Genomic DNA, 121,896 nt, shown 5'->3' with positions numbered 1-121,896 from the left:
ATGAAAAAAAAACATAGAGAAACAATAGGTACATATAGTTATATAATGTAATACAAAGTACCTAAAAAGAAAAAAAGAAAACATCTTTCAGTGTGAAAAGACAAAAAAAGAATGTGTACATTTTAAAAACATATGAAAAAGGCACAGAGATGCAATAATAGGTCATATAGTTATAGTATATTATATTATCATGTTTTAATCTCTTTTGATATTGGGGAGGGGTAACGGAACGCCCTTTGTCCAACTATGTCCCCTTTACCCGTTGAATGATTTATCTGGAACTTGAATTGGTTATTGAAATGGTGTGCAAAAGGCATGCGTCTGTCACACAGGGTCAAGGGCATGCGTCTGTCACACAGGGTCAAGGGCATGCGTCTGTCACACAGGGTCAAGGGGCGTCTGTCACACAGGGTCAAGGGGCGTCTGTCACACAGGGTAAAGGGCAAATGAACCTTTTCTTACTCAGAAGCAAAGGGAAAAAAGCTTTGTGCAAATATCATAAAACCAGAACAACCTGCGAGTAACTCGCAGTCTGTTCATGTTTTATGCTGTTTGCTGTTAATCAGTATCTGAGGGTTGGAAATGAAGCCTTAAAAATTGAATCTAGTAAGAAAGGTTTTGAATTAGAATTTCTAATGGGCTACGAATGTGTAAACATACATATTTAAATGGGACTGTGGTAAAGGGTTAACTGTGATCAAATATGGTTGATGTTCCATTTTTTGTCCACTTGGTATCTACTTTTGAAGCATTTTCCTTCAAACTTGCCCCAATAGCATATCAACTGTGCTGTAGGCTTTACACAGTCACTGCACCTCACATTTAATCATTTGAAGGTGAAAATAATCATGGCTTGGTATAGCTTTCCTTTGAATTATGTCAAAATTTAATTGGCGTCAAAATTGTGTCAGGTTAACCGCTACTGTGCTCATCAACATAGTCTTCTGAGCCTGAAATAGTCTTCAAATTGTAACGTAATAAGTAAATATATATGATAAAGTTGCATAAATAAGCCTTTCATGACGAATATAAACATCAAAATTATGGGTCTTTACATTTATTAATGAATAGTTTAGACAATAATTTATGAAATAGTACAAAGTTGCCCATGATAGAAAGTCACGATTATTTGGGCTTTGACTTGGATCAAATAACGGAATTATTTATTGATAAAATGTTAAAACAACCTGTTAAAGCCACCGAAACATTAAATCGTTTGTATATAATAGCAATCAATCTGACGACAGTTTTGACAATAATATATAAATGATTGGGAAATCGACATTGATTGTATAGATAAGTTTTAACTTAGAGCACAAAGATAACAGTTTTTATGTAGTAGAATAATAAAACTTATAACAGGATATTAAACATCTGTTGTGGATCACAAAGTATTATATTAAGTGTCAACGTAGGTTTGTGTTTTTAATATAAAAGAGAGCAATGTATTATGAATTACAGTCCAGCCTGAGTTCAACTAAGATATACATCGGATTCATTTTACCGTTAGGACCATCGTGGTTACACATTAAAATCCAGAGGGCAAGAATGCGAGAGTACGATGACGAGAATGCGACAATACGATGATGACAGTGCGACAATGCGATGGCGAGAACGCGATGGCGAGAGTACGAGGACGACAATGCGACAGTGCGACAATACGATGGCGACAGTGCGATAGTACGATGGCGACAATGCGATAGTCATATCATACTGTCGCCATCGTATCATCGCATTCTCGCCATCGCATTCTCGCCATCGTATTGTCGCACTGTTGTCATCGTATTGTCGCATTCTCGTCATCGTACTCTCGCCATCGCGTTCTCGCATTCTCGCCATCGTATTGGCGCACTATCGTCATTGTATTGTCACATTCTCGTCATCATTCTCTCGTGTTCTCGCATTGTCGTCATCGTACTATCGCACTGTCGCCATCGTATTGTCGCACTGTCGGTCGTCATCGCACTGTCGCGTTGTCGTCATCGTACTATCGCGTTCTCGAAATCGCGTTCTCGCATGCTCGCCATCGTATTGTCGCACTGTCGCCATCGTATTGCAGCATTCACGTCATCGTACTCTCGCGTTCTCGCATTCTCGCCCTCTGGATTTTAATGTGTAACCACGATGGCCCAAACGGTATTCCGTAATTGTAATTGTTAACCGCGGGACAGGCCCGTAGCTTATTGATGGCCTTTAATATTTTACAAACTCGAATGTTACTGAATGTATTTTGTTGATAAGAATATTGTGTGGACTTGTTTCATAGCCGAATAAAATCTCAATGAACACTTCATCTGACTTGTGTATGTATTGTCATGCCATTGAGCTATGCGTCAAAATTTCATTGAGGTACAAGAAATAGTAAATATGTGGGAATATTGTGGTAAATTATTATCATATTGATGGATGAGATGTATAGAAAGTTCAATACATGCCCCAGTGTATTTAATAAAAGTAAGCTGTCTGTAGTTTGTACAGTTAACATTCCATTTGTATTGCGCCCCTATCTCATCCATTAATTAATAAAAACACAAACATAATTACATCCAAAATTATTTAATATAAAAACAAACAAAACAAAAAAGTCACAGTAATTTACATTAACATATAAATGAAATGTGGCTAGAATGTGTGTTTGTGTTACGTGTATGTGGGGTTTTATGCCCCCCAAAGAAAGACATATAGTGTCGCGTTCTGAGAAAACTGGGCATAATGCCTGTGCGTAAAGTGTCTTCCCAGATTAGCCTGTGCAGTCCGCACAGGCAAATCAGGGACGACACTTTCCGCCTAAACAAGATTTTCGATATGAAGGGCCTTACTTTTAACGAAAAATACCATAAAAGCGGAAAGTGTCGTCCCTGATTAGCCTGTGCGGACTGCACAGGCTAATCTGGGACGACACTTTACGCACATGCATTAAGTCCAGTTCTTTCAGAACGCGATACATACAGTAACCACATTGTCTGCCCTGCCATGTGTCAGTCCGTCCTGCTTCTTGTGAAGGGCTTAACTTGGCGAATACTTTAACCCTTTGCATGCTGGGAAATTTGTCGTCTGCTAAAATGTCGTCTGTCGAATTTCTAAAATTAGCATTTTCTTCATTTTTTTCAAAAGAATACTTTCAGAATAGCAAACAGTTTGGATCCTGATGAGACGCCACATTCTGTGGCGTCTCATCTGGATCCTAACTGTTTGCAAAGGCCTATAAAATTCGGTTCCATCACTGAAAGAGTTAACCAAAACTTTGTTTCGGAAAAGCAGAGTACAAAAGCCACAAATCTCTCTTCTGGTGTTAAGGAGTTGGTGCTCCTTGTATAGAAGGTATTTATATAGCGGTCTGGTAATTGATAGAGAAGATTGAGGGACATGCGCCGTGCACAAAAACCACATCTGGCCAAACTCCTCACAGCAGTTACTTCCCTTCGGCATGCGACCGGTCTCTTCTAGAATAAGGGAGACCATTTCGTAGGAGATTGACATCTGGCCTATCAGGAGTTATTTCCCTTTTGTATTTTTTTAATAGTATGTTTTTGTGTGGATTGTAACACTGCAAGAATTGAAGTGATTCAAAAGAAAATTCCAAGAAAAGCTCTTACTGCGGTTTTATGGACTTCAAAGACACCCTTAATGACCTTCCTGTTCCAATAAAGAATAATTACCCCGGTATGCATGTTTCAGATTAGTTTCTTTTTACGGAACGGTGAGACCATTGTATTATTCTGTGTACTTAATTTGGACTATAACTGCGTCAAGATCACTAACAGTGAAATAATGTAATAATTCTTTATTATTTGTAACAAAAAAATATTGCGACAATAAATAACCTTTGCATAAGTACGTTTGGCGAGCACATGAAACATGCTTATTAATTTTCGGCAGATTGTGGAATTCACGCTCTTGAAATAATATTGTACGAATTGCTAATGCAATAATACAGGCAGTCGATCTAGCTCTTACTGCGGTTTCATGGACTTCAAAGACACCCTTAATGACCTTCCAGTTCCAATAAAGAATAATTACCCCGGTATGCATGTTTCAGATTAGTTTCTTTATACGGAACGGTCAGACCATTGTATTATTCTGTGTACTTAATTTGTCAATACTGAACAAAACATATTTACAAATAATTTAAATTAACGATAAAGCTTTGATAATCAGAACAAGTACATTGTAAATCTAAGACATACCACGCAGAACTGATCGTCCTTGTTTGAATGCGTCAATAAGATTAAATAGAGACAAGTTCATTCAGAAAGTATTTATTTATACAGAAACGGCCCGGATTAACCCTGGAAGATAAACAGGGCACGTGAATACCGGTAATGGTAGACGGACTTGCGCTTCGAATGTTGGCCTGGTTGTGTGGATATATACTCGCACAGACCACCGCTGGGGTATTTGTGAAAATGGACGCCAGGTTGGTTCCAGCGTTCCGAACGGTCGCGGAGAACGCGCTGACGTGTATGAGGTCTTGCACTCGGTACCCGACATGCAGCGTCTACGGGTATCGTGCAGCTGACAGGCAGTGTATCCTTGGTGACGAAGTAGAGTCCCAACTGCCGAATGTGAACCCGTCTCCTACATGGATTTATTATCAGGTAACAGGCAGCCATGTCATATGTAGTGCATTTAATAATGTGCACATGTGAGTCTAGATGCTTGTCTTCATGCCGAGTCAGATAAGGCTTAGATAAATATTAAAAGCCAAACAACTGCCACTGTCTGCTATGTGCATTGATGTGGTAACATCTAGTAGTACATGTTGAACACTTATTTTGTCTCCTCCACTTTAAAAAATGTTAAATCTTTAGGTCTATATGGTTAAATCCAAACGCTGTTATATAGCAAGACGAAAAAGGAGCAACAAAATCAAGTACGCCATAAGAAGTACTGGTTTTGTACACAAACTTCTTCTCCTATGACAATTTTAATAAAACATTTAAACAAGATGCGTTGAAACAAAAACAAGCGCATACACTGTTAGTACAGCTCATTGGATAAGTGTCGACCTAAAATAGCCCACAAGTCACCCGATGGTGACCAGAAGCCGATTCATGTCACCCTGGGGTGACTTTAAGCCGACGCTAGTCCCGATTGGGTGACTAGAATCGGCTTCATGTCACCACAGGTTGACATGAATCGGCTTCTAGTCAACCCCGGGTGACAAGAATCGGCTTCTAGTCACCCGTGTATTTTTTTTATATCAAGTGGCACCACATCCAGGTGTATTAATATAGGTTATTGTGGCTTTTGAATATATTATATACATATATGATAAAATTCGTTCTGATTCTCAAAAACAAACCTTCAAACTGAATTTGGTCTTTCAGGAAATTTCCTCATGGGTCTTTAATCACTCGGAGGCCATACATTTTGGTAGTCTCCCTCCCTTTCCGAACCATGACAGCCCTTTAGAAGCTATCATGGCTATCTAGATAAGTATGAAGAGCCTCTCCTTGTCGGATTAACATAGTTTTCCTGTGTCGCCAGTGAAGTTTTTTTTATATTTTGCATGACCAAATCATGTTGTCTTTATTAAATTGAAAAAGTAAATTTTTTGCCGAGGTTGACTTTATTCTGATTTCGAGGGTGACTAGAATCGGCTTGAAGTCACCCCAGGGTGACAAGAATCGGCTTCATGTCATCCCGGGTGACTACAATCGGCTTCATGTCACCCGGGTGTGACTAGCGTCGGCTTGAAGTCACCCTAGGATGACCAGAATCGGCTCCTTGTAACCCCCGGGTGACGTGTGGGCCATTTCAGGTCGACAATGACCCAATGAGCGTTAGTACACGGAACCAACGGGCGGTCGTATCTTGTAGGGGAAGGTATGGAAGATGGATCGCGCAGAATAGTATAAGATATTGATTGCTTGTGTCAGTGGTCAGTGCCGAGTAGTCTATTATTTGATGCAATTTCTGACACACTCAGGAATCAACAAGTACAGCGCAAATAATAACTAAACATAAAGATATACAGGGACGACACTTTCTGTCTAAACAGGCTTTTTGCTAAGAACAGACTTCCTTAAAACGAAAAATAACATAACAGCGGAAAGCATCGTCCTTGATAAGTGCGTGCGAACTAAAAAGGCTAATCTGACACTATACTTTACGATCGTGTATTATTAAACCACGTTTTCACAGAGCGATATATACATACGGTATATATGTAACATAATATGTTTCTAGTGGACGTGTGAGCCGAGCATGAAGCGTTTCCGGCACTCCTGTTACTTCGTAGTCCAGGATCCCCTCACCTGGGACGCCGCCAGGAGGCGCTGTACAGACCGAGGCGCTTACCTGACAGTCCTTAACGACAATCGAGGAATATTGGTAGCGTCCGTTGTTTCACAGGCGCCATAAACTATATGGGCCTCTTTCTGGGAAAACGGGGCTTAATGCATGTGTGTAACGTGTCGCAACAGATTAGCCTGTGCAGTCCGCACAGGCTTATAAGAGACGATGTTGTGATATTTAAAGGAAGTCTCATCTTGGCATAAATCTATTTTAGGCGGAAAGATTCGTCCCTGATTAGCCTGTACGAACTGCAAAGGCGTATCGTGGACATCACTTTACACACATGCATTAATTAAGCCAAGTTTTCCAAAAACGATATTATTTGTGTTTTGAATATAAACAAAATTATTCGTCGAATCCTTACTTAAGTGGATTTTCGTGAGTCCCTTTTAAAAAAAGTAAAACGAACGCTCAATTCCAAAGTCTTATTTCTGACAGTATAAAACATTCCCTCAAGTCACAATAAAGCTTATGCGAAATGTATGGATGGATACAATTAATCATAGTTTATAAATTTGTTTTTAAGAGTGAATTTTTTTATTCCTCAAAAATCTAGCACATTCCACATCTTCATCTATATATAGTTATACCGTAGGTTGCGACGATGTACGCACTATCCAGGCATAGTTCTCTCCATACAGGTTCGTGCATGGATTGCTAAAAGGCGAACCCGAGCAGTTCTGGATCGGAGCTAGTCGGCCAGCATCAAGGTTTCCATGGCAATGGGTGAACGCTGACCCGTGGACATACGGCACGTGGGATTCTGACGAACAACTTCCTGATCGTATCCTGCACTGCGCGAGCATCGCCGGAAGTGTGCAGATGTGGCTGAAGGAAAACTGCGAAAGCCGGTTGTGGTCAATTTGCGAGCTGTAAATCAGAAGATGTTCACATCGATGGGTCATCGACACCGTTATTTTTGGCATTTCTTTAATTTGAAATAGTATGCTTAAGACCCCAAAAGTATTATGTTGACTAAATATTATGTTCTTGTCATTCACTTTTGGGGGAAACCGACACTTTTCGTTTGTGTATTGAAAGAATTAATTGTCCTATATTGATTTAAGAATTGTATGAATTTTTTATTTGTCAAGTGTATACATATATATATATATATATATATTATTCTTCTTCTTATTCTTCTTCTTCTTCTTCTTCTTCTTCTTCTTCTTATTATTATTATTTGCACAAGAACATTTCACGATGCTTAATTTTCCCATAAATCGCCAAATTCGGAGCATTGGTATGATTGGTACCGTAGATATATTATCGCATTGTCGCTGTCGTACTATCGCATTGTCGTCTCTGGATTTTAATGTGTAACCACGATGACATAACTGTATTCCGTACAAATCAAACCTCTGCGCGGAGGTTGAAGTTGGTCATCATTCTGTTACAGTCTCGACTGTGTGTGTGTGTGTGTGTGTGTGTGTGTGTGTGTGTGTGTGTGTGTGTGTGTGTGTGTGTGTGTGTGTGTGTGTGTGTGTGTGTGTGTGTGTGTGTGTGTGTGTGTGTGTGTGTGTGTGTGTGTGTGTGTGTGTGTGTGTGTGTGTGTGTGTGTGTGTGTGTGTGTGTGTGTGTGTGTGTGTGTGTGTGTGTGTGTGTGTGTGTGTGTGTGTGTGCGTGCGTGCGTGCGTGCGTGCGTGCGTGCGTGCGTGCGTGCGTGCGTGCGTGCGTGCGTGTGTGTGTGCGTGTGTGTGTGTGTGTGTGTGAGAGCGCGCGCGCGCGCTCGTGTGCGCTTGTGTGCGTGTGGGCGCGCGTGTGTGTTTATGTGTGCGTTGTGTTTCAGTCAGTTTATTTGCAAGTCCCGCCGCATCTTCACGACTACATATGTGTGCAGACCTATTCGTACTCATTATCATGTAAGCCAGAAGATATTGCTTTTTCCACCGTTCACGAAACGTCTGTCGCACGAAGGGTCTTTACAAACATCAACGGATAAGTTCGGAAAGTGTATCAGACTTTTGTGACTAAGAACACATTCCAATGTGTGATCAGGCAAACACAAATCAGATATGAATCGCAGTACACACACATAGTTGGCCATCTGGATAATTTGTTGTCCCAGCGGGCTAAATTTGGTAAACTGATGATTGCTATCTGGGACCCGTCAAATGACCGCCGCCTTAAAACAATGCGCACGCAGAACAAGTGCCGCCGGCGCTCGGAACAACAACACTCCTTAAAAATTACAAACTTGTGTATTTGACTTAAAATGACTTAGAATGGGCAGTAAGTTGTATCGAAAATATATTTTCGAAAACACGCGCAAAATTCAACGTGGATATAAATTACACAAAAAACTGATCGGATTATTATTTGAAAAGAAAGTTATGCAAATCGTTTATACGAAAAAATAACGATCCATAAATATTAAAAGAAAATATACGTCATTTCATGTGCAACACCATAACTTTAGAAAATAAAAACGAGTATATTGTGATAATCAGCTACACATTGCGCGATGTGTACCCGTATTATTGTAGCGAGGAAACTGGATTTTAAAAGTGTCGGCACCAACACGTGTTGTCTTCTGCTGGTGTCGATGTTGTTCAGTGCGACTCTCGTGCAAGGCTACACGGAGGACGACGTCAAAGGTAGGGAGTTTTACATTATATGTGTGTCTTGTTCTGAGAAAAAGGGGCATAATGCATGTGCGTAAAGTGTCGTCCAAGATTAGCCTGTGCAGTCCGCACAGGCTTATCATGGACGACACTTTCCGTTTTAATGGTATTTTTCGTTTAAAGGAAGTCCCTTTTACCGAAAATCTAGTTTAAGCGGAAAGCGTCGTCCCTGATTAGCCTGTGCGGACTGCACAGGCTAATCTTGGACGACACTTTACGCACATGCATTATGCCCCTTTTTCTCACAACAAGACACATTTAATGTCTGTCATCCACATTTGTGGTCGAAGTTTTAGATTATGTATTATGATAATACACTAAACGCCAGTAGTGCAAACATAAATATGCAAATCGTTACCTTTAAAACATATAAATAAAATGTAAAACAAAACCGCTACGTTCTGCTCTATTTTTCTGCTACAACAGACAATTATAGTTACAAAGTTCGAGTATTAAGTGTTTTGAAAAACACCGACCCAATTGTGTTAAAAATGTGAATTAATATATTAGAATTTTAATCTCAATATCATGTATACCCATGTATTATTTGAAAATGCGTCTCGCTCCAGGCAAACGGGGTTTAACCCATTTATGCCTAGCGTCCTGAAAAAAGGACATTGCCAACAGCGTAGACCCAGATGAGTCGCCGCATAATGCGGCGTCTCATCTGGGTCTGCCTTTGTTTGCTTAAAGGAATTTCTGTAAGAAATATTCTAAAAATAGAAATAAATAAAACAGACATCCCTAATTTTAGAAATAACTTGATCCAACTTAGAAGGATGGGAGAGTCCACTAGGCATAAACGGGGTTTAATGCATGTGAGTAAAGTATATTGCCAGATTAGTCAGTGTAGTCCTGTGTAGTCCTGTGTTTCCGCAATAACTGGAATTCACTCTCATAAAATACTTACATTTAACGAAGAATACAATAACAGAGGAAAGTGTCGTTCCTGATGAGCCTGACAACACAGGCTATACTGGGACTAGACTTTCCGCACACGCATAAGTCCCATTTACTAGAGCCAGTCTCATATACGTTTGATCGGAAATGTTAACCCAAATTAAACTCATGTGTAATTACTCCGTTTCAGAATGCGGCAATCTGCAGTTCGACAGCGTCACGTGCACCAGCCTCCAGGACTTCTACTCGGAGTGTCCGGTGATCGGCGCGCGCCGGATATTCCTCATCAAGCTTCACCGGAACCTCACGGCTGCGCGCTGCGAATTCAAGTCCACTTTCGGTTTCCGCGAGACCTCCGTATGGGTCACTAACGGCTGCAGCGGAATCTTCTATCTCTGCTATGACGGCGGTAAGTTCAGACAACATGAAAGTTAAGTTTACCAATGAAAAATCATCCGGGACCATATACTTATTATAGATATAGATATTTGTAATCGTTAATTTCTGGGTTTGCGATATCAATTGAATGTATGAATAATTCTTACTTTTGATTTTCACAGTACACTTGGACTTTCATAACGCAATGATTTAATAATGCGTTTCTTAATAAACTCAAAAAACACTCTTAATTGTGTTAAAGATTCCTTTAGTTTTTTTATAAAGATACTTTTAAAAGACCTTCACAGGCTCCTTACGACGTTTCTTTATTTAATATGATATTCAGACAAATTCTAGGTGTCAAAATATACAGGTATTTAACGTGTTATTTCAAAATGAACGCCACACGTCGACGTCATGATTTTGCTTTCATTGCAGACGCACTGTCCACCGTAAATCCCCCGGTAACGCCACCGACGCCAGGCGGAAATGACGACAAAGATGACGTCGCAAGCGCCACGACCGCAGCATCTGGCAACGACGGTATTCAGTCAAATGTTCACATTAGTTTTGAATTAAATATACAGCTTTGAGAATATGTATCAGAACATTTCACCCTGCACTTTTTTTTGAAATGTTGACCCCATTTTCACATGTACTTCTTACTACAGTCAGCGAACAACAACGTGCTGTAAACACCCTTGTTTTTCCGTGGAATATGTACCTTAACTTGTAAAATAAAATTTATATCACGTCCATCGTGAAAAAATGTTTCTGTTACCAAGCGTAAAAAAACATACATCGAAAGCTAAAATATCCTTTATGTATATATGGTGATTGCTATTTCCGGTACACACAATCGTCGCCTTCACTTTCGTTGTTGTTGTTTTTTTCTTTTCATTATAAGTTAATGGGACTTGTTCACCAATTTTTGCATGTTTAGAAGTTTGTTTGGAATAGCTCCTGTATAAAACAAGAATTAAATTAAAGAAAGGAAAAAAATAACCACACCTGGACTCGACATACTAAGCCTTGGAGTTCAATTTCTAGCGCTTCAACAACTGTGCTGATAAAATAATTGTACACTTGAAATAAGCAATTCTCGTAATGTCACAAAATATAATGATATCTAATAGAGCTCTCCAAATTATTCAATCGTTTCGCGTTTGTAACGTGTAATAATTTTAAGGACTTAAAATCACCAAAAGATGAATATTTTAGAGTATGGAAAATGTTTAGTACAACTGTTTCCTCGAAAACATAATAACTAAAACGAAAATTTGTAAACGTGAAACATAGTGTCTTTTTTTTTTAATTTTGTCAATGTAACAAAACGTGAACATTAAGCATTATTTTTAGTTCCATATGTGTTATTAATTCTGTTATGTACATTTTCATTTTCTGTCGGTTCCGTATCTTTTTGGTGTTTGTTATCAGTTTACTCGACAATATATTCGTCTCCCTATCATTCTGTTGTTTGTTATTTCAGTTTACTCGACAATATATTCGTCTCCCTATTATTCTGTTGTTTGTTATTTCAGTTTACTCGACAATATGTTCGTCTCCCTATCATTAAGTTGTTTGTTATTTCATTTTACTCGACAATATATTCGTCTCCCTATCATTCTGTTGTTTGTTATTTCAGTTTACTCGACATTATATTCGTCTCCCTATCATTCTGTTGTGTGTTATTTCAGTTTACTCGACAATATATTCGCCTCCCTATCACCCTGTTGTTTGTTATTTCAGTTTACTCGACAATGTATTCGTCTCCCTATCATTCTGTTGTTTGTTATTTCAGTTTACATTTACATAATTGTCGGCTGCTGTGTTGCTCTGCTGGTCGGCGTCGGTTTTGTGGTCGGGTGTGTGCTCAAACGACGGTACGTACAAGGTACAAGAACATACTAGAACACGTATATAGTCATCTTCCGTATCATCATAATCATCATCATCGCCATCATCATCGTCATCATCATCATCATCATCATCATCATCATCATCATCATCATCATCATCATCATCATCATCATCATCATCAACAACATCATCATCATCATCATCATCATCATCATCATCATCATCATCATCATCATCATCATCATCATCATCATCATCACCATCATAATCATCGTCGTCATCATCATCGTCGTCGTCATCATCATCATAATCATCATCATCATTATCATCATCATCATCATCAACAAAAAAATGAACAATAACAACAACGAACACGAGATCGCATTATCATCATGATTACCATCGCCACAATCAGCGTTAATGATACCATAAATCGTCATCGTTAATATAATCACCGTTGCCATTTTCATCGAAACATAAAGTCTCTAGCAACTAATTTGTTAATACACCTTAAAACAAGTAATTATTAGCATACATAACATATGAAACAAACAACAAATCTATCTACGTGAATTTAGTTCGTGTTCTTATAAGTTATAAGTAATAACGAAAATAATTTCAAATTAGATGCTATCGCAGTGTGTTTTGTAATAAGGCGGTTGTTCCTTGGAAACGGGCAGTTTTATCACGTCTCCTAAAGTCTTCGTGTCTTGCAGGCAACAGAAGGACAGTTCGCGACATCTTGCTGAGAAACGTCAGATCCGCATAGCGCGCAGGGAGCACATGCAAGATCGGGAAGAGAACGGCGCCTCGCCACTTCCGCTCTGCAACCGCTCCCTCTCCATCGAGTCCCTACGTACCATTGACCCTAATGACTATGACGTCAGATCCATCTACTCAAGCATGAGTTCCATTTCCAGTGTAACACAAGCGCCCGTGAATGTGTCAAATAAAATGATTCCGAGAGGATCAGTGAGAAGCGTTTCGTACCAGCCGCCAGGTGGACGCTTGAAGAAAGGTTACAGCACACCGGATATCCATGCGCTCGGCCGGATGTTCTGCGAGGTAAACATGCTGAACAGACAGCAAAGGAACTCTGTTACGCGAGCTAGTCAGCGGAGCATTAACAGTGTCAGCAGCCGACAGAGCGCGTATGAAACCGCCTTAGAAAGGAGGCTGAGGCAACAAGCAAGACGCACCGAGCGCTTTACTTCCGGCTTCTATGGCACATGCGCTGACAGGGCGCTACGAGGAAGTACGAGAAGCACTCGGACACTGCCCAGTAACCGAGCCTACACTCGCGCCATGGTTCACTCGAACTCGCCAAGCCTGGAGGAGCAGTTTGCGAGGCAGGCCAGCTTCAAGAGCATGCGCTCCATGCGGTTCTCTCTCGAGCACGACCCCATGACCATCCACGAGCACCCGGATGTTGACTCTACCACGAGACCTTTAACAAAACCGTCCACTAGCAGGTCTAGCGAGCAAGTCGCTTCAATGAATCATGAATTCGAGCGTCCGACAAGTGAAACACATGAGCAAACCCGCAAGGAACCACCACAAACGTCATTTTCAAAAAATAGTTACACTAGTCAACATGAACCGCACTATCACGACCCGAATTCGCTGAAGCTCGGACGCCATTCCATCCGCGGGTCCGTGGTAAAGGTACCGCCGAGACCAATCACGCCGGAAGTGAAGATTCAATCCATGCAAGAGAAAGTTTACAGCAAAGTTACTAAGCCAAGAATATTGCACCCGAAACCTCGACTCAACAAGGATAACATTTACGCATCTGTGAATAAAAGCACCTTTAAAGCAGTTATTCAGGCCGAAAACTCCCACCTAACGGAAGGTAAGCCTTCGTGTATTGAAAACAGCGATGACAAAGTTAAGAATATCGAGTACGAGACAGATATATACGCATCACCCAGCGAAGTGATTTGCGACTCCAAACGCTTAAAAGAGCCCGAAACCGAGGAGGGGTTATCAGGAATTGAAAATTACGGTCTAGCCGACATAACAACGCTTGATGTTTACCTGTCCACATATGACGTTGTCGATTTGGAGGATGATGAAGAGGATGTGGTTGCCAGTAGCAACAGCAAGCAGGAGAAAGACATGTACGCGCGCCTCGCCACCTTCAAACCAGTGGCGTCCCTAGCCCCTTATTATGTGCAGGGGGCTTCAAAATAAACGTCTCATGTAATGACCAATGGACCATTTACATAAATATTGATAGCTTCGTTAAAACGTTTGTTACAGTTTTCGAAAGGTCTGAGAGCGACTTATGTAAATACACTTTCATGTTACTGTAACTATATTTTAAAACGTTCAGGCCTTACATTATCTGCCATCTATGTGCAACATAGAACATTAGCGGAAGTACAGATCATACAGCGCTAAGTCAAACATTGTGCGAGAAATTACTGCTAACTAGTATTGTATATTAGTTACGAACTTAAAGCCGCATACATATACATGTATACATGTACTATGCGACCCGTCTAACTTACCTATCCGTTTTAAATAGCATACAGTTTACTGATTGAGTATGTAATAAATACTCATGCAATTTATATGTTGATTGTTATATTCGTTGAATGATATTCGGTAAAGCCGCAAATACTTATGCTATCGAAATGTGACAAGTTTAACAGTGTAACCCTTTACCACTAAGATACGTATTTTGACACATTTGTAGTCCCTAAAAAAATAAAATAATTAACGTAATTAAATACCTTTCTTAATAGATTCAAGTTTTAAAGGCTTCATTTCCAACCCTTGGATACTGATGAGCAGCAAACAGCATAAAACCTGAACAGATTGCGCGTTACTCGCAGGCTGTTCTGGTTTTATGCTGTTTGCACATAGCCATTTTCACTTTGCTTCTGAGGGAGAGGGGAGTTTAAGTATTGAAGAGCTGGTGAAAAATTGAATGCAAATCTAACAGCAATGTTAGTGCAAATTATGAGCTTGGCTGTTTTCGGAGAAAACCCGAGGTATTGTCATAGTCAGCTCGTCGTACGCCGTCCGCGTTGTGCTAAAACCTTGACATTTGTCTCTAAAATCAAACCTACCTCTTTGAAACTTCATATGTAGGTGCACCTTGATGAGTTCTACAAACCACACTAGGGGTCACTAGGTCAAAGGTCAAGGTCACTGTGACCTCTAAAAAATAATTTCTGACAATCTGTCTTTTATTCAAAACTGCACCCGCAGCCGAGCGTTGGCACCCGTTATGCGGTGCTCTTGTTTTCTATTCTATCCAAAGAGTACATTTATTGTTCTATAAATACAGGGGAAACGATCCATCATCGTAAACAATATGCCAAACAAGAGGGCCTGAAAGGCCCAAAGTCGCTCACTTGAGATAAAAAGAAATTACCTGTTCTTCAACAACAATGTGACTAAACTATTTTTATTATTTCCAAACATTCATCATTTATACTTAAGCAATAATGCAAACGATACAAACAATTCATATAGAAATACAGTTCATAAACTTTCAAAAGTCAATCATAGTTAAAACAAGGTTTCGAACACAATTATACACTTTCATGTCTAAACTTGGTCAACAGTTTGTGTTCAGTATGAGGCAAATGCCTGTATAAAGCACTAGGATAAACAAACACCCGTGATCACTATAGACAATCCCAGAAATTGATAACTCCCGGATTACCGATCCTGAATACTCGCGCGCGCCTCCAAAACGGTACTGAAGAAAAAAAACAGGGACATATATGTTTGTATATAACAAAACAAGAAGGCGAAACGATTTTATCGAATATATTTAAAGATTTAAATAGTCTGTTATCGATCTGATAATCAAGTTTTGTTTGTTTTTGTTTTTTATTGAGTGCACCGGGATTGTCTCCCATATGGCCATCGCCCCCAGAAAGACGTGTTAGGGGGGATATTACGGGGGATAGTGCAAGATACAGGAGACACCCCGTTCCAGAGGTGACCCTGGGTCTTTTTAGTGCCCGGTGTATAGTACCTAGTACACCGCACCTCGGTTTTAACGTCTCATGCGAAAGACGAGTTAGTAGATTAGGTGCAGCGGGGGATCGAACCAGCGATCTCCGGATTGTGAAGCCAGTGTGTTACCACTAGACCACGGATCCGCTACTTTTGATAATCAAATAAAAGTTCGTGTTTTTTTTTAAGATCAGTTATTACGTAATTAGTAGAAATAAGGTTCATCTGCATTCATTTAAGAGTAATAAAACTCAGCATGAACAGGGACCTATTTGTAAAGGTCCCTGGCAAGAATAAGGTCTTGATTGTCATTTAACATGTTATTTAAAGGCGACACGTGATATGTTATCTTGGGTCACATATATTTGACCTCTGACCTTGAAGGATGACCTTGACCTTGACCTTTCACCACTCAAAATGTGCAGCTCCATGAGATGCACATGCATGCCAAATATCAAGTTGCTATCTTTAATATTGCAAAAGTATTTATAAAATAAGCGATTTGGGCCACATATATTTGACCTCTGACCTTGAAGGATGACCTTGACCTTTCACCACTCAAAATGTGCAGCTCCATGAGATACACATGCATGCCTAATATAAAGTTGCTATCTTCAATATTGCAGAAGTATTCATAAAATGAGCGATTTTGGCCACATATATTTGACCTCTGACCTTGAAGGATGACCTTGACCTTTCACCACTCAAAATGTGCAGCTTCATGAGATACACATGCATGCCAAATATGGAGTTGCTATCTTCAATATAGCAAAAGTTATTGCAAAATGTTAAAGTTGGCGCAAACAGACAGACCAACAGACAGACCAACGTACAGACCAACAGACAGGGCTAAAACAATATGTCCCCCACTACTATAGTGGGGGACATAAAAAAAGATATCATTGGGAAAATCTTCTGAGCAAGTTTCATGAAGATCGGAAAATAAATGTGGCCTTTAGAGTGTTAACAAGGTTTTAGTACAGCCATTTAAGAAAAAATGCCCCGCCCCCTGGCGGCCATTTTTTTAACCAACTGACATCATTTTCAAACTCGTCCAAGATATTATTGGGATGAATCTTCTGACCAAGTTTCATGAGGATCGGACAATAAATGTGGCCTCTACAGTGTTAACAAGATTTTGCTATAGCCACATAAGGAAAAATTCCCCGCCCCTTAGCAGCCGTGTTTTTCAAGCAAACGTTACCATTTTCGTACTCATCCAAGATACCATTGAAACCAATCTTATGAGCAAATTTCATGAAGATTGGACAATAAATGTGGCCTCTAGAGAGTGAACAAGGCAAATGTCGACGTCGCACAACAAACAAAAGGCGATCACAAAAGCTCGACATCACCATGAGCACGTTGTGCTCAGGTGATCTAAAAAGAGTTGCGCCTCTTTGGTAAATTGCATTTGTTCACTCTGCACAATCGCCATTTTCACTCACAGGCTTTTCTTTAACGACGTTAAAGAACATATTTCATTATTTTAAATCATGCACCGAACAGCTAGTATACTATTATGTTACCATTGAATAGAATAATTACTCGCAATAAATGTATGTCCTAACCAATTCATGAAGGTAAACAAGAGCACCGCATAAGGGGTGCCAACGCTCGGCTGCGGGTGCAGTTTTGAATAAATGAAAGCTTGTCGGAATTATTTGTTTAGAACTCAGTGACCTTAACCTTTGACCCAGTGACCCAAAAATGGGTGTGGCTTCTAAAACTCATCAAGTTGCATCTACATATGAAGTTTCAAAGTTGAAGGTGGAAGCACTTTGATTTTAGAGCAAAAAGTCAAGGTTTTAGCACGACGCCGGCGGACACGACACGACGAGCTGGCTATGACAATACCTCGGGTTTTCTCCGAAAACAGCCGAGCTGAAAATAATATTAAGACACTTGTTAAACAACTTTCTGGTATTTCGAGTTGTTTCAGATGAAGTTCAGACTGGTGATTTGTTTGATACTGTCGACTGAATTGCAGCTCAAGAACGACACAATTGTATCACACAAGAGCTGTATGTAATGTTTGCAGAAGTCATCCATCTGGTTTGAAGAAATATACCGTTAAAACTATCAATACAGGTCAACAATGAGAAAAGCTGTTTCCCAGAGATCTATCGATAAACATTGATTATTGGTAGATTTTCAGATAAATATACGCTCAGATTTGAAAATGGAAATTCTAAGACCGTAACAAATTAAGAGGGGCATAAATCATGAAATTAGGTATAATCGGTGAGTTTTGATGTTGTTAGTTTATAATTTTAGTAATAATGCATTGTCCTTGTATGCAGTCTAGTTGTTAAAATACTCTGAACAACAAAGCCTTGTATATTAACTACAACAAAGCCTTGCATATTAACTACAATTTTATTAATGCATTACATTCAAACCACCACCAGTTGTTAATGAACACATACAGATTCCATTCCTTACAACAACAAAAACAACAACACAATAGCACACATCACTACTAGACAACACAAGCTATGACCATGAACTCGCTATAATTCTTTCTTAATAATTATGGTTTATTAAGCCATTTTGTATTACCGGGAACATTAATTTTAAATACAAAAAATATTGAACTTCTTTAAAGTATATTGTGTATGACTTCCAAAATATTTTATTATCTTGGCCTTTTATGAGACATTATCAAATGTGAATGATACACTGACTTAAAATAAATAGATATAATATTAAGATTTCAAAAGATCTAGGTATAACTATACATTTGAAAGTCTGTGATATTTTTTACTAGTATGTAACCTATGAAGATCTATAACACATGTACACGTAGACTGATGAAACACCATAAATAAATGAATGATTCAAATACACTGTTACACACAATGATGATTATAACAAACTAAACACATACCTTTCCTGAAAACAGAAAATTGACCTAATTTAAAAATAAATAAATATCTAATTACCTAACAGTTTGAATGAAATTTTTCAACTAAATCTAATCAATGTTGTTGTTTTTTTCAAAATGAAATCATGAATCATATACAATGATTTAAAATCTCTCAAATGCCTGGTTTTTGTGAAACACAGTACGCAACACAACATCTAAAGATAGTTTCAATGTTTGTAGAGAACTCTCCTCCAATGTTTGTATGAATGTATGATAAACTGAAGTCTAAGTACTTCTAACACAATGAACTCACACAGTAATCAGTGTTATAACAACATGTACATGGTCTCTACACTGAGTTTTGTGTACTGCTACAGGGATAACTATAAAACAATGATAACCCCAACATCAATAAATTCCTTACATCATAAAAACAGTGCAAATCAAACAAGTCAGTTGAACTACCAAGTACAGAGTGAAAATGAGCAACGATGATGTCTTCATTTAAAAACATAAGGTTAAAATATGAATAAACACGTATTTTGTAATAATTAAATAAATTCTTTTTTTTTAAATAAAAGCATTATATAAAAAATCATAATTTTTGTAATGAACGTGCAAGCTTTTGAGGAAATCTACAAATGTTTACATCTATGTGTGGTAAATGTTGTGATTCACATAGTATGCAATTATGATGGCCTCTTTGTGCACTTATTAAATAAAAGCATATCAAATGCAATACAACAAAATATTTAATATTTTCATAATCTGACTGAATGAACATTTTAATATATATTTTCTTGTACTTTGTTATGTAGAGCGCATAAACATTTTTAAGATGCTTAAATGTAAGCAATAGCAAAGAGTGTTATCTATACAACATATATGACTTTGCAAGGTCAACTTAATTATGACATACTTAAGTTATCTTCATGGCAAATCTTGTTGTGTCTCAATGCCTCTGTGCAAAGGTAAATACTTACAATCCAAGTTCACACACATTTTTATTGTTCCATGCATTCTTGACATACATTTTTTTCTTTAAATTTAAACAAACATTTCACAAATCATTTCTAATGAAATTTGGATAATCATGGAATTTTCAACTCAAAGAAAAACAACAGCAGTTTCCAAAGGTAAAGCACAAAACACAAATGAATTTCAGGCATCCAACAATAATGAAAACAAACCAAAAACAGAATAAAAGCCAATAAAAGCAGAAATAAAACAATGTTAATTATGTACAGTGGATAGAAGCCCCAACAGATACTGGTTGAAATGATTACAACTACAGCAAACATAAAGAAAAAATAACACAGCTTCTTCTTTGTAAGAAGCGGTCTTAGCAACACACTGAGGAACAGGAATATCAATGACGTCAAACATGGGAAGATTAGGTAAGGTAAAAAAAATTATGTAAGATATACATTAAAAATCATGTCAAGAAAAAAATAATATATATCATGGCAAATAAAGGTTTAAAATTTACTACAAGTGGAAGATATAGCAGACAAAACATAACAGAAACACTACACTGCATCAGGTTGTTGTGAAAAATGTATGTTACAAAATCAATTTATTTTCGAATTCTATGCACCTTATGTTTAAAAGGAAGCTATGGACATAGTAAAGCTGATGAAATCCTATGATATCTGATGCTTTGATGGAGTTAATGATCCTTTTTATGAAAATATTTGAGATTTATAAATAAGAATTTTGTAAGTAAATAAATTAATTTCATTAAATCATTACTATCTACTGACAATAACATGTAAACGAAAGATTAACTTGGCAGTATGTTTGAGTCAAAAATAAATAACTAAGGACATGTGGAGAAAAATGTATAAAAACAAAGTCTTGCATAAATGCATTAAAAGTAAAACCCAGTATGTTAATTAAATAAGTCAATTCAACAATATAATATTTAAAAACAATCATTTTAAGAAAAATAATTTCATGAACATGCAAATAAATCAAAACACATTAGCTATAAACCCTCTAAGTCATGACTATCTCTTAAATATCAAGAGCACATCATTACAAAATCAGCAAACATAATGACTGTAACAAGATTTCTTCTTCTAATTTTACAAATTCAACAACAAATAGGTGTGAGACAATGACCCAAGTCAGTAAATAACCTTTATGATAATCAGTAACTGTATGTCTAGTAACGTCCCACGCTGTACACTTTAAATGTCCCACAAGAACTTTGTACGTAAAGTTATGAATGTCATGAAGCACAGAAATTTCACAAAGCACATGTTTTATGATTTTCCCAGCAGATTGTTCCATTTTTAAGTTCAACAACACAAAACAAAAATACAAATGTCTGCAACTGAATATGGCAGACACAATGTGAAGCTGCTACATAATAAAAACACTATTCTTTATGACAGTTCTCAATCACAATTTGTTTGGTTTTGAACCAATTTTAAGTGAAAACTGATTTATTTACGCTAGATCATATCTAAAGGTGTTGCTACTAGCAACACTCAAGTGTCGAAATGCCTGCATTGTTTTGCTAGAATGATCGAATGCCAGCACAGTGGAGATCAAAGCCAGGTCTAGAGGCATAAGCCCAGCATTTTTTTTGCACACTTTGGAAACTACCTGAACCATAACAATTGGGAAAAATTCACGCGAAAACACCTGAAATTGGGAAAAATTCGGTCGTGAAATCTTCAGACTGTTAATTATGGTTCTTTTAAAGTGCTTGGTATAAATTGTACACATCAATTGAAATATTTGTTAACATGCACTTTGGGTTGAAATGTTCAGTGTTGGTGCTCATTTTATTTCTTATCTTGCAGATAATGCACTTTGGGAACAAAATTGACACAATTTTACTTCCTTCGGGAATTTTTAAGACTGCAATTGGAAATGTTGTAGTTTTTCCTCAATTGGAAAAGTATCTTATACGGTGACAATATAAAAAAGGAAAAACAATGGCTGAAGCCATATCAACTACATGACCACACTAACTTTGATAGACATCTTTGATAAATACACATAGGTAAGCAATGATATACAAGGGCACCACAATGAACAGTGAAATATCACATATGGCATGCTTAGAGAGAACCTGTGTTCTTTGTAACATAATTTTCTAGCATAATAAACTTTGAACTGGGCGCTATTTGCTTTCAGAATGAAATAATTTACTTAAGCATGCATAGAGAGATCAGTGATCATTATTTGTAACAATTCCTGATTATTTCATACATAAATAGAATTTAATGCCCAAATGTAAAATAAATGCAATATCATAATGTATACGTGTTAAGTGAAACAAAATGAGATTTTTTTATAAAATACATTGAGCAGTTAATAGAACCGTTACCAATCTATGTATTGAACAGTATTTATAAAACGACCTCTTAACAATAACAGGGAAGCAGTAACCAGATCAAATAAAGTGCAATCAAACAAATTATTACTATCAACATTTTCAAAAATGATGTATTCAAGTACACATGAATATGACACAAATGAGAGTTTATAACAAAATGATAAAAGACGTTAACACTTTTAACACTTCTGAAGATATAATTGTGCATATTATTTATAACAGACTTGTGTCCGAATAATTTAATAACCGGTACTTTACATAACATTATCAAATGCAAATATTTAATGACCATATTTCGGAGGTACCCAACAGAATGCATAAATAATATGGGCCATGCTCTGTGAAAAAGGGGTTTACTGCATGTGCATAAAGTGTCATCCCAGACTAGCTTGTGCAGTCCGCACAGGCTAATCAGGGACAACACATTGAACGGTTCTGCTTTAATGATATTTTTTGTTTCATTAAAGTCCCTTCTTAGCAAACATCAAGTTTAGGCAGAAAATGTCCCTGATTAGCCTGCGCTGACTACAGAGGCTAATCTGGGACGACACTTTGCTCATGCAATAAACTCCCTTTTCAAAGAGGACGGCTCAAATAATTAACAACAATAATCCCTTTATTGTGAATGATGAGATTGAAGATCCATTGAGGTCATGATTGGCAATGAACAAATGTCTTATATGTTGTCTATCAACACTTCACACGTGAGATGAATTTTAATAGACTACAGCATCCGAGACGAAAGCACAGATGAAGGATGCAACCAAATGGAACCCCCATTTCTGAAAGCTGCCAACCCACAACCACAAGCAACACTTCTATGGTTAACCTCTAGAGGACATCACACTGGAATGAAAAAAAAAGCATTTAACATCCTGTATTGGTTTGAAGAATTAATTTTAAGTTTAAACAATTTTTTTTTAGCTCAATTGCATCAATAACCTCATGCTTTTTTGAGAAGCTCTCTAGTCCATTTCCTGGGCATAAAACCAGTACTTTTTGTCTTTGGGGGAGATCTCAAGAACGCTCCCTCAGCCGGAATTGAACCCGTGATCTCCCAGTAGCTTGACAGACACCATATACATTACCCATGGCAACCTTTATATATTATTAAATAGTTTCAAGAATTGAGGATAAATGCACTGGTTTTGATTTTTAATAAATATCAGACATTCTTTTTTTTTGCAAACAGAGTGTAGATAATTTATACAATACATTGAACAAAGCAAAATAACTGAATATTTAGCATTAACTGCAAATTGCCAATCACCATTCAGCGCATATGTTAAGATACCATGGAGATTTAAAATTAATAACTTAGCATTAAATTAATTTTACTTCAACCAGTGCAAAAATCAGTTGTGTTTTCTTCCTTTTCGGGGCTTTAAACAAAGTTTAGGCAAATCGTGTGCCATTACCGGCGGCTATCCCCTGTTGCTCTGTCTCTATTCCTTCTTTGTTGCCTCTTCTGGCACACACAGCAACAGCTTCTGAATCCCCACTGTGACACGCTCTGTAAACCGTATCATGTAAAACCATATATAGAGTGCAACCATGTACAATCAAGCCCCACTGTGACACGCTCTGTAAACCGTATCATGTAAAACCATGTATAAAGTGCAATCATGTACAATCAAGCCCCACTGTGACACGCTCTGTAAACCGTATCATGTAAAACCATGTATAAAGTGCAATCATGTACAATCAAGCCCCACTGTGACACGCTCTGTAAACCGTATCATGTAAAACCATGTATAAAGTGCAATCATGTACAATCAAGCCCCACTGTGACACGCTCTGTAAACCGTATCATGTAAAACCATGTATAAAGTGCAATCATGTACAATCAAGCCCCACTGTGACACGCTCTGTAAACCGTATCATGTAAAACCATGTATAAAGTGCAATCATGTACAATCAAGCCCCACTGTGACACGCTCTGTAAACCGTATCATGTAAAACCATGTATAAAGTGCAATCATGTACAATCAAGCCCCACTGTGACACGCTCTGTAAACCGTATCATGTAAAACCATGTATAAAGTGCAATCATGTACAATCAAGCCCCACTGTGACACGCTCTGTAAACCGTATCATGTAAAACCATGTATAAAGTGCAATCATGTACAATCAAGCCCCACTGTGACACGCTCTGTAAACCGTATCATGTAAAACCATGTATAAAGTGCAATCATGTACAATCAAGCCCCACTGTGACACGCTCTGTAAACCGTATCATGTAAAACCATGTATAAAGTGCAATCATGTACAATCAAGCCCCACTGTGACACGCTCTGTAAACCGTATCATGTAAAACCATGTATAAAGTGCAATCATGTACAATCAAGCCTGTATTTTGAGACCACTTAAGGGAGTAATCAAATAAATCTAAATAAAAATAAAATAAATAAATAATGTTTTATTAAAATGTGTTTTATTTGTTTTTTCTTATTCTAAAATTTATTAAATTGGGTTTTTCCGACTCCAAACTCGTTCGCGATGTTATGTGCACTTTTACTCTTAGACAATTCGAATACCCGAATTTTCTCATCAAACGTTAACACTTTCTGTTTTGACATTTTAATTTCTGCATGTAAGCTTTTGGAAACTGACTCAATTATGGTGCATAGGGAAATAAATAAAACACGTCAATTGAAAACTAAATAAACAGGCCTGATTTGAAAAATTTGCTAACACAAACTTATTAGCATAATTACAATTAATTTATTTAGAGAACGGATATTGACACATGTTACAGATTAATAGTTTATTTTTTACACCTCAGGAACACTGTGAAAATGTTTGTCGCATTGGCGCATTGTTTCTGCAATAAAATCAACGATTAAGTTTTCACTTAACGTACGGTGTAAACTCTTTAAACCGTAGAATATTCTTCAATACCTCACTGTATTATTCAACACAAAAAAATTATACGCAGTCTGCATCAACACCGGTCAGAACCGGTCATCGATAAATGTATAAAGCGCATTTTTAATGCCAAAATGGAGGAAAACAAATCTGTTTAATTGATATCACCTGCCAAATAAATTTTTGGGTTTAAATGCCTTGAGGTTATGGTAGAATCCTAACAAAATATGACATATTAAATCAAACTTTGTAACATTTGACCTCAGTGTGTGACCTTGATCTTGACCCTAGAGACTTGACAGGCAGACATTCCTTAGTACCAGACTGTCGGACATGACCGACGTTTTTAAGACGGGTCTGATTGAAAATGATATGTTGCCGGTTTGAATGTCCGTCAAATAATTCAAAATCTGAAGTTTATTTATTTCATAGAATTAAAACCTGGAAATAAAAGAGAGCTAATATGAACCATGAGCAGTAAAAAATACATTGTTTTTATTTGTTTACATTCATGCAATGATGCAAGGAAATTTGTCAACAGTTTTTAAAGGTTAAACAAAAACATGCTCTGCAATTACAAATATGGCATAAATTTTTAACTAAAACTTCTGCAAACAGCTCTGAAACACTGCAGTTTCTCTGCAAACCAGGAGCTCCACTTACCCACAAAGTCTGTGACAGTCTTGGGTTTGTTCTCCCAGTAGATGAACACCAAGTACACAGGTATCCCAGTGGCAATAATCAAGCAACCCATCCCTGAAACATGTACCATGTAAACTATGAACACCAAGTACACAGGTATCCCAGTGGCAATAATCAGGCAACCCAACCCTGCAACACAATCATAAACTGTAATTTTCAGTTAATAAGTCACATTGTTGTATAAGAAGCATTTCGTAATTCCTATCATTTATAAAAAATCCACATATAAGGTGCAGCAGGGTATAAGAGGCCAATAAACTATAAGGAAATATATGATATGTGAAGTATGCATTCACATATATGAATCTATGAAATGTTATTTCACTTTTACGTTTGGTTTCAGGTCATCAGTTTCACAGCCATTGATGTTCAGTATTTGATGTCATTTGCCCTTACAGGCTGCTACAGACAGGGCTTGAAATTAACTTTTTTTTCTACTTGCAAAACATTGCGAGCAGCTTTAGTACAAACTCGCAAAATCAAAAACATTCTCGCAAATTTAAGCTTTATATTCATTAGTTCTTTTTCCCTCTTTCACTGTTTTTGTAGAAGGATTTAATTTCCGTTTTTTCTAACTCAACGGTTAACTTTGCTTTATCTTTCGTTTTGTTATTTCCGTCTGTGGGCAAAAAGAAACTAGTTATTTTTCGCTTAGACGCCGTGTCTGTTCAAGTTGAATGAACATGTGTGAATAGTCGACTGTTTCACTTTCTTTGTACCAATACCATCCGCGTATCTGTACTATAAGTATACCAGTCTAAATACAAGGTGCGCGCTTCCGCATACTTGTATTGGGATGTTCTTTAAATTGACCTACGGTTTAGGGTTCACGACGTCAAGCTTATTTAGCAATATTACTCGTTTTTTTCACTATTTCTTTACTCGCAAAAAAATACTAGTGGCTTAAAACTTAACTCGCAATTGGTATTTTTCACTCGCATTTAGCGTGTGTGCGAGTGTTAATTTCGAGCCCTGACAGAACCTTATGTTTTTGGGAAACTGGATTCATAGAACTATTAAAATGAATACCTCAATGAACCTAGATAGAAATGCACTCAATAAAAACATGTTCATATTTAAAAAAAACCCACATAATTCATTACAAAATTAGATATTCAATAAAATTTAATCAGCAAACCTGAAAACCTGGTTTAACAAGCGATATGTTTGTGAAATGCTACGTCCCCATATATTTGACCTTTGACCTTGAATGACAGGGGTTTTTTTTACTAAGAAAGTGACGCCGATATTCGGCCTCTTCCCCTACCAGAATTTTTCCCCTAAAAATACCATTTCCCCTCCAAAAATATAATTTTTCACCAAAATATAATATTTTACCCTCAAAGAAATGTTTTTTTTCTTTTGGGAAGTCGACACTTATCCAATTTGTACCATGTACAACGATCTCGCTCTCTCTCTCTCTCCCGACGAACACTCAAATCTGGGAATCCCAGTGATTCTATATATAGCTATTAAATTACGTCATGGAAACTGGGCAACTAATCGTTTTAATCATGTGACTATTTTACTGGATTCCGGTCTTGCGCGAGAAGGGTGTTTCGTCAATTTATTACCGGAAACCAGTGGAATTTTCATCCGGGTTATGTGAAAGCCAAGATATAAACGTTAAAACAGAAAAAAAGTCTCACAATTGGTGTTCATACACGAACAAAATAAAACGTTCGAACTCGGAAAATATTAATTGAGTTGACGCATTTTTTAAGAATGAATCATCAAAAACCGTTGAAACCCAGCAGGATTCGGAGGTACATGTAATCAACATCGATTAATACTGTCAGATTATTGTGAAAGTGAAAGTAGACAATCGGCAGCTGCCTCAACTTTCCCTTCCAATACTGTAGCAGATCTAGATCGTCAACCCATTCATCACGAAATTGAAATCATAATATTGACATTGTTCCCCGGCCCCAGTTGAAAACATTTCCCATTATTAGAAATACCCCTGCAACTTTATTTAGGACTTTGACTTTAATATCATACTTGTTCATGTGTTTAAGAACAAAAAGGTCAGAGACATGCCTCTTTTTCTAAAAAAAAACTTAAGTCTGTAGGTGAGTTATAGACATTGAAATGTTCAGTTTTTATTTTTCCCCAAATATGTCTCTTTCGCTCTCGATTTTCCCCTTTTACCCAGCGTCTTCCCCTTTTTCTAAAAAAAAACCCTGAATGATGACCTTGACCTTTCACCACTCACAATGTGCAGCTCCATGAGATACACATGCATGCCAAATATCAAGCTGCTATCTTCAATATTGCAAAAGTGTACATTAAATTAGCGATTTTGACCCATATATTTGACCTTTGACCTTGAAGGATGACCTTGACCTTTCACCACTCAAAATGTGCAGCTCTATGAGATACACATGCATGCCAAATATGAAGTTGCTATCTTCAATATTGCAAAAATTATTGCAAATGTTATAGTTTGCACAAACAAACACACAAACCAACCAACAAACAGGGCAAAAACAATATGTCCCCCACTATAGTGGTGGGAGACATAAAAATCAGAATAAATTAAATGTCAAGCAAATATCAAACTCATGAGTCGATGAGTCACATGAAGAAATGGCAGCGGCTCAAGCTACCATAAGTGCTACCAGTGTAATATTCTGAGATGTTTAAAAATAAGACTTTTTTTGGTCTGCTTATTAAATCTTTCATTTCTAAAAATAATTTGTATGAAATGACCCCTGAAAAAATAGAATATGTGATAATCAGCAGAAAAATAACACACTTGGTTAACCCTTTATCACTTATATACATAATTTGATGCATTTGTAGTCCTTTAGAAAGTTACATTTATTTAAATACCTTTCTTACTAAATTCAAGTTTAAAAGGCTTCATTTCCAACCTTTAGTTGCTGATGAGCAGCAAACAGCATAAAACCTATACATACTGCGAGTTACTCGCAGGCTGTTCTGGTTTTATACTGGTTGCAAAAGCCATTTTCACTTAGCTTTTTATGAGGAAAAGGGTAAAAGAAAGAATGGACGAGTTAATAATAACAAGGAAACATGAATTCAATATCATAAAGCTTTTTAGGCTCCTATTAATTCAGGGTTTGAATATATACAGGCTACCAGGGATGAATATGACTAGTGATACTGTCAATTACAAATATGTTGTGCATAAATAATGATGTAAAGAGAGATGGTAAATGCCAACTTGAAGTTTCATTCAGAATTCAAGCAATTATGTTATATTCCAGTTTAGAGAAAAAATTTTATCCTTCGACTTCAGTCTCAAAAGTGTTTGGTGAATAAAGGTCCAAGAAGCTGGTCAGGAAAGTCTGAGAAAGACCTCTGACAGAGTATCATGTATCATAGCTTACCAGTCTCAGTGGGGCTGGAGTAGATGGGCAGCACAACAAGGACAACAGACATCAAACAATAGAGGATCGGCCATATCAGCGCCACCTAGCAACAGAAACATGGTATGAGAACAGTAAAATGAGGACAATAGACATCAAACAATAGAGGAACGGCCATATCAGCGCCACCTAGCAACAGAAACATGGTGTGTGTAGCAAAGCACAATGAGGAGGACAGACATCAAACAATAGAGGATCGGCCATATCAGCGCCTTCTAGCAACAGAAACATGGTGAGAGTACAGCACAATGAGGACGACAGACATCAAACAATAGAGGATCGGCCATATCAGCGCCACCTAGCAACAGAAACATGGTGTGAGTACAGCACAATGAGGACGACAGACATCAAACAATAGAGGATCGGCCATATCAGCGCCACCTAGCATCAGAAACATGGTGTGAGTACAGCACAATGAGGACGACAGACATCAAACAATAGAGGATCGGCCATATCAGCGCCACCTAGCAACAGAAATATGGTATGAGTACAGCACAATGAGGACGACAGACATCAAACAATAGAGTATCGGCCATATCAGCACCACCTAGCAACAGAAACATGGTGTGAGTACAGCACAATGAGGATGACAGACATCAAACAATAGAGGATCGACCATATCAGCGCCACCTAGCAACAGAAACATGGTATATTATTAGTGTTTGACCACCTAGCAACAGAAACATGGTGTGAGTGCAGCAATAATTGCTTAATATTTTACAGCCCTTGCCTTTGCAAAGGAACAAGAGGCCCATGAGGGCCTGAATCACTCTACTGGTATAAACACTGTACAAGTTTGGAAAGAATAAGATGGAAACTGTGTACTTAATCGCACAAACAAGGACAATTTTCTCAAATTCAAGGGGAGATTATTGTGTACTTATTTCTCCGATACTGCTCATATTCAAAAGGGTTCAAGTCCTCATTGATATAAAGATAATGTGCAAATTTGGAAATAATTGGATGAAAACTGTGGGATAAATTGCGTAAACAAGCGGGATTTCAAAATTTTGTCATATTCAAGGGGAAGTCATTCTGGACTTATTGCTTCAATATAGCTCTTTTAAAACAAGCGCTGTTTGTAAAACATGCATGCCCCCCATATGGTGTGCTGTCAGTTGTAGTGGCAGCCATTGTACGTTTTTTTGTCACTGTGACCTTGACCTTTGATCTAGTGACCTGAAAATCAATAGGGGTCATCTGCCAGACATGATCAATGTACCTATGAAGTTTCATGATCCTAGGCCTTATTATTCTTGAGTTATCATTGGGAAACCATTTTACTGTTTCGAGTCACTGTGACCTTGACCTTTGACATAGTGACCTAAAAATTTATAGGGGTCATCTGCCAGTCATGATCAATGTACCTATGAAGTTTCATGATCCTAGGCGTAAGCATTCTTGAGTTATCATCCCGAAACCATTTTACTGTTTCGAGTCACTGTGACCTTGACCTTTGACCTAGTGACCTGAAAATCTATAGGGGTCATCTGCCAGTCATGATCAATGTACCTATGAAGTTTCATGATCCTACACGAAAGCATTCTTGAGTTATCATCCGGAAACCATTTTACTGTTTCGAGTCACTGTGACCTTGACCTTTGACCTAGTGACATGAAAATCAATAGGGGTCATCTGCCAGTCATGATCAATGTTCCTATGAAGTTTTATAATCCTAGGCCTTAGCGTTCTTGAGTTATCATCCAGAAACCATCTGGTGGACGGACCGACATGAGCAAAACAGTATTCCCCCTCTTCTTCGAAGGGGGGCATAAAAAGAGTTTGAGTCCTCATTGATACAAAGACACTGTGCAAGTTTGCCAAGAATTGGATGAAAATTATGGACTTTATCACATAAAAAGACTGATTTTTTTCTTAAATTCAAGGGGAGATAATTCTGGACTTATAACTCCGATATTGCTGATTTTCAATAGGAAAGACACTGTGCAAGTTGGGAAATAATTGGATGAAAACTGTGGACTTAATTGCGTAAACAAGCCTTATTTAACAATTATTACTCTGATGTAACCCATTTTCAATAGGGTCCGAGTAATCATTTATATAAAGACACTGAACAAGTTTGAAAACAATTGGATGAAAACTGTGGACTTTATCGCATAAACAAGAAAAAGTCTAACGGACGGACGGACGACGGAAACCACGCCATGACATAAGCTTTTCAGGCCTTCGGCCAGTAGAGCTAACAATAACATGATAAACCATACAATTGGGAAAAGTGAACCATTATTATGATCATTAATAACAGTATAATGCTTTATAACATTTATAATCTGAGTTTTTTGGCACTTTGGGGGATTATTTGTTGTTGGGGTATTGGGGAAAATGTGTTGCTTTTTTCCATTGGGAAACAGCATAATATATGTATTTGCTGTATGTTCGACCAAACAATCACTGGAGTATGATGGCATGACAGGATAAAGTAACTTCTGCAATGTGTGGACATCCCACTATACAATGTACATTTAGATCTACAATACTACTATAGACTATATGTATACTACACAGGGGTTTAAAGGGATCTTTTCACGGTTTGGTAAATTGACAAAATTGAAAAAAGTTGTTTCAGATTCGCAAATTTTCGTTTTAGTTATGATATTTGTGAGGAAACAGTATTACTGTTTACCATATTACCATAGTCCAATATAGCCATTATATGTATCTTTTGACAATTTTAAAACCTAAAAATTATAAAGCATTTGAATAATTTGGAGAGTTCTGTTGTTGTCGTTTAAATTTACAAAACTACGAAGATTGCTTACATAAGGTATAAAATACTTATACCATGTATACCCGGCGGAATAGCCGAGAGGGCTAATGCGTTTTTACTTCAGACAAACTCCAGGACTCCGGGGGTCACTGGTTCGAGCCCTGGTACCGGCTACTTTTTTTTCCTTTTTTAATTTTATTCTTGATTTTTCAATGGAGCTTTTAAGATCCAATGTTTACATTAATCAATATAAAGCATTTAATGAAAAACTTCAAAATATGCCAAAATCTGTGAAAAGGCCACTTCAAAATGCTACACCCAATAGGAAATATATGTTCCTTTCCTCACAAATGCATAACATAGATACAAACTCAAGATTATGTTTTGTTGTTTGCCTCCAAGTACATCAATCAATAATGCTTTTCATATAAATGTTGAAATATAATTATTGTCAGTACATTTTTGACGACACTGCTTCAGGGAAGCAGCTTGTCTAAGTTATCATACCATGAAAATATTCTTCACAATGCGACCTATGTAAAAGACCGAGCCAATCTGATTGAGTTAGATAAATTTTCTCAATTGGCATACCTCTCTGATTATCATTGATAAAGGTAAAGGCAGCTTGGTTCCCATCCTCTTTCAAATTTATCGAGAGGTTCAGGACAGGAACCATACACGAAACTGCCAGGTGGCACTTCAAACGCTGTGACACTGGGAAAACCCCAAATGTAGTCATATTTAGATTTGATTGAGAATTTAACCTGCCTCCCAGTTTCGCTGAATGGGTCAAGTTCCCCACGGGCGTTACTTCCCCGTACCCCCAATTTTTTTTTTCATAACCAAATATTTTCGTACCCTAATTATTTTTCAATCCCAATTTTTTTCGTACCCAATTTTTTTCGTACCTATTTTTTTCGTAACCAAATTATTTTTCGTACCCCAATTTTTTTGGTATAATTTTTTCCAAACCCAAAATTTTTGTAATAACAAAAACAATTGTGGTGATGTAGATATACTTAAATTGATGCTTTTATATCCATCCACTTCAAAAGCATCGTCACACAAGTACTGTCAGTACTTTGATTCTAAATATTGTAAAGAACTCACAATGGTGAGCGGAAGAGTGGAGTTTTACACGTTTTTTACAAAGAATTTAACGGATGCTGGTTCATACCTTGATGGGTCTCTCCATATTGGGCCGTTTCCACCTGAAGTAGATCAGCACTGTGACAGAGAGGCCAATAGCGAGCCAGTTGACAAAGCTCACGTAGTTGATGAGGGCGTACATGTTGGACGAGGTCAGGTACACCAGCGACAGCAGACCCTGTAATTGTTTTACTTTATTTCAACCAATTCACTTCATTTCATTGGAAGCCCACGGCTTATTAACCCTTTACCCCTTCGATACATATTTAACCTTTTACCACTTAGATGCGTATTTAACCTTTTACCACTTAGATGCGTATTTAACCCTTTACCACTTAGATGCGTATTTAACCCTTTACCAATTAGATGCCTATTTAACCCTTTACCACTAAGTTGCGTATTTAACCCTTTACCACTAAGTTGCGTATTTAACCCTTTACCACTTAGAAACATATTTAACCCTTTACCACTTAGATGTGTATCTAACCCTTTACCACTTAGATACATATTTAACCCTTTACCATTTAGATGTGTTTTTAACCCTTTACCACTTAGATACATATTTAACCCTTTACCACTTAGATGCCTATTTAACCCTTTACCACTTAAGATACATATTTAACCCTTTACCACTTAAGATACGTATTTAACCCTTTACCACTTAGGTAAGTACTTAACCCTTACCACTAAGATATGTATTTTACCCTTTACCACTTAAGATACGTATTTAACCTACTCACCATGAAGAGGCAGGCAGGCATGGGCGTGAGACGCTTGATCTGTACCATGCAGAGAACGTGTGGCATGTGACCTTCACGGGCGCCCACGTAGAACAGTCTGAAACAGGACGGTAATTCAATGTAAACCCTTTACCACTTAGATATGTAAACTCTTAACCACTTAGATGAACATTTTAAAAACTTTGTTGTCCCATAGATAAGACCTTCCTTAATAAATTAAAATTGTAAAGGCTTTATTTACTAGCCAAAGGTACTGGTGAGCAGCAATCAGCATAAAAACCTGAACAGACTGGGAGTAACTTGCAGGCTGTTCAGGTTTTGTGCTGTTTCACATAGCCATTGACGGGTTACATCTGAGCTAGAAAGGGTTAACATGTATCAGACAGAGCTCCAGATAAGGATTTGTGAAATTAGTAACGGTACTGCCACTGACAGAAAAAAAAGGAGTAACGCTTAAAATCAATTAGTACCTGTACTACCATATCCAAAAATACAGGTAGTACTGTACTACCCGTGTTCTTGGATATTGAAGGGTGTATAACTGACTTTACAGAAACATTTGCAGCAATTATAATGAATATATGTAGCTTCTTAAACAGTTACTGTATTAGGTTTTCCATTCTGAATAATGATGCAAATACAACTACACATTAAAACTCATGACTAATACTATTTCTTCATTTTTCTTGACAAGAAAACACAAGCCAACTAGTAAGCTATGTAAATGAACACTTATTTCACTGTCTCATCCGTTTCCCATCGTGTTTTCTAACGTTTTAAGCCACCGATGCAATCAAATTGTTTAATATCGGGGCGACAATGTCTTTTTCTGGCTTTGCAGATTTAATGTCAGGATGGTTAGACGACACCGTATGTAGTCATTATGTGACAACAAAGAGTTGTTTTGAACCGCTTTCGGTTAAGCCGGCATTCCATTGCACGCAGACATATTGTTTTTGACGGATTTACAAGTTACAGGAAATCACGCGACAAAATAGACAATAATATATGAACCCAGTCTACAACTTTTCAGCAATTTAAATTTACGAAAAGCGCCGTTAGGTTATAGACCAACAAATCATTCCGCGCTGACGCAGGCGTATCGGTACGGCCAGGTTGTTTTCGTAAATGCGTAGAATGGATATTAAAGTCGTAATTGTACATCCAGTTTATAAAAATAAATGCGTAAATCTTCAAGAAAAAGGCGTATTTACGGCTGTATCTGGAGCTCTGATCAGATATGCAATACAAAATACTCTCAAACTAGGGAAATTAGTGTGCAGATGGACTCCAACTTTATTTTAAAGATCACCTCTCTACATTTAGCTATTTTATGGGGTTTTATATATAAATTGTAGTCTACTACCTTTTTCTTAAGATAAGCAAATGTTCATATCTTATAGACAAGTAAATGTTGGACAAAACAAACTGAGACCTACAAAGAAGGGCAGTAATGGAATGTACTAACAGATCAGTCTGCAAACAACATAAGGCTGAAACAGATTGATTGCGCAATCATCAAGGACTTTCCCTGGGACCCACTGGGACAATAATTGCCTTCTGTCTTAAAAGTTTTGGCATTCATCAGAATATTTTTGCACCAAGCTGATATCGAATCATATGTCCATCCCAGAGTATTTATTTAGAAAAATAGCCCTCCCTGCAGAATATTATATTAAGAACACAACAATAAATGCAGACCATGGACAATTTAAAAGAGAGTGAATGTGAAGCTTTGAGACAAAACTATTTAAATCAAGTTGGAATTGAAAACAAAATCTGATCCTTGTATAAGATTCAATTAAGTATTAATTATCAAATCCTTGTAAACATCTGAAGTTGCTCTTTTAGAAGAATTTAGTGACCCATAGCTCTTACAGCGCATTTATAAATGCAGACACATATACATTTAGAGCTACAAGGTCATACCTGCCACTGAGAAATGTTTACATCCTCAATTCAAGGCAGATGACAAACATTATAAAATGAGCTCCCATTTACAGATGCACATAATGTCTCAAGCTCTGACATGCATTTAATCACGCCAACCTGACGTAAGGCATGCTTACAGAACATGTGCATCTTAACAGCCCTGTTTCCATAGAGACACAAGGTAACTTAACTGTGCTTTTAAATAACACCATACATGTATTGTGCATTGACAACTAATTGTATCATTAACACATACATACACATTAGACAAGGCAAAAAAAGCAATTTAAAACAAGATGAATCAGAATAAATTCCGTCATTGAAATGTTTGCTATGAATCATAAATACACTATTGACATTTTCCTTATTCAGTCTCAACACCATTTGAAAATCCTGTTCAGTTAAAATGCCATTAAATTCAACAATAAATGAACAAAATCAAAGCAATAATAAGTGTGCATTAATTTAATTGGATTCTTTTAAGTGTCTGTACGTGCTTTCTCTATACAGGTGAAGGATGCTGGTTAGTTTTGGAGATCAATCCTTTTATTCACCCTTGCATAAATCATCTACCGGAGTATATAGAAATCTCATAGGAGAGCATTCAGAAAAATGTACACCAGTTATGTTCCCCTAAGTAAGACAACATAAACCCATTTAAGCCTAGTGGACTCTACCATCCTTCTAAATTGGATCAATTTATTTCCAAAATTAGGGATTTCTAGTATATTTATTTCTATATTTAGAAGATTTCTTACAGAAATTCCTTTTAGCAAACAGCGCAGACCCTGATGAGACGCCGCATCATGGTCTACGCTGTTTGCCAAGGCCTTTCTTCTAGACGCTAGGCATAAATGGGCAAATAAGACATCTTTTTTTGATTGAGAAAAACAATTGTTTATGTGTTTTCGTCTAATTGTCTCTGAATTAATGATGCAGACAGACTGTTCCAATACAGACAGAAATTTGCATTACACTTGACTTCATATGCCAAATATCTCTAACTGGGAATGTGATTCCAACATGGGAAATCTGCAGTCTGCAGTATGCATGAAGCATTCCACCTCCAGTATAAAAACAAAGACTGTACAAAACACTTAGAAAAGTTGTGTGAATGTGTTTTCAGTGGAGTTGCCAAAAACTGTAAGATTGGTAGGTCTTAATTGTTAATTTTTTTCAGATTGGAGTGGAGGTGGAGGGGGGCTATATTTGCTTGTACAAAGTACATTGTTTGTTTTCAATAAGTTATTAAAGATTTAAATTTTACAATTTTACTGGATTTATGACCACTTATTTTAAAAAGATCTTCTTTGCACTTGAACATCTCTGTCAGTGTTTTGTTTCTTGATCATATGAAGTTCTATCCATTAAACAACTTGTTACACAATAAACCCCACCCCTCCCCCCACCAAACTGCATGTTGATGCACACACTGTGGTAAATACCAAATACACAGTGTAACATTTAATACAAAAAATACAAGCAATGCATCAACTTGTGTTTTTAAACAGCTAAGACAAGTTTAATCACTGTCGTGTTAACTATTTTCATTTTTATTTTGTTTCCCAATGCCTCCTTCTTACAACAAAAATATTAACTACAATTAATTTGCAAATATTATTTTGATTTCCCAGTGTGCAAGTTATTCTGCTTACTGTTGGACAAATCAAAACTGAGTGCTATAAAGTTGGCCAGAAATGTAATACCAGATCAGTCTGCAAACAACATATTAAGGCTAAAACTGATTGATTGCGCAATAATCAGGAACTTCCTCTGGGACCCACTGAGACAATCATTGCCTTCTGTCTTAAAAGCATTTGGAATTCACTGAAATATTTTTGCACCAAGCTGATATCGAATCATATGTCCATCCCAGAGTATTTATCTAGAAACATAGCTCCCCCCTCCCCCAGAATATTATATTAAGAACACAACAATAAATGCAGACCATGGACAATTTAAAAGAGTGTGAATGTTAAGCTTTGAGACAAAAAGATTTAAATCAAGTTGGAATTTCAAACAATATCTGATCCTTTTTATAAGATTCAATTAAGTATAAATTTTCAAATCCTTTTAAACATCTGAAGTTGAAAAAAGAATTTAGTGACCCACAGCTCATACAACGCATTTATAAAAGCACACAAATTTTGGAGCTCACTCCCGCCATTGTGAAATGTCAACATCCTCAATGCCATTCAGATTACAAACCTAAATGAGCTCCCATTTATAGATGCAGATAATATCTCATGCCCTGACATGCATTTAATCAAGACACCCCTCTCTGCATGACCAAGTGCATGCTTACATATCAAGTACATGTACATGGAGAACTGTCTCAATCTGGAGGCAATTAAACCTTTACCACTTATATACCTATTTTGCTATATTTGTAGTTCCATAGAATGTTAAATTCAAGTTACAAAGGCTTCATTTCCGACCTTTAGATACTTGTGAGCAGCAAACAGCATAAAACCTGAACAGCTGTTCTCATTTTATGCTGGTTGCAAAAGCCTTTTTCACTTTGCTTCTTATGGGGGAAAGGGTTAATTAATCATGGACCATTTAATGATAACTTCACTGTGCTTGTAATTTACACGATACATGTATTGTTCACTGACATCTTATTAAATAATTGTACACACATACACACCTTTAGATTAACTGGCATGAATATACCGTTTACAACATCCTCATTCAGATTTAACGCTATTTTAAAATCCTGTTCAGTTAATATGCAGTTGAATTCAACAATAAATGAACACATTCAGAGCAATAATACATCTACTTGGATTTTATTGGATTCTTTTAAGTGTTTGTATGTAATTTCTCTGTAAACAGGTTAAGGATATTTGCTTGTTTCGGATGTGATCAATTTTTATTACCAGGGTATTTATGAGTGTATAAATAATCTATACAAAAATCGAATTGGTTTACCTATAAGAGCATTCAGACAGTCATACACCAGTCATATTTGTCAAAAGAAGATATCATTAGTATTTTTTAAAATTAACCCTTTACCCCTTAGATACATATTTTGAAACATTCATAGTCCCTTAGAAAGTTAAATTGAATGTAAGACCTTTCCTACTAAATTCAAGTTTTAAAGGCTTCATTTCCAACCCTTAGATACTGATGGGCAGCAAAAACATCAAACCTGAACAGACTGAGTTACTCGCAGGCTGTTCTGGTTTTATGCTGTTTGCACATAGCTATTTTCACTTTGCTTCCGAGTGGGAAAGGGTTAAAATAAATATTCATATGCTTTCCTTTGTCAAACTGTCGCTGTAAGAATTGTACAGACACTTTACCAATACAAATAGAATTTGTCATTATACTGGATTTCATATGCCAAATATTTTTCAAAGGCAATGTGATTCCTTCATGTAAAATCTTCAGTGCGAGTGAGGCATCTTCCAGCATAAAAACAAAGACAGTAAAATAAATTGAAAAGGTTATGTGAATGTGTTTTCTGTGGAGTTGCCAACAACTGCAAGGCTTGTGGGTCTTATTTGTTTATTTTTTATGGGTGGAGATAGGGAATAGTATTATTGTGTGTACAAATGGTTTGGAAAGGGTGAAATATCTCATTATTTTAATGGATTTATGATAACCACTTTAAAGAACAGAAATTCTTATTGCATTGGAACACTGTTTTCATACATTTTTTTTTTTTGGAAGTTCTATTCTACAACTAAGGACACAATCTCATACAGCCCCCCCCCCCCCCCAAGCACACACAGTCACCTTCTCTCTTTGGAATGGGAAAAATCACATTATTTTGACTAAATTTGTATTTCTTATTGCTTACAAATACTTGGAAATTGATAGATAACATGTTTTGAATATTATATGAGTCGCATTCTGAGAAAACTGGACTTAATGCTTGTGCGTAAAGTGTCGTCCCAGATTAGCCTGTGCAGTCCGCACAGGCTAATCAGGGACGACAATTTCCGCTTTTATAGTATTTTTAGTCTCAATGAAGTCCCTCCTTACCGAAAATCAAGTTTAGGCGGAAAGTGTCGTCACTGATTAGCCTGTGCAGGCTAATCTGGGACGACACTCTACGCACATGCATTAAACCCAGTTTTCTCAGAACATGACACATATTTACTAAGACTCAACTTACAGAATTGGATGGGAAAAATACTAATTGTTTTTGAGATTTATTAAAATTATAAATATTTTTTTGAAACATTCAATTGGGAATTTTTAGTTCCCATTTTGGAAATACAAATACCTTTTTCCATACGGAATGGTTCCCTATAACTGCGCTGAATTTGAAGGAATAACACAATGCTGTGGTTACCTTGACGATGTGAAGAGGATGCCGTTCACACCTCCAAATGTGGAGAGGGAGACAAAGATGGGCATGATCACCCACGCCATCTTGTACAGGCGCTGGGCAAACATCTGGAAACAAACACAAACATTGACATGGTTTAAACATGAAACAACCCAACGCCATCTTGTAGATGCACTGGGCAAACATCTGGAAACAAACACAAACATCGACATGGTTTAAACATGAGACAACATTGTTTAAACATGAAATCTATATCTATCAGATCTATATAAAATCCAATCTACAGTGAAAGATTTTATGTGAATATTGCATGGAAGTCAAGAAATGCATGAACTTGATTTTCCTAAGAATTTACTTAAGAGCAAAGACTACTTGAAGCACTGTCAAGTTGACCTTTTTCGTGTCAGGCATCATGGCTTCACCTCACTCACAATGGCTACACCTCACTAACCTGGGCTACACTTGGCTCACCATGGCTACACCTCACTCATCATGGCTACCACTCACTAAACATGCTACACCTCATTCACCACGGCTACACCTCACTTACCATGGCTACACGTCACTCATCATGGCTTCACGTCACACACCTGGGCTACGCCTATTACTCGCCAGGGCAACATCCTACTCATCACGGCTACAACCCAACCACCACTGCTTTACCTCACTCACCACTGCTATATACAGGCTACAACTCACCACAGCAACTGCAGCTCCACTGAGCACCTCCGAACGACTGATGGTGGTGAAGTACGCCACATTCGTGAACGTGTACACAAACGTCACCAGGCTGATACTGATCCAGATGGCCTTTGGGCAGTTCCTGGAAAAAGAAAAATATAGTTAACCCTTTACCACTTAGATAGGTATTTTGATGCATTTGTAGTCCCTTACAAAGTTAAATTTAATTAAAGACTGTTCTGGTTTTAAGCTTTTTCCACATAGCACTTTTCACTTTGCTTCTGAGTGGGAAAGGGTTAACCTTTCGTGGCGTTGGTGGGGCTTCCTACCCGATATTTTTTTACATGTCAAAAAATATCGAGTAGCGGTTGAGTAGGAAATGGATCGAGAAGCGCTCGGGGAGTGGTCGTGTATAGGTCGAGTAGAAGATCAAGTTGATCGTGAAGCAATCGTGAAGCGATTGGATTGACATCTTTTAAACAATCTGTACCCGATCCGCTCGACATCTACCGGAGTTATTATAGATCGCAACACGATCCACTCGACCTCTTTTCGATTTGATGTACAGATTTACTAGACGGCTACTCGACCGTACACGATCACTTTCTGATTGCTATTCCACCATACACGAGCTCTGTACCCGATCCGCTCTACCTCTACCCGAGTTAATTTAGATCGCTTTGTACAACTGTAGTACGACCATCACGATCTGGTCGTGTGAAGATCTGGTGGCGATCGAGCTGAGGTCCACTTGGTCGAGCTGAGATCGTATAGGGCTTGCGTATAGGTCGAGATGATTGAGCGGAAATCGGAAAGATGGTTGAGTGGACGTCGTGCAATAGTCTTGTGGAGGTCGTGTGTTATCGACAAGAGGTTGAGAAGAAGTCATGTATACTTTTTTAGTCGAGCTTGGTCGGGTTTGGTCGGGAAATTTCGGTGATCGGGATGACCGAGTTGATCAGATTGGCAGTGCGAACCCACCTTTAGCGTCAAGAAAAGGCCTTGGTAAACAGCGTAGACCCAGATGAGACGCTGCATGATGCTGCGTCTCATCAGGGTCTGCGCTGTTTTCTTAAAGGAATTTCTGTAAGAAATATTCTAAATATATAAATTTATATACTTAACATCCCTAATTTTGGAAATAAATTGATCCAATTTAGAAGGATGGGAGAGTCCACTGTGCATAAATGGAGTAAGTATAATCTCTGAGTAATAATGTTATCATGAATGCAGAACATTAAAATGTTGATGAATTGCGCACATAAAAAAGTAGGGCATGGAATTCAGATACAAACAAGCAAGTTGGTTCAACAATTATCAGACAGAACCAGAAATAAAAAAGCACCTGATTAAGAAATCACAATGCAAAGTCTACCTAAACTGACAGCTGTACTATGCATTGACTGACTTTATCTACTTCTTATTCTTTGTATTATGCTCTCTGAAGTCAGACTGTAGCTAAATTCGGTACAAACACCTCTGAAGGGCATCAAATGATATCTTACATGAGTAACATGCAGAAATGTATTCTGATTTGATTGCATCCAATTTGTAAACATCCATTACCTTTTTTTCCATTCTAAGATTAGTAACATTCAATAACAGTTCTTCAATCGGTATATGAAAAATTAAAGGGCAAATTGACCGTATTTTCCATGTTAATAGACATGAATAAATATTCATATTGATTAAAACACTTTTAATGCGGCTTTAATATATTTGAAGAAAACATATAAACAACACTAACATTTTTAAACATGGTTTCTCTTGATTTTCAACTCAAGTCTACATACAAGTGCACTTGAATGGAAATAATAGAACTGGATAATAATTGATTTCACTACTCTTAACATCATCCATCAATAGTGCATGTCGGGGTACTAAACCAATTTATGCCTAGTGGAATCTCCCATCCTTCTAAATTGGATCAATTTATTTCCAAAATTAGGGATGTCTAGTATATTTATTTCTATTTTTAGAATATTTCTCACAGAAATTGCTTTAAGCATTATGTTGCGTCTCATCTGGGTCTACGCTGTTTACCTAGGCCTTTTTTGTAGACGCTAGCAGGTCTCCCGCTGCCGTTCGCCAGATTCAATGGCGAAAATTAAGCAAATTCAGCGAATAAAATTATCGAAAACGTCCGGCAAACAATTTTTTTCATCTATCATCATTCACAATTGTAACACATTTAGCCTTTAATCATTACAAACATTACGAACTTCTCGAAATTGAAATCAATTATCAACGAAGATGCCGGCCCAGATAGTTAACTATTTCAGCTGTAGACTGTGCTTCAATACATCGCCGTGTTATTGACCCGAAAAATTGATACGCAGTCTGCATTAACACCTGTCAGAACCGGATATCGAGACAAAGGAAACTGACTGGTGTGAAAATAAAACAATTGTGTATCCGTTGATCTTATTGGCTTAAATAAACAATTACATCTGATTAAAGATTGCTGCCGATTTGCTGCCGATTTCAATCAATTTGAGTAAAAGCTGTTAGCGAATTATCAACTTAGTCACACAATGACCGCAAGTAAAGAAGTTGATAATTGATTTTAATTTTGAGAAGTACGTAATGTTTGTAATGATTAAAGGCTAAATGCGTTACAATTGTTAATGACGATAGATGAATGGGGTATAAAACCCTTGACATTTACGGCGAAAGTGTCGGAAATTGTGACTGCCATAATGGCGACCATAGGCAATAAGCGTCCATTGGACTCTGATGAATCTAATGACCCGGTCTCAAAAAAAAATCAAATCTGATAATAGATCATTCAAAGATGTTTGGCTTTCGGTATTCATGTGTTAGATTATAATGCAAAATCAAAAAACGATGTATTGCAAAATATGCATACAGTTTCAAAAATTAAATTCATTCACATCTGGGTGTAGTATTTTGTTTTTTTTTGTTATGCACACATGATGCAGATTATGGCCTTCTGCTAAAATGTATGTTCAAGATATTATGTGCTCATGTAATGTATATTTATCATGTGCTTATTTTATGAACAAATGCTTTAGTTATGATGTATGTACATTTATAAATGGTTTGTTGTAAACTGTGTTTTTTTGTTATGCACACATGATGATTCTAGTAAGAAACATATTAAAGCTTCTTTTTTAGTTTCTTCTTTTACACCACTGTAGCCTATACTTACAACAGGCGGTTCTGAATGCTTTGCTAAAACTTTGGCTACAGTTTCTAAAATTTGGCTACAAAAAATCTTTTGGCTAAAAAAAATAATTTTTGGCTACAGAAATTTTTGGGCCAGGGGTAGCCCTGGCTAGGCATAAATGGGTTGAATGTGAATTTTAAAACATCCTTTAATATGTAAATGGAATCACTTTATGAGGCACACAATTGAGATCATGACCTTAGGAATGCTTTATCTGCTATCTATCCCCAGCTGTTCTTTTGTACCAGTTGTCAATTTGGAATACTGGTATGAAATCAGATTTGACTGATAGTGTCTTTGGTTGATGCAAATTGGCACAAACAAAATTCAAATGTAGTTTCAACAGGTTGGACAAGTCCGGTTTATGACAAGAACGCTTTGTTCCTACATTCTGGCTGGTGGTCAAAAGGAACTAAATATTTAAAATGTATCTTGAAAGGTTAGTTTTGCCCTCAACTCTGAACCAAATGCGTTTTCTTTTTTTCTCTTACTATTTTGAGACTGGGCCCCGGCCACTTTGGATTGGGATTAAATCAAGATGCTTTGATAAAATGAGCTAAATGGTGCGATTTACACACACAATAAACATACCTTCAATTGGTGATTTAAGACTGTTACTTGGGCAAAAAAAAATAAAAAAATTGACATTACCTTATTTCGGCCCCACATTTTGCAAAAATTAAAAAACACTTAGATTAATGTCAACCGGCCCTCCACCAACCCCTTGAAGACTAGTGTACAAACCCTGACTCTATTCACAATGTTGATCCTGACTGAACTTTAGTTCAACTAATCCTTTAAGACTTTTAGTCTGCAACCAATAGCTGCTTATTGGGTATAACAGGCTACTTGAGCTGATAACAGCATCACATTGGACAAAGAAAGTCCGGTCACTGTTACAAGTAATCCACAGCTTAATATACTATTGACATGTCGTACACTTGGGAAAAGCTCCCATTTCCTCCCCTATGATAAGGGGCAGGAAATCAGCTGATTACAAAGGCCTTATTTGGTACTTAAAGCTGGGAATCGACTCTTTGACTTTCACCTGCTAGCTGTGTGTGCAGCTACCATACAAGTAGGTCAAATCTAGTACCTGTTACAGTCTGTTATATATTATTGCTATTAAGTAGAACCCAGTGTAGCGGATCCGTGGTCAAGTGGTAACACACTGGCTTCACAATCCAGAGATCGCTGGTTCGATCCCCCGCTGCACCTAACCTACTAACTCGTCTTTCGCATGAGACGTTTAACCAAGGTGCGGTGTACTAGGTGCTATACACCGGGCACTAAAAGACCCAGGGTCACCTCTGGAACGGGGTGTCTCCTGTATCTTGCACAATCCCTCGTAACCAACTAACACGTCTTTCTGGGGGCGATGGCCATATGGGAGACAATCCCGGTGCACTCGATAAAAAATAATGAAGAAGAAGCAGAACCCAGTGAAAGTACAATAAACCACCAAGCCTTACAGAGGTACATGTAACAATTATTGTACCGGTATCTTTACAGCAAACAAACCATTTGTCAATAGTGAAAATATGAGAAGAGATTAATGCATTGTACAAAAAATCACAATGCCTCATTCCTCCAACACAAACACTGCAAAGTGCTTCTTTGGGTAGTTAATGGTGCTTATGCTATATTATGTATTTTTTTGTGTTTCATCTTTTTCCAAGGTAATCATACCACAGGTTTATGATTGTAGACACAGACCTCGGCAACAATGCAAGTCAACATCTCACTCTCCCCATCATTGAATGCCAAGGACAGAACCAAGGTTACTGCAAATAATTTGTGATGATAAGTTCTCTGGCTCCAGTTGGAAGGATTATTGAATTTCTGTAACTTCACAGCATTGTGATAGTGTTTACCCTTTGCATGCTGGGAAATTTGTCGTCTGATCAAATGGCGTCTGCTGAATTTCTAAAATTAGCATTTTCTTGGATTTTTTTCAAAGAATACTATCAGAATAGCAAGCAGTTTGGATCCTGATGAGACGCCACGTTCTGTGGCATCTCATCTGGATCCAAACTGTTTGCAAGCCTTCAAAATTTGGTTCCAGCATTGTGATAGTGTTGAATTTTATTACCCATGGCATAAAGTGAATATAACTGACAAAGGCATGTGTTTGTTGGGAGGACTCAATTAGACTGCCCTAAAATCAACACCAATATTTTCCAATACATGTGTACCTGCTATAACAATAACAAATGTAAATAAGGAAACTATGTTCAAAATGATCTACCGTAATTAACACTAAATTTTCAGACGTCCACTTTTTTGGCCAAAATAATTATTTTTCGTAACTCTAAATTTTCTGACATACTGGTTTTTGTTAATAATTAATGACTCTAAATTTTCAGAAAATACATCTTACAGCGCTATTTGACCAGATTTTGTCCCTGTTTTTGCTTATCTGGTGTCACTTCCATCATGCTCTTTTATGAACGGATGAAGGTCATAAAACCAAGCATATGAATGCCTAATTAGGGCAATGGACCATAACAATTGCGTAATTGGGTAAAAAAAAACATGTATACCATTAATAAACAATTGTTTCACCCCAGAAAGATAACTATGACAAATAGTTAACGCTCCAAATGTAATGCTTATCGTCATACTCACAATTAAAGGTGTTAGACAACAGCTGACAAACAAACAATGAGAATTAATAGTTAGCAGATTTTTATTGTATTGCAATAATTACAGGTTTATACTGAAGTATCCATAAATCAAATGCTTATCTTTGAACCCGTTGGTAATAAAAAAAGCCTGAGAGTAACCCTACATGTATGTTCACAGATAAAGCATGAGAAATTATTGTTGAAAAGTGCAAATACACTTCGACAATGTTATTTCGAAGTCGTCGGGACCGTTAAAAAACTTTGGATTAACGATAATTCGAAATTAACATTTGACAGAAGACTTCTTTGATTCTGTAAAAATAAAACGTTGTGGAATTCCAATGGTTCGGTTACACGCTCACTTAAAAACGTTAACAAGTCAGATAGCAATAGATTTCTACTTGTAACAAAAGAGGGAATAAAACGATTCTTTTTCTTGTTTTTATTTTTGTCTAATTACAGAACATATACAATATAACGAATAGCACAAATTATCAGACATACATACAAATGAATACATTTTCCGAAATGAATTACTTACATATTTTTTAACTTATACGCGATGTGTCTCTGAACACGGGCGTTTGCGCAGACGACAAAGGTGTAATTATCAGCTTTTGACGCGTCACGACTAAGGTGTGAAATTACGCTCAGTATTTTGCAGTTTTGACTTTGGATTAAAGATTGATAGTTAGACGTGAATTATAGTGTTGGGACCGACTGAATCACTTCGAATTAACGACTTCTTTGGTTTAACGAAGTTTGGATTAACAATGAAATTTTACATTAAACAAAGAAGAACCAAAATCGGGACCCGAAAAATACTTTGAAATAACGGTGACTTCGGATTATCGCTGTTCGAAATAACGGTGTTGAAGTGTATATAATTATGAAAGTAATTTATAGCATACGGTGTGGTGTATTACAAGCACATGATAATAGTCGTTGATACAGTAGTTATACATATTGTAAACCCGTATCCGATCGTCAACGAAATCTTTTTAAAGTATCTCTAAATTTTCTGACACCTGTTTTTCTTAAATATTTTCTTTATCTAAATCTTCGGACACAAAAAAATAATCATTTTTAAGTGTACGAAAAATTAGGGTAATTAAGATATACACAAAAGTCATATTTTTGTAAAATATTTCATGGTGCTCGGGCAGAGTGGGGAACCTATAGCCTATCATTAGGTCTTTAAACTGTGGTCCGCTTAGTTTAAAACAAATAGTAATTAATAGTCAGAATTAATCAAGAGACACAATTATACATAATATATAATAATTGTTGAAAAGTGCAAACATATTATGAAAGTAATTTATAGCACATGGCATGGTGTTTTACAAGTTTTATTGGATTGTTGAAACAATAGTTATAATAGTTACATATTGCAAACACGTATCTTATCATCAATGAAATCTTTTTAAAGTATCTCTAAATTTTCTGACACTGTATTTCTTAAAAATTAACCATTTTTAAGTGTCCGAAAACTTAGAATAATTACGGTATATACATATTTTTGTAAAATATTCCATGGTGCTCTGGCAGAGTGGGGAAGCTATACCCTATCATTAGGTCTTTAAACTGTGGTCCACTTAGTTTAAAATAAAATAATAATTGTGTGTCAGTATTAAGTAAGTGACACAAACATATATATTGGATGTGCATGCATGCTTCCAGATTTTGGACTGTTCTCAATGCAAGATAAGGCAAATAAAAACTGTGTCACATAAACACACGTGCCCTTGGGGCAAAAATTATGTCAGTAAGAATAAGACTTAAACAAAATATTAAATTAAGCATAGCCATAGGTATAAACTATTCGGTAAATGTACATGTGGTGATTACTTGCCATAATGAACAAATGGATGAACTATTCAATGACATAATAGATTAAAGCTGGTTTTCTCTACTGAAACAAAATATACTGCTTGGTAGTACAACTTTAGGCAGTGACTTTCACCTATTTTTGGAGCCATTAATTGGTACCATTGACAAAGCCCAAAAGCATATTTGATAGCCCTAATTAATAATTAACAATTGCTATAATTTATACAAAATATTAAATCTAAATAAATTTAATAGATCAGTTCAGCTTGCACAAGTAATTAAATTACATTTGTCAAGTGTTTGTTTGTAAATTGTCTGAACACAAGGCTATTAAAAAGATGCCCTTCACAGTCTAGACTTACCAAACCTTCCTATGGTGAGGCTTGAACCCAAGAGCATTGTACATGTATCTGATTGCAACATTCACATGTAACCTTCACAATCCAGGCTCATGCCAATATATATGAGCCGTGCTCTGAGAAAAGGGGGTTTAATGCATGTGCGTAAAGTGTCGTCCCAGATTAGCCTGTGCAGTCCACAGTAAGACTATTTTAATAGGGCAGTTTTTATGACATATATGAGCTGTGGTCTGTGAAAAGGTGGTTTAATGCATGTGCGTAATGTGTCGTCCCAGATTAGCCTGTGCAGTCCACACTATAATAGGGCAGTTTTCATGACATATATGAGCTGTGCTCTGTGAAAAGGTGGTTTAATGCATGTGCATAATGTGTCGTCCCAGATTAGCCTGTGCAGTCTGCAGTAAGACTATTTTAATAGGTCAGTTTTCATGACATATATGAGCTGTGGTCTGTGAAAAGGTGGTTTAATGCATCTGCGTTAAGTGTTGTCCCAGATTAGCCTGTGCAGTCCGCACTGGATAATCTGGGACGACACTTCACACACATGCATTAAACCCCCTTTTCACTGAGCACAACTCATTTACATGAAGAAGCAGATCATCTCTGACCTTCCATTCCTCCATTACTCATAATGATGACATAGTGATTTAGTTCCCCTAAAAATGGCTTATTGGGTATCATATCAGTGTTTTTTTCGTTTAAATTTGAGGCCTGTAAGGTGAACCTTTCCTATGGGGATAAGTTTATTTTTTTCCCATATTTGATCCAAAACTTCCAAATTAAAAGGTTTAACAAAAATAAAATTTAATAACTAAATTACAATTCAATCTCAACATTAAGTAAATCTCCCATGAATCTCTACAAGTTAAGCCTTAGTAAATTTATTCACATCACTTTCATTCTCAATTTCAAGCATTTGTTAATTTTACGACAGCAACACTAGTTTCCCAAGTTGAGCCAAAACGACGCGAATTTTCCCAATCCAAAGAGACCCAGTTCCATTCCACGGTGTTTTCTGCTATGTAAAAAAGGCCATAAAACGGACTGGATCCCAAAGCAAACAAACTCGATCCCAAAACGAAATTATTTAAAAAAAATCCCAATTTGTAAATTATTTTTTTTAGAAAGAAGTGTCTTATGACTTAATATGATTATTGGACTCTATATCTCTTTTTTTTTAAACAACCTACAAGATATTTGACCATAATTAATTTATATGATTTTTATCAAAAATGGCCAGGAAAAGACCTGTTGTGGGAATATCTGTTGATAAAAAATCCCAATTTGGTCCTTTTTGTCGCTAAAAAATTCCCAATTTTGCCACTTTGATAGATTTAAAAAATCCCAATTTGACCAGACTCCTGTTCCCCAAATGAATGGTTAAACCCTGCATTCCCAAAATGTTGAAAAACAACAACACTGCATACGGTGTCCACCTAGATAAAAACAGGGAGGTTAGCAGCTTGATCTTCATTAAGGGAGTATAGTTCTTAAGATCTCCCCCAAAGACATTAAGTATTGGTTCTCCCCTGGAAACGTACTTGAGACTGTGTGAACTCAAGGCTGTCTCAATAAATCTTTTTTAATACAAGTGAAATTCAATAAAAAGGTTTACACTCAATAATGATCCTGCTGCAGATTATGTGAGCAAGGACTCTATTACATCACACCTGCAAGGCATTACAGAGAGTCTCCTGCTTAATTACCCCTTTCCCACTTAAAAGCTTAGCAGCAAAGTGAAAATGGCTATGTGCAAACAGCATAAAGCCAGTAACTCGCAGTCTGTTCAGGTTTTATGCTGTTTGCTGCTCAAGGACTGGATATGAAGCCTTTAAAACTGAAACCTAGTAAGAAAAGTCTTTAATTAAATTGAACTTTCATTGGAACAACAAATGCGTGAAAATACGTATCTAAGTGGTAAAGTGTTACCCAACAAAACTGCTTATGTATAAGACATTGAAAGTATAAATTTAAAAAAAATAAAATATTTTAAATTTCAAATGTTTCTTTTTGTTTCGTTCTTTGGAAAAAACAAACTTATACACTTCAAATGTGTATTCATGCTAAAATCCACAGGACCGTTACCATTGCTTTAAAGTATTATACATGTACAGGTAGTACATTTTTTGTGCACACATCATTGATCTTGTTAAGTAGACCGTGTCAATCAATACTAACTTTCACTGTAGTTGTTGACATGACAACCAGCCTCCATACCCTACAGACAGCTGGCTTAATTTGTCAGATACCCATCTTCAAAAAGAATATCATTACTTATTGGATGGAGCCTGAGTGCTAGAATATTGTCTTTCCAATGCTCTACTGTTAATGAATTGAGCCGATTTGATATAATTATTGTCAACCATCTGAACAGTTTTAGCCTAGTCATTTATTTTCTATGGGTCTGTTAAACGAACTCATTCCCAAAGCAAAATGGTACAAAAAATTCCCAGTTTGAAAAAAATAATCCTAATTTGATTTTTTTATAAAGAAAGGGCTAACCTCAATTTCATTCAATTACATCTTATAAGTATATACAGAGGCGTCAAAGTTCAGGATTATTCCTGAAATCAGGATTTTGGCCCCTTCTCAAAAAAGTGTGTGAAACGCACGTTTTAAGTACGTTTTGCGTGTGTTAAACGTGGCGGTATTGGCACTGCGTTTTTTGTGCGCTTTTTCTTACCAAGTGAGTTTTTAACAAAAACAAAACAAACAAGAAAATGTGCGCTTTTTGTGGATAAATGTGCGCTTTATGTGCGTTAAACGTGCTCTTTTTATAAGTGTGTTCAATGTGCGCTTTTATGTGCGTTAAATGTGCGTTAAACGTGCGCTTTTTATATTAGTGCGTTTTTGACTACCATTTATGTGTGTAAAATGTGCGCTTTTAAGTGCGTTAAAGGTGCGCTTTTTGTGAGTTAAATGTGCGCTTTTTTTATTTAAAAAGCGCACATTTAACTCACAAAAAGCGCAGTTATAACCCACATAAAAGCGCGCATGTGTGTTAAATGTGCGCTTTTATGTGCGTTAAATGTGCGTTAAACGTGCGCTTTTTTATAAGTGCGTTTTTGACTGCCATTTATGTGTGTAAAATCTGCTCTTTTAAGTGCGTTAAATGTGCGCTTTTTGTGAGTTAAATGTGCGCTTTTTTATTTAAAAAGCGCACATTTAACTCACGAAAAGCGCAGTTATAACCCACATAAAAGCGCACATGTGTGTTAAATGTGCGCTTTTATGTGCGTTAAATTTAACTCACAAAAAGGGCACATTTAACGCACGTTAAGCGCAATTATAACCCACACAAAATGCACAATTTACGCACATGAATGGCAGCAAAAAACGCACTCACAAAAAGCACACATGTGCGTTAAAGGTGTATCTTTTGCCTTAACAGTTGATTCAATTATATGCTGTTAAAAGTTTTTTTTAATTCAGATACGCAATAAAAACCAATAACTATATAAACATATATATTTGTGTATTTTAATAATTACAAGATAATTCAATTTTATACTTAAATGTACACCAACATTTTTTAACATACATGAGTAATTAAATATCAATGGCAATTTGATGAAATAAATATAAACATAATTTGATTATAAATAAACAAAAAATAATAGCATACTATAATAACATGTACAGTATATACACACAAACAGCTTATACATAAGAAAGATGCATATCAATCAAGGCCTGTCAGCATTTCTTTGAGGCGGCGGAGTGCAGCTCTCATCTTTCTCTCCAAGTCTGCCACCAGCCGGTCAAACTTCTTTGCAACTGTTATACTGTCATGGCTTTTGTGTGATGCGTCTCGTGCATGATCTCATTTGATCAGGTCCTGAAAGATATTTTATAATGTAAGTGTTGAATATTGCTGTTATGGTAATCTTGTTGCTATAAAAATTATAAATTTAAATCAAAACTAGTTTGTTTGCTTGTTGTTTTTGGTTGTTTATTTTGCAATTTTAATCCCCTGATCACATGAGACTTTACGCTTTTCATAAATAAATACGTTTGATAGAAAATACTGTTCGAAAATGTACCAAGATACGTGGTCTCATTTTGCTGTGTGGACTGGTCGGAAGTGTGACACCTTTAAAATGCAATGACCAGTACCCTGTATAGTTTTACCTCTAAACAAATCCAGCTTTTCTTGGTCAAGGAGAGGGCGCGGTTTTCCCAGTCCTGTTCTCCTCATGTCGGCCAGCTTGTGCAGGGTAAAACCTGGTATTCAAGTCCATACATCAGGTAGTCTCTCTTTTGCTCCCTTTTTTGGCAGGCGATGCGCTGATGCACATTCTTTCCAAAGGATCTTCTGATCAATGTAAATTTCACGGTCACCATGGGGTTTAACCTTTAAATTTAAAAGTTATCATTTAATATGGGGGAAAAATCTGTTCATTAATGACCAAAAATAGGTATAAATAACTTTAAGATGACAATAACCATAAAATACAGCCATAATAATTCAAATGGTGTTGTTTTTCTTTAAAATTGGATTACATTTACTCATCCATTTACATTTCCCAGTGACAATACATAAATATGATAATGATCATAATTAATTCAATAAACTAAATAAAAAGGGATGCAGGATTGAAAATACGAACCTGTTACAACAGACTGTTCTTCAGTATTCCAAAAATACAGGCAGTTGTTGAACTAGAGCATATCACTTTATATGTCTTTAACCACCCACTTTTAATCTCCTTTGCAACAAACTTCATGTTGATTTACACATTGTAGTAAATACACATTTTTTTCATCACACAATACTTCATGCTGAAAGTATTTCAAGACATTTTACACTAGAATAATAAGTCTTAATTCTAGCTTAAAGTCAGTTGCTGATGCTGCTTGTTTAAAAAAAATAACTTTCTATCTGTGGTTCTCAAATAGATGGTGCCTGAACAAATAAAAAGTATATCAACACCCCTTAGTTAGGCTTAGATGGAGGACTGATAGGGACTGGCTATTCTCTTATCTGATTCCATGCTGTGTCTAAGCCAAAAATTGCATAATTTGAGAAATACTGATAAGGCAGTCATTTCAACACCAAAATATTTATTGAATAATACACAGCACCTTTAACACATTATATTTAATTGTAAATATTTAAATATAACATGCTGAATGGTTTTAGCAAATAATATTAATAGTTTAAATATTATTTTAATTGCCTTTTAAAATGTATGTTTATGGTCAATGTGGTAGACATTAATTGTATTAGGGTATAAATATCAGTATAAGAAAGTTCAAATACTTATTTTATTTATTAAATATTTTTTTATTTATGTTGAGGAAATATAATTGATACTTATAATCAAGCCCACATAATACTTTTGACACTTTCAATATTTTTAATTAGTTACACACAGTCTGATTTAGGTGGAAATTTTTAGAAATGTTTGAGATTAAAACGTAAGCAATAGGGTATGCATTGAAATTGTATGATAAAGTATGTAAACATTAAACAGGTTAATATGGACAACCAGTAATTATTCAAACTGCCCCTTATATTATTACAGGTTACTGAGATATATGTCTATGTTTATTCATTTGATGTAAATAAATTGTTAGAGCCTGCAACAATTATTCAATTTCTGTACAACATTTGCTAAACGGTTGTTAAAGACGCACTTTTTAAGAAGTGTGTTAAACATGTGTCTTTTTAGATACATCCGTTTAAAACAGATCATATGATAAAAACGCACTTATGAAATAAAAGACTAACTTATGCTTAAAAAAGACGCACATCAAAATAGAAAAACGCACTTTTGTGAGAAAAAACCCACATCTGTAAACCTTAAAACACACTTCTTAGATAAAAGACGCACTTCCTAAATAAAAGACGCACTTCATAGATAAAAAACACACATTTTGCTCACATCTACACTAATAGCGCACTTACAGATGAAGAAAACACACAAAAAACGCACTTCCTAAATAAAAGACGCACTTCTTAGATAAAAAACACACATTTTGCTCACATCTACACTCAAAAGCGCACTTACAGATGAAGAAAACACACAAAAAACGCACTTTTTCACTAAAATAACGCACTTGAAAAGAAAAAACGCACAAAAAGCGCACTTAAATGCACTTTTGAACACTGAAAACGCACATATTAACAAAAAACACACAATTAACGCACTTTTAAGTGCGCTAAATGTGTGTTTTGGTAAAAAGTGTGTTTTTATTTGACAAGGACCAATTTTGATTTTGATATAAATCAGAGGATTTTTTTCTGGAATTTTAAGATTATTGTCACAAAATGTCATCTTAAACACACTATATTTTTACAATATTTTAAACAGCGTATACAAGACTGTAAAACCCAAGACTGGCACAATGAGATAAATGCATCTCCACGCTGCGACACTTACAAACTTTTTAAATCACTTTTAACTCCGGAGAAATATTTAACTATAGATGCACCCTTTAAGTCACGTCGCGCATATGCTCGTTTTAGGTGTTCCAATCATAAATTGAACATTGAGCTTGGAAGGCATTTTAACGTACAGCGCGAAAACCGAACATGCTTATTTTGTTTAACAAGATCTGACGTACATGTATTGGAGAACAAATTCCATGCTTTCTTTGAGTGCCCCCAGTACACAGATATACATGTAAGAACAAGTTATTTGTATAATTGGTATAACGGCCAAAGAAACGAAACGTCATTTAATATTCTAATGAGCAGCACTGATATCACTGTTATAAAACAATTAACTTTCTATGTTACGAAATTAATGAATGTCATTGGGAATATAAATTTACCTTGATTACAAACTTTTTTGTTTTTGTTATATTTTGTGTTGTATAATATTGTGTATATTGTTGAAACACAAGTGTAAAATCACAATGTATACAAGGTAGCATTTATCATTGTATAATGTTATTGTAAATGAATGCTGTATTTTGGGCCGTAGGCCTTTATTTACATGTCATCTAATAAATCTTGAAATCTTGAAAAATTATTTTACTTTGACATATTGTTTACAAAGTTATATACAATAGCAAACAAAGTTACATGAATTATTAACCCTTTTTTGCTCTGGCCCCAAAACGATAGGCCTATTTTCAGGATTTTAGATTTTGGCCAATCGACACCCCTGTATATAGAACTATATTTTATTTTTTTAATTGGAATAATTTCAGAAAGTTATATTAAATAAGTTTTTCCCAAATTAGTTGACTTTTTTGCTTGAACAAACCAAAAATAGTTTTTTTCCCAAAATGGCAAGGAAAACCTTCCTAAATTTGTGCACTTGCATTCAATTGACAGTCAAGCATCTAACAACAATTTATGCTTCACTTCATAAAAATGAAAAGCTATTGACTACCAACAGTAATTAATCCACTTGTATTGTAGTCAACTTAAACTGACTTACATGTAATTCAAGGTCAATTAACCATTTCCCTCTCACAAGCAAAGTGCAAACAGAATAAAACCAAAACAGCCTGCAAGAAACTTGCAGTCTGTTTTGGTTTTATGCTGTTTGCTGCTCATCAGTATCTTAGGGGTTGTAAATGAAGCCTTTTAAACTTTAATACAGTAAGAAAGGTCTTTAATTAAATTTAACTTTCTTTAGGGACTACACAATTATGTGGAAAATACGTATCTAAGTGGGAAAGTTTTACTTCAAGGTCAATTACAGGAATATTATTGCAAGGTTAATGTTTGTTCTGTATAAATGCATTTATATCTGTTCAGTTTGGACATAAATTAAGCTTCTACAACATTTAATGAGGAAAATATGTGAGATCATTGTAGGAACAGCGATTTTTTTTCCTTCTTTATAAAGTACCGGTAAACGGCACTTTCCAAATTACGAAAAAACTACAGTTTCCCAATTGCTTGCCAAAAATTCACAATTTAAGGTAAAAAAAAACAAAAAACAAGATGTGTTTGTGAAACACAATGTCCCCCTATATGACGTTTGACCTTGAAGGATGACCTTGACCTTGTGAAGGATGACCTTGACCTTTCACCACTGAAAATGTGCAGCTCCATGAGATACACATGCATGCCAAATATCAAGTTGCTATCTTCAATATTGCAAAAGTATTCATAAAATAAGTGATTTGGGCCACATATATTTGACCTCTGACCTTGAAGGATGACCTTGACCTTTCACCACTCAAAATGTGCAGCTCCATGAGATGCACATGCATGCCAAATATCAAGTTGCTATCTTCAATATTGCAAAAGTATTCATAAAATAAGCGATTTGGGCTACATATATTTGACCTCTGACCTTGAAGGATGACCTTGACCTTTTACCACTCAAAATGTGCAGCTCCATGAGATACACATGCATGCCAAATATCAAGTTGCTATCTTCAATATTGCAAAAGTATTCATAAAATGAGCGATTTTGGCCACATATATTTGACCTCTGACCTTGAAGGATGACCTTGACCTTGAACTTTCACCACTTAAAATGTGCAGCTTCATGAGATACACATGCATGCCAAATATGAAGTTGCTATCTTCAATATAGCAAAAGTTATTGCAAAATGTTAAAGTTGGCGCAAACAGACCAACAGACAGACAGGGCAAAAACAATATGTCCCCCACTACTATAGTGGGGGACATAAAAAAAAAAATTTTTTTTGAAAATTTAACATTTTGTTAGTTTCCCTGTGCAGCTCTATGGTTAGAACCTAGGTCAATATAATATTGACAGCTTGAAATTAGGGATGTCTAGTATATTTATATCTATATTTAGAATATTTTTTTACAGAAATTCCTTTAAGCAAACAGCGCAGACCCAGGGTCTGCATCATGCGGCGTCTCATCTGGGTCTAAGCTGTTTGCCAAGGCCTTTTTTTCTAGACGCTAGGCATAAATGGGTTAATATACCTGGGGAATTATGACTGTTGAAAGAGAGGGTTGTAGCGTCAAGTAAAATGATGCATATCTCCATTTAGGAGTGGTTAATGCAATTAACCATATAATTTATACTAAAATATACTTAAGACATCTATATGAAAATCTAAATCAGAATCAGAATTATATCTTTAAACAAGCCCACAGCTTTCACATCTATTTTCAGTCTCTGTTAACTCACAACCTCATATCTAAACCAGAACCCAAACCCTCAATGTATGAATAAAAGCCAGACTTGTGACTTCCAAGTGTTGTATACCTCAAGAAGGTAATTAGCACATCCCAATATTCAGGGGTCATATTTTTGTCGGTTTTGTCGGTCCTAGACCGATTGAGGTCATGAAAGACCGATTGAAAACCCCAAACAGTCGGTCTGATTCTGTTTGCTAAAATTCCCATGTCATGAAATCGATTACACAGTGCACACCCATTCTTATCTCGATTAGGTGTGATAAACCATTCGCTGCAGTCTCTAAACCGGTCAGGACCAGATTATTGCACGTTAGCCGACTAGTATCAGAGTATGGCCCCAAGCAGCTAAGATTCGCGCGGCTGTGTATTGGTCACGCGTGAATTATCAATCGATAATTTCACTGGCTTATACCTAGCACAATCGGTCCGTAAGGTGTACTCGTCCAGGATAAAATCGTTACTTCGGAGATACAAACCTCGATGTTATCCTCGTGGAAATTGTGCATTTCATGCATGATACAGTAAACTGTCATATACACAAAGAAGAAAATCGAATATTCTGCAATAATTGTGGGCGGACCTTATACACTGAAAGCACGCGCTGTTATTAAACAAAATATGCCGATACATTTTCCACCAGCGGAATAATTCGGCAATAAATAAATAAAAGTCGCGGATCTGATCGAAAGAACAGCCGAAAGTTATTTTTATGGGCGGATCTTCACATAAAATAGTACACACGAAAAATAATATACATTGTATAAATCTTCAGGAAAAATCGTGTTAGAATCGAAATAATTCGTGTTCTTTATTGTTTGTTGTTGAATATCCCACGACCGAAAGTTTAGATGCGTGGTTTCAAATCATTTAAACCCTACGCATCTTAACTATCGGCCGTGGGTTATTCGACTACAAACTATAACGTACATGAATTATTTCTTAACTATTTGGTTTTGTTATTGTCAGTAACAAACCTACGCACAGACATTTGTTTGGTTCAATGCATGTTTGTAAGCTATTTTCGAGTTGACAACGATTAATTCAACGATTAAAAACATCGGTATAGATTTACACAGACTAATAATATTGACAACGATGAAAAACAGTCAGATAAAACAGCACACGAAACAACCAATGTCAATGAAATAGCAAATGATAGAACAAAATGAGAAAACTCGTATGTTCCGTTTAAAAATAATGCCTAAGGAAATTTAACTTGTACATTTATTATACCATCTTCATGAATAGCAAAATCAATGGTATATATTTTACAGTAATTTGTCATAATTTCAGATATAAATTTTCGGACACTTTTTCCCCATTTAAATCCAGACCGATTGATGTTGCGGGAAAATATGATCCCTGCCAATATTATGGCTGGTAGAAACTCAATTGTACTCACTTGACAGGATCTTGAAGCTCCTCTATGACGAAGTTCAAGTAATTCCTGAAACAACACAATATTAGCATTCAATGGCTGCAATCCACAAAGTACGCAAATATGATAAGGGTGTGTTTTCAAGTTCCCAAGGATGTATATACAGGAGTTTACAACATCATAAAATACACATGTGCATAAAAGGCATTTCTTTTTTTTGGAATACAAAAACAAGAGATGTGTTTGTTAGAAACACAATGCCCCCTATTGCGCCGCTTTGTTATAAAATTTCAATATATCATTTGGCAGGTTTAGAAATTATCTCCCATTTATAGCTTATTACTTCCCTTGGATTGTAGTCTTTGACTTTTGCCCTTGCAGGATGACCTTTACCTTTCACCATTCAAAATATGCAGCTTCATGAGATACACATGCATGCCAAATATCAAGATGCTATCTTCAATATTGCAAAAGTTTTGGCCAATATTAAAGTTTTCTGACAACATTTAGTTATCAATTTTACAGTATTTGGAAGCAAAAACTCAAATACACCAATTTCCCAATATGAAAACTTCACAACGCGAATTTTCCAAATTTCAGGGTTTTTAGCGCACTATTTTCCCAATTGGGCTGGTACAGATACTTTTCCCAATTGGGAAAAAAAATCGCTGCAAATACATGATGATGAGGTCCGGTAAAATTCAAAAGCTACAGGACCTCATGTCCTGTATATTTTTGGTGTCATCGGCATGGATTGCTTATCTATAAATTGTCATGTTTACAGACAGAAAACAGAGGGATTCCTTCATCTTATAAAATACACATGTGCATATCTATAAAAAGCCCTGTTGATAAGACATTATAATAAGCATTGAATTTGAGTCCAGGCAACATCTGTGGGCAGCTGACATACAAGATGTTTATAATTATAAACAGGCACAATACAGCATGTGGGTTGATGGCTATCTGAACCATCACATAATCAGTGATAACAGGGTATTCATTGAAAACTGATCCTGACATTGTGGTCATTTTCACCCTGATAAAATGCCTCAAGCAATGTCTAAATAAATAAACTCAGTCAAAGCAACAACACTTAAAAAAAAGTTTTATAAACAGATAAACTTTGTTTATATTAATGCATTATTATGGGCTTTTTTGCTGGTTGTATAGCCATTATTCTGTCATGTTCCACAAATATAGCAAACAAGTATCAATTTTCCCAAAACTCATAATTGATGGTTTTTCTTTCAGATATTAAGTAATATACCTGTTAATTATAAAAACAATGGCTGTTTGTAAAACATGCATACCCCCATATGGGCTGTCAGTTGTAGTGGCAGCCATTGTGTGAATACGTTTTTTGTCACTGACCTTTGACCTAGTGACCTGAAAATCAATAGGGGCCATCTGCCAGTCATGATCAATGTACCTATGAAGTTTCATGATCCTAGGCCTAAGAATTCTTGAGTTATCACCTGGAAACCATTTTACTGTTTCGTGTCACTGTGACCTTGACCTTTGACCTAAAAATCAATAGGGGTCATCTGCCAGTCATGATCAATGTACCTATGAAGTTTCATGATCCTAGGCAGGGTTTTGTTTTGGCCCAATTTTATAGCCGAAATTCGGCTATATTCCCAGTCCCAAAAAGTATACTTTTTTCTTAACCAAATTTTATAAAGTATAAAAAGGGCACATAATTCTGTCAAAATGCACGCCAGAGTAATCTAACTTTGCCTGCCCCGTCCCCTCATGATAGTCAGTAAGTGTACCAAGTTTGAATGCAATAGCTTTGATACTTTATGAGAAAAGTGGACCTAAACACAAAACTTAACCAGACGCCGACGCCAAGGTGATGATAATAGCTCATAACTTTTTTTTCAAATGACCTTGACCTTTGACCTATTGACCTGAAAATCAATAGGGGTCATCTGCGAGTCATGATCAATGTACCTAGGAAGTTTCATGATCCTTAAGCATAAGGGTTTTTGAGTTATCAACCGGAAACCATTTTACTATTTCAGGTCACCGTGACCTTGACCTTTGACCTAGTGACAAGAAAATCAATAGGGGTCATCTGCGAGCCATGATCAATGTACCTATGAAGTTTCATGATCCTAGGCCTAAGTGTTCTTGAGTTTTTATCCGGAAACCATCTGGTGGACGGACATACGGACAGACAGACCGACATGAGCAAAACAATATACCCCCTCTTCTTCGAAGAGGGGCATAATAAATGCAATATGACTTGTAGTACAGGTACATTTTTGGAAGAGATGGATATGAGCATTTCTCTGGATAAAGCAGGGTTTGCTGCATGTGTGAAAAGCTTTGTCCTGGATAGGCCTTATAATGCATTCCACACAGGCTAATATGAGACGCTTTCCTGTTATTATGTCTTTTTGGTTTAAAGTACTCTTTTTAGAGAAAGTCCAGTTTAGTGACTCCGCAAGTGTTGTCCCTAATTTAAGTCTAAGCAGACTGCACAGGCTTACTGTACCTTAGACGGTATTTTATTATATGTATTAAGCCTGGTTATCTCACAGCGAGGGTCACATCTATGTTGTTTTATCGAGTACATACCATCCATTGTAGGCAAAGAGCCCAGAGTAGAATGCTAGGGATGCCTTTGCTATGTTGGTTTCTGTGAATTCAAACGGATCCTGGAAGTTCTCTGTTTCACCTGTAAACACACAAAATATAGTTTTTAATCAACTTCTTCACAGGTTTTTGTACTTTTTTGAAAATCAGGGCTTTTCCTGTCCATTAACTGAACAGTCTGTTCAGGTGTTAAACTGTTTGCTACCCATCAGTATCTAAGGGTTGAAAATAGAGCCTTTAAAACTCGAATTTAGTCATAGAGGTCTGTAATTAAATTTAACTTTCTATGGGACTACAAATATGTCAAAATACGTATTAAAGTGGCAAAGGGTTATATACATATGTTAGTGGTAAAGGGTTAAATACGAATGTAAGTGGTAAGGGTTAAATACATATCTAACTGGTAAAGAGTTAAAAACGTATGTACCAGGTAAGTGGTAAAGGGTAAAAAACATATGTAAGTGATATTAAAAAGGGTTTAATACGTATGTAAGTGGTAAAGGGTTAAATACATAATAAAATAATGTAAGTGGTACAGGGTTAAATGGGTTTGTGCAAAATAGAGTACCAAGCCATCAAACCCATTATTCCCAATCTAAGACTTCACAGCGCAAACTTTCTCAATATCAGAATTTTGCGCTCTTATTTTCTCCAATTGACATGATAAGGGTAGTACTCTTCTCAATCGGGCAAACCTAATTGCCGGACATGTCCACTCACCTCTGAAGAGCTGTACAGCGCCAGTGATGATGATGAGAGCCAGCGCCAGTAACTTGGCGTACGTGAAAACGTCCTGGACTCGCGTCGCCCACTTAACATCATAACAGTTGACAAATGTAAGAATCACTGGAATAGTAAACAAACAACATAAATCAGGGCTTTTTTCCCTTCTTAGCCGGTCATAAACTTTTCAAAATTGTGAAAAAGAAGTCACCAACTTTAAATTGTAAAAATTTGAATCTCCAACTTCTCAAAATCTGTTTGAAAAAATGGCCGTTTTTTAAGAAAAAAAAAGCCCTTTGAATTGTTTTGCTATTTTAACTTTTTAAGTGTTGACTAAATGAATGTACCAGACCTATACAACTGGGGTTTTGAGGTATGAAACATTATTTTAGTGTTGTTGTTTATTAATGTGGTATTAATAAGTCACTGACGGGCCTGTTAAACACGTTACAAAAATCTAAAACTATGAAAGTAAAACCATTAGTACATTTAATAGTGTTCTCCATGGATATGACACAATCAGTCAATACCAGCTATAAAATCAGCACTAACAGGCCTGTCTTGGTTTACTATTTCAGTAATAGGTTAACATATTAATTTATACTGTGTTAACAGGATCTTTTAGATAAAGAAGTAAACAAAGCCAGTTAAGCGGTATCAAGTACATGACAGCTGTTGCACTACTGACAAACAAGCACTTAATAGTAATAGGAATTTAACACACCAAAACTGTATAAACCAGCTCTACCACTGGTCCAGTTAAATTGGTTTTCTGATAATTCAATACGGTATACTTCAGAGTACATTGTACATTGTACTTTAAAGTAGCATAATGCTCTCAAAGGCTTATAAACGGAAACACGTGGGCACTGGGCACTGATGAAATTATTGCATCAGCTAAAACTGCAGTGCTTCACATAGTGAAAATTGTGGAATGCTTAAATACATACATGAACCTAGAGACCTTGAATACATAATGTGAACTTAAAATGCATGATGAAATAATTACAAAGAATATGTAATAGTGTTTTAAGCATTCAAACAGCTGGGGTTTAACTCTCAGTGCTGGATATTAGGAAGAACTGAACAATCTGATTTGAAAGATTTTTCAAAACTTTCACTAGGTATTTTAGGCAGTCATTAAAGCGGGTATTTACGATTTTTTATATGTGTTTAATTGTAATATATTGATAGAATATGTTACAATTACACAAAATAGGCAAGAAAAATTATACATTAAAGCCGAATTTCATAAAATGCAGCAAAGACAAATTAACGGCCCGAGCCGATTGTGACGTACATAGTTTCCTACAATAACCGAAGCATTCGTCTTAGTATTAGGATTGGAGTTAGTGTTCGCGTGTCGTATGAATAGATATAGTTGCAGGAATTCAAATAAACCGTTAAACTAAGTTTAGATTCAAATCGTACATGTATGATATACATGCTGGCGAATTCGGCTGTACAGCTGTTTTCAATTTCAGAATTAAATATCTTGCTTATTTCGCATTTTCGGACACATGTTCTTCTTAACTTTTATTTTAATTTATATTGAAATATATATATAATATGTTTTTTTACACATTTTATATAAATTCATAAATATTTGACAAAATCGTATATACCCGCTTTAAGGAAAATTTAACAACAAATTTTATATTAAAAAAACATTGGTACAGTACAATACTACATCATGTTAAAAATAACAGAAAATATTGAAAATTTGTTACTGAAATCACCAAATATACTGGAAAATGTTCAATACTTACAAATGCAGACTACTGCCAACAGCCGTACTGCTATGTCTGGCTGTTCACAGTCTGGGAACAAGGGTTCTACGACGTAATACGCAAATGTCAGTGCCACAATGGCTTGTGAACACGGTCGTACAATCATGCACTCAACCCACAGTCTCAAAAACGCAAGAAATGGTCCATACGCTTCAAAGATATATGCGTAATCGGCACCCGATTTCATGATAGAGGTACCCAGCTCGGCATAGCAATATGCTCCTATCATTGAAAACAACCCGCAAGCAACCCAGATAATTAATGAAGCTCCTACACTGCCCGCATTTTCTAGGACACCTTTGGGGCTAATAAAAATACCTGACCCAATAATTGAACCTACGATTATGGTGACACCATTTAGTAATGAGATCTTGGGCTTGAGCCCGACTTTGCCATCAGCTTCCAGTGAACTTGAACTACTGGATGATTTGGGACGCCCGTCTGCCGCGTTAGTAGGGACCATGTTGTAACTTTCTGCTGTCATCTTTTATAAATATCAACCCACTGTCTTATCACGAAAACAACTTACACGGTTACAGTTGTACACAACTTGACAACACTGTTGTGTTGAGCTAAGTCAATATCAGATCCAAGGATACAATTATAATTCGACGATTCCTGTTAAGGTTTAATTGTTAGATCCTATGCTCGTGTACGATATTAAACCCAAGAATCCCACAATTCACGATATGTTTCATTCATGAAACCACGATAATCTTAAAAGGTAAAGTGTAACTAGTAGATGATGCAAACACGTGGTTCCTTGCTGTTTAAACCGGTTTATTCCGCAACGCGTGTTGTTGTGGTTAATGTTAGGAACCAATCTCAACGCAGAGTTGTCGTTCCTTGCTCTTTATGCTGGTTCCGCTCAGATCTCAGCGCGGTGGTTGGTTAGGTACAGATGCGCAGTATAAGGCAGACTGTAATCGAGTGTAAGTGTGTATTCGTCATCAGAAATTGAGTATTTTCAGTTTGTTAGCAGGTGTATTCTCCGGAACAGATCTAGCTGCAGACTTGACTAGTTCTTCTTGAATGATCTGAGCTTTTTTGGTACATACGTAAAGCTCAGCGTTCTTCCTGATTAAACCAAAATCAATGTAAAAATATTAAGTCTAAAGTTTGTCTATAAAATCGAATTCAATCAACCTAACCTTTTATATAATAAATTATATGCGTGTGCATCAATGCATTTTTCACAGGTTCCATTATGATTTTATGTGATTGATTACTTATGAAGTACTATGAATCTGCACCAGTTGACATTCACGTACGCTTATACGGTCTTTCTGCATTATTTAAAGATATTATTTAACTAATGAATCCCTTTCGATATGCGTTACGTAAACAAATAGAGAGTGCGAGTCAAGGTGTAGGTGTATTCAACCAAGTATAAAAAGTTAACCGGCTGGTAAAAAGTTTTAAAATTTTGCAATTAGTTGTGATATACAATTTACTATGTGGAAAAAATAACAAAGAGTGTTTCTGGATAAGTACCCACTAAGCTCCCACTACCTTAAATGCGATATGAACACATAAACTTAGAAGGTTTTATACTAATGCAGCCCTATCAATCTGCATGTAGTCCGACAGCCTTGACAGTTTTGTATTTGTTTTAATCCGCAGCTTAGATTAACATGTGCTTATCAGCGTTTACTTGCATGAAATCAGTAAATTGACCCCATGTCAATCTTCGTGAATTTAACACATAGATTGTGCTTATCCGATCCGTATTGTATTTAACATTTACATTGCATTAACACGAAGTGAATCAGTAATCATCGGCGTCCAAAAAGTCCGAGCAGGTTCGGACGGTAATTACTGATGCCCTATCAACCTGCATGCGTCCGATAACCCTCACATGGCATTTCTCAGGTTTTTATATTGGTTTGCTTGCGACGGAGAACTAATGAACGAAGCATTATTAATCAGCATGCGTTTCGACAACCTTCACATGTCATTTATCAGGTTCTTATATTGGTTTACGGACGGACAACCAATGAAGCCCTATAAATTTGCATGCGCTATCTTATCAGATTCTTATATGGCTTTAATTTCAACGGGAAACTTTTGATACCATATTAATAATTATGCATGCCAATAACCTTCTAATGTTATTTCATAGGTTTTTATATGATTTTATTTACGACGGAAAACTTATAAGCCCTATTAATCTGCGTGCGTTTCGATAGCCTTTACGGGTGCTTATACGTTTATAATCAAGTTTGTATGGGATTTTTTCCATATTTGCATAATTGCGCTCAGGTGACACAAATATGTTACCCGGCAAATACTTTCGATACTCTCTAATGGATTCCTAACAATCTGCGTCGAGTGAACACAAAGACGTGGCTGAACGGTCTTAATGGCATCAAATAAAAAATGAAACCTTATCCATCTGCGTTCATTAAATCTCCGCAGATTCTAATACTGCTTTAATTGCGACTAAAATATTTTATTTTAATTTAAATAATATTCAGCGGGGTCTAACAATGGCTGAGCCCACCAACCAGGACACTCTTGAAGCTGCCTTAATTTGTTGTTTTCGTTTAGAGTTGTATAAAAGTCAACAAAGAGATGTGTCCGCGAACAAACGAAAGCTTTTCTATATGCGTCCGTTTTATTGGTATTGTGTATTTTTCGCCTTAAGTTAAAATCGATGTATTTGTATAGCATTTGCGTTTAACCACGTACAGTTATTCGATGTTTTGGTAAGTTTTCCTTGAAACGAGATATTTTGCCAAATACGTGTATTGCAGATTTTGATAGTTTGTGTGTGAACCTTTTTACAAATTCCTCCCATATTCGTATTGTTAATTATAAAAGATGAAGTTCGTGTAAATGATACTTTGTAAAAAGTTAAACACGTCAACTTCAACTGTATCTAAGGAGACGTACGCATCATTAGTTGTGGTGTGTTTGATGGAATGTTCTATGCATGTTTTATTTGTATCAATATTGATATCATTTGAAATTAAAACGGAAGACATTACATGATCAGAGAACATAAATGCATTTACAATAAAATTCTTGATAAACTGAACTGTTTAATTGTTGTAAACATTATCTACAACGTACACCACTAATGTTAAAGAAATTTGATTTCCCCAAGATATAATTTCTAAATATTTTCAATTGAAACACCTGTGGCCTGAAAAAGTTGCATTAGACGTTTATCGCAATATTTTATTATTTACCTTTACTAATAAGACATGAGATTTGTTAATTATTATATTCATACGTCTGATTTTTCAATAAGGTATTCATCATGGAAAATAGTATCATGTTCATTGGAAGTACACTATTCATGTCACCTTAAACGCATACATAGCCTAAATGATCAATTTTATAATAAGACTAATATCTTTCGGTGGCTTGAACAACACGTGTAAATATAAACATTTTTACTGTCAGGAAAAGCTTCTTATCGATTTCTATCCTAGCAAAACATTTTGTATTCTTATCAACAATAGTAATTTTAATGTTGAAAATAAAATAAATTATAAACGAAGATACCTCAATTACATCGCATAGATTGTTTCCTTTTTTTAAATCGTTCAAATATATGGTACTTTGCTGTAGTGACAGCAGCATTTGCTGAACAGATCATTTTCAGCGAATTTAATGTCTTTGCGAGAATATTTGGCATTGCGAATGCCGTCTTATAGCGGTTCGATGACCTCTCTGTCTTCCGAATGACGTTGAACTCCGACCCCGAGGTTGTGTTTTTTATTTTAAAAACTTTGCTTTGCGGGATCGAATGATGCCCTTCGTACTTGTTCCAACTGGTGGCTGAAGGGAAATTTATACAGGCTCAAATGTGCTGAGGGTGCAATTACATTAAGTAATTAAGTGGTTGTTGATGTCGTGAATTTGCATGCACTGTTTTTATTTCGGCTTGATGAGCGTGAGTACAACATTGAACTTAATAAACCCTGATATAACCATGTAGCTTAATTATTTGTAACGGAACAATCATTCTATAATGTAATACAGACCGTATAAGCACATGCCATTGTTATTTGGACGCTGCTTAATGGGGTTCCTTATTTATAAAACCCGAATTATACACACGACGTGACCGTTGTCTAGACGCATACTAATATTGTAGTGTTTTATACAGGAAGGAAAAGGGGCGTGGTGCAAAATTTCAAAAAAGGACACTTTAGCGCGCGACATTTATAAAAAGGGCACAAATATATCTGTATAGTGACTTAATAACAAGCTTTATTACACACAAATATTGTATGTATAGTTTTGAGATTTATTGTTGAATAATTAAACCAACAAAATCCAGAATGTATATTTTATTGTGTGTTTTATATTTTCATGTAGTAACAAAAAACAAGATTAAACATATTTACTTACAAGATATTTTGTTGCGCCAGTTGTTGTTTTTATTCTTGACACGTAGGGCCCAATAGGTGTTGGCATGTACATTGACACGTATACCAAATATACATGATATACAACTGGCTTCCCTGTCAGCACTCAAGTCGAGGATCCTTTATATGACAACTGGGCTTTCAAATAACTTAATTATTTTATTTTTATTTAATAAATGACATGGTGAAATATGCATGTACTAAAATTAAAGTGTTGCCGCATAAAATTGTAAACGGGTATTGTTTTCAGTTTGAACATTCATGACCACGTGTTGTATTGTGTACATTTTATTTCGAAAAAAGTGTAACTAGGAACGGCGCCGTACTGTCTTTTGTTCATTGTCAATTAATTCAATACACGTTAATTGGTCTCCGATATAAACTTGTTTTGCTTACAAAGCAATTTGCATCAATTTCTAATTTACGTTTCGTCGAAAGTGGAATGCCAAATTCGGGAAGCGTACGTTGCGACATTCTAAACACGAATGATAAGTGGCACAAGTTCAATATTTTTGTAAAATTCATATCTGTGTTTGCCAATGAACATATTTTGACAAGTTACAAACGGGTCATAATGTTCTTAATTGAACCAATGGTGCAGGCCTACTACTGTTCCAACAATTAACAACTTTTGGCCAAACAGGGTCCAAGACAGGGCAAAGACCTATCAATATACTGTATATTGATAGGTCTTTGGTGCAAAACAAGAGTGCTTGTGGAGCAGACCTTTGGTATTATAAAAAGAAGATTCGCAATACTCCATTACGGGATAAGGACTGACTTGGCGACAGCAGTGACCTATATCACTGCGTGTGTAGTTATGCACAATTTTGGAATTGAACATGGGGATATCCTTGAAGAGGATTATTTGGATGATGTTTTTGAAGAACAAGTTTATCATGAAAATGTTGAAATAAATGCAAACCATGTTGGTAACATTGTAAGGCAACAACTAGTTCAGAGATTTTTCAATTAAATAAAATAATGTACTGAGTTAAACTTCTCTAAAAAGTGTGATGAGTTAAACTTCTCTAAAAAGTGTGATGAGTTAAACTTCTCTAAAAAGTGTGATGAGTTAAACTTCTCTAAAAAGTGTGATGAGTTAAACTTCTCTAAAAAGTGTGATGCGTTTAACTTTTAATAGTCTTTAACTGTACTGTACTATATGTGAATTAGTCTCATAACTTTTAAGATTGTACAAAGCTGTTTCCACTGTTTTCCAGATTTTAGTGGAGTCTTTGTTATTTGAAAGAGAGGTAACTCTGTAGTTCATCTTACAGTTTCTGTAATTTTAACTCAGGGGTAAGCTCCCTTTCATTTCACTGCACTTCTTATCTTGATGTAATGTTCTAGTCAACTATTTATCAACATTTTATGTTTAACACAAACACTTTCTCATTCAACATGATGTAATAATTTTGGTTATAAGACAAGATGAATAACATTTAACTTTAAAAATAACATGTATGTCTTTACTATGGAGCGGTTTTCATGTCAAAATTGTAATGCACATTATTACAAACTTGTTATGCTTGTTTATAATATTTTATGAACAATGTTATTCCAACACTGTTGAAATGTGTGTAAATGTACTTTTCTTTCGGTAATTTTCATTTAAGCTTTTCAATTGTTGTGCTATGAATTTGTCTGTTTAAGAACGGCAATTTGCAATATTGAAACCTCTTATTGCCTAATTCTAAACTGTAACATGTTTTCCTGTGTCAAGTTCTAATTCTACCCAAGAACGTGACTTTATTATGTTGTAAAATTAATATGTATACTTTCTAAGTACGGTTCTACTAACCCTACCCAGGAAACTTGATTATGTTCTCATTGAATTCATGTATTTCTGTGTCAAGTACTGGTTCTACCCAGGAACATGACTTTATTATGTTGTAAATATGTTGTTAAATTAATATGTATACTTTGTAAGTACTGGTACTACTGGTTATAATAACCATACCCAGGAAAATTACTTGATTTATTGTTATATTCAATTAATATGCATTCATAATGAGTACTGGTTCTACCCAGGATTTTTTGTCTGAAACTATTAAAATTATTACACACATCAATGTAATAATATTACAGACACTCACTTGTTGTTATCAATATTGCCTTGAGCTAAGCAAAAAGACTTTTCAAACACAAAAATTAATTTGCATGTGTATTTTTATATTCATGAAAGTATCCTTTGGTACGTCTACCATAAAATAATTAGCTTACAAGAATTACGGCAAACAAGCATGCTTATCTATGTTTTAGTTATAAATCTAGCGGTCTGTGAGATAAATCATAACAAAACTTAAATTAAGTTGTGATATTCTGAAATTTATTATGAATAAAACATCCAGAAAATCTGTGAAATATGTAGTACTAGATAATAACTAACAGAAAATGCAATTACAGTACAAACAAGATAGTTTTACTAACAAATATCCACAGCAATTTATTGTTACTGCAAATAGTTATATTAAATTAAACAAGAGAACAACAGAAATGGTAGTTTACAAACATAAACTTTTCAGTTGTGCCAGTATCAATTGATTCTTCAATCTTAGATTTACTTGTTGCAGATGGATGTTCTTCTTTTCTGCTATTAGGTTGTCCTCAGCCAATTTGTTGAAACTTGCCCTAGCTGAAACAAATAACAACATTGTATTAAAATTTATAAGGTTTTTTGTTATCAATGCAAAAAATACCATAAATCATGGAATAAAAAAAAAGTTAAATTTGCTAAATCAATTTAACCTTCTTAATTATGTCCATTTCATGAATATCTCATAAAACGTATAGTGAAAACCATTTGAAGAAATGGCACATCAATTAATTGCTTTATAGGTTGCCGTGGTGTAATGGATATGGTGTCCGCCTAGCGACCGGGAGGTCACGGGTTAGATCCCAACTGTGGGAGCTTTCTTTAGATCTCCCCCATAGACACCAAGTACTGGTTCTAGTCCCAGGAAACAGACTCGAGAGTGTTTATATAAGCCTTAGGCTTTCGATGCAATCGAGCTAAAATAAATAGGTTTAAATTAAAATTAAGTAATTGCTTGTTCACATTTGTCATATTGACATAATAACATTTACATATTTCATTACCTGCATCAAAAGCAGTGCTTCTTGAACATTGACTTACACAAGTTTAGTTATTGTTGTTAATCTAGTTTATATGTATGTTGTGTTCCATGCTTCAGTTCCATGTCTCATTTATAAATATTTGTCATTTTTGTGTGTGTTCCATGATTCAGTTCCATGAATAATATACAGGTTAATTATCTATATGTTGCTAGCATTGAAAGATTTGCAAAAATGGAATATTATAATACATATAAATGTACATGTGAATAATAAATAATTGTTTACCTCTTTTACTCTGGTTTTTGTTGGCCATTTTCATTGATTTGGTATTGGTCTCTGTAAAACAATTATTCAATCATAGGAATCCTGAAAGTGCATTGAAATGGACTTATAGATTTGGCAAAAATTAAACCTCACTTTCATACCTGCACATTGGTGTGGAATTGACCTAACTAGCTTGTGACCCCACACAATTACATGGATAACATAAATGATGTTGCATTCAATTGGAAAGTTATATTTCAATGTTTCATTTTTTTATTTTTGGAAAAAACACAGTGATATTAAATGCTTCATATGATAGGGATGAATTGAATATGTATGCATTTGGTGAAATAATGTTCTTATAATACTCACTGGTCCCTGATGAGCATGGCCCAGCTTCATCTTCCACTGCACGTTGGAATACACTTGACGTCTTCTGAGCTCCTAGTCCTTCAAATATTAACAATTTTTGTTTTTAATGAAAATAATGAAAATAAAAGTAATGCACCCCTTCATGTATTATTAACAAAGTTTATCATAAAACTAAGTTAACTCAAAGGCTAAAATTCTTGGTGTCATTTGTTTAATTTAAAATGGACTTTTTCAACCAATTTACCTATTTGTCATGAATTTACTTACGCAACGTTCATACTTTAATAAGTTTTTCATATTTATTTTTCATTCACCAAAAATTTAACATAAAAATAAGGCCCCTGTCACTTACCTCTTTCATCTATCTTGAACGTCATGCAAGTGCTACCATCTGTGTAATAAACGAAGCAAAATGATCTAGTATTTAACAACAATATTAAAAAAATGTATATATTATCATATAAAAGATATTTTGCTCAACTACACATAGCTTTGGCACCCCATTTTAACAATATTACAAAGTGAGTAATGAATTGATAGAAATTTATTAACATGCTATGTTTAATACAAAAGCTCTCTCCATTCACCATCATGTAATTAACCAAGATGAAGAGCATAATCTACATTAATTGTTTACCTATTGGCATCTTGCCCAGTTCAATTATGTTGATTGAAGCACCCTCTGGAGCTAAGAAAATAAAGCCATACATATAATTTTAAAACATTTAACAGTTTATAATTAACAATCACACATCACTTTTAACATGGACTGAAAACAATACCAACAAACAGACTAAGGTGAGTTATGATGAATCTTTAATAACATACTTTTCTAATGCACTTAAAAATGATATGTATTTCATTCTGGTCATAAATTAATAGTATCTTTGTTAAACATTACCTTCATTGAAGAATGAATACCAAAGCATAATGCCAAAAAAAAAAGATATTATAATAATAAAAATTGACAAATGGTATTATATTCTATATAAACTGTACAAACCATCAGTGTCAATTGCATTGGGGACCCCTGCCACAGAGGCGGAATCCCCAAAATGCTGAAGGAGAATCCCCTCCGGAATGGTGAACTCTTTCACCCGGGGCCCTCCTCCAGTGCCTGGCCTCCTCATCTCATCATTTTTTGTCTTTGCTATAGTTATATTGAGAAGAAACTGTGTAATTTAAGAGTCCAAAATAAACATAAGGAGCAAAAAGGAGCAAAAGTTACACCATTATAATAATGTTTGATTTAATGCTATTTTTAGCAATTTTCATGTATCTTGATTTGCACAGTATGTACATTAAGTATGCTGGACCGGTGATAATAGCAATGTACCAGATAGTTATTAATATAACAATGTTGAAAATTTCATAAAATTCCTCAATATATATAATATAATTATTGATTTTTCAACAACATTATTACATGTACATAATAGGCTTACAATATAATCATGAACCTACATGTATAACAAAAAATCAATTACAAATTTCAGCTAATTTTTACACAGTAACTATGATGTTTCACTTTTCATGTGAAATACAATAAATGTGGAACATTTTATCTTCATTACATAAGAAGCAGCAAGAAAAATAAGACAGGAGTACATCTCTTAAATTTCACTTACTTTTGTCTTTCATGTTATAGTATTTTTTCTTCACCTCTGAACCTGCGCGCTTATAGGTGGAAAATTGGCTGAAATAAATGGAATGCAATTAGGTACATTTTTTAAAATCAGAAATTGAGTCTAAGAAATGATTTGTTTATTCCTCAAAACATTTTTCCACATTGCAATCTACATTTCATGTGTGTTTGACACAAACAATTTTGTTGATGAATTATTAACAAATGAATTAGTAGAAATACATCATTAATGAAAAATGACACAATATGGGTTTAGTTGAATATTTTGGAATATTTTTACCATAGTGAAGCATTATAACTTTATATTATGGTAAATATTTTGTGCTCAAATCATCTACTGCTTTTTATATTTATGTCACATATATTATTTAACATTCTGTTCGTTTTTAAACATTGCACAATTTAAAATTTTTATTATAATCAATAATTAAAAAACAAAATAAGGAATTAACTGTACAAATATTCCTTCTGCTAGAATTTCCAAAATTTGGAAAATTGATAACACCAAAAGTACAAACCAGTTTAGAACATTTGCCACGGCTTCCCAGCCTCTCCTTCGAACCTCTCCAATTTTGAGTGCGCCACAACCGGTCATTGGGCCGAACAGGACATCATAGTTTTTAATTATTTCCTGGGCTATTACAGTTTCCTCCTGTTCGGACCAACGATTTCTACTAGTAGCAACGTTAGCGTTGTTGTCCGCCATCTTGTATGTTGTGACAGAAGACACGTAAACGGTTCCGAGTTTTATATGCGTTAACGAAAATGCCGGGTACCAAGGTCGCTTACATCAATAACAAATAATTCTTAGTAAAGAACGCTAAAAATAGCGTTGGTGAATACCGATAAAGAATCGACCTAAGAACGTTCTTAGAAAAGTAAAGAATAAAGAATTTTCTTTATTCTTTATTCTCAAGTAAAGAATTGTTGGTGAATACGGGCCCTAATATTATTGACATACCATAATTATATCGCTGAATATCTGCATTTAACATATTTATGGTCTAAAAAAAATCCAGTTTACCTGGGCCCCGTTTCATCAACGATCGCATCGCAACTTTAATGCCAAAATATCGCACATTTCTTATCGCATCGCAATTTGCGTTTCATCAAATATCGCATCGCCGATTTGAGTTGCGATATTCGCACATCGCCAATAATGAGGCTATTTTGCGTTTCATCAAAAATCGCACATCGCAAGAGCACCTGTTTTTTGCGATATTTTGCTTAAAACATGCGATCACACAAACCCAGTCGCAGACGGTAAAAAAAAATTCAATATGGCCGACGTGTTGTTTTTTTTTATGGAAAATAACGCGAGAAGGACAGAGCGGGAGTTCCGGCCCCGTCTGGAGATAGGCGGGGTTCGCGATATCGACTTTGTGAATCGGTATCGGGTAAACAGAACCACCGCACAGGAGCTAGTGGAGCTTCTGGGGCAGGATCTTGCCAGATCCGAACGTGGCGGAAAAACAATTTCGCCAGAGACCAAGGTAACATTAATGCAATCGACATAAATAAATAAGTAAGATGATAACTTTTGTTTCTATCTGTAAAGTGATTTTTATTATTGACTCTTAAATTTTATGTTATTCATGTTATATGCTTCTGACATGGGCCTGTTTAGTATAGTTGTAAGTGATTCATAATTTGTTATTGGCTTTACGGCAAAGTTTAAGTACAGCTAAGTTATTCATTTATAAAACTTATTACTACCATCATGGATTCTTCTTCCTATACAAACATATAAGGTATATTTACCTTCCAATCACACCACTTTTTCATTGAATCTTCTACGTTCCTCTCGTTCCCCCCTACGGAATTTATTCTGCAAAAGTTTCAAATTAAACAAATGAATACATCTCAATATGTTCTTTCATTTTTTACCAAAAATAGTGGTAGGAGTGAGGGAGAGTACTTGGAAGTCTATATAAGTACAGTAGACATGGTCAATTTATTTTGTTATATTTAATATATAATTCATACAATATATCAGACTATTTCAAGCCAACACTATCAAAAGGTAACCAGTTGTTACTCCCCATGGACGTCACTCCCCATGAACATGCAGTTTGTTAAGATTACAGAATAGATTACAAGGTATGATCACATCTTTCCATGGGCACTTGCACTTTGATGTTAAAACAATTAATACGTTTTTATTCATTAACACTTCATTAAAAGATCAATTCCATTTTTCAGGGTAATTATAGATCAAATAAACTTAGGAGGAGGACAAATTTTCATTAGTGTGAATATACCCTATCACAATGTCAAGGAATATCAATGCTGAAAAGTAAACAATTTCAAAACCTTTCTTTCTGTGCATGGCAGTCACGCTGCATTTGAAATTCGTGATTTTAGATTATTAGGATAATCATTACACACAACCTGTGTAACGTTAATGTGTCAATACCAATTTAATTATGTTTCAAGATGGTCCTCCATTTAATGTAAAAAGAACAAGAAAATTATGACCATGTCAATGTAAATTTTAACTCACGATTGGACGATGTCCGACCATGCACGGTCTTTGTCTTTCTTTGATAATGTGCCGGACAATTTGCCCCACAACACTTCATAATTTTGTTTGACGCCCTCGAGCAGTTCCTCGAGTTCTCTTGGCTGCCAAGAGGCGCTCCTATTCTCTACGAGATCTGCCATTGTTGTTGTTTGATCGTCTGTCAAATATGACAGGTGGCGCGAGATTCAGCAGGTGCCCGTTTTTTACGTCATTTTGATAGTAGACTGTGAGCGATTATCGCTCATAGCACTAAACTACCGGCAAACTACCGGCAAGAATCTGCGATATGTTTGATGAAACGCTTTTTAAAAAATATCGCAATCGCAGGTAAAAGATCAGCAATCGGCGATCGGCGATAATATCGCATCGCAAATTTTGATGAAACGGGGCCCTGGTTCACGCGATAGCGTCTATATTATATAACGATTATTTTACTGGCCGCGAACTCAGGTCAGCACATAAGGTTGTCGTTAAACAGCTACGCCGAAAAAATACATCTGCTTGAAACATTAGCGAGGATGGTCGAGTGGTCAAGGCGGGAGGCTTTTTACTCCAGGACTCCAGGAATCCTGGGGTCAGTTGTTCGAGCCCTGTTGAGGGTTACTTTTTTTCCTTTTTTATAAATTGTATTCTTGTTTTTTTTTACTGGAGATTTTTAGTTCAAATGTTTAAATCTATCAATATAAAGCATTTAATGACAAGCTTCAATACATGCCAAAATCTGTTGGACGGCCCCTAAGATTTATCCCTTAAAGTGCGAAAGAGACTTAACCCTTTCCCCATCAAAAGGAAAGTGAAAATGGCTTTTGCAACAAGCATAACACCAGAACAGCCTGCGAATAACTCGCAGGCTGTTCAGGTTTTATGCTGTTTGCTTCTCGTCATTATCTTAGAGCTGGAAATGAAGCATTTGAAACATGAATATATTAAGAAAGAAATTTAATTTAATTTGATTTTATAAAAGACTTCAAAGGCGCCAAAATGCGTTATAAGGGATAAATAGTAAACTTTAATATAAACGTTGAAAGGGATAGGCATCGTATAAAAATAACCTCCTCTTCATGTCAAAAGACGTAGTAAGAGGCCTAAATATATTCATGTGCATTGTCAAAAGCACAGGTGGTTAGCGTGTGGATATGATATTAATAAGTGAAAACATCATTTTGAATGATTAATCATCATATTATAACGAACAATCAACTTTTCTGAAAAAAATGTTTTCACTATCAAATATAAATATAAAAAGACATTCAACTCGAAATCACCCGAAAACAGGGTGCAAGGCTTTGAACAGCCATTATTTCATCAATTTTGCAGCGATTTTCACGATCTCGGTCTTATTCAACGCATAAATGAATTTCCTTTCTGGAATTGTACATGTTTTGCAAATTTTTACAAATACTGGGTAAACTTTAAAGAAAAAGCACGATACACAACTCGCGTGACCCACTTGACATCGAAGAGACCGGATCTAAGACTGAAATCTATACGGAGTAAAGGGCATTTTCCCTGCAAAGTTCACGGACCTCGATCCATAATTCAATAAAACGTATGAAAAAAACATTCTTACCGTGCTTTCCGTTGCATTATGCATCAAAACTAACTGTCCAGCGCCGTTTGAAACCTTTGTATACATACATTTCAACTAAATGACATTTTAAACACACGAGTGATTTCAATGGTCCATGCGAATAATGTCTTTACACCTGGAGATTTCATTTATGAATCCTGTCTGATCGCTGTCAAGTAGGTCATACGAATTGTGTATCGTTTTATTTCTTTAAATTTGACCCAGCATGTGTAGAAATATAACAATATATATAGATACATTTCCAGAAAGTAAATTCATTTCTGCGTTGATTAAGAACGGGTTCATGAAAATCGCTGCAAAATTGATGAAGTAATGGCTGTTCAAAGCGATGCACCCTGTTTTCAGGTGATTTCGAGTTGAATACCTTGTTATATATTTATTTGATAGTAAAAATAGTTTTTTTAAGAAAACTGGGCGTAATGCATGTGCGTAAAGTATTAAGTATTATACTGCGTGGTCGATATATGCAGGAATTCTTCAGTAAATACAAAAGCTTTTTGCCAGTGTTTCCGGTAAAAAACTAATGTAAAAAAAAGTATTTAAAAACATCTAATCCTATTTCTCACACACGCGCATTGGCAATAATCAAATCATAGTTCGGCCGAATTAGATACATTGCTTTTTTCAAATCAGATAGTGTTACAATCTACTAGTTTTCTTATCACTTTCTCGCTAATATGGCTGGAATGTGAGCGGCATAAAAAAAGTAATCAAGGGCATACAACGGCGAAAAATATCAATCTCGGAATGGACGTCGCGATATTGTCTGTCACGTGATTACATCCCACTGTTTCTACTAGTACATACAAATACAAATATGCCTTTTAATGCATTATTTGTTTTGACAAAATATTCATTTATAATTATGAAAAATCGTACATGCATTTGCACCACCATATGCTTCGTGTCATTTATAATGGTTCAAAGGCTATCATCGTAACCACACTGTTATGACCAACAATGCGTTTTATACTTTGGGCCATGCTCTGGGAAAAGGGGGTTGCATGTGCGTAAAGTGTCGTGCCATATTAGCCTGTGCAGTCCGCACAGGCTAATCAGGGACGAAACTTTCCGCATATACTGGATTTTTGCAATGAAGAAAATTTCTTTAAACGAAGTATATCATGAAAGCGAAAATTGTCATCCCTGATTAACATGTGCGGAATGAACAGGCTGATCTGGGACGACACTTTACGCACTTGCATTAAACCCCGTTTTAATAGAGCCAGCCCATATACGCGATATAAGCGTCCATGCGTTATTGCAAAAAATAAACAGTTGCATTCTAAATGATTAAATCGTTAGGCTTTGTACCTCGTTATAAATATATTAATTTCAAAAAGATCATTATTCATCAACGAATCTGTATTCTCATATTTTCGCTTCCTGACGTGGAGTGCTCTTTTATTTTTGAAACACTAATAAGTTGGAAATGTTTCATTGTGACAATCTGTAAAAAAAGCTCTTTTAGTTTAAACATATTGATTGGTTTAAAGTATAGTACATTATATGTGAATATCAAAAAAGAAAAAGAAAACTTTTCATTGATAAGAAGACAAGCATCTACGATGCTTATTTGTGTTCTGTTCCATGCTGGAGTTACTAGAGAATAAAATGCCCTTTTAATGATTTGCTTGAAGCTTTCTACTTTTTATTTTAAACATGCGATTTTCTGAAATATCTAACAGCAATAAACATTAAAAAAATATGATTTGGCATAATCTGTATCAACTGTCAAAATTTACATCCGATTAATCAGTAATCGATTTCTTTTGTAATTCGATTATTTGGCCACAGCAAATCAATAAGAAGTTCGTGGGATATACCTCACGTAGAGCTTGTCAATATTTAATAATATGTGTCTCGTTTTGAGAAAACTGGCATAATGCATGTGCTTAAAGTGTCGTCCCAAATTAGCATGTGCAGTCCGCACAGGCTAATAAGGGACGACACTTTCCGATTAAACTAGATTTTCAGTAAAAAGGGACTTCCTTTAAACGAAAAATGTCATTAAAGCGGAAAGTGTCGTCCCTGATTAGCCCGTGCGGACTGCACAGGCTAATATGGGATGACACTTTACGCACATGCATTACGCCCAGTTTTCTTAAAACGCGACTCATATAAATACTTTTTACTGCGCCTGCAGTGGCATGTTTGCACCGCACACGTTTTGTTTTTTTTACCTAATCGCTATATTCTAGTCAGTGGTAAAGCCTACATGTTATGCGACGTAGATTGTTAATGTTTCGCTATATGTTAATAATACAAACTTGCAGCGTTACTCTGTTTGGTTATAACATTTTTATTAATAATCTGAATCAGCCTGTAAACAGATTTATTTGCGTCGCGTTCTGAGAAAACTGTGCATAATGTTTGTGCAAAAAGTCTCGTCCCAGATAAGCCTGTGCAGTCCGCACAGGCTTATCAGGGTCGACACTTTCCACCTTAACAAGATTTTCGGTAAGAAGGGACTTACTTTGAACGAAATATACCATAACAGCGGAAAGTGTCGTCCCTGATTAGCCTGTGCGGACTGCACAGGCTAATCTGGGACGACACTTAAAGCACATGCATTATGACCAGTTTTCTCAGAACACGACACATTTAGTCCAGTTACTCAGGACTATGAAATGTCGGTTGAATGGTTTCAATGTAAAATTGTATTGGTGGTATAGATCAAATCGCCCCATTGGTGCAAAATAGTACCATATACCATTACATTTTAAGTACACATGGTCCTTTTTTGCACCAATTGGGAGAAATAAAACTATGAAGCGCATACGAATGAAATTAATAAAAGACTGATCCATTAACGCTACTTTGATTTTTGAGCTGAAAATACTGGCTATGATTAGTCGGCAAAGTTCGTGGCCTAATATTGCTGATGATGGGCGTTAAGTTACTAAAGCCAACATATTGTCAGAACTGTTTAAATAAATATATGGGCCGTGCTCTTTGAAAAAGGGGTTTAATGCATTTGCTTAAAATGTCGTCCCTTATAAGCCTGTGAAGTCCTTACAGGCTAATCAGGTACGACATTTTCCGTCGAAACTGGAATTTTGATGAGAAAATACTTTCTGTAAAGGCAAAATACCATAAACGCGGAAAGTGTCGTCCCTGATTAGCCTGTGCGGACTGCAAAGGCTAATCTGGGACGACTCTTAACGCACATGCATTAAACTCCTTTTTCACAGAGCTCGACCCCTATATAATCTGCTCTTTTTCTGCCATTCACGAGTGCTGCGTTCAGACATGAATTTGTCTTTTGAGATTGTCTTACTACCAGTGCACATTAAGGTCTCATTGGCCACCGTGCACTGGTCTATTTGGATCTAAATTATTTCTTTGGCGAATACCCGGGAAGCCGGGGTAAATTTGACCTACTTTGGCTCTAAATTAATCTTTCTCCCCTGAAAGGTCACAGGGGCAGGTCGAGCTACTATAACCTCGTGAAGAGGCCAGTAGGACCTGTAAATAAACTCTGAAATACACACGCCATTCACGAGTGACTTTTGAAACTTGGCGTTGACCCAAGTTAAAGGCAATAAATAATATATACCCATCACGGAGTTGTTAGATGTATCACCAGGGGAATAATCGAGGAGACAAATAGTTTATACGCGTCGCTTATGGAAATTACAGATAATTTTCATAGTTCACAAGAGATCTCTAAAACAGAGAGCTTTATCGTCCATATAATCGCAAAAAATCTACTGTCCGCATGACCTGCACATTAATAAGTAATGGATTTCAACGGAAGATTGCAGATTAGTTTTGAAGTTTTGGAATCCTACCTTTGCGCAGAGAGCCGGTGTGGTTTTATAATAATAATAATAATAACTTTATTTCACGAAGATAACACATTAAGAAATAGCATATCTTTTTTACAATGTGGTCTTCAAAAACACAGTATATGTAAATATAACTCAACAATGTCTAGCATACTGCAATCAGCGTTAAAATAATTACAAAAGCATCATATAATGAAAATAATAATACTAATAATTATTATTATTATTATAATAATAATAATTATAATAATAATAATAATGTTTATTTCATTCTTTCATAACAACAGACAATCACAAAGCAAAAAGAAGAAGAATAAAATACCCAAAGGCGGTATTTTAATCCATACAACCCACAATATCAAAAAAAAGTTTTGCGTTTGTAGCAAATGATTTTTAAGGTGCCGTTTAAAGGAAATAATTGTAGGTGCTTGTCTTATATTATTTGGAATAAGGTTCCATATATTTCTCGCACAAAAGGAAAAAGTACGCTTTCCGTAATTCGTTTTAAATGCAACATATGATAAATCGTTGTGGGTGGTGGACCTAAGAAAGTATGTATTGTTATTTCATACAAAAATAACGTCATCAAAATAAGGAGGCATTGAGCCATCTAAAACTTTGTTAGTTAAGCTATGGCTCTAAACTCTCTATGTAAATACTATTGTCATATGACAAAATGTTCTTCCTTTGATGTTGTTACGCATTTCTCCTTCCCAAATGCTTCAATAGCATAACTTTGATTTCAGTTCCTTCTTAAATTATTAAAAGCGACAGCTTTCAATCATGACATCATCAAACGTTACTTAAAACAAACTTGTGTTGTTATAAAAGTATCTGGTTGACACATTCATTTCTTAGCATTTTCATTTTCGACCGCTTTTTTCCGCCGAATTAAAAACAAGTACTAGTACCAACTTGCAATCCTCCTGTTCAATATTTATTTTGCACACACCAATACCATTAAGTGCTGCGATTCATTCGAAAGGTGCCATGATACCACATTTTAAATGGGCCTTTTCACAGATTTTGGCATTTTTTAACTTATTCATTAAATGCTTTATATCGATAAATGTAAACATTGGATCGTAAAAGCTCCAGTAAAAAATCAAGAATAAAATTAAAAAAAGGAAAAGAACATTGCCCGGACCAGGTTTCGAACCAGTGACCGCTGGAGTCCTGCCAGAGTCCTGAAGTAAAAACGCTTTAGCCTACTGAGCTATTCCGCCGAGTACATACACTTGAAGTATTTTATACGTTATATAAGCAACCTTCGTAGTTTCACAAAATTTAACGACAAAAACAGAACTCTCCAAATTATTCAATCGTTTCGCGTTGCAACGCTTTATAATTTTTAGGTTTTAAAATCGTCAAAAGATGCATATAATGGCTATATTAGACCATGGTAAATGTTCAGTATTACTGTTTCCTCACAAATATCATAACTAAAACGAAAATTTGCGAATCTGAAACAACTTTTTTCAATTTTGTCAATTTACCAAATCGTGAAAAGATCCCTTTAAAAGGAATTCTGACAAAGATTAAATATGGGCCGTGATCTGTGAAAAGGGGATTGATGCATGTGCGTACAGTGTCGTCCCATATTAGCCTGTGTAGTCCGCACAGGCTAGTCAGGGACGACACTTTCCGCTTTTATGGTATTTTGCTAAGAAGAGACTTCATTTAAACGGAATTGTCATAAAAGCGGAAAGTGTCGTCCCAGATTAGCCTGTGTGGACAGCACAGGCTAATATGGGACGACACTTTACGAACATGCATTATGCCCAGGTTTCTCAGAACGCGACTCATATTATTATCGCAATCTCAAACCAATTTATGGACATGACCGAGAAATGTTATAAAACATCAAATGATAAGAGTTATATGGAACCATTGATCAAATATGTTCTTACTTCATGGAAAATAAACGAGCAAGTTTACGTTAATACCGACAAATTGACTCGTATATGTTATATAATAAATCACAATTTTGTCCATATTTCGTATGAACGAATGTGCACAAATTGATTGGGATTACACAACTGAGTACCTGTTTTGAGTACATGAAAGCGTTTTCTGCTGTACAGCAAAACATTATTTGCAATTGCAAAAAACAATTAGTACGTTGTTATACTCGACTTCGTTTGAAATGTACTAAAGTCGTTAATTTATTATAGTTTTATCGTTAAAAAAAGTAATACGATCGTATATACGCGTAAGTCCTAAGCAAGTTTTGACTGTACAAACAGTATATGCAAGAGTATTTTGACGCGTGTGTAGTCCCATAGAAAGTTAAATTTCTGAGATAGTGATGAGCATCAAACAGCATAAAACATGAACAGACTGCAAGTCACTCGCAGGCTATTCTGATTTTATGCTGTTTGCACATAACCATTAAAGCGCTCTTCCAAACAATTCACGAAGGACTGCTTGCCGCTGGCGGTCTTCAGTTTGGCAATGGTTAAATTGTTTGGGGCCTTCTGCCCGTGCGGACGTTGGTTGGGCTGAATGAGTATATTGAGTTTGGTGATGATGAGGCGGCGATCTGTCCATCATCCGCCACCACACACTTAAACTTCGTAACCCGTACATCCTGCATGTGCCTCTTTCTCGCGAAAACATAGTTAATAAGATGCTAGTGCGAGGGTGCATCCATGACGTTCAGTTACGGGTAGGTTCGCGGAAGATCGTGTCTGTGATCAGTTGTTCTTGCTTCGCGCATTTTTTTGGGCAAAAGAAGACCATTCATGTTGCAGTGGCCCACTCCATTGTGTCCAAGGACTCGGTAATGAAGGTATAAAGGTCTGCGTAGAACTTTGTTTTCACTTCTTTGGGGTTAAGGCTTAGGAGCTGATTATGGTAAGATGCTTCCTTCCTTCCATAAATGGGAGTTCACTCTATTGGGAAGTCTACGATGTCAATTCCGTATCTGACGAGGTCGTTCCATATCAGAGCTGTTCTATTGTGGTATGTCTGTATGGTCCCTGCGCAGAGGTGTGCGCACGTTAAATACGCCTAATGTGACAAGAACTATTCTCGTTCTACAATTCTGTATTTGTTTTCTTTGTGTTCCGACTGCTTGTGTAGGGCCCCCTTCCAGCCGCGATAAGCAGTCTTGGGAAGGTTTGAGAAAGCAATATTAAGGGCACCTTTTCTAGCCCCTTCCTCATACCTGCAAGTGAGCAGTGCATTTCTGAAGGGGCTGCTCAGTCGTCTATAATGATGCCGGACTCCACCGCTGCTGCTTGTAACTTAAGAGGGACCCAATGCCATAGACAGCCTGCGTACAGGATTACGCCTACGGCTTCCAATGTACCCGCATCTGCCAGTTCGTCGTTCGCCCGTCGCCACATCACTTGTTGTTTTGATTGATGGGGCGAGTTTGACAGAATTACTTGTGTGATGACTTAGATTTAAGTGAGGAAGATTTTCGCAGCTCTTTGACGAATTTTCTCGCCTAAGACCATCTTGATCCAGCGGTAGGACAGGGTCGAGACGGCTTGAGACAGAGACGGATGTAGTGGACGTCCACGATGTCTTTTGTGTCTTGTCGTGCCCGTAGCGTGCCACAACGCCTTGCTGAGAATCACTTTGTTGCCCGTTGACCATCTGGTGGTTCCTCCGCGCAGTCCGCCGATTCCAGTATTCACGTACTTAGGTAGAGATTCTTAACCCATTTATGCGTAGTGGACTATCCCATCCTTCTAAATTGGATCAATTTATTTCCAAATTTAGGGATGTCTAGTATATTTATTTCCATATTTAGAATATTTCTTACAGAAATTCCTTTAAGCAAACAGCGCAGACCCAGATGAGACGCCGCATCATGCGGCGTCTCATCTGGGTCTACGCTGTTTATCAAGGCTTTTTTTCTATACGCTAGGCATAAATGGGTTAATTCACCGATGGTCTTAAGAGTACCACCACGCGTGCATGAGTAGGTGCCGTCTTAAAGCGTTTCAAGTACTTGACACGTGATACCATTGGGCGTTTTTCTTTAAATAAATCTCGTTCTTTAATTTTATCCAAAATCTCAAACTACGGTTTTTTTCTACGGACTCTTTAATGTTATAATGTGCACCGGCATATATCACGCTGCAATAGACACCTGCCATCTTAACTCGTCATATCAACTTGCTCAATGATCACATTTTGTGTTTAAAAAGTTCTAAGGCCATTGATACGTGTCAAATTATCCCAACAAGAATTGTTCATGATTATGGATAATACGGTTTGTTTGCAATTTCAGATTCAACATAACAATTATCTAATTTGTGAACCCGCCCGTGAATTCGACCTACACGGTTGCCTGAGAAAATCAAAGTTTGAGGATTCGCGACTTATTCAATGCAGAAATAACTATCCTTTTTGGAAATGTATTCCGGAGATAGTCGATCTATTACAATTGTATAGACGCGAGATTTACCTTATGGAGGATTCCAATCGTGATACATCGACTATCTCCGGAATCCTCCGTAAGATAACTCTCGCGTCTATTCATTCGTAACACATCGGCAGATTTAAGCAATAAATCGTCAGCTGATCCAGAGTTGGAGGATTCCGGAGATATTCGATGGGTACGATTGGTCAGATCCTAAAGGTCACAATATACCAAAAGATTTCCTACACAAATTCAATGTAAAAGCAATTACTTTAACGAAAAATAAAGTCAAACTTTTGCGCATAGAGACCCACATAACCATACCTTTTCTCGAAGAGCATTCCAAGCCGAATTGATTTAAGCAATAAAAAAGATAGGTCACGAGGTATGTAAGAAAGAACTCGTCACGAATCAAAATTCACTGTTTACGGCCATCTATTTACCGGCTTCTATCCAGTTCATGAGGGTTTCACGCCATCTGTCTAAGTCTTATGTAGTCTCCAATCTTCAGGTAAAAGAGTGAATTTCTAGTAAACAACAATGTTTTCCCTGCCACATGCACACAGAAATATACTAAAATAAAGCCGTGGCAAGTAACCCTACAGAGAACCGTGTCTTCAAATAAATGATGTTCATGTTTTTAGTGAGTATAGCATTGCACTCCAAAAAGATTTAGTATATTGTAACCTAAAGCGTCGTTAACGCTGTATCGAACACAACGTGCCAATGCTATTCCATTTGTAGACAATCTGATATTAAGCTGATTTTTGGCATGCAAGTCTACAAAGATGCCATACAGATGAAGTGTGAAAACTCGTGCCGGTCCGTTTACTTCGTGCATAGTTATGAGACTTGGACTTGAAATGTTTTATTTCTTAAAACATGATGCATTCGGGATTAAATAATTCATATAGTGTCAACGTGTAAACAAAGTTCGGTAGCGACTATGTTTTAACATTGCTGGCAATTAATTCATAATGCATTTTAAGATCTTTTCAATTAAATAGAAAATAGTTGCAATCAACACACGGTAGAATGAAACATACTTCTTTCCAATGTTAAAACATATATGTTCGCATCATTAAGATTGAAATATCAATAGTGAAATATGATAATTGGTATTTGTTAAATTTAGTACAAAGGAAGGCGCCATAAATCAATTTGTATTGTTTCCGTATTTTGTGTTTCGATAAGTTGAAAACGGGAATACTAACTAATATGTGTTGACAATACGGTCAGTGTATATGCCATCTTTTTGTTTTGTTCATCATGATAAAAACAAAACCAGAAAATCAACACATTTTAGCTCGTATCGGATTTTCAAATTAACCAAAAAGAAAAACAAAATACAGACAACTTAAATGTTTTATGGCGTTTTTCTTAGTAAGAAATATAAAACAAAATACGAAACGTATTTCCCTTTATGTTTAAAGCCTCATTTATATAGATAAGTACATTATATAAAGTTAGTGATATGCCTCTAATTTCATGGAACCAAACTCTACACTAAAAATAATTTTCAAAGAATGTCGTACGACTGGCATGTTTTAAGACCTTTTTCATTCTGAGTTTTCAGTAAATATTAATACAGAGATGGTAGTTCAGTTTTGTAATATATGTCTGTGTTAACGCTGGCTCTTTCTTAATTCATTTCTTAATACCACATTTCAAGTTTATCATTAATACCTTGTTGTTATGAAAATATTTTGTTTTGCGAAGAAAACAATTCACTTATCTCAGAATAAATACAACAGCATAAATGTTTACAGCTTGTATGGAGTTCAAAATAAAAGACAAATAAATAAGGATAAAATAATGATTTTAATGAAATAATGCAAGTTGGTGGTATATTAAGTGTTTATTTGATTAACAAGCGTATACACAGTAAATTTAACGTCTATGGACAAGTTGTGACAACAAATGTTGAGGTATAGATAAATACGAAACACCTTGCTGTGAAACGTGTAGCAATATAAATCAATGCAAACTTATTTCGATAATATTTCGATAACAACTCAATCCTTCGAAAATTATTTCGGTCGTGCAAAATGTTGAAGGAGTTTTTGATAACATTTATGTCATTGTTGTTTTCGTCAAGTAAGTTGAATAAATATAAAAATGCAAATTATATACGCACTATTTATATATTATAAAAGAAGAAAAAACACAACAACATCACATCATGAATTGAAAAGTCAAACCCAAAAGAGCTGCGCATGCCTTCAGAAATTTCCTAAGCGAAAACCACTCTTCCATTCTTCTATTGAAAAAAGCGAACGTTCTATGTTTCGGCATTTGTTTTAAGCAAATCAAACTTCCACTAATTATTATATATCCTGCAAATGCACTGAACTGAAAGTGTGTGTCTAAAAATTCGCTGTGAGATTTACACATCACCTATAAACATGATCAAGAACTTAACATGAGCTTATCAAATATGGGCTGATACTTTCGGGGTTATTTATAGCAAACATTTGTTAAATCAAACTAATTTACGTAAAATCATAGGAAAAAATATAATCAAGGAGCGATCCATGTTCGTTTTATTGGTTATCGATGATATTTACGCTATGGATTAAATTACAATGACTGCTTCGAGTAAAAAACTGTCAGACGCAGTCGGCAGTGAAGAGGTCCTCAATGAACAATGCATTTATTAGCTTTCTTGATGGTTACGCGCACTTTAGATAGAAGATGGGTACAATTTAAACTACATGTCTATTTCACAGACGGCACGTGCTTCATGGGTACACAAAAAATCTGCCCATCGCCATTGAAAACCTCCCCACGTGATAGCGCAAGGTTCTCCGGTTCCGCCATTCGGCTCATCCAACGCCCAATTAACATACGCAGCCAATCTGCCGTCATTAGACGAGATCCAGCTACCATCTTTGAATTGTATGCCTATCCAAGCCTGACTTTCGGCCATCCAAGCCTCACTGTCGGCCATTTCTGAAAGTTAAACCATCACTTTTTAAAAGATATTGGCAATATGTGATTACGTTTGTAGACACTATGCAAACGCGTTCAAATTGCTTATCATAGACATAATGTAAGGATTTACAATCTTCACTAAATAACACTAAAATGAAACCTTGTATCACAGTTGAGTCGCCTTAAATATGCTTAAGGCTATACTACTCTATGTTATGTATATTCGGAAAATTGAATCGATTGAAATACTGCCAAACAAGTTTACCTGGTATGACGTTTGAAGCGACATCTTTTTCCTCTTCCGAATCAATATACAGGACGTGCGCACTAACACCAAACCTCGAGCAATAATCCCGTGAAAATATATATTTAAAGAATTATTTTATCAAATACGGTGATGATTATATCATGACGACAGTGCCAAATTTGAATGTAAAGTGTTTTTATGGAAAATGCAATTATAATATGATTTATTATTTAACACTTTTTTGTTGTTGATGAATTATGCCCAAACACTATGTGAATAAATGCAAACGAGAAAACGAATTTACATTCGCTTCATCAAAGGTCATCCGTGTTGACGAATTCATATAGCACGAGTCCAGGAGCGACAGTCATCCTGGATTACAGCGCACAACTGTAGAATATATACACATGTATACCGTAATAAAGACTATACCTTTAACTCTTGTTTGTATAATCTCACAACCAATAAATTACTGCTGAACTTGCATCTTACCGGTATTTACACTATTTAAACACTTATATTAACAACCGATTGTTTTGGTAAGTATTTTGTTATATTGCTACAGTTGATGATACATTTTATTTCACGACTTTCTCATTCGCAATTCACAAGCAGAACATATGATTCAATGAGACTGGATAAATAGTTTACTTTAATATTCTATACAACTATTTGATATAACACGTGAGCAAACCATTTAACGCGAGTGATTTCGTCGGAAATTTTATCCGAGCTCTGTGAAAATGGGGTTTAATGCATGCGCATAAAGTGTCGTCCCAGATTAGCCTGTGTAGTCCACAGAGGTTAATAAGAGACTACACTTTACGCACATGCATTAACTTTCCTTTTCAGAGAGCACGGTCGCTTTTCAAATGTCAAAGCACATATCAAATAGGAAAGTGTCAATGAGGGCAATTCATGCCAGAGCGCGTAATACATACGATATAACATATCGCATCTTTTACTCTACCGGTTCTGTAGCTGAAACTTCCCGCCATCGGCAGCAGCCTCACATCGCCAGCCTTCCTGTATCGAGACCGGCAGCAAACGCACTCAGAATGCGTGTAAAATACCGACTTGCAACCTTCGGTACTAGCGCACACGCTCATGCACATCTGGATGGTCTGTGTTAGAATGGCATCGCCAATTTGTTCCGTAGCTGAACATTTGAAGCCCGAAAGTGCAGAATCCTTTGCAAACTGAATGTGCCTTTGATTGCAGTATCCACCGATTACAAGCGAAACAAATATTACACGAACTTTGATTTCCATGATTTGTTTTGTTAGTTGGTACGTATTGTTCAAAACTAATATGCTAGTGTATATAAGTTATTTCATTTAATTATAAATTGCCTTACAGAGGTGTTCGACGTAAACGCAATTAACTGATAATATAACTAGATGAAAGAGAACATTAAACGAACGGATACAAGTTCATCATTTGATTAGTTCGTACACCAACTGTGACTATATAAATCGATATTTCTAAACTTTATTGATAACCACGCCTTCGTATACAATTTCAACCAACCGTCAACACCGAACATTAGCCGATACCGATCGTATTGGCTTAAAACATTGTCTTTAACATTTCATCGTGTGAGAGGCAGGATTCTTCACATCAGTCGATATCCATGTATGCAAGTATTCATAGTATGTCGACGGAGGAGGCCGGGCGGTTCCGGATGTGGCTGGACGTTAACGGAGATGGCCGGTCGATTACGGAGGATGCCGGGTGGTATAATATGATTCAGCAAACGAGTTACTAGTATTGCATAACTCAAACGTTGATTCATGGAGCGACATTGTGTACTATTTCCAATACTACATCACCAATGGGCATGACAACTACAACTGAACATTTCTAGACACAATGTTTTAATTATTAGCAAGCACGGTAAGCGGAAAGCGCAGTGGTATAAAATATGTACGCAATGAAGAGAACGTTGACTAATAAGTGGTCAAATTGGAAGTGGAAATGTGCTTCAGCTGAGTTCGAAGTTTTTGAACAGGAAATTGTGAAATCGTCACTGAAAATGGACATATGAAGAAATCTCATCTGTCATCACTATGTTGAGTTACCATCAGCGTTATTCCTTTGACACACTGCAATATATGCGTAATAGAGTTTCATGATTTTTGCGCTTTTGAAATAAACAAGCAAATTTGTTGAATTCATGTCCCCCGCCCATATGCTTTTTGACACAAAAGGGTTATATTTGACACTGAAAAAAGCATTTTTTTTTTCAAGATACAAAGGGCAATAACTCTGTAATTGACAGATGGTGTACAATGTCATTTGGCGTGCATCATCCTCTTATCAATATATATACTCATACCAAGTTTCAATGAAATCCGCCAAAGCACTTCCAAGATATGGCTCCGGACACAAAAGTGCCTATAGTAAAAAGCATTTTTTCAAGATACAAAGGGCCAAAACTCTCTTTTTAACAGATGGCATACAATGCCATTTGACGTGCATCATCCTCTTATGCATATATATACTCATACGAAGTTTCAATGAAATCCGCCAAAGCACTTCCAAGATATGGCTCCGGACACAAAAGTGCCTATAGTAAAAAGCATTTTTTCAAGATACAAAGGACCATAACTCTGTTTTTAACAGATGATCATGTACAATGCCATTTGGCGTGCATCATCCTCTTATGCATATATATACTCATACGAAGTTTCAATGAAATCCGCCAGAGCACTTCCAAGATATGGCTCCGGACACAAAAGTGCCGGACGGATGGACGGACGGCTGGACAGCCGGACGGACGGACAACGCCAAAACAATATCCCTCCGCCTCTGACGGGGGATAATAACCAACCTCCAATACTGAAATCGTACCTGCATAGAGGTAGCATAAATAAATGTGCATGATATAATTTTAATGACGTTTATATTCGTTATTAGTTTAAACCAGTTTATTTTCAACTGAATATTGCACTGAACATATGAGGTTTATTGAACCGCCCTCGAAACGGTTTTCTGGATTGTTGATGTGTTAAGAGATAGTAAAAACGCTCCCTCCGTGCGAACGAGGATCAAACTGTAACTGTCTGGTAGCTAGGCAGACATCGGCTTTTTCGCCGAGCATACATGGTTAAAGTATTTTATACCTTATATAAGCAATCTTCGTAGTTTTGTAAATTTAAACGACAACAACAGAACTCCCCAAATTATTCAATCGTTTCGCGTTGCAACCCTTTATAATTTTTAGGTTTTCAAATCGTCAAAAGATACTTATAATGGCTATATTGGACAATGGTAAATGTTCAGTAATAGTGTTTCCTCACAAATATCATAACTAAAACGAAAATTTGCGACTCTGAAACAACTTTTTTCAATTTTGTCAATGTACCAAACCGTGAAAAGATCCCTTTAAATTACGGTAGCGGAGTTGTCTTTTAACTTTCCAACACAACAGGTCTTAAAAAAGCTTAATAATTTACGTCTATGTACTTGATTGTAATAGTATGCAACCTCTTCTGCATTTGAATTTGACATTAAAATGCATCACCATATCATCTCAAAATCAAATTACACAATCAAGTTGTGTTTGTCAAACTGTTGTAATAACAGATTATTACTGTTATAGATTCTTTCCTTCTTTATAAAATAATCATGATATTGTTGATGCATTCCAAATAGAATTATACACATGTTACATTACTGCTTACACACCAATAACAGCACGATTGAGGCTGACTTAGTGAAATAATAATCACTGCTTTCTTAAGTACTTGCACCGAAGTATTGCAATTGTACACGACTTCAAGAGGTCCAGCGGTTGGCTCACCTCCTGGAAGTCCCGCTACTCAGTGAAGGCGTTCAAGGTGTCCGGGGAGAGTGCTGGGGTGGACCAGCAGACAGTCAGTGACTTCAAGAGCCGGCTTCCAGACATCATACAGGGATACAGCCTGGAGAACATCTTCAATGCCGACAGGTCTCTACTACAAAGCATTACCTGACAAGACCCTGGCTGTGCGCGGAGACGGTGCAAAGGGATTCAAATTGCACAAGGATAGGATGATTTGTGTGCTTCGGAACGCGTTGTGGTTGAGACGAAAAATGAAAGGCTGGAATGTTTTTGTGTGTTCCATTGTTCAAGTATCCGTTCTTTTGCAGGCTTCAGGTAAGAATGGTTCTTATATCCATGTTTTATCAACATGTTAATTTCAACTAACGAATAAGTCGTATAAAAGGTCATAAAAGCGGAAAGTGTCGTCCCTGATTAGCCTGTGCGGACTGCAGCCTGTGCGGACTGCACAGGCTAATCCAAGACGAAACTTTACGCACATGCATTTAGTCACTTAACCACCTTTTCACGGAGCACAGTTTATATGTTAGTTGAACTTTAATAATTAAACGTTTATACTACAATATATTAATGCTAATCTTTGTTCTCTAGTGTCAAAGTTCAACATTGGAACATCTCTCTTTAACACAACATTTAGAATATTAACGTAAATTAAAATTGGCATATTTTCATAATGTCTCTACATTTTCGGACATTTATCTAAGGAGATATTTCTATACCTGAATGTTCGAATATATAAAATTAATTATTTTAAATGTCCGAAAACTTGGAGTTACGTCATCAAATGATGCAAACTGTAGTATTTTGAGAACGCATTTACAAATATGAGAACAAAAAGATGAACTAGCTTGGGTTAATAAGAAATATCATTTAACGATATTTTTTATCGTATTGTGTTGTTCATGTTATTTTTCATATTTATCTTATATTTACATATACAATTAGGTTACATTTTTTTAAATTAATATTGTATTTTTTTGTGTTTGACATGAGACGTATATTAGACCTTACAATTATCATTCCGAAAAGTGAACATTCTAAATGGACTCTGCTGTATTAATGTGTCACATGTAGGTTCAATCATATATTTACCAATCCGTATTACCAAAACTGTGCATTCAACAAAATAAGAAAGTTATATATTTACCAATCCGTATTCCCAATACGATGTTCATCTCGAGCATCGGCAAACGATTCCTCGCTGCCCGAGTCAGATTCAGATAAATCAGACGGACTGTCACTTAATTCAGGCTCAAACATATAAGGTTCAACAGAAAACTCGTCATTATCACTGTCATTTTCCATTTTATGATAGTTTTTCTTAGTAACTTAAGTTGCTAACGTTATGACATCCGAAGCCCTATAACGCCGGTTCGTTATTGAGTGCATGCTGCGAATTGATAGCACGCGCACTGCGCAAGGGTGTAATTGACATGACGCATTATCGATGATCGCTCCGTCCTCTTAATCACGTGGCTTAGCGGTTATCAAACCTAGACAAGCTAACGCTAAAATGGCTTCTTTGCCTATACATGTATAGACTGCATATAGATTTACGCGATATTCCTGACGATTTTTATGGACTTTGTTAACATCCTTTACACTTGTAAAGGGATTGATGTCATTAAGTTATTCTGCAAATGCAAAAAATATGCGATTATAGAGAACATCAGCTATTTAAAACGTATAAATCGGTACATCAAACACGCTCTCAAACGCTTGCGCGTTTACCGAAATCGAATCCATTATTACGTGTCATGGTGGTATTAGAAATAAATTAACACTTCACAGGTATTTACCCGTGTTATTTACAAAAATATTACCGAAGCATTTCCCCCTCCCCGTGTTTTTGACACGAAATAGCGCTCCATTCCTGGTTATTCGGTGAAGTTTTACGCGCTTTTCGACGCCGAGTGGGTACCTCAATCCCAAATGTTATTACGTATAAAAGTGATATATTAAACATTGTGGGACCTTTATCAATCACTTTAATTGAAAGCGCAAAACAACACAATAAGTTTGGTCATTGTCTGATATAAATAAGCGTTGTGCAAAGGGAAATTCGGTCATGCTAATTAATAAAGCTACCAGTATCAGACGCTCGCGCAGGTTCCGACTTCCACCAAGTTACCGCGTTTATAGGTTAACTTATATCAGTAATAAATAACTCTTTTACAATAGCATTTATCGATACGTCTTTATTAAAATAGTAACAAAGTAGTTTTCACTTGTTTTTGACACACACAAAACTCAATTTTTAACGGGGATTTAGTTAAGTTACACAAAGTGGGTACCAAAATTCTCTATTATTTTACATGCACACGTGACATAATTCATATTTAAAAATGCTTAGTTATTGCTTGTATGAAATTTCAATTTAAAAAATAAATAAATTAATGTTTTATGAGGGGGATCTCGTTAATTCTTGAAGCTTCCACTTGCTCTTGTCAAGACCGCATTTCCGCGTTGGAAACGGTATAAATTTTATTCATCTAACTTATTTTTCTGGATACCAAATGTCAGATATGTATAAACCCTATTTACAGCGTTTTTGCCATATTTCATTTCCGTTTTTTTTTCCGACTAAAAGAAACGAAACACGTTTTAAAAATGAGAACTAGGCATTCGGGCTCCAAGTGTGGATTAAAAGCGTTTATTGGTGACACCACATGTCTGCACATGTGTAGATACCGTTAATAAGATAAGATATCATGTGTCAACTTCAAATAAAATATATGATGACAATTAAGTCCATAACTATCAGAGTAATAAAACACAGCATGAATTAGGCTCCATGCTGTGTTTTATTTCTCGTAAAGTAATGCAGATGAACATTGCTACTATTAATCACCTAGTAACTGGTAAAACTATTTAAAAACATGAACTATTATGCGATGATCAGATCGATAACATAAACTATTTAAATCTGCTAGTATAATCGATAAAAAGATATTGTAATTGTCTTTTACAGTGTTGACGTTCGGTTGTTCGTGGGGACGACAGCATGCATTTATCCATTACTTACACTTCTCAAGATCTCTTTTTGGCTTTGGAAACGATATAAATTCAATGTCATCAACAAATCTTTCAGGATATCGATTTTACGAGTTACATAATCCCCATTGACACCGTTAAACCATTTTTAATCTACGTTTTTAAAGAGGAAATCAAAAGAAACTCGTTACAATAAAAGTGAACCTAGACATGTCTAGAAAATGGCGGACAGTTCGTTGCTAACTCGCGCGCCCAATTTATCGATCGCTGATTGGTAGATCAATTTTTAGACAAGGATTTGATTGACAGTTGGCGTCAATGAAAATAGCGAGTGGCTCGGAATGTGTGAAAACTCGCGACTTTGTCAAACTCGTTCTCGCTTATAACACCGTGATTGAATCGAAGTGAAGTGAGAAAACGTTTTTATATGCACTTAATTCAATAAATAAATGGTTTTAACGGGTTTTCAAAAAGATTGGCATGTCACCTTTAATATAAAAGTAAATATATTAACACATACAAAGACATATAATTGAAATAAAATGGTGTGCACATGGAGAATAAATCAATTAATGACATGGATCTTTTTTCCCCAAATGTGACCTTTTTCTGGAAAACGTTGTCATTGAAGCAATTAAGAAATCTCGGTACCTTGCTGTTCCAGATGAAATTTATGTATAATTAATGTGCTACATTAGATGTAGAAGAATTGTGCTACTGGGTCGTCTGAACACTTATGCAAACAGGAGCATATTTGTATTAATTTATTTCAGAAGTTAAAAACAATTGCAAAACAAAGCTTTTCAATGGGTTCTTATTGCCAAACATTTTAAAGCGTTTTTGCTAGTAACCGGTAAGTCTAAATAAATTGTGTGTCCCATCCTTTCCCGCTGGTCTGTTCAAGGGATCACACATTTAACAGTTATTGTATAGGCCAACACTAGGATGTAAAATATCAAGCACGAGAAGATTTTAAAAGCGTTCACTTGTTTAGAAGTGTCTTTATCATCCAATTATGATCTACCTTTCGATGGAAGAATCGTCTAAACATGGAACGCACGCACCCACGTGGACGTGGACGAAAGACGGACGATGGTAAACGTGTGATCCCAAAAGCTCACTTCGAGAACTAAGTGCGCAAATTTCTCGTTGACATGTTTGTTCACCGTTTACCTTTACACGAAGGATTCACCGATTAAAGTAGCCATTTCACAGATTTTGGCATATTTTAAAGTTTGTATTTAAATGCTTTATATTGATAAATGTAAACATTGGATCTTAAAAGCTCCAGTAAAAAATCAAGAATAAAATTTAAAAAAGGGGAAAAAATAGCCGGTATCAGGGCTCGAACCAGTGACCCCCGGAGTCCTGGAGTTAGTCTGAAGTAAAAACGCATTAGCCCTCTCGGCTATTCCGCCGGGAATGAAAGTGATTATTTTATACATTATATAAGCAATCTTCGTAGTTTCGTAAATTAAACGAAAACAACAGAACTCTCAGATTATTCAATCGTTTCGCGTTGCAACGCTTTATAATTTTTAGGTTTTCAAATCGTCAAAAGATACATATAAATATACAACTCAGCTGTACAAACAGTAGACACACCTTACTATATCACACGTTCCTTTTAGTAATGGCAATTGGTTATTTTCAAACACAAGAAAAAAGCCATTGATGCAGTACAAAACACCGAAAAACACACAAAGAAAATTGAACTAAAATTCAGTCACCGCTGTCGGATCGGTCATAGCAAATTATTTTGGGGTTACACCAGGTACAATTTTACTCTCCAAACCATAAACATGTCCCAACATTTTTTTTCCAAAAAAAATGTACACGTAAATACAAACAGGCTAATTAAAATGATTTCAAATTAAATTGTCATTCATCTTCTAAATCGTCGATGCAAACAATAGCAGCAGTTTTTTTTACTTTCTAATGCAACTTAACCCATTTATTCCTAGCGTCTAGAAAAAAAGGCCTTGGCAAACAGCGTAGACCTAGATGAGACGCCGCATGATGCGGCGTCTTATCAGGGTCTGCGCTGTTTGCTTAAAGGAATTTCTGTTATAAATATCCTAAATATAGAAATAAATATACTAGACATCCCTTATTTTGGAAATAAATTGATCCAATTTAGAAGGATGAGAGAGTCCACTAGACATAAATGGGCTAAAATTAAACAAAAGCAAGTAGTAGCCTTATCTCGTCGATTTCGTCACAAGGCACGTACAGTTAATGCATGTGCGTAAAGTGTCGTTCAAGATTAGCCTGTGCAATACGCACAGGCTAATCAGAGACGTCCTCTTCGCTTGTATGATATATTTCGTTTAAAGGAAGTCTCTTCTTAGCAAAAATAAAGTTTAGGCGGAAAGTGTCTTCCCTGAATAGCAATTGCGGACTGCACAGGCTAGTCTGGTAAGGCACTTTACGCACACCGACCCATATATATTCAGACCATTGCCATTCAATTTCTGTACACAGTGACATATTGGTTGTAAATCTCCAGTAGCTTTTAAGTGTATGGGTATATACAACGACAAATCATACATCCCATTTAAAAAAAAATATAAAAAATAAACATGTTCTGGCCCACCTCGTTAAAATAGTAATTAGCTAAATTGTTTAGAATGCGATTTTTAATATATTACATGATGCTCTACATACCGCGGCAAAGAGTCAATGGATATGATTTAGTTTAAAAATCAATTAACCCATTTATGCCCAGTGGACTCTCCCACCCTTCTAAATTGGATCAATTTATTTCCAAAATTAGGGATGTCTAGTATATTTATTTCTATATTTAGAATATTTCTTACAGAAATTTCTTTAAGCAAACAGCGCAGACCCAGATGAGACGCCGCATTATGCGGCGTCTCATCTGGGTCTACGCTGTTAGCAATGTCCTTTTTTCAGGACGCTAGGCATGAATGGGTTAAATATAATAAAGAATAACGCGCACACCTATCAGTAAGTGCAAATATAATATTTAATTTAAAAGAGACCTTTGGTGCATTATTTTTTTCAAAAACGTTTGACCTTTAATCTTGAATAGCTGATACATTTATAATCGATATAGTTATGCTTTGATGCGAAAAGTTTAACCTTTAATCTTGTGTAGCTGATACATTTATAATCGATATAGTAATGCTTTTAATGTGAACACACTTTTCCTTAGAAAAACTATTACAGTTTCAATTTCAGTTTATTAGCAATCGGCAAAACATTTGCCTATGGCCATTTACAAATACAAAAAAAAACTTATGGCAAAGACAATCAGATACATATATACAAATACAATTTCTATTGAACAATTTTCATAGACATATAACAAAGAACACAACATTAACATTAGAAATGGCGACTGTTCTTACGAACTGTTTACATGTTTTGTGTGATGAATCGCCAACTCAATATAACTGAGCTTTCGACTCCGAGAACCCATTGTAAACCTTATAATGCGAAACACAGTTTTTACAGAAGAAGAAGAAGCGCTTCTCGTTCATATACAACTTTAAACCATAACTGTTTTGAGTTATTATTATATTTTCAGTATATGTTTCAAACGAAATAACGTTAGAATTATAATCGTTAATGAGATAACGAACTACGTTTTTATTGTGTGATGCTTTTCTTATCAACAAGTGGGACTAAAGCAATCGCGATTAGTTAATACGAGTCACAGTTGTTTATTTATCGATTAACCGCGATACATCAAAACGTAATTTTGATAAAAAATGTAAGCAGTGCCAATTTTGATTACAAAATAAGCGATCCTGGATCATATAGCCAATATTCCTCGTACATAAGGGCGTAAAAACAATCACACAATACATGTAAGATACATACTTCCATACCATGCCTCGCCCGTTGTAGTTTTCCGCCTCCCATACTTCCACACATGTATTTATTACACACACGAGTAATATTTTTTTTCACTGGCTGATTGAAGGAATTAAGAACATGCTGTTGTTGTTTTTGTTTTACATTGATTTTGATCTTTGCATTATAGTATAATCATTGTATCACAGGATTGAACGAAAGTATTTTAACCCATTCATGCCTAGCGTCCCGAAAAAAGGACATTGCAAACAGCGTAGACCCAGATTAGACGCCGCATGATGCGGCGTCTCATCTGGGTCTGCGCTGTTTGCTTAAGGAATTTCAGTAAGTAATATTCTAAATATAGAAATAAATATACCAGACAACCCTAATTTTGGAAATAAATTGATCCAATTTAGAAGGATGGGAGAGTCCATTGGGCATAAATGGGTTAATTATGTCCTATCTTATGTACACATTTCGTATTGTTTATGTACATGTGCACATTAGTAATGGTAAATATCCCTAATTATTGTGAATCCAAACTATGATGAATTTTCTTATGTTTTAATTTTCTATGTAAAGACATTCTACAGATAAGATTATGGAAAACGCAGGCATAAACATGTGAGTGAACGCCCTTTTTATGAGTTATTCTATAATATTAAACCTTTCTTACACCGGAATATTATAGGTTGAGTCATTTCCATTTTGTCTAATGCTCTTTATATCATTAACTTTGTGAATATTACTAAAATTGTATTTCCTTATCTCTGATTGCAGTACTTTGATGTGCTATTTTTGTAATTTCAGCTCACCTGAGTACAAGCGCTCATTGTGAGCTATTGTGATCAACATATGTCCGGCGTCCGTACTCGTGTGGTGTCCGGCGTCCGTACTCGTGTGGTGTCTGGCGTCCGTACTCGTGTGGTGTCCGGCGTCCGTACTCGTGTGGTGTCCTGCGTCCGTACTCGTGTGGTGTCCGGCGTCCGTACTCGTGTTGTGTACGGCGTCCTTACTCGTGTGGTGCCCGGCGTCCGTACTCGTGTGGTGTCCGTTGTTAGTCGTCAACCTTCAGCTCGTTACCTCTCCAGAGGCCACATTATTGTCATCCGATCTTAACCCTTTGCATGCTGGGAAATTTGTCGTCTGCAAAAATGTCGTCTGCTGAATTTCTAAAATTAGCATTTTCTTCATTTTTTTTCAAAGCATACAATAAAAATAGAAAACAGTTTGGATCCTGATGAGACGCCACGTTCTGTGGCGTCTCATCTGGATCCAAACTGTTTGCAACGGCAAACTAGACAATTACTAGACAACAACTAGGCCAAGTTTGAATCTGGATCGTATATCTAAAACTTAGGTCACAATGTATCAAATGTTAGAAAACTTTGTTACTACTCTAGAGGACAAATTAATGACTCGGTCTTTATTCAACGTGTTCCGAATGTTTACATTTTCGGAACCTAGTTTGAATCTGGGTTACGACCGTCCAAAACCAAGGCACCAGGTTAAATCTTATTAAAACCTTTTTACAATTCTAGAAGCCACATTTGTTAATCTTTTTAAACTTCGACAGAATATATAGGCTTAGTAAGAATTGATGTTACGTGCCAACATCGTTCAAAAACAATGTCAACTGGTCAGATCATAGAAAAGCATTGTTACCACTCCAGAAAAAATATTTTTGAATCGATCATGAAACTAAGTTTCAATGTTTATCTTGACAATATATAGGCCAAGTATATAAAAATGTTTATCTTAACATTTAATGCTGGGTTTTAATCTACGTCTCATGCGTCCGAAAACAAGGTCACCAAGTCAAATCTTTGGAAAACAATGTAACCGCTCTTGAGGTGACATTTCAGATTCAATTTTGAAGAAACTTGTTCATAATGCTTATTCCGGCAATGCCTATAAATAGTGCGAGTCTTGGTCACGTGCATAAAAATGAGCTCACCAGGCAAATGTAAGAAAAAGCTTTTAATCCCTCCAGGAGTTACATTTGTTACTTAATCTGGTTTAAATCGGTAAGATTGTTATGTTTGCAATATTTATTCTAAGTTTTAATCTGGGTCTGAAAACTTGGTCACTAGGTCAAATTAACCAAACTAAGGCCACATTTATGACTAAGGTATGGTTTAATTTGTTCAGAAGGTTTACCTTGACAGTTTGAAGGCCACGTTTGAAACTGTTTCAAGTGTGATCAAATACTAGATCACCTGCTCAAGTCTTCATCGATTGGTGTGCTTAGCTTCATGTGGGCGATAAAGGGCCGTATAACCTTCTTGCTTTATGTATTTGTTTGCTGGCTTGAAATAAATTTGTGTTGGAAAAAAGGGAGATTGTATTTGCAATGAGGCTTTTATGGATCGCTTATCAAAAGATGTTTCCTATGGAATCCGGTTAGGCCGTCCTTAATGACGCCTTTTACGAAAATATTCGAACCAACATTTATAGGTGCGCAAATTCACATGCTGGTTAATAAGTTTGCATTATTTCACTCTTCTAGCACAAATACTTTTGAGTAAAGCGTGACACGAAAACAGTGCGACGAACGGTTGGACGGCCTCAACGATAGGCACAATAATTATATGCCCACACTCCCTCCTAGAGTGGGCAAAATATTTAGTATAATATACTTCGTCAAAAATAAATGGACCAGAACAAAACTCGAATTGTATCTGTAGGTCAGGTAGATCGAAACTCCGTCAAAAACCAATTGATTATTACGATTACAACTCAATCATGGATTCAAAAACTGTCTTTTTTTAAATTTTCCAGGACGTTAAAGTGCGTACTTCTTAAATTCATTTCGCGTCCGCAGTAATTTATGTCAACGGTAACAAGATTAAACAGCATTGCATTTCACAGCCTAACAGTTAAGTGCATTTGAAATAATTCGATTTATAGTAATTGCCTTACTTTTCTATGTTTGGTACCGTATTCTCAAATAATGGCGTGTTACTCAAAGAACTCAAATTTACTCAGTTAAAACAGATATTATAGAACTTAGTTAGAAGATATGTGACTGTAGCAAGGTGCATCCTCCAAACTCATAGACAATCTATCAAGAAAAACTAATTATCGTAAAATATTCGTTATTGTACCTTGACACTTATATTTTACGATAAATAGCTAAATAACTGAATTGTCGCTTACCCACTTGCTTGAAAAAACAACACACCAGAGTTCACTCCCCCGGTGTGAGTGGCAAAGTTCGCAATCAAAGGAGCATTATACTGCGTGGCGTTTGAATATTTGTGGATAAAAGAGCTCGTATATAAGAGACCTACTGAATGGAATATTTTGTCACAAAATACATTTTGGCCGTGCTCTGTAAAAAGGGAAATACTGCATGTGCGTAAAGTGTCGTCCCAAATTAGCCTGGCTTAACAGGGACGACACTTTCCGCTTTTATGTGTTGTTTTTTTTTTCATTAAAAAAAGGTGTCTTCTTAGCAAAAATCCAGTTTAGGCGGAAAGTAACGTCACTGATTAGCCTGTGCGGACTACACAGGCTAATATGGGACGTCACTTTAAGCACATGCATTAAACCACCTTTTCACAGAGCATGGCTCATTTGTAATCAACGTTATGATAAAAGGGTATTTATATAAAGTGTGAAACCAATATTATTCGTCGGGGTCTAATTTTTTTGGATGTGTGTGGGTCTGCTCAACCACGAAATCTAATGTTCTTCGAGCGTTACTTCTGGAATCTTATTACCAGACGATATAAAAAATCCAAGAATTGAAGTTCCAACAAAAATACCCGATTTTGTGAATCTGCGAAATTTTACATTTACAAATTTAAATGAATCGACAGTATTATGTCACATTAATATACACATGCCTTTTTATGCCATTTTGGGGGAAAACGTTTGGAGCCCAATTGTATCCTCATTTGCATCAATTCAATAAATATTTAAATGGAATAAAAGCCCGAAGGTCAAAATAAAATAATAAATTTGTAATATAATAAAAATAATTATAGTACCTTAAACTATTGTTCACCCATCCATTTAAAAAATTCGAAATTACAATGCTTTTAAAATAAAGAATGTACAATGTGTAACTTGATGGGTTCTCCTTTTATTTAAGTGATTAATGTAACAGAAAATGTCTGCCCATTTCAGTTGAAGTCTAAAGCACTATGAATACAATTTTTATACATCGAATATGTTAAAGAGTAAATTATGCGTGCATAGTTTAATACACGATGATTGTGAATGATCAGGACTACATAAGATAACTTCACGTTGACCTTTCACTTATAAATATTATTTAAACAAGACAGAAACTTTCTGTTTTAAAAAGTGAACAGAGTTTCCAGCTGCAACAGCGCGAAGATTGTAACAGTTGCTTGGCGGGAGTGAATACGCCAGGTTTTTGGAAAAAAGGACGCCATCCAGATTTATTATTAACCAAGACCATGTGAATTAGTATATATTTCAAACAGGAAATCAACAGTTAAAAAATTCTCAAAATATAAGAGGCGCAATTTTGTTTTGAAACAAATTTTGTCGACACTGAAACCAACAATATATTTATATAAAGAAGTAATTTAAGCTAGAAAGTAGTCTTTGAAACTTTTCCATAATGAGACGGAGAAGTAAAATTCGCCATTAATATCACTGAATCTTCCGATTAGCACATGTATTTTTGTAACAGCAGACTTCAATTAAAGATAAACCGATTTTATAGTATTCCTTAACACGGCTTCTTCTCCGAAAACAAAAAGTGTCACTCTCGTTGTCGGTCACTTCGCTCCGGCTTTAAAAAAAAGATGACAAAAACGTTTTCAATAATTATTGAGACATAACCCAAAATATTAAATTTTCTAAAATCTTTTCTTTAATTTAAAAAAAAAACATATTAGGTCAGTGGTTAGAACCCAATGACGTCCTCAATGTTTTTCAGTATGGGTTCTGAGAGCCAAATAGGAAATAGTAATAAAAAATAATTTTTTTTATCAGATGACATTTTATGACTACATTTAAAAAAATATAATTGTAAAGTTATAATCAGTGATAACTTAGAAGATGTTCGTGTTTACATGAAATAAATATGTTTGAGAAAATTGAAGAGTTTGAGTTAAAATGAAGAGATTAAGACCAATCTTTCGCTTAATATGTCTCTGGAATGGGGCACATCTGAATACAAAGCGATGTTGAAGCTGCACGCCCACTACAAATCAAGACTGAATATGGTAATAGAAAATATTTTGCCAGAAATACTATTTACTTTTTAGTGGCACACTCATTTCGTTTGTAGATTGGCAGATGCGTTTTTAACAGCATGCTTTAGGTAATATTATTGTATTTAACTAACCTACTGAATTAATTGAAAAATTGGTAACATATTATGATAACCTTTATCTTTTTACTTACTCATTGACCGTGTTAATGGCAACTTGAACTCGGTCTGTCACCTAACGTCACTTAGGTCCCAGATGACATAACGAGGCCCAAACCGTGCTAGATTGGACCCAGTCTACAACAAAATAACTTATATAATAAAGCTTATATAAGAAATGCAAGGACGAAAAGGGGATAACAGCGGCAAGGACGAAGCGTATCCAGCTTGGTCGCGACGTCCGAATCCCCCTTAGATGATACTGCGTGAAAACCACGCTAAGCGAGCCCTGTTGGGCGCTTTATTGAACAGACCGACTCCGATGATTGAGGGACAGGGACAGTCCGGTGGTTTCGAATCCAGCTGCATGGACGGGGAGAATCCGACACCGTCAATACGTCCCAATCTCTCTCAGATGATAAAACGTGACTTACCCCAAACCCAGCCCTATTGGACGCTATGTTGAACAGAGCGGTGCTGCAAGGTCAATGTCAGCCCTGCGGTATCGACATCAGCAGACTGTGCAAACCGGCGATGGAGCCACCGCAAACGCACAGCGTCATGTTAGATTTCCAGTCATTCGGTTTCCATCCTTCGCCGAGTCCGCCACTGACCATTGGTATCGCCCGTGGGGTAGCGAGAAACTGGCACATGCCTGGTTGTCTCAAGGGTTAATTTGAGAAGACGAAATAAATTCTAAGACGTGCTTGAACATGTATGCCCGGATCACTTAAAATATATAAAATAGTTTTAATTAACGGCATATGCGAACGATAAGATTGTTGATTTAGAACAGTAGTGCTTATGAAGTGCACAGCACGATTCCATTTGGCTGAACCGTACATGCTGTTGATGGTTAATAATGATATTTAAATCAGAACATTTAACGTGTCCGCTTAGCTTGGACAATTATTATTACTCATGCATAAGAAAAGGTCAATTTTGTCGAAATATGCTGCCATATTGGGAGTATCTTTTGAGCAGCTTGGTTTTTATTTGAAACATGGCACTGACGAAATTAGACACTTTAAAAACTATGTGACATATGTACGTGCAATCTATTGTACTTCAAGTTGGTATTATACGAATTTCTACCCTTTCAGCATTTTTTTATATTCATTTTACGATGTTATAATCATAGTTATGTGGTTTTATTATTATACATGTATTGCTATAAAAGGAACAAATTGCAGTCATGAGCGGGCCGTCATTCGCATTCTGCGGGCCAATGTGATAAAATCGAGCCCGGACCGATTATATGTAGCTGGAAAAAAATCGGATCGCGCGAATTCGACTGAAAAAATGGCGTCCAAATTCAGTCTCGCCAACGGTGATAAGAATTAAACCACAAATACACAAAAACACTCGAAATCAATAAAAAAGAAAAATATCAAACAATTGGAATAATGTTGACATGGATTACAACTGAAACAACTGTATATTAGGTCGATAACACCATTTGACCTTTTAAATGAATCTTCAAATAAAATTAAATATACAATACGATTGCCTCAATGACAAATTTAATCCAACGCTTATAATATGAAAATACAACGAAATGAACATCTGTTTTCTGTTTTTTAATTCCATTAATCTTAATTTAATTTGATATCCACTATTATTTGAGAACGTTTGAATCGTATGATAACCACTCTGACAAAAAACACGATCTACAGAATCAAAGCACTGATCAGAGCGTTGTTATTCCTATTGAAGTTTCCAAATATTCATTACGAACACATCCGAAATATGTTTTGGATTTATTCGATGCTTAAAATAATGAAAATAATACAATAAAGAACACACAACCAAGTCCGAATTGTTAGCTTTTTATACACACATATGTGTATTTAATGTTATTATGTGCGAGTGTAAGTCATTTTGTTAATATATTTACACGCTGACGTAGATTTGACATTTCGAACGACATACCTACTCATTAGTGAGATAAACATTAAGTATGGTTGTCGTCCGATTAAGAATGCCGTTGGCACAACTTGAAGTTTAAAGAACTCGCGGCTATATTGTAAAGTAACTTACACCTTGAGGTTATCCATCATGCGAATTCATAACCAATTTTTTTGTGAGATGGTCATTAAAAACTCCAGACAGAAGCTATACACACATTAACCTTTCTGTTATGTATACAGTAACTTTTCATCAATGTCCGTTGCATGACATTAATAGTCTTTGTTTTAGTTTTAGTTTCAACTTTCTTTACCCATTAACTCTGTAGACCCCTTAAGTGATGAATGAGACTGATGTGTAACCTATCTCACCTATCTAAACGGAGGTAGTTAAAGCCACACGTATCTCGCACCTCGCGGTAGGAACACCACCGTACATCATTTGTTATAAGTACAATGACAAACTGTACTATAAGGCGGGGAAAGGTCAGCGCTGTCGTCTCTCGTTAGTAGCCGTCAGCCTTTGGGCACATAACCAGTTTCCAACAGGTCTTTCTCGTAACAAGTAACAGTTTCGTTTGTCGTTTACTTACGGTCATAAATAGTGTTTTTATAAGACTGACTTTTGTGTTTGGAAGAACATTTGAAGTAAAGCATTTAAAACTTGTTTTTCAGTTTTCATAACTGAAGCGATCACGACTTAAGTTTTCTTTGAGCAATTTGATTCGACTTGGATTTGAAATGTTGCGCAGCATGCTTTGTCACCTTCTGTGTGTGTTGTGGTATGCAACAGTTTGCCACGCATTTTGTACCCAGGGACCTTTAAAACACGAGATGACTGGTAAGCGCATTCGTCGGTGTTTAACCCATTTATGCCCAATGGACTCTCCCATCCTTCTAAATTGGATCAATTTACTTCCAAAATTAGGGATGTCTGGTATATTTATTTCTATATTTAGAATATTACTTACTGAAATTCCTTAAGCAAACAGCGCAAACCCAGATGAGACGCCGCATCATGCGGCGTCTCATCTGGGTCTACGCTGTTTGCAATGTCCTTTTTTCAGGACGCTAGGCATGAATGGGTTAAATAGTTTGTATATAATTATGTATTTGAACCTCGCTCCGGGAAAACGGGGTTTAATGCATGTCTGTAAAATGTCGTCCCATATAGCACAGGCTTATCAGGGACAACACTTGCACCTCAAACCGGATTTTCGTTTATGTGTGACTTCCTCTAAACGAAAAATTCCACAAAAGCGGAAAGTGTGGTCCCTGATAAGCCTGTGCGAACGAAACTTGAAGCACGTACATTTAACCCTGTTGTATGAGAATGCGTCTTATACTTATTATGGTATTTTTTTTTTAAGTGACTAGGTTAAATCTTCAACTGAATAACAATTAATAGCCTTAAAACCCTTAACATATTTTGTTTCGGACGATATTCGACGTGACAAATCGTGCTCAATAGCTTTATTACGAAATTTAAGTAACGACAAACCCTCGTTATGTGTCCCGTAGCGTCTAAACGTGCGCGATTCCACTGTGAGTTGGCGGTTGGCGGCGCCGTGCTGAAACTGCTTCCGGGCTCGCATCTGTACCTGGCGGACCAGTGTCTGGACTGTCGCTGTGATTCAAGCGGGCTGCAGTGCTGCGGGTAGGGCCTGTCCCAGAAACCAATCTCCGCACAGAGATCTGATTGGTCCCGAGTATAGATCGTATCATATCCCTGCCGCATGTACACATCAAGTGATTAAGGTCTATTTGTATGTAAACCGTCCATATAATGATCATTTCTGTAGAAAATTGTCGTTATAATCATTTAAAAAAGGAAAAGTTTCAAACTGATTATTATTTAAAATTTGGAAGGATTTTATAACGTTCTTTGTATACATTATGCGAAATGAAAATACTTAACTTTTTTTTAAAATAATTGGGGTGTTGATATGTAGTTTACAAGGCAGGTTGGATCACACTCGCCGGAACCGATAACAAAAATTCGAACCATCCGGAATTCGAGCCATTTACAATATAGTTATGTTTACTTAAATGAATCTGCAATTGATTTACTCCGGTGTAAAGAGAATATTGAGTCAATCTATTTGGGTCATTAATGTACTTTATTTTAAACGCCATCCCAAACCGGAAGAGAACGAAATGCGAAATTTAGTTTAACTGGCATTGCGATTTTTACATAAAGATGTTATTATTTTACACGCAGGTTCGGAAGACATGCTGGTCCAGTTGCCATCCCGGACCAATGCGAGCAGATACAAGATGGGTGCCATGACATAACGGTCAGGAAGGGGAACCAATCCAGAGACTGCAGTAACGAGACCATCGACTTTCGGACACTCTCCAACGACCTGCCGCATCCAGATAACAGATATGGGTAACGATCATCACATTTAATGAGTTGTGTTCTGAGAAAACTGGGCATCATGCATGTGCGTAAAGTGTCGTCCCAGATTAGCCTGTGCAGTCCGCACAGGCTAATCAGGGACGACACTTTTCGCTTTTATGGCATTTTTAGTTTCAAAGAAGTCGCGGACTGCACAGGCTAATCTGGGATGACACTACGCACATGCATTAAGCCCAGTTTTCTCAGAATGCGACTCAAATAAACGACCTCAATTATGAACGACAAATTCAATTGGTTGCCGATATTCAGCGACAGTATATTGATACACGTTTTATTGATCTATTGCACTAAAACAGAAAAGATGTTTGGAAATTACCAATTTCAATTAAAATGTAAATGTAGGTGTCAATAATATAGCTTATTTTTACTTATGAGTAAATTCTAAATGTCATCATTTTCTTAATTTATGCTAGGAAATGGAAACTAACACAAACCCACACATAATTTTTTTGAGTATCTGCGCAGTAAAAAGCTCCTATTTATAGTATTAACGGAGGCTCGACCACAAAACTCACGATGACGTCAGTTCCGGTGCCAACTACACCACCAGCGATTCCCACGAACGCCGCTCTGATGGACACTCTCCTTAGCGGGGAGTTTTCAGAGCTTATTAATAAACTGCAGCAACAGCTGGATGCCGGAAGTAGAACTGGCTTGCCGCAGAGCTTCCCGCAGCAGCCCGCCATGGGATTGTTTAGACCTGATCCCCAAGTGGCCCAGCCGTCCCCATATCATCAAATGGCCGACATCTGGAACCCTTATTGGTGGCTCTAAGTCTGTAAACTGAATATTGCGCCCTGTTATGTTTTTGATAACGACAGGTCTTTCAATAACTTTATTTTATTGCTGACAAGATAATATTTGACCAATTGGTAGGTATCGCTTGGGCATTTGGATAAAAAACTTACTGTTATAAAACATATATTGTATTCAGTATTACCGATGTATACTCTGTATATGACACTGAGGGATATGATACTAATTCGTAATAATATGTGGACGACATGGTCTGGTTTATGATTTAACAAGCCATAGTTAGTATGCCTGTTTTATTTTTATTTTTATGCCATATATTGAACTTGCAAAAAATACATTTATGTTTAATTTGTTACAACCAATATAATAAATACTTGTTGTTTATCCTGCTGTCCGACAACAAAACATACATTACGAACATGTATTATTATTAAAACCCGCAGAACATATTTGTGTCATGCATGTTAGGTTTCAAGAAGTAAAAACACTTCAATAATAAATTCACAATCATATAGTATTGCGTTTTGTCTATTTGGGATATTCAGACGATAACATACGAAAGGGCTGGACCGGACGTCAATAATCGACGCGCTGCCGATATAACGGCGCGACTGCCATTATACGACTAGGGCCGTTTATTGACGTCGACACAGCTCTGTCGTACGTTATCGTTTATATTCCATGTTAGTCTATTTTGTTCGTTATCTTATTCTTTTTAAGCATATTTATTTTAACTCGATTGCATAACAAGCCTAAGGCTTATATGAAACGCTCTCGATTCCGTTTCCTTGGTGTCTATGTGGGAGATCTAAAGAACGCTCCCACAGTGGGGGATGTTTTTAATGATTTACCGAAACAATTTCATTTGGCTTATTACGCATACAAAGTATCTGGTATGACGTACCGCTAATTTCCGTGACGAATAACACCAGCTTTCGGACGTGGCTGTGTTTTAAAACAAAAACAAAACATCGAGCGGATCTAAATTATTTCGAAAAGTTTGTTTGTCACGCATAGATTTATATGGAAAGTTTAATAGTCATGAAATAAACATCTCCGACCAGTCGTTTGATTTGGTACATAGAGTTTTGTTAGAGTTTAAAGCATAAAATACAAACGTTAAAAATGTTTGGTTGAATTTAAATTCAGCCCAATGAAAATTTCCACGCACAACGATCGTTCCATCCTCTCACATACAAATTGGTAGTATTTTATTTTATCTGGTTAATATATTATGAACTATAATTTTACTTTTACATTTTGAAAATAGTGAAGTAGTTAAGGTTCATAATAACACAATTAATTACCTAAATTAAAAACAAGGAAAATAACAGCGGTATAATTATTGTACCAGTTGGCTAGGCTTTAATCACGTGGTTGTTTATGAACGCAGGGATTTGATCCAGCTATGCTGGTTCCCGTCAAATCTCTGCGCGGAGTTTGGCTGAATGGACGGACGGGCAGAAAACGGATGTGCATTATGACATATCGTTATATTTGTATTGCTATACCACGGTGCCTATACCACGTGACTTTTTAAGATCTGTGTGGGGAGTAAAATATCAACAAAAGCGCGACGAAGGTAAGATTTTTAAGGATAACTTTTTCGGCGAAAGCTGAATAAGCCAGCTTTTCACCTTAGCCTGACCTTTGTAAGTGTCCAATAAAATTCCAATAAAATTTCCCGCGGCTAGGTACGAATGAATACACTTCATTTAATCCATTGGCTGATTTGAGTATACCACCAGAACATTGGAAACATATCCGCGTCTTTGTAACACTGTTTTACAATTTTATCTCGAATGAAAAGGCTTAATAGATAGAACAGTTTTACACTCAATTCTCGACATCAATACAGTTTGTGCGTACACCTTTTATTTTCAGAGTATTACCAGCGCAAGAGCGTTTATACTTAAAAGGCTATGTTCTCATATTTAGTACTTACTTCCTTATTCCTGTCAACATGTTAACATGTAAAAGTATAAAGAGCAATGGAAGCGAGGCCTCACTTTAAAGCATTGCATTTCAACCCGCGAGGTATATCGGGTCATTTCGCGGACATTCAGAGTTTATATACAGGTCATCACCGGAGTTGGCGGCCAGTAAAATAATCGTTATATAATAAAGACGCTATCCGTGAACTAGGTGACCTGGAATTTTCTTTAGACCAGAAATATGTTAAATGAAGATATTCAGCAATATAATTATGGTATGTAAATAATAGATTCTTAATGTGTTTTCAACAATACAATGATAAATATTATTGTTGATAAATTTAACAATAATTATTCGTCCATATTGCCTAATGTACTAAAGTGATATTATGAGCATGTAACAGTTTATAGGTGTCTATCGCAACCGTTGATTATTTTTGATGTTTCTACTTCATATACACTTACATTAATTAATGCAGCATCATCATACTAAAACAATATACCAGAAAGAGAAAAATAATGCATTTGAATATCAACCGTACTTTCGTTTGACAACTGATCATGCGTTTACGAGTTGAACCTAAATTTAGTTTTAGTGCAGATTTGTTCATACGACACAAAGACACGAAATTGTTTTACGGATCATTTCAGCTTACAGGACTGGGTGGGTCACGTAAGAATATCGAATATAAAATATATTTTTATAAACAACTGGTAGCAAGGTGAGTTGCAGATAATTAATCAGTAACCACATTTTAACTAACTATTTTGACCTGGTAATTCTTTTCAGCTCAATTCAACAGTGAAAAATGCCCATAATATCACTTTAAGCATTAGCACGATGATAATTGATACTGTTAATAATCGAATCAAATAGCAATGCCCGACAAACCACTAAAACAGGTTTGTTCGAAGAACGCGCGTATAAATACGGATACTTCTCGTGTGGCCGGTTGACTCATATGTTTAAATTTCACTTCCATTCTTCTTTTGGTTTTCTGTTTTGTATCTATAGGTTTATGACCAGCAATATGTTATAATGTAAAATAAGCCGCGAAAACTCCCCGTAACATCCCGTACTGCGTGTGATGCAGCTAAGAACTGCACAGAAAAAGACATTCGCTATACTTGATCTCATTCATTAAACTATTTACGCCGTATATCTTTTTTAAAGATATTTCTTGTTTAATATGTCACCATTTTTAATGGGATAAAGTGGAGAGCCCGCTCATTCATGAGAGTTTTCTATAGGTATCATGATTTTATAAAACAAATAAGTATTTTTTCAGTAAAGTGCAACCGCGCGTTTCAACGGTAAGAAAAGGGTAGGATCAGTGTGGGGACATTATTTTTTGTTTACACAAAAACATCACCTCTGGTGCAATTAAGAAATAAATTTTATGGGCGGAGCTTACACTATATCATTTTGCATCCATTTTCAGGTTTCTGTTATTTATTTACGAAACACAATTCAAGAAAACTATTCTTACAGTAATATGATCTGTGTGGTATACGTTTTTCAACGGATCTGTGTGGTATACTGTTTTTAATTTTTTCAGTTCTATTTAGTTGTTTAAAAAAATGCTTGTCAACAATGTATTTGAAACGGAATTTTTAAATGCGATTGCATGTAAAACACATAATGGCTATACACTACGCTTGCACCGCTTGTTAAACTAATACATAATTATGATTTACAGTAATGCTGTACAATCCCCATTATAATATTAAAATCTTACGCTGGAGCATCTTAAATCGATGACAAGTCCATGTTTACCTTAAATAAGTGTACACTTTATGTTATTGTATCAAATTCCATTTTTATTTTGGCGCCAACACTACTGTCAGGTGAAGTAATGCATCGTATATTATTTTTGATATTATATTTGCTTTAAGGTATGGCTCAATGCTCCGAATGCGGAAAAATGTCGAAGACCAGAGCTGGATTATTGCGCTACATTAGGGGACACGCTAACTCTGGAAACTATAACTGCTGTGGGAAAGCATTTCAGGTAAGATTAAATACCTTAAAAATAGTTACATTTTTATACAGTTATGCTAACAAACAGATGAACGAATTTTCTTGAAACAACACAAATATACAATATATCTCATCTCTCAGGTTATCATATATTTTGAAATAACTCAATAATCGTCAAATCGTTTGTAATTTAAAACTAACGAGCGCGTGTCCTCAGATACTAACATTTTTGAAAGAGCGTGTTTACGCATTGAAATGTCACGTGAATAAAATATGCTGTTTTTTTCTCAGGATGCCTACAATCTTAGAAGGCTTCAACGAACAAAGGACCCCAAAGTCACGTGTGTGTACAGTGCGGCAGGAGCTTTGCGGACAAGTACCTACTCGTGGCAAGAGAGAAAAGTGCAAAAAAGAGGGATTGGTGAAATGTTACCAGTGTGGGTTGGCAGTTAGGAGTGAGAATGACCTCAGAGAGCACGTCAATACCCACATGCATGACAAGTGTTACAGTAGTGAGGAGTGTTTCAAAGCGTACAAACGCAGAACAAACCTTTCTCGATACGATAGGACTTCACATAAATCCGTGAATACTGATTAAAAATCATTATAGTTTACAGTTTGTCTGTGTAACTTCATTATCGTTTTACGTTATTTTATTCGTTGTTTTACTTTTACTTTACCTTTCAAAATGATTCTAAAGTTATCCGAATTTGATTAATTTTTAGGTTTCGTTTAGTTCGTTTGTGTGTTTGAAATCATTCTCAAATAATTGTGCAATAATTTGGATTTACGTTATTCATTAATATATCGCATCTGTGATATGTATTATCGAATCTGTGATTCTTTTTTAATTATAACTTGATTAAAGTTTTGCGATGTTTTCGAAATACGTCTTGACATTCTTCAGAGCTGCATCCACCCACAACACAAGAGGAGAATCGTACATATATAATCATATAATATAATATTTATTCATTTACTTTTTATATTCTCTTCAAAATAATTAATGCTAAAGATAAGCATACAATTGTGACACTGAATACAACGACATAATTTATAACATGATATTATCACCAACACATGGCGAATGATTGTCAATATCTATACTATGTAATAAACTAATGCAATAATATAAATTCCATTTATGAAATAAAACACACAAACACGCACATATATATATGTTTCTACTATGACCAGTATTTTGTTTTTAATAAACATACCGTTTACCTTAAACTTTATATAACAACAAAATGACAAGCCAATACGTCTGGTGGATTCTGTTTTATCAGTTTGTATTCCAAATTTGATTTTAAAACATACGTATTACTCAGGAAAGAACATGCCTTTGCTTTTTGTCAACCTGTGTAATATTTGACACAATTTCTATTGCAGCAGAATTTGTGTCAGAATTAAAATGTCCATTGTGTTCGTCTATCCGCATTCTTATTGTTGGCAACAGTTTGCTATCGTTTCGTCTCGCCCGCTCCCACCTTACTCCTAGTGTCCCCTTCTGTATAGCATTCCTGTCTCGTGAAACTCTTTTCTCTATTTTTTCTTCCCTTAACCCTTGTCCGCTCACTAGTGCCAAATAGGTGATTACTGAAATGTATGAATTTTTAAATAATAATAATAGATATACTACTACTACTATTACTACTACTGCTACTAGTAGTAGTAGTAGTAGTAGTAGTAGTAGTAGTAGTAGTAGTAGTAGTAGTAGTAGTAGTAGTAGTAGTAGTAGTAGTATTAGAAGTAGCAGTATTAGTAGTAGTAGTAGTAGCAGAAGTAGTAGTAATAGTAGTAGTAGTAATTGTTGTATTGGAATAATTGAAATTAATAAAAATATATATATATTGTCGTTATTATCTCAATTTATCCGTAAATTGTAGAAACACGGATACCACACAGATCCTTCATAACACGTAAACCACACAGATCATATTACTGTTAGCATATTTTTCTTGATTTTGTTTTCATAAATATATGAAAGAAACCTGAAAAAAGAATGCAAAATGACATAGTGTAAGCTTCGCCCATAAAGTTTATTGCTTTATTTCACGAGAGGTGATGTTTCTGTGTCATATTACTGTAAGAATAGTTTTCTTGTCATAAAATAATATCCCCACACTGATCCTACCTTTTTCTAACCGTCCAAACGCGCGGTTGCACTTTACTGAAAAAATATTCATTTGTTTTACAAAATCATGATACCTATAGAAAACTCTCATGAATGAGCGGGCTCTCCACTTTATCCCATTGAAAATGATGACATATTAAAAAAGTTATCCTTAGAAATGTTACCTTTGTCGTGCTTTTGTTGACATTTAACTCCCCACACAGATCTTAAAAAGTCACGTGGTATAGGCACCGTGTATACGCTTTGGAGATAATTCGTCATTGAGGCAAGCGTGTCGTTTATTTAATTTTGTTACATGACTCATTATAAAGCCTTTTTTTAAAGTGCCATCGATCATATCTACATTTTCAACCGTTATCGATGTTTAAATTATTTTAGTTTTGTGGTACTTATTTTTGTATATTGTTTTCGTTGATTTGTGGCTAAGGTTTAATCACCATTATTATCTATGATTGAATGTTGACGCCATTTTTTCAGTTGTAGCCGCGCGATCCGATTCTTAAAAGATAATTATGAAAAAATCGGCCCTAGTCGAAATGATCATATTTGCCCGCAAGATACGAATAACGGCCCGCTCTTGAAAACAAGTTGTTATTATTTATAGAAATGATCAGTCTATTTGCGATAATTTAGAACTTCAAAAACGGCAATAACTTTGTAAAATTATGAATGCAATTATTTTCAACGATTCGTGATCTTCTGACTAACTAAGACAAGGGAAGCCGAATAGACATAGCCATCCTCGATTTCTCGAAAGCATTCGACACCGTCCCACATGAGAAAATTCCTATGTAAAGCTCGATTTGTAGTTGTCGGCTCAGGTACTTCTTCAATGTATCCCGGTACTCTTAAGTATACTTAAATGTACCCGGTTACGGACAATATACGAAAACGTACTCGTGAACTCTTAAAGTCAATTGAGATTACTGAATACCTGGCTCAGAAACTGTCTCACCGACTGCCACATGCAAGTTGTACTAGCCGGGGAGAACTCAACATCTGCCCATAGTGACACGAGTGTACCTGTACATCGAATATCTCCGGAATCCTCCTTAAAAAAAATTTATGCAATTGAATTGTCTGTCGATCCAGAGTGACCAGCATAATGAGCTTCAATGATCTACCATTATTTCTACTGCTTCAACCGATTCCGCAGCAACATTGATTTCTGAACGGTTAAACCGGTACACTTGTCGTTCAAAGATTAATGTTTCATACTTAATTATAAAATAAGACACATTTTTACTTTAAAATGACACGAATACTGAAAATAATATAACTCACCACACGTTTTTACATAAAAACAAATTATAAAAATGTTTAACAAATTTAAACATCAACTAGGAACCACTCTCAGAAGTTAAGCGCCCTCTGACAAATGACTGTAGATGTACAGCGCTTTGTCCATCAGCGCTGTCATGATCACCAATATGTAGATTGTAAAAGCATGATTTTACAAAACGTATATAAAAATATGACGCCAATATAAAAGGAATTCAGTCACAATAAGCTAATTGCATTAAGTTTTTTTAGCTCCGAATGCGTTCACAAAATTCTTAAATACCTATATCACGACTTATCAATCGTATCATGTCTGTATTAAAAATAAAATGTGAATTTCACTATGTTGATACCGTTTGCGACGCCATACTCATTTGCGTTTGAAAATCAAACCCGCGATTTGGTTGGTTTGGAGACGCCGTAAGAATGAAAAAGTAATGTGTATTTTTGCTAAAAAAGAGAGACCGGTTTGTCCTGTTCGATATATATTGACCGCTTTGTCTTCTCTTAATTTGTATCATGTGACAAACAAAATGGCGGCGCCCATGTTCAATTTTAATGTTGGAATATTGGGACATGTTGACAGTGGAAAAACAAGTTTATCAAAAGCTCTTAGCACTACAGCTAGCACAGCATGCTTCGATAAAAATCCACAGAGCAAGGAAAGAGGAATTACGCTGGACCTGGGGTTCTCCTCCTTCCAACTTGATGTCCCCACCCACCTCTCTCAACATGCAGAGTCCGGAGTTGTACAGTATACACTGGTGGATTGTCCTGGACACGCGTCCCTTATCAAGACAATCATTGGAGGTGAGTCAGATGTCATGCACAGAAACTATGCTGTTCTGTTATATGCGATCAGAGTAAAACACTGCTCATGTGAGTCATAAACATGTGTGCTGTTAGTCCATATATAAACATAATCCCAGAGCCTTTGATATTTTTTGCTATGGGCTATGGCGGCTCTGGGAGTACATACGCACCCCTTCAGAACACAATCGCAGTTCTGCTCACAGATTTTGTGCTTATCACTCAACAGACGTCGTTCATTACCAAAGATGGAAAGTGATGAATAAACTTCAAAAACACATTAAAATTTAATAAATTTACCTTAATGGCAGCCTACAGACTTAAATCTTGACATGCAACCTAACAAACACACAATGATATATTAACAAACTATTCTTGCTGACATTTTCATCTGAAATTAGGAACAGTGTAAGTACACCAATGTATTCAAGTTCTGTTCGACATCATTATCTTCTTAGGTTACGTCGAATATCAGGATGTGCAAAAGATTGGTGTACTGGGACCTAACTGATAATGTTTACTTTTAGTCAGCAACATTACAACAGTTTCCCATTATGGTGATAGAGCGTAAAAAAAATAACAAAGTAAATAAAATGCAATTATTTTTTGCTTTAATGGTACCATTTGCAGGAGTTTGTGCTTAAGACAGGTAGACGTGGATAAGTTTTTGCAGTATCAGTCTTCCCTAGCATTTTCAGTGTCAATCAAATTTTGCACCTTTGCAAAGTTTGGACAAAAGATGGCGCATTGCAACTCTCAGCAACCCTTTGGGTTATAAAGCTGAGAGTTAAATTATTGCAACTAGGTTTGCAATACAGTACAGAACACACTATAAAAGTTTAAAGTCAACAAACTTGATCTAGTACTTGTTAAATTATGGGTGTAAATGACACCTTTGAATGGTCTAAATCAGTTTTATTTGTGTATGTGTTTCACAAATTACATGCCATAAATGTAATTAAGTGTGGAAATTTTTTACATCTTATTTTATGACATTTCAATGTGTAGACTTATGTATTCATCCTAACTATAGTTTAAACTTTAGTTTATGAAGGTCAATGTCAGATTGTTGGGCTTGATTGATAAATACACACTTTTATGTGATTGCCAACAGGGTGGGTGTAAAGCTTTCAAGTTCATGCCGTTTTATTCCAATGCCGAGTACCTTAAATCATTTTTTAAAAAACTACTGTGCAAACAAAAATTATCATTTTAATAAATAATTATGTTGCTCGCTCTGTGAAAAGGGGGTTTAATGCACAGGCTAATCAGGGACAACACTTTCCGCCTCAAATGGAATTTAGCATAGAAGAGACTTTCTTAAAATAATACATATGATAAAAGTGGCAAGTGTCATCCCTGATAAGCCTATGCAGACTTCACAGGCTAATCTGGGAGGACACTTTATGCACATGCTTTAAACCCCCTTTTCACAGAGAGAGGCTCAATTATGTTTTCTTAACATTCAGGTGCTCAGATTATCGATCTGATGTTTCTGGTTGTCGATATTGTGAAGGGCATGCAAACACAGACAGCCGAATGTCTTGTTATTGGAGAAATCACATGTGAGAAGATGATAGTTGTCCTCAATAAGATGGATCTGATCCCTCCAGATAAGAAGCAGTCCACCATAGAAAGGGTAGGCCATGTCAAGTGGCATAGACCTGCAATATACGACACTGTTAATTATTTGAATAAATGCTCTAAGTTTATGAATTGAATATATGCTCTAATTGTTCTTGATTGTATCCTGTTTGTAGAATTCAAGAATTGCAGTTCCAATTTGTAAAATACTAAATCTATGTGTTCTGTTTTGTGTAAATTTAAAAATTTCTTTTTTTTCAAGTCTTCATATTCCCACCAGTTAGCATATTTTCTGAGTCTGCTAAATATGTTAGACATTAGATAAAGCCAGTTAAAAATTCATTTAATAATTTTATGCATTTTCAGTTGGAAAAAAATGAAATAAGAATCCAATATTGTTTATTTAGAAGAACAAATTTGAAAATAAAACATCCCACTGTGTTTACTTAGGAGATAAGATTGATCTTAACGTGTAAAGTAATCCATTGTTCACACAGACTATGTGACTTCTAATACGCAGATGACCAAGCGTATACTAAAGACTTTGGAGGGAACAAGGTTTGCTGGTAGTCCTGTAGTTGCAGTAGCAGCAAAGCCAGGAGGTCCAGAGGTGAGCTTCTCATAGGGACCCTTATAAAATTTACAATTGTGTGTGTATATTTCTAAGTTTATGAGGCTCTTATGTGCCTGAGGCTGCATTATGCAAGGACCTGAAGTTTGTCCCAGCATTCCTACCTAATTGACTCAACAGACTCACGAAAGCTATTTAGTTGTTTCTAATAGATTTTTTAAATTATGGAGTGGTCTTGTTTGTGGGCAAAAAATGGAGTACACATAGAAAATCACACCTGTCAAATATGATGACCAAAGACAATTCTCACCAGCTTCTGGGAATGGGGATGAAACCAAGTCTGCCTAAGTGAGATGCGCGTGAACCAACCACTGCGATAGCCTTTATGCAAAACCATGGACTGCCAGGTGTTTTTTATTATTTGCATATCAGGTAGCCTTTACAGGAATTAATTTTATGACATGGAAACACAGAGTCTGTAAAATTTTTAGTTGTGTTCAATACAGTCCAGAGATATTTTTGGATGATAACTTGACATTTGTGTATTGGTCACCACAGTCAGGTGATGTGAGCAGTGAAGGGCTTGCAGACCTGTTTGAGACACTGAGGCAGCACACGTACATCCCTCAGCGCCAGGCACAAGGACCTTTTCTGTTCTCTGTGGATCACTGCTTCAGTATGCGTGGCCAGGGGACCGTACTCACTGGAACTGCGTTAAGTGGACAGCTGGCAGTGAATGATGTGAGCATCATGTAGACTTGGCTGTATTCTTTAACATTTTAGAATTTTGATAGTTAAAGTTTGAACATATTTATTTAAGCTTTATTGTATCAAAGGCTTATTGGAACACTCTTGAATCTTGAGTCCATTTCCTGGATAAAACCAGCACTTGGTGTCTTTTGGGAGATCTAAAGAACTTTATTAAATTTATTACTTAGTTTAAGGCCTTTGACAGATG

The 121,896-nt window shown here is 36.0% G+C and overlaps 5 protein-coding genes across 13 annotated transcripts in view; 3 read left to right on the top strand and 2 right to left on the bottom strand.

The window, feature by feature from the left end:
- The first annotated feature begins 8,439 nt into the window (after positions 1 to 8,439).
- Positions 8,440 to 14,638, top strand: LOC127839005 (uncharacterized). Its single transcript, XM_052367148.1, has 5 exons — positions 8,440 to 8,897; positions 10,015 to 10,233; positions 10,641 to 10,745; positions 12,004 to 12,085; positions 12,779 to 14,638. Exons 1-5 carry the CDS (start codon positions 8,765 to 8,767, stop codon positions 14,253 to 14,255), a joined length of 2,016 nt encoding a protein of 671 aa, XP_052223108.1. The 5' UTR covers positions 8,440 to 8,764; the 3' UTR covers positions 14,256 to 14,638.
- A 3,762-nt stretch (positions 14,639 to 18,400) lies between these two features.
- LOC127836834 (large neutral amino acids transporter small subunit 2-like) lies at positions 18,401 to 65,191 on the bottom strand. Of its 9 annotated transcripts, XM_052363440.1 has the most exons (12): positions 64,328 to 65,186; positions 62,556 to 62,681; positions 61,818 to 61,917; positions 59,256 to 59,300; positions 40,778 to 40,901; positions 40,082 to 40,185; positions 33,844 to 33,940; positions 33,132 to 33,281; positions 29,188 to 29,272; positions 25,793 to 25,885; positions 23,680 to 23,774; positions 18,401 to 23,107 (listed from the first exon to the last, which is right to left on the bottom strand). In XM_052363440.1, the coding sequence occupies exons 1-11, from the start codon at positions 64,830 to 64,832 to the stop codon at positions 23,707 to 23,709; spliced, it is 1,497 nt and encodes a 498-aa protein (XP_052219400.1). In that variant the 5' UTR covers positions 64,833 to 65,186; the 3' UTR covers positions 18,401 to 23,107; positions 23,680 to 23,706. The 9 variants fall into 9 exon arrangements, with proteins under 9 accessions (XP_052219400.1, XP_052219401.1, XP_052219402.1 ...); XM_052363441.1 differs by lacking the exons at positions 18,401 to 23,107; positions 23,680 to 23,774 and adding an exon at positions 23,849 to 24,484 and having other exon boundaries at positions 64,328 to 65,191; XM_052363442.1 differs by lacking the exons at positions 18,401 to 23,107; positions 23,680 to 23,774 and adding an exon at positions 23,849 to 24,413 and having other exon boundaries at positions 64,328 to 65,191.
- A 6,031-nt stretch (positions 65,192 to 71,222) lies between these two features.
- Positions 71,223 to 75,016, bottom strand: LOC127836835 (uncharacterized). The gene is made up of 8 exons (XM_052363450.1): positions 74,611 to 75,016; positions 74,076 to 74,143; positions 73,451 to 73,597; positions 73,085 to 73,135; positions 72,800 to 72,838; positions 72,448 to 72,525; positions 72,097 to 72,147; positions 71,223 to 71,368 (listed from the first exon to the last, which is right to left on the bottom strand). Exons 1-8 carry the CDS (start codon positions 74,796 to 74,798, stop codon positions 71,238 to 71,240), a joined length of 753 nt encoding a protein of 250 aa, XP_052219410.1. The 5' UTR covers positions 74,799 to 75,016; the 3' UTR covers positions 71,223 to 71,237.
- A 33,696-nt stretch (positions 75,017 to 108,712) lies between these two features.
- LOC127836836 (uncharacterized) lies at positions 108,713 to 111,044 on the top strand. Its single transcript, XM_052363451.1, has 3 exons — positions 108,713 to 109,119; positions 109,684 to 109,854; positions 110,370 to 111,044. Exons 1-3 carry the CDS (start codon positions 108,971 to 108,973, stop codon positions 110,656 to 110,658), a joined length of 609 nt encoding a protein of 202 aa, XP_052219411.1. The 5' UTR covers positions 108,713 to 108,970; the 3' UTR covers positions 110,659 to 111,044.
- A 7,429-nt stretch (positions 111,045 to 118,473) lies between these two features.
- LOC127836832 (selenocysteine-specific elongation factor-like) overlaps positions 118,474 to 121,896 on the top strand; it is an 8,466-nt gene continuing 5,043 nt past the window's right edge. The window contains exons 1-4 of the mRNA XM_052363436.1: positions 118,474 to 118,783; positions 120,253 to 120,422; positions 120,888 to 120,977; positions 121,497 to 121,679. Of these exons, the coding sequence (XP_052219396.1) occupies positions 118,507 to 118,783; positions 120,253 to 120,422; positions 120,888 to 120,977; positions 121,497 to 121,679 (720 nt within the window). The 5' untranslated portion in view covers positions 118,474 to 118,506. The remainder of the gene's footprint in view (positions 118,784 to 120,252; positions 120,423 to 120,887; positions 120,978 to 121,496; positions 121,680 to 121,896) is intronic.

Source organism: Dreissena polymorpha, chromosome 7, assembly GCF_020536995.1.
Source record: "Dreissena polymorpha isolate Duluth1 chromosome 7, UMN_Dpol_1.0, whole genome shotgun sequence".
Lineage (NCBI taxonomy): Eukaryota > Metazoa > Mollusca > Bivalvia > Myida > Dreissenidae > Dreissena > Dreissena polymorpha.
This window is presented reverse-complemented; position numbering and strand designations above follow the sequence as displayed.

Coding starts and splice junctions, on each gene's coding strand:
- LOC127839005 (XM_052367148.1), top strand. CDS start 8,765: ATGTGTACCCGTATTATTGTAGCGAGGAAACTGGATTTTAAAAGTGTC. Junction 8,898..10,014: donor CACGGAGGACGACGTCAAAG/GTAGGGAGTTTT, acceptor ACTCCGTTTCAG/AATGCGGCAATCTGCAGTTC. Junction 10,234..10,640: donor CTATCTCTGCTATGACGGCG/GTAAGTTCAGAC, acceptor CTTTCATTGCAG/ACGCACTGTCCACCGTAAAT.
- LOC127836834 (XM_052363440.1), bottom strand. CDS start 64,832: ATGACAGCAGAAAGTTACAACATGGTCCCTACTAACGCGGCAGACGGG. Junction 62,682..64,327: donor GTTGGCAGTAGTCTGCATTT/GTAAGTATTGAA, acceptor TTACTATTCCAG/TGATTCTTACATTTGTCAAC. Junction 33,282..33,843: donor TGCCTGCCTGCCTCTTCATG/GTGAGTAGGTTA, acceptor AAACAATTACAG/GGTCTGCTGTCGCTGGTGTA.
- LOC127836835 (XM_052363450.1), bottom strand. CDS start 74,798: ATGGCGGACAACAACGCTAACGTTGCTACTAGTAGAAATCGTTGGTCC. Junction 73,598..74,075: donor CTATAACATGAAAGACAAAA/GTAAGTGAAATT, acceptor ATATAACTATAG/CAAAGACAAAAAATGATGAG. Junction 73,136..73,450: donor CAATGCAATTGACACTGATG/GTTTGTACAGTT, acceptor TTATTTTCTTAG/CTCCAGAGGGTGCTTCAATC.
- LOC127836836 (XM_052363451.1), top strand. CDS start 108,971: ATGTGTCCCGTAGCGTCTAAACGTGCGCGATTCCACTGTGAGTTGGCG. Junction 109,120..109,683: donor AGCGGGCTGCAGTGCTGCGG/GTAGGGCCTGTC, acceptor TTTTACACGCAG/GTTCGGAAGACATGCTGGTC. Junction 109,855..110,369: donor CATCCAGATAACAGATATGG/GTAACGATCATC, acceptor TCCTATTTATAG/TATTAACGGAGGCTCGACCA.